General features: G+C 42.3%; 4 protein-coding genes across 10 annotated transcripts in view; 2 read left to right on the top strand and 2 right to left on the bottom strand.

Moving 5' to 3' along the window:
- CARD11 (caspase recruitment domain family member 11) overlaps positions 1-44,753 on the top strand; it is a 47,939-nt gene extending 3,186 nt beyond the window's left edge. For 2 of the 5 annotated variants that reach the window (XM_009467791.2, XM_087732870.1), the window contains exons 2-24: positions 19,178-19,390; positions 20,020-20,157; positions 20,735-21,060; positions 22,357-22,536; positions 24,501-24,653; positions 24,747-24,872; positions 25,365-25,562; positions 26,055-26,234; positions 27,276-27,330; positions 28,543-28,658; positions 29,701-29,804; positions 32,510-32,562; positions 33,175-33,307; positions 33,877-34,078; positions 35,437-35,563; positions 36,689-36,929; positions 37,343-37,439; positions 38,492-38,587; positions 39,535-39,667; positions 40,222-40,401; positions 41,575-41,699; positions 42,542-42,657; positions 43,217-44,753. In XM_009467791.2, coding sequence (XP_009466066.1) covers positions 19,178-19,390; positions 20,020-20,157; positions 20,735-21,060; positions 22,357-22,536; positions 24,501-24,653; positions 24,747-24,872; positions 25,365-25,562; positions 26,055-26,234; positions 27,276-27,330; positions 28,543-28,658; positions 29,701-29,804; positions 32,510-32,562; positions 33,175-33,307; positions 33,877-34,078; positions 35,437-35,563; positions 36,689-36,929; positions 37,343-37,439; positions 38,492-38,587; positions 39,535-39,667; positions 40,222-40,401; positions 41,575-41,699; positions 42,542-42,657; positions 43,217-43,421 — 3,497 coding nt within the window. In that variant the 3' untranslated portion in view covers positions 43,422-44,753. Of the gene's footprint in view, positions 1-10,032; positions 10,319-18,944; positions 19,055-19,177; positions 19,391-20,019; positions 20,158-20,734; positions 21,061-22,356; positions 22,537-24,500; positions 24,654-24,746; positions 24,873-25,364; positions 25,563-26,054; positions 26,235-27,275; positions 27,331-28,542; positions 28,659-29,700; positions 29,805-32,509; positions 32,563-33,174; positions 33,308-33,876; positions 34,079-35,436; positions 35,564-36,688; positions 36,930-37,342; positions 37,440-38,491; positions 38,588-39,534; positions 39,668-40,221; positions 40,402-41,574; positions 41,700-42,541; positions 42,658-43,216 lie in introns of those variants that run through there. The other 3 variants (XM_087732868.1, XM_087732869.1, XM_087732871.1) reach the window with 3 other exon arrangements.
- Positions 44,754-64,470: 19,717 nt separating this feature from the next.
- On the top strand, positions 64,471-109,042 carry GNA12 (G protein subunit alpha 12). Its single transcript, XM_087731854.1, has 4 exons — positions 64,471-65,258; positions 78,106-78,321; positions 100,678-100,728; positions 101,751-109,042. Exons 1-4 carry the CDS (start codon positions 64,938-64,940, stop codon positions 102,318-102,320), a joined length of 1,158 nt encoding a protein of 385 aa, XP_087587980.1. The 5' UTR covers positions 64,471-64,937; the 3' UTR covers positions 102,321-109,042.
- A 5,943-nt stretch (positions 109,043-114,985) lies between these two features.
- On the bottom strand, positions 114,986-131,310 carry AMZ1 (archaelysin family metallopeptidase 1). Of its 3 annotated transcripts, none has more exons than XM_087732750.1 (7): positions 131,228-131,310; positions 123,503-123,884; positions 122,741-122,908; positions 121,732-121,860; positions 121,226-121,389; positions 119,704-119,880; positions 114,986-115,609 (listed from the first exon to the last, which is right to left on the bottom strand). In XM_087732750.1, exons 2-7 carry the CDS (start codon positions 123,852-123,854, stop codon positions 115,040-115,042), a joined length of 1,560 nt encoding a protein of 519 aa, XP_087588876.1. In that variant the 5' UTR covers positions 123,855-123,884; positions 131,228-131,310; the 3' UTR covers positions 114,986-115,039. The 3 variants fall into 3 exon arrangements, with proteins under 3 accessions (XP_087588876.1, XP_087588878.1, XP_087588879.1); XM_087732752.1 differs by having other exon boundaries at positions 123,551-123,884; XM_087732753.1 differs by lacking the exon at positions 122,741-122,908 and having other exon boundaries at positions 123,551-123,884.
- Positions 131,311-139,307: 7,997 nt separating this feature from the next.
- The window catches only part of BRAT1 (BRCA1 associated ATM activator 1), a 16,380-nt gene continuing 12,298 nt past the window's right edge, over positions 139,308-143,389 (bottom strand). The window contains exon 13 of the mRNA XM_087730664.1: positions 139,308-143,389. This exon is cut by the window's right edge and continues 685 nt beyond it. The gene's annotated coding sequence lies outside the window, so the exon portion shown is untranslated.

The following is a 143,389-nucleotide window of genomic DNA, read 5'->3' as shown; positions in this document are numbered from 1 at the left end:
ATGATTGCTCACAGAGGATGAAATTTATGGAGATGCTTATTTCTCCCAATATTATGCCTGTATTATTGAGAGAGAACAAGCTACCCGCTTTTTAGCAGATGTCTCAACTCTCTCTGATATTGAAATGCATGTTTCATGAAATAGGAATGTTTTTCTTAGCTGTGGTCATTAAGGTTGTGTAACTGATCGTGCAATTTGACTTATGGCAACTTTCTTTATGAGTAGCCTCCATAGTGATCTAAACTTAAAAGAACAAGGAATATGGGACCAGGTATTGTGACTTTCAAACTGGAGGGTAAAACCATAAACCTCACCAAGTCTAGTTGAGTTTTGCCACTGATATGAGCAAGAAATTATTTTTGTCTTGGCTGTTTTGTCACTGCTGTCTGTAGGATTTGCATTCTCAGAACACTGTCCGCTTTGCTGAGAATACAGTATCTGCAGTGAATCTGCAATTCCTTTTTCAGAACAAATGATGGGGTTTTCTCAGGTGTACATGTAATAAGATTCTCCATCTCCTCCCTTCCCCCAAACTCTCTCTTAAGTGCTGCTGTCACCCTCTAGTCTGGGTCAGCTATTTAATGGCAATGAACATTTTCAGGAAGGTAACCTTTCTGCTTGTGAATTGTTCAAGGACTCTGGAATTATAATGGCTGTCAAATGTATATAACTGGTCTCTGTGGCACACATCCAACGAGTGATAAAAGCTTCTTTCTCTCTACTTCTTTAGTCCGTATTCTTTCCCTATATTACCCTCTCACTTTTGCTCCTCTCAGGCAAAAGGAGAATACAGTGCCAGTTAAAGTGCAATTTGACAAAACAGCAGATCTGCCATATACCCCGTCATGGTGTGTCCCGGCTGTGGGCAGTGGATTACTCCTTGGCTGGAGGTTTTCACACTGACTTTAGTTAAACATAAAGGTCTTTTCTGAACTTTGATTTTGAAAACCTCTCTTCCTTTATAATCTTCTGCCAAATATTTGGGCTCTAGGAATGGTGATAGTTTGTGAGTACCATGAATTCACATGCTTAATGATCTACAGGGGGTGCATTTAACATTTTACCAGCGGGTAAGGCCTTTGTACTTTTTTATACAAAAGGCAAACACACAGGGGATTTTTTCACAGCTCATGAAAGTATATTACTAATAGCAGCAGAAGTTGGCAATGTGTTGTGCATTGTCTGCTATCACTGCTGAACATGTAGTGAAGAGAATATTCTTGTTATGTTAGTCCCACAAAACCTATTTTATCTTCAGTGCTGGATGGGGCATTACTTTCTAATGCTGTCTACTTCAGTGAATCTGTTTAGCAGCTCAAGAGGAAAGAGAAATTTGTCAAATCTCACTGGAAATCTATCAGAAATGTCAAACGAAATGCTATAACATTCTGGTTTTGTCAAAAGGATAAATGTATGTACAGCTGTGTATGTGATATTATTTGTAGTAATTGTTGCCTCAGTGAATTTGTCTGTGTAAAGTAACATCGTGTAGTATTAATGGATATGTTTGGTTTGGTCCCTGAGGCCAGTTTGGCCTTACACAAAGACACTTGTTATTTGCCCAAGTCTGATAGTCTGCCCTGTTTTTTGTAGTTCAGGGGAGGAATACACCTTTGTTGTAACCAATGAAAGGATTCCCACTGGCCTCCTGGGCACTGGTTGTTTGCTGGCAAATTTTCCTCAGGTTGTAATTGAGGCACTGAAGAGTAAATTTAACACAGGGTTTCTGTTTAAAATGGGGTAAGGATTTTTTTCCATTTGAATGCAGAAAAAGCTGTATGCGAGCAGTACATATATGGTTATCATTAGCAGTTAATGGATTGTTTCCACTTCATTTTTTACAGCTCTGTATGTGTACAAACATTTCTAATCTAGCTGTGCCCATACTTGGAATCAGTATGAGTATGCTTAATAGGTTGTTACACACGTTTAATATATTTGAGCACAAAAGTAAGTTCCTCCAGGGTTTGAAACACCAATAAAGAAACCTTTCAAATGTTTTCCCTCTGTGAATTCTGAATCCTGTGCAAACTGGGAAAACACCCGAAGGTTGCTTCAACTCTTTTTCTAAAGATTACACCAAATACACTTCATTTCCAAACTACAGTGCAACTGGTGATTGAATCTTTTCTTCTTGATCTTCAACTGAAAGATTATCATCACATTTATAGGATCATTTAAAGGCTATTGGCTTTTAACATCTCAATGAAAATACCAGTGACATTTACCATTCACTGACCAAACCTATCTGTTGCATGAAGTCTGTGTTTAAAAGAATGTTTCCTCCTTGGTTGCAATTTTGCATGGATCCTCTCCAAAGTCTCTTGGTGTATCCCAGTCTTCTACAAGAACAAGTCACAGCATCTATCCAGCAGCTGCTGCCTGCATCTCTATTTCTTGGCTTTTCCTGAATCATAGAATCATTTAGGTTGGAAAAGACCTAAAGATAAAATGACCTTAAGATCATGGAGTCCAACCATTAACCTAACACTACCGAGTCCACCACTAAACCATGGCCCCGAGCGCCATGTCAAGGTAGTTGCCATTCCGTATGTTTTTCATAGTTTACAATGATGTAGTTAGGGAGATCATCAAACTCATTTCACTAATGTCTTGCACTGACTGATAATATAAAATTCCATAAACTTTTTCCACCTTCTTTACTATTGCTGAGCTGGTAAAAAAACCCCAAGCTTAAGATAAGACTCCTCTCTGCTACTACACTGCTAGTCTTCCTTCACAGTTCCTGCCAAAACAAGTCAGAATAAGTCTCAATATTTAATAGTTTAAGAAGATTTTGAGTGTGTTTCATCCTTCCAGTAACATATTCCTGCATTTCCAGTTACATATTTTTCAGGAAGACCCAAGGCTAACATGTTTTATTGTAGAAGGTTTAACTTCCTTCTGTCTTTTATTCTCTTGGTTTTGCTTTTATGCCGTGAAAGATATCAATGCAGTCTGAAACAAAAAAATATTTAAACTTTTGTGTTAGGACAGAAGAGAGTGTGTTTTTCTTCTGCTTTAGTTGTTAGAAAAAAGTGAAGGAGTATTACATTTCCTGTAAGGCTGGAAACACTGAATCAGTTTTTTTTTTAATCTGCAAGTCTGTGGTCTGAAGGAAAAATAATACTTGGGCATTTTCATATGGAGTGTTTACACTACAGAATGGTGTTTTTGTGACTTGCCCTTATCCATAACGAGAGCAGTATCCAGGCAGTTTTGCTGGATTAAATGCTATTGACAGCAACACTTCCGCTGAATCACTGAGCAAATAGGGTTGCACACCTGGGAGAGTAGTGCCTCTCTGGATAGTTACTTTAGAAGCCATGTGAGAATATGGTATCAGGAAGGACTGAACTTTTTCACCTGCAAAGAACAATTGGAAAATGCTAGGTCTAAGACAGAAATGGTCAGAATTTGAATGCCACTTTGAAGGCTGTGAATTTAATGACAAGCTCCTGATACATTGTAGAACTTTCTGCAGTGCATAAAAATGCACTCATTGCAATAGCATCATTATAACATAATAGGGCATAAATCCAAAGCTATTTGAGCATGATAGTATTAGAAATATTGGATACAAACCTAAAAAATAGCTAATGCCAGCAGCACAGGACTGGAACAGTAAAGATAATTTGAACATTCAACTACTGTGAGGAAAGAACATGAGAAAAGGCAGAGTGGTTTGTTACTGTTATTTTGGTCCTCGCAGGACATCCCAAGTCCTTTCTACCTTCAGTCTGATCCGTTTGTCTGACTTGCGTCACTTGTCTTGTTTAATATCTCCTTTTCCACCTCCTCTCTGATTCTGATTACCATCCCATATATGGTAGTTTCATCAGGTGGATGAAGATAACTAACAAACTTCTCTCTATACAGCATGCTTTAGAACTGAGGGTATCTGTCACCTCCGGTTTGTGACTGATCCTAAGGGAAATGAAGCAATGCATCAAGCACAGCAAATGAAAAAAATTAGAAATCAGAGGGAAGGCAGAGATAGGCCATTTTGCTTTAGCAAGGTTTCTAGACCTCACTGACAAAGTCATATTTTCATCTGAGAGATTTTTCCGCTTCTTTTCCGTTCTCTTGTGGAGAATGCTTAACACATACAGCTGGCTGTCGTAGGACAGGTTGTGCTGTGTTTCGGACAACGTGGTCCAATATTGATCCTCTGGTCCTGCATGTAGAGCCCCTGTAAAGAGTCAGATCAGAGCATCAGACTCCGTGGGCTGTGCAATGCCACATCCTGGCACTCTGTATTATCGTGTCTAGAAGTGGGTTACTTCTCACCTTCCTCTGCCTCTCATGTGGAGGTAGTGAACTCTGTAGTCTCGGACCAGAAATTCGTTCTGCCGTGAATTTGGCCTTACACAAAGCCCGAGAGGAGATGTGCAGCTGTCTGCTGCCCAAACCAGTAATCCTTATTTCCTCCAGAGAAAAGCATAGTGAATTGAGTAGATGCCTTCTGATGGTTGGATGTGGGTTATGAGCCACCAGCTGGACCATTTTGTCCTGAAAAGGAACAGCAACATTTTTGGCTAAGTGCTAGAAGTTTACATATAAGAATCCAAAAGGAGAGTATGGTTATTGCTTTAAACTTGCTTTCTCCTTTAAAAATATGTTTTACCAGAATTATCCATTTCAGATCCTCAAACTGTGGAGTGAGAAAATTTAATTCTTTTTTTTCCTTGCTAGGGTAAGTGACATCATAAATATTAGAAAGAAACAAAAAGACTTATTCCAGAAATTTGAACTAGGTAAGTCTCATTTACAGAGACTGACATCACCACTCCACTGGAGATAGCAGGGACTGTGCCTATCAGTTGTCTGAAGCAAGTTGGTAGACCTCACTCAGCTCACCTCAATTCTATCAGTCACCTCATCACCACAACTGCTAATAAAATGTCCAGTGTTTCCCAAGTCAGTCTTGACGATAACGTCTCTGGGTTGTGGCTGTTTCCTATTCCAAGTGAATGATAGTGTAACAGCGATGTAAAATTGTCCTGACGTATATGAAGTTGGGCAAAATAAAAATTGGTAGCAACTTTTGGTATTTTTGGCCTTGCATTTTGAGTAAATGTTATCAAGGAAAGCAAGAGGCAGAGTTCTATTTTTAACAGAGATTTTTTGTTTCTTTTTACTATCTTAATGTCAGATTTCAACTCACTACAATTAAAGCTTTGCCAAATTTAATTTTAAAACTTTGCTGATTTTTATTTTTCTGATAAGACTTCGATTTCCTAGTGATTAAAAATTGTTGAATTTGTGGAACAGTACTAGGAAGTATTGTCTGAATGTTGCGATATCTCTGCTCTTCATTCAGATTCATTGCAAGTGCTGACTCATTGAGTTATGTGGAACAGGATTCCAAAAATTCCTGAACAGGTTCAGCCTCTGAGACTGTCCTTATGCTTCTAGCAGCAACCCTGCTGAAGCCTTGGCTTTGGCCACTTGTTGCTGCTTTTGCACTGCCTTTTGTGCCCTATTGACACAAGCATTTGCAGGGTCATATGGTGAAATGGGTGAAGAAACTGATCCAGCTGAAACTTAACCATGCAAAAATTTTTTTCTTCCACTGGACCACCTCCCCCCATTGAGAAGCAGGAATGAGCAGCCAGGTTAGGCTAAGGACTCTTACAATTTCTAAAAGTTGGTAAACTGCAGAAATTTTCAGAATTGAACCCTTAATTTCATATCTGTTAATGAGAACATAGGCTCCTGTGTATTTTTATCACTTTTGAAAACAGGACATAGGTAAATTGAGCTCTTTTTGCAATTTTTACCATTATTTTTAATATATTAAATATATTTTAAAAGGCAAAGAACATGAATAGCAGAAAGGTGAAATGCCAGTCTTCCTTCTCACAGCTTCCTTACTTCCAAGCAGGCAGGGATACTAGGACAGAAAGGGCGAATTCTAGGGGAGAGAAATGGTCAGCCTGTCAAAATAAGGTATATGGTTCTCCTTCCATATTTTTACTTTTTTAGAGCCAACATTTTTCTTGCTGTATGCAAGGAGGAAAGTGAAGACAGAATCTAGAAAAGGAACTGTTCCTAAAGAGGCTTCTTGCTGCTTTTCATCAGAATATAGACTGTCACTACTACTAGGAGGCATTCAGGAGGGGGATGCTCCTAGGTATAGCAGGACAGCTGATCATCAGAACCTGTAGACTGTGTCCTTGGTTTTGGCAATGTGGATACATGCGTATCATTTACCCACTCTGTCTGCTGATCCTTACAACTGGTATGAAAATAGTGCTGTAGTCATTGGCAGCTGCCCTGAAAACTGAAGAGCACTTCTAAAGCATTATGAGATCGGCAAGAGAAAATTAGTCTGACAGCATCCAAGAAACCTTCACTGTCCCCGAATTGCTCCTGCCTCACTAGATAGAACATTGCTTGATGCATAACTTCTGCTTTCCATTACTGATAACGAAGAAGAGCTGGTTTTGTTCACGTTGCAAAGCAGTGAGCATTTATAATGCTGTGACCACATTCTTGGATGTTTCCAGCTTTCAAGTCACATCAGGGAGTGTACAAGAATTAAAAAGTTGCCCACCCATAAGTAACCAGGACCAGCACTAATAAAGCCCTTTTTACCCTAGAGAGTGTTGTCATTGAGAGCAACCAAGGGCATGCCTGCACACAGAGTTACTCCAGAAGCTTTTGTAGCAATCCAGGAATTATTAATAATTACTCGCTCTCAGGACAGGTCCTGTAAACACTTCCTCCCACACTAACTTGCTATGAACAATTTCAGTGTGAGTATAAGGAGAAAGTACAGTTTTGTGGTTACTGTAGTTCATCAGCCCTTTCAGAGCTCTCCCACGGTACTTGCCCACTTCTCACCGAGTCCTTTCTTCTGAGATGTTCTGTATTTTGTGCTCCCTCACCGAGGCACCTCGTGGAGCAACAGTAGAAGAACGCCTGTCCCTGCCTTCACCCAGGTAACAACCTGCGTTGCTGTGCAGGGAAATGTACTCATGTAACCCTCTCATACAGGCATGGATGGGCAAAGACAGATCAAGAGCTAGAGGTAGCTCACAGTAGACAGAATTTCACTCAGTAATGCCAACATCAGTTGCTGATGTCAGCCTAGGACACACATTCTAGGAATGCTAATAATGAAAAGGTTGGACACATTTCCTGTTTTAAAGAGGCTTTTTAAATTCTCCATATGCTTCCTTTAAAAAAAATTCCTTTAATCTTTCTGATGTTTGCAGTACCCTGAAGAATAATATGAGTTATTTTCTCAGTTGATGAGTGTATTGCTTTTATAGGATTTGAAACACTTACTGACCTGGGTAGCTTATGACAAAATAGGATTTTGAATTCAGATCCAACTTGCTCTATCTTACTTCTGCTTCTAATCCAGAGTGAACCTTATCTGTTGTTATTTTGTATTTCATATGATGCTGTATCATCCTAGAGTAATTACTGCCATAGAAGATAGAAGGGTCTTGCCATCAAAGAAGGAAACATGCGAACACAGCACATAATTCTTAAAAAATCTGAAACCTGAGTGGAGGAAAGCAGGAGTTAAACTGGCTCCTGCATAACAGTTGTTTTGTTTTACGCTTGACGTTCCGTCCCTGTGCCTAATTCCTCAGTCTCATCTTCCATGGTGACTTCGTTAGCAATGAGATGCTAATTAAATTTCATATTTATGATTAGAAAATAAAATCATTGGACCTTTTTTAAATAGATTTTTATGAGTTTTGGCTCAGTTAGCTGAGTCAGCGGTATAGATTCTGCAAGGCTGAACTTACCGGCTTTGAAAAAAAAAGATAAATAGAGCAAATAATGATGGAAGGAGAGTCTAATCTAAAACCTCATATAGTTTCTACACTGTATGAATTTTTGAGCATAAGAGAAATAATTTTGATTTTGTTCCTTATAGAAAGAAACATTGTTAGTCATGTAGAAAGAACCCTTCTTTTATTATGTCTCAGAGGGTTCAAAGCTTAGAATTTCATCAAATTCTTAAAATCTCAATCATAGTTGGAGACAATATGCTGAAAAGAGATCGATGCATCAGCAGTGTTTACCATCACCTGTTAGCTAGCAAAATATTCATTTCATGGATTCAGAAGGGTTAGAATTAACACAGGTAAGCACTGACACACAGCATCTGGCCTCTTCCCTGCGGAATGTGTATTACTGGAGAGTTTATACAACACTGGAGAATCTGAACTGCTTAAATACTGCTGCCAGACAGATTTATAGGTGCTATATAGAGCAGTTTCCTATTCATGTAAAAATTAGCACCTCACAAAGCTTTAAAGGCCCATTTTTCAAATACTTAGCCTTTGAAGAATGCTTCTGTTGAGAAAAGATTTTTGAAAGAGCTCAGCTTCAATTTAAGCATGTAAGAAAGACCTGATTTTTAAAAGTGCTTAACACTCAGCAGCTCTGTGATTCATAACGCTATCTTATCCCACACTCTGAGGCAAGTCTAGCAAAAATCTGGCCATTTATTTTGATGCCCAAACACCACCTACGCCCTTTGAAAATCTGACCCTAATTACGAGTTGTGCCCTTGAGTAGGAATGAGAAATAGGGGAAATCAATCCTCATGTGTGGGAGCCATTTACTAGTGCTCATATTGCATGTAACCTTACTTCATACACAAATACAACACTGCGTTCAAAATAAATGGTTTTCTGCACATTCTGCAAATTTTTTTGTTGTTAGCTTGTGATACTTTATGCTATGAGGTGCAGTTAATGCAGATAGCACATAAGGAATTGTTATGCTTCAGGGCATAACTTAAGAGAATAAAACAAAACTTCCACTGACTTTTAGTTTGTTGTGATGCTTTACCACCCTTTGTACTGTTATAAATCTTCTCCTAAAGATCAGGATTTGGGTGCATATAATCCTGCAAATTTTGCTTTTGTAATATTGTTTGTAGATGCTGTTTTAGCAGCAGCTGCCCGTGCTTAAAGACTGGGATGCTCACAGATGGAGTGTAATTCTGGCATCACTTTAGAGTTGCTATTTTCACAAATATTTATTTCCACAGTCAGCAGAGAATTCAATAAAATTCTCATACTTCCCCTTATGTTGACTCATTCTCAAGAACCACACTGAGGTGAAGACAGATAGTCAGATTTCTTGCTATTTTAGTACTTTGCTTCTTTGGCCTTTTCAAAAAATACGTGTTAACCATGAACTGAACTGGCCAGTGTTTCCTGATGAGAACAGAGTTTAGTCTCTTCCAATGGTTAGTTAGTTCTTCTGGGATAAGTTTTGCACACGGATGCTTTACAGCATTTTATTCTGTATCATCAGAGCAATGGACTTAGTTATGGAGAAAGAAACAGAAGATACTTAATTCCTCCTTGCAATGCTTTGAAGGTAGGAAATCTAGAATTGCCAAGTATTTGGTATTATCTCTTCCCCAAGACAGGAAGACAAGGTCATAGAGAGGTTGCAGCTTACAGAAATAAAGTACAGTCCCATTAAGTAAAGAATCAGACAATTTTTGCTTTAAATTGCTATGGAAGTGACTTAAAGGAGCCCTCCTGCAGGATGGAAAGCGAATTGTCTCTCTGTTTTTCAGATGTTGCTTTCCTGCTCTTAATTGCAGGCCTTGCAGTGAGGCTTCTTTGGTGACATAGAATTGTTAATGAACCCCAGCTGTAGCATCTGCAGGAAAGGAGGACCTGTTTGAGGTACTCCTCAGGTCTCTCCTGCTCCATCCAGAGCACACAGCTCTCTGTGGCTATGAGAACACTTCCTCTAAGACTTTCCTCTGCAATGGTGTCATATTTGAAAGTTACCCACAACCTCTGTTCAGAAGAAAAGGGAAGTCAGGCAGCCCCCAGAACCTTTCTATCTACTATATATAGACAGTAAGTTTGAGAGAGAGGATGGTGGGTGTATGTTTCCGGAGCTACGTGACACAGTCCTGCGACACTAGTACAAGAAGAGAGAGGATGCAGAGCAAGAAGAGGAGGTGACCAGAAAGCATAAGTGGGAAAAATCTATTCGTAAAACAAGTACAGCCATTTCCATGTGAAAGTAGAATTCTAATCTCCAGCAGTAAAATAGCAAGCTCCTTCTGATTCCTGGTGAGGTTTTGTCCCTCCTAGGCCAGGCTGCTTGTGATCTATTGTACACTTTTTCTCGTCAAATGGCATCCAGTTGTCTTCTGTGTGTTTTGTGCTCTGCTGGCTGAGACGTTCGTGCAGCTTTAAGCAAGCTTACAAGGACAGAGGATTTTGTCAATGAGCAGGACATCAATGACTTTGGCAGTCTGCGACTAGGAGTGAAGCTTACTTCTTCCAGTGACTTTGAGGTGGAAAGACTACAGGTATTTGTTATGTAAGGCATGTATGTTATTCTTCAAGCCACAGTCAAACTAGCATGTGCAAGACAGCAGGCTGTTCTTTAAAATTAGGGTCTGTTTTAAAGTAATAGTTACAAAGAGGTCGCAGATAGAGTAAGGTATAGATATCTGTTCTATCTACTTGAAGTTGTGCCTTTACATAAAATGAACAAAATGTATATGTGAATCATAGCAGTCATCGCCCTTAGGAGACTGGACAGTATTTGATCCAACAGAATAGCAATTAAGAGCTAAACATGAATGGATAAGACTTCACAGAGCTAGGTGAGGAGCTATTATACCTTTGCAGAGTACATTTAAGATATTTAACTGAATCGTATTCTTGTCACAACCAATGCATGCTGCTGTTATAATGGAATAATCAGTTTGCATGTGGGCTATTTTACATGTGTTTGGAGTAGTATTGTTTGTTAAGGTTGATCTTTATACAAGGGTTATGAGAGTTGGCTTCTTATTTGTTCATTCTTTGTAGTCTGTATTTTGACTAACTGTAGAATTCTTAATATAGGGTTCTGTCTTATTTTCCTGTCATGTTATAAAACCTCCTATAGGAAATGTTATTTTCAAACTTTCCTGGGCCATGGTGAATTACAGTGAGATTATCTGACAGTGTTCAGATTGGAGTGTAACCTTTTCCATTGTAAGAATGGCTTACACATTTACTGTCAGTTGTTGCTGAATTTGGAGATGGTTAAACTAGAGTGCAGTCCTCCCATCTAATGTGTTCCGCATTATCCTTTGACTGTTTGGGGACGAGAGTATCACCTACAAGGAGTCATTATCTGACTGCATGGCAGATGTTCTTCTCTGAGTGTTTTTTGTTCTTTTTTTTAAACTCGTGTAACATAAGAGTTTGTAGAAAGTGTAAATTTTTAAATAAACAGACTAAGTAGCAGTTTTGTATGGCAGAGCTTTACTTCTTTCTCCTTTCCTGTTTTATGTGACTTGTATTAATAGAAGTGAAGCGTTAATAACACCGATGAGAATCAGGCTATCTGTGCAAGGGGTATGCAAGTTTCATATGTATGCATCAGCTAATGAATCCTTGTCCTTACTGGGTTCTTATGTAGCTCAGTCTATGCAAATCCCTTATGAACAGCGGCTTTCTGTACCAAAGAATGTGCCGGTTTTTGTAATGTAAGCGCACAATTACTGGGACCTAACCGACGAACATCAAATCTATTTGCATGTTTGGGCAACTTGAATTTTTAATTCAAGACTCCTCCTAATCACACAGTACTATACGCTTGCCCCCAGTTGTGCCGCCTCCCCCTCCTAAGCTAATGTGAATCTCATTATCAATCGTAAAAACAGAGTGAGTCAGTCTCAAGAAAAAATTAACCTGGGACCTAGTAATGACTTCTGAAGCATTTGTTGGACCAGCATTCTCCTGAGCCCTTGGCAGCCTGAGGATGACAGCCTCTTTTTTAGATCTTGGCTTTTAGCACACATTAGTTGAAGGGAAATGCTCGTGTCAGTAGCTAATGCTGCACTCAAGAAAAAAAGGCCAGCTATATAAACATATTTGTACTATTTAGCACAGTGATTTCTGTTGTCCTCATCATCATCATGCGTAACAGGATGGAGGATGTGTAGATTAAAGCATTTATTAAATGTCAGGGTTTCAGCTCTACACAGCTGCTTTGCAAATCCTTTAAAGTAGATGCACCAAATTCCTGTGGTAAATTATTTATTTAAATTATTGTGCCATTATCTTGATTTGCATACTCAGAACTAACATTAATTTCTAATGTGTCAGGATCTGTGGCAGGGCTTTCCCTATTTATTCCTTCATTTGCTTTACAGTCCATATTCCTTCCCTTTGCCTTTACTGAGGCCTTTCCTGTTATCATCTCTACCTCATTTCTGTTCCTCACTTTCATTCTGTTGAGTTCCCCTTTCTCTAACTTTCTTTTTCTTTTCCTGTTCCCTTTTTATATTTTTTTTCCTTGTCCTCACCATTTTTCATCCCCAGATGTCGTCTTTCTTTCTCCTCTTCAGTTTTTTTCCCTCCATCTCTCATTGTTCACCTCTCTCATTTCTCATTTACTTTCACATATATTATCATTTAATGATGGTAGTACTAACAATTTCTGAAATCTGTTTATCAGATTCTTAAACGATATGGGAAAACCAAATAATATCCATCTCATCACCAGCGTAGTCATTGCCATCTGAAGGGACAAATCTCTCTCCATTGACCCTAGAGGGAACCTAAGCAACTAGTTGTGGCTAGAAACCAATCTTTAGAGAGCATTCTAAGGCAGAAGTATAAAATGGTGGAATGAAGTTTTGAACAGACCATTTTCCATTTGCTAGAGAGGAACTAGATTTCTAAGTTAAACTAGATGCCTAATTCAAATTGGTGAGATGAATCCACCCTCTAAATTTGCTCCTCTATCAGTAGTGCTTAGAGGGTATGTTACTGAGGGAGCTAGAAGCATCTTCACTGTATGTAGAAAAATAGTGACACACAGAAAAATGACGGAGTCGTCAAAACATCATTTAAGCTATTTGTAGAGGAGGATTTTTCCATTTTCTTTGTTTATTATTGGTAATACATGTTCTACAACCAAATCTGATTGGATGTTGCGTGTTCGAGGTAGCACAATCTGCTGTCGGTTTGCTATTGAGGCAAAATTAGTCATTTCCTTCCTGTGTGATAAGATGATAAGAGCTCTGAAGTTCTAAAGCTGGCAGACTTGAGGAAGACGTAGACTTTAGATATTCTCACCAGACGGAGGGCAAAATGGGAAAGCATAGATCTCAGCCTGTTATGAAACAGAGATCATTGCAGGATCCTAATAAGTATTACTGCACTGATTGAGGTCTTTCTTTTGCAACAATATTTCATTGAGCAAAATAACATTCTTCACATGTAAATAGTTTTTTCCTCCAGAAAGTGATAGGTATTTTATAGAATTTCATATGCAATTTCAAAAGCAGACAAAAGCTAAATGTAATAAGTGTGGAATTCAATGCAAGGATTGTTCAGCTCTTAAGCAATATTATCCTGCAATATTGAAAAACTTGTGTACCTGTGTTGCATACGGTGTTTTCTGGTTTAGGTGATACTAAGCAAATCATTGGGCGTACTGACTACAGTACTAATAACTGCTCTGTGCTTTATGTATGCATTGCCCTTTCTTTTTTTCTGAGATGGAGTTTCATATGGATCTGTTCTTAGGCGAGTAAATAAAGGCAAAGGAGAGATAATTAGAGAGAGTTCCTTTGTATTAATTCTTCTGGCCCTCTTCTGTTAGGACAGGAATAGTGATCAGAGACAAATCTCTGATTTATTCTATTGCTCTCTTTTTTTTCATAGAGATACTGAGTAAGAGTAACATGGTAGAATTCTTCATTTCTTTTTCTCTCACTTGGTTGTTGTTGAGCTAATAGTTACGAAAATGAGGGGAATTTTCCTTCCCTCTTCTGCTTGTAGAAGCAAGAAGAATATGCCTCCAGAGCCCTTTGAACCAGTTAGGGAGTTTGTTTCGGTTATCTCTGTCTCTCTTCTGTTCAGAAAATGGGAGTAGTATTTATGACTGTGGCTGTCATCTGGCTTCACTGAAGATCTAGCTTTACCTCACTGAAGCTTGGCAAGTCTACTAGAGTTTTGGAGGTTTTTTGTAGGTTGTGTGTAACAGGAAGATTGACTCAATGGAATTGAACAGAATACATTTGTGCTAAAATAATCCTATTTGGTGTTTAAAGCTTCCTGCTCTTCTATTACTTTGCTATCTCTTATTCTATATTTTTCTTTTCTGTTTCCTTGAAACTGTGGCATTCAGCAAGCTGGTTGAATCTTTTATATAAAGAGGGCGTTCTGATATATACAGAATGGTTCTTTCCATATACAGCCACTGTGACCTAAACCAGAAATACAGCCCAGTCCATTCAACAGTGCTGCTGGCTTCAGAAAGTATTCTGAGGCCTGCAAAATCTGAAGTAATAAAACTGCACTAATAATAAATGTTTTTCTAGGGCCTTCCCATCTTGGTGGTTCCAAGTAACTAATTAACAAGTCCTACCTTGTCATAAAAATACTTCTTACCAGCCTTGTTTTCAGGTGGGGACACTGAGGTAGAAAGAAGGAACATAAAGTGCAAATTCTTAAAGGCAGATGAAGACACTCTCTCCTCTCCTTTGGGAGTTCAGATTTAGGAACCTATATGGAAAAAATTTCTAAGTATAGGTAAGCAAATTTAGTCTTCTTAATCAAGGTTTAAGCCTTTTAAAACTGGTTTTCAGTACCATAGAACATCCAGCAGTGCAACCAACATAATCGGAAACTGCTGGTATTCAGCATTTCAGAAAGCCAGGAGTGCAAATAGAGCTCGCCTGTCCTTAAGCAAAGGAATATAATTTCCTTATCACACTTTAAACTGCGACTTTCCTCTAAAATTAAAAATAGCTCTAAATCCCTTTGTGGTTTTGTGGTTCTCTGATATTGCAAATCTGCACGTATCCATACAAGCAGCTTTTGAGAAAATCACCCTGTTGTTATACTTTATCATGTGAGGTGCTATACAAATTTGAGGGAGAAAGGGTGTTGCCCCATGAAATCTAGAGATATGCATAGAAAGAGGATGTAATACAATACCCTCAGAATGTTGAGGATAATTATATACACAGTTTTAAAGTGCTATTTTCATCTTTATTTTTACTTTAAAGTGTGATAATTTATACGTAATCCTTTCCTGATTTATATACACATACTTAATATTTAACATAAACTTCTGTTCTTACTAACTTATAATTTGCACAGACATTTTGTCTGTTGTGGTTTCTTTTTAAATACTGCCAGTCTGTGAACATCTGTGACAAATGCAGAAGTCCAAAACATTAAAATGGATCGCCTCTTCCAAAATAAACTTCCTCCCGCTTCTCAGTATGAGGACAATACCCTTTTTTCATATTTCACAAAAAAGATATCAAGAAATCAGAAAACCTAGCTGAAGCCCATATTTGCAGCCTGCTACATGGCGATTCCTCAGGATTGACAGGCTGACAAGAATTCAGAGCAAGGGGATGCAAATAATTAAATGGCTGAAGGGTTAATTTCTGCACCATCATGAAATGAATCCCAAACAATGAAGCTTTAGATGTGGCCTGATGATGAGCACTTTATAGAACCCCTGGTTCTGCAGCCTGCAGGCTTTATTCCCTTGATCAGTGGAGAGTGTCACTGACATATGAAAGTGTGGAGTCTGAGTGAGAACAGAGAACAGCTTTAACTGCAAGGTGATTTGTTCCGTTGAAAAATATAACAAAAAATAGCAAACACATAGAAAGATTCATTTGTGTGTAACAGCCAAGAGAAGGATAGTCCCTGAGAGAGAAAAGGAGATGAGGGGAGTAGAGTGTTTCTTTTAATGTAAAAAGGGATTCTCTCTTTATTTGTCTGCATCTACAGAGATCTTTGAAATAGATGGGACTAGCTGAGATTATTACTGGATTAAGATCTCCTGCAGTTAAAAGCTATGCTGTACACCAGCTACTGAAAGGAGCAGCAGGAGAGCAATTTTTTAACTGCTGTGGCAATTCTTATTTCTTTTTGGCTAATGTCTGTTGAAGTCAGTCCAAGTCTGTGACTTCACACCTGTGATTTGTAATGGACGCCATAGTATTTCTGTGACATATCACAACTTCTGAATGTGTTAGATTACAACTCAAGAGGTGTTGGAATCAGAAACTAGATACTGGTAATAAAGATCAGATTAAATAAGAGATTACACATTTGAAAACATTTTAAATCTGTCATTTCTAATTTTATAAGTGAAAACAACTTTTTGGCAATATCATCACAGGAAGAAGGGACAGAAACAGGGAATAAGGTCTGTTAAATACCTAGAAAATGCATGTGCTGCTGAAAATCTTTTAAAATTAAAGCCACTAATACAATACCTTTATTGGTTTCCCACTGCGTTTCAGTTGTCACATCTGGTTTTTGACCAGCACACCAAAATGTCAACCAATCACAGGCATTTTATTTCCTATTCCACATTATATTAAATACTAAATCAAAGAAATATTTGCTTACTAAGAAGAGTGATGTACTAGTAGCAGCTGCCCATTGCTATTGTCTCTGGAATAGCTCCACAAGACAGTGGAGTTACTTGGGGGTTATAGTCTTAGACCAGTCTGGCCAAAGAAACACAACAGAGGCAACACCTCAAGCTCTAAGGAAGAGAAGAGTGCTACCTGTTACACGGCAGTAATCCCCGAGAGGTGATGAAGAGCACGGTGAGTTAGGAGAGAGCTTAGCTGTGCTTCTGGTAGGGCATTTCCAAGGTGGAAATCAAAAGAAGAAAGCAAAGCTCCACTAAATGTTGTTTCTAAGGGCTTGCTCCTGATAATAGACTGTGTTTAACAGGACTTTGCTACCAGAAATCTCCTTTTAAAATTCTTAGCCACTCATGCAATATACTTATTACTTTCCCATTAAACATTATGTCCCCAAAATAACGGTATGGATGTATTATGCCCATACACGAGGGACTGTTTGATAAAGGTATCTTTAATGTCAGGTAAAAAAATGTATTCATGTTGAGAATTACGCTGATGAGTGAAATCTTCTGTGAATCATTTAATGGAGAAATCCCTTACTAATGTCCTGAGGGAACTGCTGACAGTGTGTAATAATTTCTGGTTCAGTGCAGCAGATTACAAGATATCTTGCATTTTATGGAATTCAGGCGAGCGCTTCTTTTGCACTCTGAGGTCCATCTGTGAGCTTCTGGTACACTCCCCAAAATTAAAGGGCCTGCAACACACCTTTTTTTAGATCCAATAGATAGCTGTGTCTGTAAGATGACTAAGGTATGGTGTGACCTTCTGCTTTACTGCCTTCTACTCTCAAAAGTTCAGCTTCTCCAATTATGTAGTGTTTGTTAAATTCACCTTTGAAGTGAAATACAGTTATTTCCAGAAAAAGTGGTGGAGAGTGAGGTTCATGAGAACGTATGTGTACTTCAGATGAAGCTATTTCACCTTTAGCATCCCTCCCACTGCTACCTACTTTATATAGCTTTTTGTATTGTTTTACCTTTATACTGTTCATTACTGCAGTGTCATCTTTACCACACATAAATACTGGAATTCAGTAAGAATTTCACCCAGCTTGTGAGGAGTTCATAAGACCAGAGAGATTCTCCCGTAACTACAGCCGTGCCCCCATGATTCTGGACCCCGCTGAGCAGACCTGGTCTTCCTTGCCCTCTGAGGACTGTCGGCTCTCCCAGCCCATTTAATAGCAGTCACTGGAGCAATGAAATCTACATGCAAGCAGCAGAGCAAATGCTAAATAAGTGGTTCTTAAGATGTGAAACTACAAAGAAAAGAACTCTGGGAGAGCCACTGGAGTACAGGAGCCCCTGGCAATACTCCCCTAACCTATCCATAGTATGAGGAACCCATCCAAATTTTTCTCATAGAGATATTGAACCCCAGCCTAGGATTTTGGACAGTTTGGGAAAGCCTTTGAAAGCATCAAGCAAAGAACACGCATTTTTGTGGGACTATTCTGTATTTCATTGTGATAGAACACCGACAAACACATTATTTAGCAGATTAGCACTTTTGGGTTTAGTTTCCAAAATGAGGAGTTATTAGCCCCTGGCTACAGAGATTAGTAACTGGTTTTGCCCAGTGATGTTCAGCGTAACACAGGCTGCTTTGCAGTTCCTGAAGTTGGAAGCTGAGGAAATTATAACACAATGGAGAGAAGTCTTCTGGTCCAAGAAAAACAACGTGCTGTTTTTGAGGTCTTTAGTTACTGGTTACCAGCAAAGTCTCATAAAGCACAGCTCTCATCTCATATGACCTAAGAATTGCACATTCTTCTCATACCGTGGTCTCTGATGGGATAAAATCATTCTTGAAATAGCTTGTCTTCCTTGTGCCATCTGGGTCACAAGATCCTGAGAAAGCTAGAATGCAAAAATAAGACTTGTTTCAAAGGTTAACATTTATTACAAAGTTAAGTAGGAAAGATTTTTACAAAGTTTCTTTACTCTTAACTTTAGTGCAGGTTTTCTCACCTCATTGTTGCCTGCCTTGTAACCTTCTCTAATGAGGTGGTTACAAATTAGGAGTTGGCAGGAAATTGCTTAGCAAGCACTCAGAAATCATGTGATAATATTTGCATGAGTCAAGAACATTTTCAGACTTCAGTGATACAATGCTCATACTTCTCCACTCATGCGGAGAAAGGCAAGGTCTGAACTCACAGGTACTTGCGTTCATGGCCACACATCAGTCAATCTATACACAGCTGCAGAAGGCAGACATACGTAACTGTTTGCTTATGAGTTAACTATTCCTGTGGTGCAGTCATTTACATGTGTTGCCTCATCACATACATGCAGGAAAAAAATGCAGGTTCAAATCAGTACAGCTGAGAGGAACAAAGGAGGTGAGAATGAAAGCCTTAGTTGCCTGCAGCATGTATTTGCCTTTGCTCTGAGCTCTGCATGTTCAGTCTTTCTTGCATTGCACCGTGTCCTTTACCATTGCTTCTGATATGAAGAGGGATTCTCTGACTTGTAGAGACCTTCATGGAGTTAGCTGAGCTACAGATTCATCACTAGAGAGCAATATGCAATAGTTCATAGACTCAAGATAGCACTTCTCTGAACTGTCACTTTCCAGATAAGCCGTGGACAGGCTGCACTTCAGTTCAAACAGTTTCAATACGGGGTAAATTCAGCATTAGTCAGAAGTGATTCTAAGCTCATCCTATGTGACATGGAAGCACAAAAAAGTAACAGGATAGAAACTGTCCTGTTTGATGTTCATTTGCCAATTGTTTCTCTTGTTAAGGAGGAGAGCCGGAGATGGATGACTGCCTGGAGACGCTGAAAGATGAGGAGGAAGCTTTGTGGGAGAATGTGGAATGCAACCGGCACATGCTGAGCCGGTACATCAATCCGGCCAAACTGACCCCATACCTGCGGCAGTGCAAAGTAATTGATGAGCAAGATGAGGATGAGGTGCTTAACTCACTTATGCTGCCCTCCAAAATTAACCGAGCAGGTAATTATTTTGTGAATGGCTACATCTGTATTCCTATATGAACGGTATTATTTTGCTAAATCTGGAGGGAGCCTGTATCAAATTACAGATTATCAGATAGAAACCCTATATCTAATTTACAGGAGATTTAATGTAAAGGGGGGAATCTGCTGCTGCTATTTTGATAACAATGATTCTTTCCAGTGCTGTGCAGGCTGGAGCTCACGGGGGTTCATATTCCCATCAAAGCCTTGGCAAATATTTCAGTTAACACAAGCAGCAGCCAATGCCGTTCCAAGAGTAGGTTTTCAGCTGTCTTGCCGTGCTTCATGATTTGTCATTGAAGGGTCTGCCATCCTAGCGTTTCAGTGCTGCCTGGTAAAGGCTGCACTGAATAAAGTGTCTTTTGAAATTTCTGTTCCAGAGACCAATTTGCCCGCACTCCTTCAGCATAACAATCAGCACAAACATAAAGAATACGTGGCATTACTTTATGAGTTCAGCTGAACTCAATTAATCAGCCAGATTTTCCACAGCGCATTGCTGTGGCGGAGACGAACCTTAAGCAGATTTGACTTCGGGGAGACAGTACTTGCTTATGCTGCTCATAGTGATGATATATCACCTCTCTCTCTGTTCTCTGTACTTAGGCCGACTGCTGGATATTCTCCACACCAAGGGCCAAAGGGGTTATGTAGTTTTCTTAGAGAGCCTAGAGTTTTACTACCCTGAACTCTACAAACTGGTGACAGGGAAGGAACCTACACGGAGATTTTCCACTATTGTTGGTGAGTAGAATCAATCCCAAAGGAGCCTGTTGAAATAAGGACTATCTGGAAGACTAGGTTTAATTTTTCAGGCAAGAAATGGAAATAAAAGCTTATCTTGTAGTAGCATTCTGCAGTTTTTCAGTCCCCTTCAGTGCAAAATGAGCTAGCAACAGGTAATGTATAAAGAAAAGGAACAACTCCGTTGTCTGAATTAAGCTGAAGAACTTCAGACTGAATGACAGACATTACAAGATATCTCAAGATAAGAAACATTGGAACAGTGGACTAAATTGCACTGATGACCTACACATGTACAGCAAATTTGAAGCATTCAGATTAATTGTACTTGTACATATTCATTTTACAAAGTTTGTGCTATTTCCACAGGCCTGTGCACGTATATTTTGATTCTGGTAATAGTGTGCTGTGTGATATTCATACTGTTGCCAGTTAGATATACAAATGTGTATGTACTTGTGCATAATCTCCACCTCTGTACATATTTTGGGACATTTGTTTCTTACTCAGTTCTGCTGATTCTACTTAGTATAAAGTTACTTTGTTAGAAGTTGATAAGCTGTTCAAACATTTTCAGTGGAGGAGGGACATGAAGGCCTTACCCATTTCCTAATGAATGAGATCATTAAGCTTCAGCAGCAAGTAAAGACAAAAGATATGCAGCGCTGTGAACTCTTGGCTAAGTCGCGCCAGTTGGAGGATGAGCGAAAGCAGCTAAAACTGAACAAGATAGAACTGCTGACCTTCCAGGAGAGATACAACAAGATGAAGGAGGAGAGGAACAACTACAATGATGAGCTGGTCAAGGTGAAAGATGAGAACTACAATCTGGCCATGAGATATGCCCAGCTGAGTGACGAGAAGAGCATGGCTGTGATAAGGAGCCGAGACCTCCAGTTAGAGGTGAGATAAATGCTCTGGGCTGCTTTAATCAGGAGCAGCAATGGAGCATGCCAGTAGCATCTGGCAAAATGAGACCTTCTCTGACAGTAGAAAGGTGTAGAGCTCTCATTTGCTTTGCTCATCCAGATGATTAGAGGCATCGGTATACAGAAATGCCAGCTGCAGTGATGTGTATTAATGACAGATAATTTACGTACTTGTAATGGATTAACAGAACATAACATATTTAAAAACAAAATTTTAAAACCATAATTGTTTGCTGAAAACATAATTTTTGCTTTTCAGGCTCAATAATATCTTGGGGCAGTTATCCAGGTTTGCACTACAGCTGTTGGTGGTTTATTCAAAAAGTCTCACATAGAGCACTGGAACAGCTTGAGGCCATTTAGGAAATATAGAGAAATGCTTCAAGTGCCATAAAATTCATGCTTGTGTGTGTGTCAAGATGAGGTGGAGTAAACAACTACCCATAGTGGATCTGGACACTGGGGTTTATTTTTGAACCAATGATAGCAGACATTTTACCCCACTTTGTTTTTTCACACAGTCGTTTGCTCAGTCCCCCACCCTAGCACTGCCTTCTCTTGGGTTCGACATCGCTTCCCTGCAGGGAGATCGCTGCTGGCGTGGGATGGTTGGGCAGAAAGTCGTGTCAGTTCGTGCTGTGCAGCTGCTCACAGTCACCAGTCGCAGGCGTCACTGGCCAAGGTCCCTGGGCATCCCTTGGCCTTCATCCCTGTGCAACAATCTGATCTCTAGGATATTCCTCCACTTTAAAATCTTTCCTCTAGCCGGGATCATCATCTCCTTCTTCCCAGGCCCCCTTCTATCTGAAACCACTTTTTCTTTTTGTGAACCCCTCTTTCCTATCCAGAACTCAAAGCCTCTGTTTTTCCCAGTCCAAATAGTCTGTGTGCAAAGGCACAATGTGTGGTCAGCCTCCTGTGTGTTAGTGCCATTTTGCATCTCTTTATTTATTGGAAGATTGAGGATGTGCCACTTTTTTTCTAGTCCAGATGTTATCTAAATTTACAACCAGCCCATACCGGTTGTAGCTAGCAAATAGCAGGCTTCTGCTTGAGAGTTCAACAGTTCAATTGTGGACATTCAGCACACATGCACATACACCCAATTATCTGCTGCTTGTTAGCATTCACAGTTTAAGCTATTTTTTCCACCTATGACAGTACGTTTTCACCTGGACGTGAGAGTGTTTTCAGAGCAGTCAGTATCAGAGCTAGGAATTATATCTTTCCTTTCCTGTTTCTCCTTTTCACTGCTCTCTGGCTGCTCTAGATTGACCAGCTGAAGCATCGCTTGAACAAGGTGGAGGAGGAATGCAAGCTGGAGAGGAACCAGTCTTTGAAGCTGAAAAATGATATTGAAAACCGACCCAAAAAGGAACAGGTTCTGGAGCTGGAGCGGGAAAATGAGATGATGAAGACTAAAATCCAGGAGTTACAGTCCATCATTCAGGTATAAGAACAAATTGCTGCATTTAAAAATCCAGACACTTCAGCTTACCCCTCCTGCTTAACCAGATGATGGATTCAGCAGGCTTTGACCACTCCTTGCCTCCAGGCACCCCCACACTTTCCTCCCATACTGTCTTACATACCCCACGTCTCCTCACAGCCTGCCTTGGTGGCTACCCTTCAGGATCTAAGTGTCTGGAGGAGGCTGTGAGAATGGGACAGAGAAGCAGCAGGTGGTGACAGCTCCCATGTGTTTTCAGTAAGGGACAGGGAGTTGAGTACATAAACTGGTAACTATGGACAAGAGGAGGTGGCATCGTCTCTGCTACCACTCCTCACCTCAAGCTCAACACATACTCCTGTTATAATGCTAGGAAGTGTTGGGTGAAACCTCTACCTGCAAAGCTACAATAAGCGTAAGTGCAAAGTTTGGAAAAACAGAAGGTTGGTTATATAGCTCCCAGCTGTCTGTAGTACTCTTTGTACAAACACATGCACGAGGAAGAGGTCTACCAGAAAAAAATTGTCATCTAATAAATCAAGCTGTACATGAGAGATTGGCTCTTTCAAGGTGCAGAGTGCAGCTGTTTAATTGCTGAGCATTCAACTCTATGTTTTAGCCCTGCTGTGGTTCTTTGTACCAGTCTGTCACTACAAAGCTGTGTTAAATAGCCAGCCCAGAAATTTCTGACAGCGGCTCTCTGTACCCTGTTCTAGGCTATTGTCATATCTGTGCCAAAAGGTCTTAATGAAGAAGAGGGTAATAAAGGTTTCTGTACTTGGGTGGTCACTAGTTACCAGAATGCCCCATACAACGCTGCTGTAACTTGCATAGGGATCTTAACTAACCTTTGTTTGGGCAGATGGGGAAAAAGGATGATATGCAGCAAATTTAGCACTGTGTTACTCTGTGACGAGCTTAGCCAAATATTGGGATATATATGAGAGTCCTTAGCACTTTGCTGGAAAAGACTTGTGGCATTTTAAAATGAGACTTAAAAAATTATCAATAGAATACATTTCAGAAACGGCTGTAGCCTCTAGCAGTGCCTAACGATTCTTAGTTCAAATACAAATCCAATGCACAGGTTGAAAAAGGGTGTAGTATAGAAGGTTCTGGGAGTTCTGGTCCGTGTAGAGTCTCTTATATTAATTGAAATGGTCTTATAGCACCTATAGAAACAGAGAATTAATCAAGAAATAGCTAAAAATAGGATTGACATTCTCCTAAATGAAAGTATAAATAAACAAAAGGCAGTTTGTTTTAGAAATACTTAGGTATACTTAGAAATATTAGGTAACCAAAATGTCACTGAAATCACCAACTTAGTCTAGGTATTTTAAAAATAAATATGCCTATTATTTGCTTGCATTTTATGTCTTTTTCATCTTCCATTTATGGTTAATTTTTGACAGCAATTTATTTGTTGGAATCTGCTCTGGTAATCTTGTTAATTTTAAATCTGAAAGAAAAAATATTGCTGGACACTACAGAAAATGAAGCTGTGGTACAGGCTACTCCTGAGATGTTTAATATTCTCTGAGCACAGCCCTGCAAAGCTTATGCATGCTTTAAAAATTCCCCTGAATGTTTTCTTAGGCCCTGCTCTTTGGCAAAGGGTGATTTTTGTGCTCAGTGAGAGCTGATTAATAGAGAAGAGTTTTGAATGCAGGGCTTGGAGTGAAGAATTGTCACTGCATCCAAAATGGATCAAATTATAGCCAGTACAATAAAACAGTAAAACAGTTCCTTCATCAGACTATTCTGACAGCAAGACAGCCTTTATTCATCTTTTCTGACACTATTTTAAAATATGAACAAATGTCCATCTTTTCTCCTGCTTTCCCATTGCAATACCATGTTCATTTTCTATTCTTCTTGTTTGTTACTGTCTTTGTTACTTTTCTCCCTGCAATGCTATTTTCTCTTTCCCTGGCCTGTCTCTTAAAAATGTCTTTCCTCAGGCTGACAAGCGGAGTTTGCCAGATTCGGACAAAGCCATTTTGGATATTCTGGAACACGACCGTAAAGAGGCACTAGAAGATCGTCATGAGTTGGTCAACAAGATCTTTAATCTCCAAGAGGAGATTCGTCATGTGGAGGACTTGAGAGACAAGGTGAGATATGGAAGGATAGAAAGATGGAATATCTCAGGCTAGTGCCCAAAAGACCTCTGAGAGCAGTGGTGGTTAACAGTGTGTCATTTCCAGTATCTTGAAGAGAAAGAAGACTTGGAGTTAAAATGTTCAACACTAGGAAAAGACTGTGAGATGTACAAGCACCGTATGAACACTGTGATGATACAGCTGGAAGAGGTGGAAAAGGAGCGAGACCAGGTATCTAACAGTTAAAGTGGGGAAAATTAGTAGCAAAAGCCTGTATCTCATATGTGTCACTTTGCGGAATTGCGAGTAATTGAACCCAAAATACTATTTAAAAATAAACAGTTACAAGAAATTGCTACCTGTTGGAATTTGTAGTGTAGTAATTACACGTAGGGTAATATTGGGTTGTTTCCACAGTGTAGCATCTGGCAGGCAGGACCAAGATCTTGACAACAGCTATTGCAGGCTTTATGTTAGTGTCAAGTCATCCGGTTTGCACTCTGGAGCATTTTGCCACAAACAAAGATGGAGCTGGAAATAAACCACCCTCATCATCCTAATTTTTAATGGTACTACTGTGGTGCATCCTGGTCCTAACTGCTGTGTTAATTGGTGTATAGTTACCAGTTCTGAAGTCCCCATTCCAAACACCTTACAAACAAAACCAGCAGGAGAAGCTGTTTGGTGCCCAGGTGCAAAAGAGGTTTCTTCTCTCCACTGCAGGCATTCCGCTCACGTGATGAGGCTCAGACACAGTATTCACATTGTCTGATTGAAAAAGATAAATACAGGAAGCAGATTCGAGAGCTGGAGGAGAGAAATGATGAACTCCGAATTGAGGTGGTTCGGAAAGAAGCTTGCATTGTTAACCTAGAGTGCAAACTCCGACGGCTCTCTAAGGACAATAACTTTCACGACCAGGTAGGGCTGTGGGAGACAGACGTGAGTTCTTTTTTTAAGACTTGCTTTTAAAAACATTGTGGAGTGGAAGGGAGAGGGGACTTTTTTAATTCCCTCCATGAATTAACTGAAAAAAATAACCTCCTCCTCCTAAATGTCAATGTTGCGAGTTCTTCAGCACAGTGGGGTTTAAGTTGTCTGTGTCATGCCCATAGCATCTCAAAGGCTGGCATTTCACAACTTGATTTTAATTGGAAGGGAAAGAAATGCAGAAAGACAATGAATTTCTACACTGGGGTAGAAACTACAAATGCTATTGAGGAACGTGCCCCAGTGAACAGGAATCTCCACAAATGTCGATCTAAATTACTGATTTGGGTCTGGAGCCACATTCTGTGTGAGCTTCTGAAGCACTGGAGTCACAGAAAGTTCAATCAGGTTACTCTAAAGGGAGGTCATGAGGAGTTGTACCAAACTGGTCTCAGAAGTAAAGTGTTTCTTTCTGATCTTTAGAGTTTGCCACGGAATCTACCCATTACCATTATCTCCCAGACCTTTGGGACTCCTAGCCCAAAAGCCAATGGTCAGGAAGCAGATGACTCCTCCACTTCTGAAGAGTCTCCAGAAGACAACAAATTCTTCTTGCCTGATCAAGCTCGACTCAAGAGAAGAGTGAATCTAAAGGGAATCCAGGTATGTCTTAATATGAGGCTGGAATGATATAGTGATACAGGGACTGTTAGAACTAAAAGACATAATACATGTTGCGGTCATGCCTCTGAAAGTGCTGTGCTACAAAGGTGAGAATAGATGTGTATATGCTAGTGAGCTGTCAGTTTTTGCCCTGTGGTGATTTGCATCTTGAGGAGCAGATACAATCAGGCTTCGTAGACCATTTTGTGCCCCTTCTTCCCATTTTGTGTATTCTCCTTGCTTCTGCTGTTCATTCACATTCTTGGAGAGTTGTCAATAAATTGATTCTTTGCCTCCTTAACAGTAGGAAAAAAAATAACATAATGCCCAAAGTCCAGCACACAAGTAACTGAAGGTGGAAAATGAAGCACTGGTGGAAAAGCTCACATCAGCTGGAAGGAATAATAGAAAGAAATGGACACAATCTAGAGCAAAATTAACTATCTAATTTAGAATTAAATTATGGCAATTTCCTCTCACTTAAGAGTAAGGGGTAGCATGAGTTAGGTCCATGATTTCCACGACTAGCTGCATTCATACAGCTATTATCTGATGCTATATTCATGAATTGTAAAAAATATACAATCTAACATTCAGGGTTTTGAGCTCCTCTTTCCTTTCATCTGCATTTGAATTCTCCCTGCCCTTCATAACCTTTCTGAGCTCTGACTGTCATTATTACTTATGGCAATAGAGCTGCATTTTTTACATTGCACACTCCAAAAGGATGCCTGTTGTATTAACAGCTGCCTGAAACCAGTCCCAAGGCACCCACTTCACCTTTTCTCTCTTTGTTCCCTCAGCAGAATCTGGGAACTGCAATGCATTTGGGCCAGACTTTTAAAAGTAGTTAGATAGCTAACTCTTGTTCACTGCAGTGGCATTTAGATACCTAAATATCTTCTAAATTTTGGGTCTTGTTGTTTAAGGGAGGGCATATTTATTGCAGCATAACAGTGAAAAAAAGGGGTGAAAATATCTGGTTTACAGTGTGTGGCAAATATTCTGCATTTGTGCTGATTTTTGTCCTCTTTCTTTTAGATAAATCCCAGAGCTAAATCCCCTGTCAGCATGAACAAAACGTCAGAGTTTCAAGGTCAGAAAGAGCACTCATGTCCTTATTCCTTTTCTGTTGCTTTGTCTCATTCACTTAATCTCTTTAAGTTGTTTTAACAAATATGCCAACCGGGGAAATTCTTAACTAAGTCCAAGTCAGTAAAATAGACAGTTTCTCTCATAGTGAACCATGTCATAATTTAAAGCAGTCAAGTGTTCTACCTGAATGTCCTCTCCATGCAAAGATACCTCCACGGATACACAATACTGTATCCCATAGCTTACCTAAATTTTCTGTTTACTCAATTTTCCTCTTAGTTTACAAAAATTTTAAAGTCATCAGTGTAATACCTGTACTAAAAGTCATTATACTATTCTCTTTTTGCTGTTGGAAAAAAGCTGAAAAGACCCTAATCTAGTGATCATCTAGAGTTCCTTTGTCCTTCAGCAAAAAGGAATTCGTTTTAAATCTAAAGCATTGCAAAAGTTGGGGGAGGGGGGTTGACCCACCCATCAGCCGGCTGCCAAGTTACCAAATTAGTTGCTGTATACTCATGCTTGAGCTACTCCTAATTCCTCTTATTTATGTAACACTGTTCTCAAACCAAACACCATCTTAGACAGCACTTCCTTTATTTGTTATGTACAGCAGCATGCTCACTGCTGTACAAAATATGATGGGAAACGTGGTTCCTGCTGCAAGATATTGCATGTTGAACAGTATGTTTGGTATCAGGTAATGTGCCACATTAATACAAATTAGAGGTGCTGAGGAAGGGAAGGAGTCCTCAAAGACATTCACACTGTGCTACCTGGGGCTGCTGAGGGATCTCAAGCTTCTTGGTCCCAGTTGTAAATTTTTTGTTGTAAAAAAAGCGTAATTCAGTGAGCCAACCATATTGCAGACAAATTAATAAAACAATCCTTCTTTAACTTGTCAAATAGTATTCATAGATCTGATAAAAACATACAGGACGGAGTTGAAAGACAAAGCTGGCAAGAGGCTGTCCAGAGCGGCATGCATTTCTGTACTTTGTTGGGAACCTGTCGGGGAAGAAAAGGGAGCCAGAGCTACAGGGCACAGAGCGCTTCCTGCAGCCTCTGTCCACTACAGGGTGGGGGAAACAAGATAAGCTGAAATGGAAAGATAATCCTAAGTGTTGTTGCAAATCTGTGAAAGACTCTGTATTGAAAGTGATCTGACATAATTTTCTCTGGTGTCCCTATTTTTCTCTGTCATCTGTGAGCGCAGCAGTCAGAGCACAGGATGAAGATGGGGCTGATGCCAGCAATGGCCGCACAGACACGAGTTCCTCTAATTCTGTTTCCATCAGTAACTCCATCAGCAGCTGTGAAGTCAGCAAAATTGTAAGGAGCCTTCAGATGCCCCTTGCCTGTCTATGACTGTCTCTCCTAATGTGGTTCAGAGCTTTCACAACCCAGTATTAGCACTTCACTAGCATCCCAGCTGTGATCACATTCAAGGCCTTTGTCAAAGGCTCCCTTAATCCTTTTACCAGCATTTTGTTAGAACCATGTTTTTAGCCTTTTCTAAAATCACAGAACTGGTTTATGCTTATTTAAAGATATTTCAAAAGTATTTATGACCTCTCACTGTCTCCTTATGCCTTTCACATTTACCGTTAGAAGGAAGAGATTTTCTTTAAAAGCTCCTTTGTAATTTATTTAAGAAAATTTTCAGGGGTTTTTTTGAGTTCTCTAATGCTTTTCCTGCCTATAAGTAACAGTGAGTGAGAAAAGGGGTGCAGATCACAGTTGGAAATTTCTGCATACCATAGCCAAACCATTTCTTCCCTGCTTGCTGTATCCCCATAATCTCCCAAGGTAGATATTCCATTATACATATGTGAGCACTGACACAGCAGGACAAGCAGACAGAGAGAGTGCTCTTGCAGAGTGTTAATAACAAAGAACAAAACATCTTTCTAGAACACCGTGAAAAATGCTGCCCCCAGGAAATGAAAATTATATCCAAGAATAGCCAAGAAAGAACTCCCTGCCACTCGAACTAAGCTTAGCTGGGTTAGGAATATTCAAGTGTACATACATTCTGCTTTTCATCCTCTTCCTCCTATATGTTCAGCTGTGCAACACATAGTCCACACATCAAGGGTAAAGTTAAAATTCTTTGGTAAATCAGCCAGTCTGTGGTCACAGAAAAAGGTACTGTGCCAGCACACAAGCTGTGCATGTTGCTAAAATACTGGAATATATGAATATGAATGCTCTTGTACGTAGCATTCTGCGCATATAGAATCAATTTTTCTCACTGTTGTGTGTGCTTCACAGTGCAGAGTACTACTGGCAAGCTAGCAGGCTAATGCTCCTGTAAGTTAGAAATGATAGCATATTTCAGACAGATAACCTTTCTGTCACTTTTTTTTAAAAGCAAACCCTGAGAAATCGCAATGACAGTATCATGTCTACCACTCCGGAGCCTCCAGGAAATGATTCAATAGTCCGACGTTGCAAAGAGGACGCCCCTCATTGCAGGTAGGTAGCCACGCTGGTGAAATATGCCCAGAACCTGTCGTCACAAGGAGGAGGCAAAAAGGGCCTTGGATGTCCTTGTGTCTGTCTCTAGTTGGGGAGCTTCTATTAAGCAGCAGGACTGACTTTCTAAACTTCTCAGGGCTGCAGTCCTTCATCCCCAGTTTTGTCCGAAACACTCAGGAGTCTCTGATAGTTCAGCTGGGATGAATGACAAAGTGATACCACTGCAGCATTGACTTTTTTGATGTACATAACAAGAAGCAGTACTGAAATGATGAGGCACCAATGCTATTGGAGAATGTGCTCTACCTTTGTAGACTGACCATGTAGACTTGTTTCTCAGCTCCATGCTGCCTGTGTCTGTGTCCCTGTCCTTTCCCCTTCTCTCAAACCCCTCCTTTCTCTCTGTAAACTGCCAAAATAGAGCAGAGATGCCTGAATGTCTGTGAGGAATGGAGGGGGAGAAGTGGAGGAGGGAGGTGGTTTTTGTCAGGCTTGGGGCTCTGTATCTCAGCATAGTGATGAGGAGAGAGAGGTGCATTGCCCTCTGCTTCACCTTCTGCTGCAGCTTCCACTTCTGTCTGGTTGTGGCCCTGCGGACTTCCCCTGCGAGTGAAATGGGATCAGCTGGGGAATGGGAAGTTAGTGGCAGGAAGGAGAGAGACCTTGCCTGCCTCACAGTCCCCTCAGTGGCACCGAGCCCTTTTCTAAAACGTTTATAGCAATGCAATACTTGGACATACTGTTTTGGTGTTGGTGTCAATGGCGTCAGTGTTTGTATCAGAAATATCAGAAGATACAAATACATTCCCTAAAGGTCCCAAGCAGAAGGAGAAAAGAACAAAGCCCAAGCAAACCAATTTAGAAGAAAGCAATATATGTGGAGGGTTTAGATCTTTATTAGATCTATTTTTAGATCTAATCTTTATTAGAACTTTATTTAGGTTTTTAATGCTTTTCAAAACAAACTTATCTCTGGCAGACTGCCGCTTTTGCCTCTCTTTCTCTGTGTAAAGCTCTGCAAGACAGCTTTCCATTGAGGGCATCCTCGGCTAGTTCTCCCACACTCCCACACTCCCTAGGCTGCTGAGGGTTTAGGCAGAGTTTATTCTAGTCTTCCTTAGGTTCTCCTATATTGTCCTCCAAGCCCCTTTTTAAAGTGTGTTGCGTTAATTGAAGATGGAGAAAAAGAGTTGTTTTGTTAATGATTGGAATGTTTCATGTTTCAGGTGCTTAACTTGAAAAGCCTTTGGCGTGCCTGAACATTTAAATATTTGCAGTATATTACAGAACACAGTAAAGATTACATGGATTTCACTACAGCTCTGACTATATCCTGTTCCATATGTTAAGGCATTGGAAGACTGAACTGTATTGAAATCTGAAAATTTTCCTCATATTAGATACTCTTTCCCACTGGCATGTGGAAGGAGAAGGTACCCTGGAGCAAGCTCTGAATGTGGCCTTACTTTTTTGAGCTAATAATCACTGAAGTCAAGTAACTCAAGAGCATGCCCAAAAGTTGACTGTAGTTTATAACTTTATAATTAGCCTGCTAAGCTTTTTTAACTTGTTTGTGAGCATAATCCAAAATAATTGCTATTTGCATGCCAAGTTGCAGGTTTCACAGTTCATCTGATCTTGATTTGTGTGAAAAAAAAAGTGAAATCATAATTTAATATGTAGGAAAAGGTGTATTATTTCCCTGCTTATGCATGGTGTAAATATAGCTGATTCTCCCCAGACAGGCTGCAAAAATTCACCCTTCACCTGAAGCCAAATATGAGGAATATCAGCTCCACAGGAGACCTACAAATCATTCTGAATGGGAAAAACAACAAGCTGTTATTTAAACAGCTTTGCAACCAAAGGACATGATTTAATGAAGTCCTTGTAGGGAAGCAGACAGGTCACTCACTTGGCTGGACATCCCCAATATCCCTTTAAGAGCAAAATTTTGGTGAATCTTAACTGTTTGTGCTTAAGGCCAACCAATCTAGTCACTCTTAACAGCAAAGGTAGTGTTGTGGGAGCTGAACTGGGACCAGAGCTGTGGCATAAGATTTTCTGTGCAAAAGCTTGGTACACCTTGCCATTCTGTTACTGTAGGTATCTGAGTAACCATGCGAGGTACCATTAAGCTGTTACAAAATGCTTCAAGGACTTTAAATCAAGCAGGTAAATTACTCCTTTACTGCTGCACCTCAGTCACTTCCCTTGCATTCACTCTGTCCATCAGTGATCTTCTGACATTTTTGATCTATCAGGGAAAAAAAACACGCTGCAGAATATATATACAGCAGGTATTATGCAACCATTTATCTCAGTGCTGAAGCAGGTGTGGTGTAAGTCACACATATGAGACCATCAGTCAGCAGCTTCCCTTTGTTTTCAGCAATATCTTCATTCCCTCACTGCTGTTAGCAATGCTTCCTTCTGAATCTTCTTGCTGTTTCACATGCTTCCCATGTTGGCTGACACACGCTGTCTTCCTGCCACCTTCCTACTTCTTCCCTGGGCCCACAAGTACGTTACTTGCTTATTTTTTTCCAGCTGCACTATTGCCTGATGCAACACCTCCAACATCTTTCTGTTTCACAGAAGTCGTTCCTCCTTCAGAACTTAATGAAATTTGCTGAAAGTTGGAAGGTGAACAGCTTTCTCCCTCTCTCCCATTATCTCATGCTTTTTGTTTTTAATTCTAGCCTGGTTGAAGAGGACAATGACAGCTTTGGATATGATGCTTTGGAGCTAGATGGTAAGCAAGAGAATATCATGTATATAGTTTAACTATGAGATCTGTGTGATTAGCTCACCAGCTACAGATACTGTCAAATAATCAATTCCTGGTCTAAATAAGTTGGGACATACAGTCCGAGAAAAAATCAAGTCAGTTCATCATAACAAGAAGGCAAAGGGGCAACTAAGGGTGAGAATAAGAAAGCAGTTATTCCTGAAGAACTAAGTGGGAGAAGGATTAGACTGAATGAATAGATGGAGGGTGCTTGGCTGAGATCAAACACTGGAAGAGGGTTGTCCAGAGTGATGACTAGTCTCCATCCTTGGAGATATTCAAAACCCAACTGGACAAGTCCTGAGCGGTCTCCTCTAGCTGACGCTGCTTTGAGCAGGGGGGTTGACTAGACAGTCTCCAGAGGTCCCTTCCATCTTGGTGTTCTGTGAGAGTGATCAGATAGGTCCAGTAAGCAAGACTGGCATTCCTTGCAATGGCCCGTGGACATGAATCATGCCTCTGCATCAGGAATTTCCTCCTTCAGCTTTGGCTGGGATCAATCAAACATCCATTTTCCCCTTTTCCATCTTTGTCACTCTATCTAGGACTCATTTTTATTCTTGTTACTGTTTTCAGATGACAGTCACGACAGGCAGTCACATGGAGCTCCTTCGGTGCACTCTTCCTCTTCTTCTCATCAGTCGGAAGGCCTGGATGCCTATGAGCTTGAGCATGTCAACTCCATATTTAGAAAGTTCTCTCTGGAAAGGTATTTGAGGTGACAGTTTACCTACCTTAGACAGAGACTGAGGGGAAAGGCTGCTATAGTAGAGATCCTCCATTTATCTGTTAGTTGCTGAAGATATAATGGCAGGAATATGATGTCACAAGTTGTTACTTGACACAAATATCTCATGATACTGTGCTGTCTACTTCTTTATGTCAGCAGCAGTATAACATGTTATTTTGGAGCCCTTTCATATCCTGTAAACCAATGAAGGTCATCCTAGAATTTCAAAAACTTCAGGGCAGACAAAATGTTCTAGAGGCTTAAATTTATCCTTGTGATCTTGTTATCTTGCTGCCACAGGTTGCTAGGTGAGGTACTATTATACATCTGAGTTATTCAGTCATGTCAGAGCACTTGAAGCTATCCAGATGCTCTTCTCCAGAACTTAAGCAGTAATGAGAAGGATTTCTTTTAGAGTCCTTAGATCCTAGTGCTTGATAACACTAAAAGTTTATTTACATGTTTCTCATTTATCATGCATGCATTTAACTCTGGAGTGGTAGCTAAAAGCTGAGATAACTAACTGTGACTTCCTTTCATGAACACAGACCTTTCCGTCCCTCTGTCACATCTGTTGGTCGCATTAGAAACTCCTGCCATACTATCCAGCGCGTAACACTGAATGGAGATAGTCTCAATTCGGAAATCACTCTGGTTGGGGGTAATGATAAAGGGAGCTTTATTAGCTCTGTCAAGACAGGATCACTTGCAGAGAAAGCAGGCCTTCGGGAGGGACACCAAATCCTACTGGTGAGCATAAAATAATCAACAAATAATATCGGATGTCTGTCCACCTACATGCATGCACACTCACCATAAGTCATAATACTTTCCTTTGTTTCTTCTTTCATCTTGTATTCATAGAATCATAGAATCATAGCATGCTTTGGGATGGAAGGGACCTTTAAAGGCCATCTAGTCCATTCCCTCTGCAATGGGCAGGGACATCTACAACTAGAGCAGGTTGCTCAGAGCCCCATCCAGCCTGGCCTTGAATGTTTCCAAGGATGGGGCATCTACATTCTCTCTGGGCAACCTGTCCCAGTGTTTCACTACCCTCATCGTAAAAAATTTCTTCCTTATATCCAGTCTGAATCTACCCTCCTTTAGTTTAAAACCATTACCCCTTGTCATGTCACTACTGGCCCTGCTAAAAAGTCTGTCCCCATCTTTCTTATAAGCCCCCTTTAAGTACTGAAAGGCTGCATTAAGGTCACCCCGCAGCCTTCCCTTCTCCAGGCTGAACAGCCCCAGCTCTTTCAGCCTTTCCTCATAAGAGAGGTGCTCCATCCCTCTGATCATTTTTATGGCCCTTCTCTGGAGCCTCTCCAACAGGTCTATGTCCTTAAATGTATTAATGACAAAGCATATGACTCATGCAGAAGAAAATCTGCTATTGACTATGAAAATATAGGAGAACAGTATTTATGGTCATCCACCACAATGCAAATGCTTTTGCACTTTACAGTAGCTCTGTATGGAAGAGATTAGAGCAACTGATGCTTTCTTTAATGCTGTATTGTATAGCACAGCCCCTTTGAAAAGACTAGAATGGGATTTGCTCTCAACTTCCCAGTACGTTCCTGCCTGAAAGGAAGTTCATGCTACTTAGCTTAGCATGATGACTCCTAAACCATTCTTTAAAGTGGCCTGTCTTGGGATTGGACATGTTATGAACAGAAATGGATACAGCTGCAATGAATGGGAAGAAGGGCTGCACACCTGCATAGCTGTCCCCAGCATCACATATGCAGGAGTTCAATGGTGCTTCTGCTAAGTTGCTCTTTGCTTAGTTTTCCCTCCATTGCCAAAGTTCCCAAACCATTTTCCTATCAAAATGCCTCCAAGGGGAAAAAAAACCCACAACTGATATTCCTGCACTACTTAGTACTGGGAAGCCTGGGATTGTCAAAGAGCTGCAGTTCTGTTGACTGCTAGCATTCCTAATTTGAGAGGAAAGAAATCAAATAATTAGAACATAATCTGCATCCTGATAGCAAAGTATTTGCATTGTTTGATTAGAAGAAGATTATGCTGCTTAAAAAAAATGGTATAATTGACTCAGAGATTGAACCTCCACTGGAGAGTAATATTTCTTTCATGTCTAGTTGGAGGGCTGCATCAAAGGGGAAAATCAGAGTGTTCCCTTGGATACTTGCACAAAGGAAGAAGTTCACTGGACAATTCAGAGGTGCAGTGGTCTAGTAACACTCCAGTATAAATCAAATCACGAAGGTAAGACCAAAAGTATTTCTCATCTAAAATAGTCCCAGGTCTATTATACTAACTAGTGTGGAAGAGAATAACAGAACCAGAATATCCTTTGTATTGGTATAAATCTGAAGCATGTCCACTGGTGTTAATTATAGGTACTCTGTGTAACTGCTCCAGCTTTTAGCTTTGTGACTGAGAACAAAAAAGCCTATATGTTTGTCACTACAGGACTCTGAAGAATTTACATGGTGGGCCAATAACGACATGACTCACAAAACACATTCAAGCTTATTTTTATGTACAGTTTTCTGTAATACAATGTGGTGAGCTGAATCATCTTTATCCAGCTGAAGTCAATTTAGCATTTACCTGATGGAATTGCTCTATTTATTACCTTTGTGGCTTTATCTTAACAGCTGGAGTTCATATGTGGTGAACAGAATTTGATTTTAGTGCTCATGGCCTGTAATGATAATTTCAGGTTATGTATCAAAAATTACATTCCAAAATCCATTTTTTACTGGTGTATATAAATTTGCGGGTTGTTTTTTTTTAATGCTGGTTAGAGAGTTTCAGCTGCATAGATCACACAGGAAGTGATGTCTTTGATTTTCTTTGATGTTTTCAAAGGTAGGAAAGACTATTGCAATTTTTTTTGAGCACCACTTAACTGCAGATAAAGCATGTTATAGATTGTGGGAGTGCCAATTAGAGCTAATAATAAAGGGAATAGCTTGTCATTAAAATTGGTGGCAGAACTCAAGCTGTACTTACAGGATAGAGCTATAGCTGTGTCTGCATCTTTGCTGAGAAGTTCTCTGTTTCACAGATCATGTGTGGAGTACTGAAAATGGAGTTACCTAAGAGTATCATTATAATGAGAGTATTCTCACAGATTCTGATACCGGCAGCATGAGCTGTTTCTGAATCAATGCCCCAGTAGTGTCATTAAGGTGCAGCCCCGTAACCTTGTTGTAACTAGTGTAGAAGTTAGTTCTTCTAGTTAACTCTAGAAGTACAAACCCTCTCTCGGAGGAGCCTCAGAAGTTTGTGCTGTGTGCTTCTCCAGAGGATGCCCAGGAGTGCAGCAATACCAAGGTTTGATGAGTAGCTGATCACTCTTCACCCCTTCCTTCATTGCTGCAGGTTACCGGAAACTGCTGTCAGAACTGGAAGAAGGGCTTATCAAATCAGGGGACTCATTTCATATCCGCTTGAATCTGAACATCTCCAGCCAGCTGGACTGCTGTTCCCTGTCAGTGAAATGTGATGAGATCGTTCATATTCTGGACACCATGTACCAGGGGAATTATCAGTGGCTGTGTGCCAGAGTTGATCCTTTCACAGACAGGGATCTGGAAACTGGGACCATTCCCAGCTACAACAGGTGAGTGTAATGCTGAGTGGCCACGACTGAGAGCAGTGGTTCTGTAAACAGGGAAATTAATAACTGCTGTAAGGAAAGAGGTATATGCCTTAGTTTTTGCGATAAGGCCTGGTGATGTTAAACTGTAATATGAGCTATAAAGCTTTAGAAAGGAGACTCTAGATGTTACCTGAAAGAATAATGTGGGTTTCTCAAAATGTAGCATAGAAAAATACGCCATGGAGATTCTTTAATCCTTAACTGCACTGCAGTCCTGCTCATTATTTTGTTCCTGCATTTACTGTGTGGCTCAGTCAGTCCTCACTGCTATTCCTATTTAATCTTTTCTGTAGGCACAGACCCATTGCAGTCCAGCCTTCTTCTGAGAGGTTTCAAAGATATCTTGATCTATGTGATTCCGTCCTTTCTTTCAGAGCCCAGCAACTTCTTTTGGTGAAGCTGCAGCGGCTGGTGCACAGAGGAAGCAGAGATGAGACAGAAAGCTCATATAATACCCTTCGGGCACGCCAGGTAAGTATCTACAAACAAGGTCTTTTTAACACCTGTTACTCCACGGCTACTTGTTGTTCATTATGTTAATTTTACAGAAAGTCCTGTTTACACTCTGTATAGGTTTTGATTGTCCCAGGCAATGGGCACCTTATGTTTGCTTTAAATAATACTGTCCCTGGCAACGGACCTAACTCCGGCACACTATTAACCCTTCCAGCTATGAGGGAGTACACTTTAAAAGTCTAATATCTGTTCTGTGTCTTAGTTAATCCTTTTCATTCTTCTCTGCCTGCAAGTCTCTAATGCATCTTCATATCTACATGAGGAAGAAGTTGTGTCCTTGGAGTTAATAATCAGAATTATTTCTCTTCTACTGTGAACGAGGATCTAATCCACAGAGCTATCATTGTCCCATATTAGAAAGACCTGTCTTTTCCAACCTACATGCTATGGAGAGAAGTGGGATTATCAGGTCTTCACACACAACAGCCCTGCCGATTTTTCCTTTTCCCTCTGTGAAAGTAATTTGATTTTTCTTTCTTTAGACCCAAGAATTCCATCTAACTAACTTCCTGGTGTATTATTTACCACAAGTTATTTTTAGAGCTTGGGAGACATATGTGCTTCTAACATTTTCAGAGACTCTGTAGCCACTGCTTGTATTTGATTTCAATCAAGGTTAAGTGTCATACATTCCTTCTGTACTCCAGTCCCCACTGATCAAAGGGACAGAGATCACTGGCAGAGACGCTAGTGAAAGCAAGAGCTTTGCATGCTATTTCTTGGTGCAGAAATTACCGCTTTCATAAGCTGTGGAGAACAGTCTCCTGTGAAGAAAGGAATGTGGAAGAGCAATAACAGAAGTGGTGTTTCTCAGCGTAGACCGTGCTATGTCTACAGTTTGCTTAGAACATGGTATTTGGGATAGATATGAATCAATCACTATCCCTTTTATTGGAAATATAAAATATCTGCTTTTGCTTGTTCTGTTTCCTGAACACTGTGATTTAAAAGGAAAAAAAAAAAAAAAGAGGGAGGGAAAGAAAAATTTCTGTGTTATTTTTTACTAGAATACATTGCAGCCAGAGGAGCCTGCCCCACAGAACGACCCAAAAGCCAGCCCTCGCCTATCCAGAGCAAGCTTTCTTTTGGGCCAAATATTACAGGTAATAAAGTTCAAATCCTCAATGCAATGTCTGAAATAGTGGATCTGAACAGCAGATATTCTCAGACTGTCCTAATCTCCCCAGAAACCCCACCTCAGATATAGAGGTTGTATCAGGATTTCTTCCTATTAAAAAGAGATTTCATATATGTGAATGGCTTGTGTTTTCTAACTGCTCTTGTGACGTGGGGTGTTTATTTTTAAGTGCACGCCTTCCATTACTAATGTAGCTTGGTGAGTCAAACACGTCTGCCATCAGAGGCTGAAATGTGTTTTGCTTGAATCATAAGGACAAATCCATTGGGCTAAACCAAATCCCCAAGTCTCTGTGAGATGAGGTTCCATCAGAAAATTGTCCTTTAATTGTAGGTCAGTGACTCTGAGCGTGACAGAAACTGTGTGGGTGAAGGACAAAAAAGTCTTGTGAAGGAAGATGGTTGTGAAGGTTAGCAAATATACAGGAGGAGGAATTAATATTTGCATAGAGGAATAGTTGGGTGGATGGGGAATGAAAGCATGAAGCCTATTTGTCAGTGTAAAAATGTGCTGTTTGGGAGGTTTTAAGACTCTCTGGTGCAGCAAATAAGAGGCAGAGTTTTGGGTATAACCTGTGATACATTTGTGCAGATACTCAGAGTGGGTATGTTGCTCTGCTGTGGACACATCAGTGCTTGTACTGGTGATAGCAGGGAGCTCTGCAAAGAAAAAGAACGTGCCGCTTAAGAGCAGAGAACAAAATAAGTCGTCCCAAAGGGGATTAACAAAGGCTCTAAATCAGATCTATGATATTTAAAGAGCCTTAGAATTCAGTCAACAGATCCATGGAGTCTTGTCTTTGATAGACATAGGTAATTCAGACCTCGTAGATAACAAGTGTAGGCTGATGAATACATGGGAGAATAAAGAATGTAAGAAATGAGGGTCAAATCTCTTTGTTCACCTTTTCAGTTTGTCAGTAGGTCTGAAAACAAATATAAGCGTATGAATAGCAATGAGCGAGTCCGTATTGTCACTGGCTGGCCCTCTGATCTGGCACGGACTTCGTCTGAAGCAAAGAAGCTGTTACCTGATAAACTGGAAGGTATGGATATAAAATGGTAATAGCTTTTCCACACATGGCACTGATATAAAGGCTGTCTACATAACAGCATGGCTGTGAAAAAATATTATAAGTCTTTTCTATTACTAGCATCTATGGTCCGCTCTGTGCAAAAATTTGTCGGCATTTGTGACCAAAACACTGATTTTGCTAAAAGTGCTTGGAGCACTAAGCCTTCATGAGCAAGTTTAGGATACTGAAACTTCCTGTTTGGTTGGCAGGTCTTCCTCGGTGCTTTCTCGCTCTTTGTGCAAAAACATTTAACTCAAAGTAAGTCAAGCTAATAAGCAGAAAGATTCTCCAAGTAAGTGTCCTGTTAAACTATGAAATAATCTCTTGAAAGCAAAAGGCACTTGAATTATTTAGTATTAGGTTGGACATCATACTACTGGATATATAGTAAGGACAACCCTGGCAAGAGAAAGGAGGACCAGTATGACTAACCATGTCATTTCTCGTTCATGTGTTTCTCCTTCTTTTTCTCCAAATACTGATGGAGAGGAAACCAGAGGATGAATGTCTTGTTCTTTACTCAGATTTGGATTCCGAAAGTGAAATCAATAAGAGGCTCAGTCTGATCCCTTATAGCTTGGTGAGACCAATCCACTGTGAGCGCAGGCGCCCCGTACTTTTCACCCCCACCATGCTTGCCAAGACCTTGGTACAGAAGCTTCTCAACTCTGGAGGTGCCCTGGAATTCAACATATGCAAGCCAGGTAATGGGATAAAAGAGGACCATGACTGTTAATCCTCAGTGTTGGAAATATTAACACACACACACACACATACATATATATGCGTGCACACATAGGGGCATGCACATGTGATAGTTGCTTGAGGTACTTCAAGTCACATTAGAGTGATGTGTAGCTATAAATCATGCTTTTTGAGAATATCTGAGGTATTTGAATGTTTTTGAGACAGCCAGCACACATGGTTATGAGATTCTGTGTCTATGAATATTATCCATGTGTATGCTATGTGGTTGCTAGGATGCCCCTCAGAGACTGAAATGCTGTGAGTGCTCTTTCTGTTTGCATACTGTTTGCATACTGCATATCTAGGCAATGTGAAATTTTGATTAATTTGTTTCTAGTATTTGCTATTATGAGGAATATCTTCCCTAGAGCGACTTTAGGTTTCTATCTCATCCAAGGCTGTGAAGATTGTGCATTTGATCTACTCGAAAAACTGATTTTCTTCCATGCTAAGTATTTACTATTAAAGCAATATGCAGTACTGTGATTGCTGTAGGGCAGGATTGTATACAACACAGCATTAAACACAGCTGACGTTTCATTTTTACACTAATATTGAATACCCACCGCATAGTACGCAGTCTTACAGTTATCCAGACAGAGAAACTGAAAAGTTAAGTATTATAATAAATATCCCCTGTCTTGCAACATAAAACAAAAGCTTTGATGTAGAGCTGCAATTCACAAGGGGGCCAGTATCACACATTGCAACCTAAGCCAAATTTTTTGAAACTTTAAACACAAATGTTGGAACACTAAATCCCTGTTTTAGGAGCCTATACTGAAGAGACCTTCTTTTTTTAGCACTTCTCAGCATCCTCCAGCCCTGAAATGTTACTATATAACATTAGGTGCTGGAATTGTATTTACTGTTTTAATTTAATGCCTTCATAGTGTTGTAGTAATTGCCCAAGGACTCATTGGTGCAGGATATAGCTGAGATGCTCAGCTGTGATCAGATTAAGCTTTAATTGAATTCAATGGAAGAAATGAGGCAGCTGTTAAGACAATTCATTGCTCGTCTCCTTTCGCTGAACCATCCTTACATCCTATGTGAAGTACTATTCGATAGTTTTCTAGGTGTTCTCTTGTTGTAATCTTGATTTTGTGCTCATGCACATCTCTTTCCAGATATTGTAACAAAGGAAGAGTTCTTAAGGAAGCAAAGAACGGAGACTATCATCTTCAGCAGAGAAAAGAATCTGAACACATATGAATGTATTGTACCTGCCAATATTGAGGCTGTCACTGCCAAGGTGTTTAGCATACTCTGTCTCCCTTCGATAGGCTGTCTGTGAATCTGTCTGCAATGTATGTTGCTTCTTGAGTAAGACACTAACCAATTTACAGTTGCATGTTCTCTCTCTTGCCCACCTTCAATCTCAGATTTATATTTATTCTCCCAAATGGCTTTTATTTGTGCTCTTGCTTTTCCTTTTCTTTTTCATCCTCAGCCATATCCTTTTATATTCTTGCTCATTCCCTGTGATGACCCACATTGATGCAGCAAAATATCCTCTCATTTTCTATGCTCCGTCCCTTATTCCGTTCCTTTTCATATCATAAGTATATATGAATGTGCGAGAGAGTAAGAGATACAAGGACCTAGACAAATGAAAGGATAGCCTGAAACACAGACACAGGGGTGTACAGTACAAAGATAACAATGTCAAAGACAGAGATCTTATATCAAGTAAAGCAGATTTGATGCACAGCATGGAAAAAAGGAGAATTAAAGTGATGGTTTTTTCTCTCACAAGTAGTTGCAGTAGATGTTCTCTCTGAACAAAGAGCAAGTATGTGTGTTTGTGTATATATGTAAAACTGGTATTTTATCACGGTCTTCATATTTAGATCAATCCATTTCTATTTTAAACCTTTTCAGAAAGCTATTAAGCTCAGCTGGTATTTGACTGACTAGTTGTAAACCAGTAGGAGGAGTTTGGACTTTAAGTGTACATTTGATTAAAAGGTTTTAAATCAGTACAATGGTAAATGGAGAGCTTTTCAGCTGACCCCGTAAGGTATGGATACCTTTATCTTGAGATTCCACAGCAGTGAATGTTCCTTTGTGACACTGTTATGACTTTGTTTTTAGAACAAGCATTGTCTCCTGGAAGCTGGAATAAGCTGCACAAAGGATTTAATCAAAGCCAAGATATATCCTATTGTTCTCTTTATCAGAGTCTCAGAGAAAAACATCAAGAGGTTCAGGTAACGTATCAAACCTTTTGCATATTTGATTTCTGTCTTATTCAGTGAATAATTCTCAAGTCCAATAATGTTCTCACTGAGAGAAATAAAGAACCTCTTCTCTCTTCATCTGGTGCTTCTGTGCGCACTATTTCCTCCCATGACTCCTCCCTGAAATCTTACAGCCGGAAGAAGTAGGAATTCCCCAAATCTAGCACTCTTTCACTGTCACTGATAGCAATGAGCATTGTGGGAGGATGAGACTGAAGAATATGTGGTTTTCTCCATGCTCAGCTCTCCCACAGCATTTTTAAAGGTAATGCTAGCTGGAAGAGGAAAGGTCGTAAACACTTGCACTCTCCCTGCATTCAGTCCTCTTAAATTGTTTCCCCATAGCAAATATTTTTCCTTGGGGGCAGCATGGAGGTAAGGGGAGGATAGACCTGGAGTAGCTGTATTCTCCACTGCTTTTATTGCTTGTATATAGTCAGTAGAAAATAAATTCTTGATGGGACAGCTGGGGCTACAGGATTAACTTAAAATGTAAGACATTTATTTTTGGTCTGCTCATTTGATACAGGAAACTATTGCCAAAGCCGGAGACTGAAGATGAGTTTTTACGTATGTGCCGTCTGAAGGAGAAAGAACTGGAAGCGCTGCCATGTCTTTATGCCTCTGTAGAGACAGATGCATGGAGCAGTATTGAAGATCTTATCCGAACAATAAAAGACAGGATCGGAGAAGAGCAGCGTAAAACCATCTGGATAGATGAAGATCAGCTATAAAAAACAGTAAGCAAAATGGAGCTCTTTGGTGACAAAAGGACACACCCAGGTGGAGCAGGGGCTTGCAGAATTCTCTGATTAGGTGCCCAGCGCTCACTCCTGTTTCACCCTTGCTGGCTGGGGACTACCTGCTGGCAGAATGCATCTATGGAATGGAACTGGAGCTGTGTTGAACAGCCAAAGTCTCAGATGCTGGGGATCTAGTATGTGGGTCAAACCACAGCCACCACCACAACTTCTGACCAACCAGCATCTCTTAAGGGACAGTAGCTGTTTAACATGTGAGAAGGACAAAGATCTTGAGAGGGAGCTTGGGGTAATTTATTATGTTGAAAATATGGATCTCATTTGGCTCATTGAAAACTTCTGATGAGACCAGATAAGTGGAATCTAAGAGGAATAAAGCATGGGGATTGGGCTAAAGGATATGGAATTGAGATGTGTCCCCCACACACCCTGAGGTGAGATTCTGAACATACCCAATTAAGGAAGCTGAAGGCTGGCTGGTAGCAACAGAAACACTACCTCTGATGGCCATAGCAGCTCTGTAGCCCTGTTTTTCCATAACCATTTTAATCAGAAGAGAAGAAAATAGCTATTATTCCTGGCATTAATTAAAATGACAATTTTCCCTTCCTTTTTAAACCCCAGTTTTATTTAACAGTTTTGCAGGTTTCCTTTGTAGTCCTGGCACTTACAGGAAAATAGACTCCAATGTCCCAGTGGCACATCAGATCTTTCCAGATCTGCCAATGTTTCATTTAGTTTATCCCTGCCTCTGCATTGTATTCATTTGTACATCTCTCAATTTTTAACGTTTTTTTACTCATGGAAAATACCATGGTGCCTTCTCCAGACAACAGGTTTCTCTGTTTCTCCACTGAAATCTATATTTCTCTACAACATCATTGCCTGCCAACATGCCTGCTCTCAACAGGAAGGACTGTTCTGAGAAGAAGAAAAAGAGAATTTCATAAGCCAGTAATAGCTGCGAGCCACTCAGTCCTTGACCTCTCTGCCATGATTGACAGCAAGGAGACCAGCAAGCATCACACTGTGCTGTGGCCAAGTAGGGTAATATTGTCAAAAGTGCGTACATGACTTAGAAGACCACATCCCATTTTCAAAAGCACTTAACTCCTCAGAGAGTTTGAATTCCACTGATAATGAGTGGGACTTAGACTCCTAAATCTCTTCAGTCTTTTAAAATTTTTCCTCTATACCTTAGACACTGTATTGAAAGTGCCAAATTGATTCAATAAAACTGACCAGATAATAATGACTTGCACAACTGCTGATCTGAAATGCAATAAAAATTGACCTACAGATGAAGAGTTGTACATCCCATTATCCTTAGATCCTTCATTCCTTGCAGTATCCCTGCCTCTTGAGAGGCATTTAATAACAAATTTACCTTTGCTTCCGTGTTCATCCCAAGTCCCCCATCTTGGTGCTTCAGGCTGGCGTGCAGCAGCTGGCAATAAAAAGACAAACAGAATCCAAGCAAAACATCTGGCCTGGTTGCCCTCACTAGATTAACTGCTAGGTTGGCTTTGCAATGAGCTTCTGATGTTGTGGGTGTCTCTCAGGTAGGCTGGGTCAGTTCATGTTCTCTTGTGTGACTGTGCTTTTCTGCTCTTCTCTTTTATGCACATCATTTTTTAACTAATGGTATCTTCTAGAAGTCATTTATGTCACTTTACATCTAACTTTCTGCTGCTGTGTTACTCAAATTATTAATGTTTGAGAGACTGTTCATAGCTAGCGTTTCTCAGAGAATAGCTCTTTACCTGCCCAATGCCATCTGTTTGGACTGTGCAAGCAGGGAGATACCACTACTTTGCCATCTCTTTACAAAGTACAGGCTGCATACACAATTTGCAACTCCCTCCAGGGCAAAGAATAACAACCAATTGGGGTATACATAGAACAAATTGGATGATTCTTCAGAGATTCTCTGCAGCTCAACCAGAAATAAGAAAGTATCGGTTGGAAAAGCTAAGCCTTTTGCATTCATTCCTAATGTCCTGATAATGCAACCTTGTGTAACAGCTGCCTGTGGTTTGTTACTGCCCCTCGTGTGATAGTTTTGAGTCCACAGCTGAGCAACGAGAGGGACTGTAAGAACATTTCTCAGCTGCTTCAGCAAAAAGTTCAGCCAGGTCAGCGTCAGATCCCTTCAGGAGCAACCAGCTGACTGCTGGACAGAACTCATAGGATGTCCATGTCCCACCTGCTGTGCCGCAGGGATCAGTAACATCTGGTGGAATGGCTGGAACAGACGGCTAGTGGGGCGGAGAGGATGAAGTATCTCAGGCTGCCATGGTTGTTTCTGCAGTGATCTCTCACCACAGTTTTATTTCTGAGCCCTCTTTACACAGGCAACAGCTGCGGATGTGATTTAACTTTAGACATAGGAAAGGTATATGCCAAAGTCTAAAGGAGATTCCTTTTACAATGAATGGAGATAGACCTCCAAAGAGCTATTTCTCTAACTTACTGTAGATGGCTATCTGAAGATGAGATGAATTGCCCTCTGAGCTGTCTGTTTTTTTTTTTTTTCATGGACTATGGAAAGAAACTAGAGAATTAGCCCAGCCTTTAGCATTTAGCTTTCTGATGTGTAATGTAGGACAGCTAAACCACCTTATGGGAAAAGTGGAACAAGAGATTGAGGCAAAGAACAAGAGATCTAATTATTTCTGTGAAACAAGAGAGGAGTGAATACATGGAACAGACTTTTCTTCTTGGTATCTGAGTACATCTCCTGTAAATTCCCAGCTCTGCAGCTACTATAAGGCATTGTGGTTATCTACTCATGTGATGCAAAGCAACCAGAGCCTGTTAAGTGAAGTTCATTGACACAGCTGTGTGCTGTAGCCGGCATAACCCTCATCACTCTTTGACTCAGTGGAGAAGGACTGAAAACTATATTCCCCCTTGACTTCTGGTTATGAACTCAAAGAGCAAATCTATAGCTGGAGCACATTCCCAGAACTGCGACAGAGCAAAAGGGGCCATTATCATTTACACTAGCTGAAAGGGTGCTTCTGATCTAGATCCAAATGCCGTCCATCTAAACTGGAAGAAATTAACCTCTGCATCTTTTGAAATATATTCAAATCTACAGGCTTGAAAAGAGGCCATGAATTTCCCTAAATGTCACAGTGTTGGAATCAGTGTGGATTCCAAGTACTGAACAGGCAGATTTGAAGTGCAAACTTGGAACTTGGGTTGTAGATTGTTGCAGTATTTTTCATTCTGCTAAGTCTCACTTGTGAAGTATTGTTTTAAGTTACCAACCACTTCCCTCCTCACATATACATGTGATATATACAGACCTGGGCTCTTCATCACATATACAAATGCCCACCTAGGCATAGTCAGCTTCAGTAGTGATTGTATGGTTGAAAAACTTGAAGAAAAGATTAAGAAAACAAAATGGAAATTGGAAATGCTGTAAATGTTCGTCGTAAATAGTATCACAACTGAATCCAAAGCAGACTCTCAGCCTGACCTCATCAACATGTAAAGATGTGGCAAGTTTTATGCTGGAGTATTCTTTGGGTGTTTTTGTATTGTTAGACAGCACTTGGTGTAAGATTTGTGGTCAATAACTGGACTCGCAGAAACCACTGAAATTCAGATAAATTCTCTAACTCGGACTAATAAAGAGAAAAATTCAAGCTGCAGACCCACGTTTGAACTGGATGCCAAGCCTGGACAGGACACCAGGCTGCCTGGCAGAGACATGTCTGGATACCAGTTGTACATGTCTGTCTAAGGTAAGCAACATTTACATCAGTCCATTTTAAAATCAAATCACTCAAGGTTTTTAATTGAAATCTGGGAACATTTCTCAGCAATTTGTATTTTAAGTTAAAAAAGGAGTTAACAGAAAGTCCGGGCAATCGCCCTGTATTTGGTGTGCTACTTTTTCTGTAAAAAGGTGTAAAGCATAGAATAATAACCACCTTTCAAAATCGGTTATTGGAAAACTACTTCTTCTTTCCTTTAAGAGCTCACAAGAGCTTGTTGAAAAATTTTCAGATGTAGATTGTTCTTTGGAAAATGTCATTGAAAAATTGGCTGCTAGAAAATGCAATTGGAAAATTCTTCAATGGAAAATTGTTCTGTTAGAAAATGTGCTTTCATCCAAATCAATTGTCTATGGAAATGTTTCCATTCTAACATTTCATTTTTAAAAAATTTAAAGTATTTCAATAATACTGAAGCAGTCCTTTTCAATATTTCACATACTTTCAATCATTTACCTAAAAACATTTTTGTTTGGTTTTTTTTATTTTTATAGTTGAAATATTTTTAAAAGTCTACATTTAAACATTTGATTTGATTGAAACACTTGTTGAAGGAAATTTTGTATTTGATGTTTATATACTACAAAATAATAGAAGTAATGGCTTATAGCTATCGGATGTGGTATAATGTCTGTGATTATGAGAAAAATATCAAACTCAATCTGGCTTTGCATTTTGTTTAACTCGGCTGCTAAAATGATGTATTATACAAGTCAGTATCATGCAGTTCAGCACATTGGGGAATTGTTGCAGGTAAAAATTTCATGCAAACTTTATTACACAGAATTTGATATTCCTTTGAATCGGGATTCTGGCTGGAGGCTAAGCTGTCAATCGGTCTGTCTGCAGCACAGACAGCTCTGGCAGCACAATTTGCAAGGGAGTAGGAACACACACAAAGCAGACTTTTGCCTATGAACTTTAAGTGGAGATAGTTGCCAAAGCTGGAAAAATGCCTGTAAACCTGTTAAAGGTTTCTGTATTCTTTTATGCCAAGCTATTTTCATGGCCTAGGGTTCGAAAACTCTGTAGCAAGGATGAAGTCAGAGAGACACTATTCAGGTAGACTGACTTCAGCTCTGAGGGGTTCAGATTGTGTGAACCCTGGAGCTGTCACGCGGGTTGCAACACTGCATGGGCACATAAGGCTGAGACGCTTAAGCAGCAGTTATTATGCTGTCCCCTGGAGAGTGGAAAAGCAAGACACAGTTAGGGGTTTGGGACTTCTGGGAGAGCAACATTCTAGGATTTTGCAATTATTTGAATTGAGTATGCCGCGTCATTCAGCATTAATCAGCTTATACTGTGAAGCCTATCAAATGCGTTCCCCTTTGGTGCAGTTACTATCTCCCTTGCGCTCGTTCAGTTCTGAGAACTGAATAGTATAGCACTATTTCATGCTGTATACCATCAAAAGGTACACAAGAATTCAACCAAGAGATCGTAATTCCTTTCTTATAAGTTACTTTGTTTTCCCCATTTCTCCCGCTTGCTCAGTTTCCAGAGTTCTTGTTTGCTCTCGACTCCATGTAATGTGCAGGCTGATTTGGGGTTTGTAGCCCTGAGATCCTTCATCAGAGCACTACTCTGTGCAGTGGTCTAGTGCACCAAATGATGAAGAAAAGTGTGTAAATTGAAACTGTAATTCCAGAACTTTTACCAGACTTGTCTGTAGAATAAAAAGGAGGCTCTCCCACAGATCAATGCAATGTGCCTTTTGACTTTGGATACCGAGTCCCAGTGTGATTTTTGGTTCAAGCACAGTGAATATGGTTCTTTTGCTCTGGCAGCTTGCATGGCAGTAGAGCCTTTGGCTGGGACGCCCCTCCTGGCATAGCAGGAGTTACACCGACACCACTGTGCGCGAGTCCTGCCCACACAATACCTGGAGGAACTGGGGTAACCATTCTGTCCGACACTTTCCTGAACAGAAAACCTAATTCAGCCAACACAGTGCTGAAAGACTATGACGTGAAATTTCCTCCCGTATCTTCCAGGTACTGCAGAATTCTGCCGTGCTCCCAGAAATCACACTTGATATTTCTGCAGAACTGTCTCTAGCTCTCAGGGATGATCCTGGACCCAAACACTGAAGAACCTGTGCCATTCTCATGGACTTTCCCCTGACTCTTTCTAGGGTAAATTTTGATCTCTGTCTCTGAGCCTGCAAAAGCAAACAGGTGGCCTCCCATCCCTGTGGGTTTAATCTGTAGAACTAATGCTTTTTTATCAAAAAGATGCTGTTAACATCTTTGTACAGGTAGAGCAAGTGGACAGAGAGCTGATGTGGCTTGTCCACACAGGTCAGTGACACGGTCTGGCTCCCCAACCCCTGCGCAGTGCTGGCTCCCCTCGCTCTATGCTGCTCTATCCTCAAGACTCTGAACGAGAGTATAATGCAAGTCTGGCAGCTGTATCAAGGATTTGAGTGGTGGCTGCCTTAAGCGGTGAGATTTCTAGTTTGATTTGAGAACCCTACCAGTAAGCCAAGTTAGAACAACAGGAAGCTCATCCACCCTCCTCCCCCGCCTCCTTTTTCTGTTCCTCTGCTGCAGAAACTTTCTGATGTTCAGATCAGAGGCTCTCTGGGGTTAAATGCACCATTAGTCACTGGAAAAAAGGGAAAAAAAGACCCTTTAAAAGCAGATGGTGGATGATAGAGAACCTGTCTGCGAGTAAATATCTACAACAGCATGTCTGCTTCATCAGATATTAGCATCAAAAGCTGTCTGACAATTTAGCAACAAACAGCAATATTGATTTTCTTCCAAACTGCAGATACAGAAAGACAAAGATGGAGAGATGGCTCTTTCATAGGATCCCCATCGTGCCTGGGCAAACAACAAGACAGGATCTCCAGACAGTAAAGTACCTGCAACACCCAATCTCATCAGCGGGGTAACAACACTCTGCAGGTTAGGGGTTACTGAAGGATACACAAGATAGATAGTTCAGCTCCAGGCCCATCAGGAGTGTGTGGAGAACGGAGTGTTACTATCCCAGGGATGAAGAACTGGGACTGGGGCCAGGACCAGGCTGTTCCCACCAGGGAAAATGGGAATTAAAGTAGTGGAGCTGGGATGGAGTGTGGAAGAGCCCTGGGATGCAGCTTGCTTCCCTTGCTGTTTTCAGAAGATATGTGAATTAATTGCTACAAAGCAGCCTGAACAGTAATAGCTACCACCCCACCTGTCCCCTGCTCAGATACAGCAGCCATGCTGACTTTTCAGGGCATTGGCAATATAGCCATTTTGTCACCTTGGCAATCTGGAAAAATTCCACCTGAGAACTAAGATGTGACTGTTTTCTCCTTTATTCTCTGTCCCATTAACTTCTTTTTCAGAAGTTTGTAGAAAAGCCTTCTTGTGGTCAGCAGTCAGATCTTCGAACCATTTCTTGATGACAAGGGTTGGGTATATCCAGTGCTTTGGAGAACAGCTTCCTTTTTCTCATTTAAATTCACTGCAACTAGTGGTCTCACATCAATTATGTACACTTCTCCTTGTCTCTCTGTCTGAAATGTCAGTGAATCTGATAATTTTTGCTCACAGAAGAAGCGGGGAACTATCAAGGATCTCTGGCACAGCCTGCAGAGATGGCATCTACCAAGGCATTACCAAAACAGCAAGGAAACAGAAACAGGCACTGAAATGTGCTGAAGTTCAATCCCCTGCTCACAAACTAGTATTCAGAGAGTAACTCCTAACACAGTGCTTAAGAAGGCACCAGGGCACATCAGGACAGTGCTCAGGAAGGGCTACACAGGGCAGTCTCTAGCCGTGGCCATGGGGACATCCAGAATGTTCAAGAAAGAAAGAAACATGGTAAGAAATAAAGAATAACTCATAATTAAACAGAGATTTATTCCTGGCATAAATGGACACAATTCCATTACCTTTCAGTTCTGTCTAAATATGCACCAGAAAGAACTAAGCTGGATATCAACACTGACCTAGTTGGAGTTCTTTATAGTAACATTACTGTGCTGTTAAAATACTGTTTTAAGAGCCAATTTTTGGTTGTTGCCTTCATTTTTCCACCCTAGAGAAAGCCAGTGGGGTAAACTTCTATTAAATGAATGTGAAAAATTGATATCTGGTTCTAAGTGCACATTTATAAATATAACATCAAATCCAGTGGCTTACAACAGCTTCTCTCCCAAACAGCTCTGCCTTCCAAGCACTGCCTGCCCTGTTGTAGTAATGGTCTTTCTCTGACCAGCCTCCTGAAACAGCCGAGCAGTCTTGCAAAGACAACCTTGTGCTGGTGAGATTTAGCTTTGTCATTGTAGCATGTCTGCAGCATTTACTTCTCCATGTCCTGGTGCTGAGCTGATTTGCTCATTATCAGATTGCTGTTTATTAATCAAAGCAGTAACAATGGGACAGAGAAGCTGGAATACAGCACAGACAGTGCTTCATTTGTTCCAATTGATTTTCCTATCACATTTTATTACTACTATTTACTTTGTATGCCTCAGGAAGATTGAACTGCACTGTGTAGTAGGGGTACATATTTGAATTTCTCTTCTTTTTAGCTCTTGCTATTTCTATTATGACAGTCAGAACAGTAGGTTCTTCCAGCAACTAAGCCATTACCTTCTCCGCTATAAAACAGCGTATGGAGATTTTGTGATAATTAGACTCCACCAGTGTGTGAAGTCCTGCAGATGGAGTCCTAGGGAAATCCATGAGAATCATGGATACCAAGCACATCTGAAAATTAGATCTCCAAGATGACATCTTACAACTTCTCAGCACTGATGAGAACCATTGCCATAGCTAAAGCAGCTAGAAGGTGTAATGGAAGAGCATGCAGAATAGGCATACACATATGCTTAGGCTAGGACGACCGGGTGGTTTCAGGATGAGGTTTTGTCTTGCAGTAAAATTAATGGAGATGATGGTGATGATGTTTTTTCCTGCTTCTTCCTAGCTCTTTTCAAATGTCTTAAATCACTGTTCACAAGCTGGATCTTGCAAACTTCAGCCAGCATATCTAAAACATCAGGGAAGACCAGATGATTACTGTCAGGAGGTATGTGGTGGTTTATGGAAGTTGGCGCATGGGTCAACAAAAAGACAAAGGATGGCACATGCTGTAAGATTGCATTAATCGACTCTTTTCCATAAACAAGGCTCACTGAGAACCAAAAGCAACTTAAAAACTGCCTGAAAAAACTATCAAAATCTGCGGTGAAGCTCCTATTTTCAGCACAGTTAGGATTTCACTCTAGAGATTTATAAGCGTTTGAACTATATTAATTCTGAAATTGCCCCATTCAATGAGTACAACAGGAAACCCATGGTTGGCTGCAACTGTAGGTGTGAGATGCAGTTGCGTGGGGAGGTGATGAGAATATATTTTTAAGAAAAGCTTTGTTTTCTACATTATTTTTATAATTAGCCTAATTCAGGAGTGAGGAGGCAGCTAGCAGGTGGTAGCATGTGTCATTAATATATTAAGTTCAAAACAGAAACCACAAATAGTCAGCTGAGCTGAAAGTTTCCGTGGGCTCTTCGCTGTTACTGGAAATGCGAGAGTCCCTCACACAGGAATTTCTTTCTTATCATGTGTTTTATCTCACTGAAACGCTGTTTTGTAACTTAGGCAGAATGTGTGAATATTTGTGTGTGCATGTGCGAACACGCATCTGTGCGCACATGTGCACCACACAACAGAATGAGTCTGTACAGACGTGCAACATTATCCTCTTTGGGAATGTGCCACATGACATCAGGTAGAACTGCTCTTCTTTTTTTTTTTTTTAAATAACAGAACTGCTTCTTTTGTTCTACTAGCAGAAGCTTTTGGTTTTTAGAGCAGAAGATGCTGAGCTGGATGCCCTGGCCCCCTCTCTGAAGTACATACATACACGTGTCAGTTGTCCAACACTGTCTGAGCAGTATGACTTCAGGCTTGTCTGATGGTTCCCTGTCCTCCTGCAGCTGATGACCTTCAGCTGCACCAAATAATTATTTTCTCACTGGGTTTTTTCAGCAGCAGTAGGGGTAATTGAATGATTGTAAAATAGGACACTAGGCCACTAGGGGTTAAGTGAAAACTAAAATAATGCCATCTACAGGAACGTTTTTTGGTCACACTTAAGGTCACAGTCAGATAAAGGGTTAGGAAATATCAGCCTGAGACTTTAACATCACAAATGGGTTTCTGCAAGCACAGCTTGTGAGTGATGGGAGGGGGTGAGGAAGAAGGGAGGAGAATATACAGATGCTGGTGGTGGTTTTAACCCGGACCAAGTTCAGGCGCCTGGGTAAGATTCACTCGAGCAGTATTGATCAGAGTGGAAACGTTAAGTATCTTTGTTAATCTGGCACTGTTTCATTCATGCTGTATTATTATTGTTATTAGAACCTGTGATTTACTGTGTCCAGCCTGGATCAAATTCAGCAGCTGTATTTCTCAAGATTATTTTTTCACCCTTTCTTACTGAAGTGCATTTATGGCAGCAGAGGTTTTACAGCTTTTTAAAAGAATGATGTCTCCCTCCAGTGGTAACGTGATACAGCTTCGGTTTCCAAAATCACTTAGGCCATGTGGGGCCGAGTAAATGCATGTGCATGACAATACGCTTATATGTGAAATAATTTTGTGACACATAGAAGAAGAGAATGACCCTTCATTAGCCACCTATTTTTATAACTTTTCTCCCAGTAGAAATACCCTGTCTCTTTGAAAATCCTCTCTTGTATAGCAAATCTCATTTTAATACTATTTGTTTTAACAAAATAGTTTAATATATGCAAATAGCACTGAATTCCCACTCAATTTGCATGTTTTACTATTTGAATAGTTTCTATCTGCTGATTCACGAGTTGTACAATAAAATACTGGGTTAGGTCCCATCACCCTGTGGCATGAGGTAATACAGTGCTTTAGACATTTTGTAGAAAAACATCTCTTTGGATTAAGCTGTTTTCAGTTCAGAAGAGACATGTTCAAGCCCTGGTCACTTGTAACAGAAAGCCATATGATACAAGTGCACTGGGGTGAAGAGATATTGATTTACCTTCTGTAAAATAAATGTAAAGTCCAAAGCCTGAGCATTTTTCAGCACCTCTCGAGTATTCTGCCTGATTTGTGTGACCCTTGCTGCAAGCCCCAAGTCTCAGACCTTCCACTATGCATCCCGCACCTTTCTAATCATCCCTGAACTGCAGATTCATGTTATGAGCTGCAAAACTTGTGCGGCCTGTGTTGTGAGCCACAAGTACTCCCTTACTCATCCATTTTGTGTTCCTTACTCAAGTTCTCTATTTTTCCCATCTTTCTCGCTGCATTTCCATATCTGAGATGAACTTCATAAACCACTTTTCTTAACCTCTCTATGCCTTACTGTAGTCCCAGTAGAAACAGTGCAATATTAAAAAGGATATTAAAATAGCAGAGTGCTACCTCAACATGGGAAACAGCAAGAAACATTACTCTATTTAAACCAGTATTTAGTGTTAATTGCGCTTTTCCTTCCAATAGTGAATAACTACTGAGTGCTGAAATGGGGAGACTTGCTCAGAAAGGGTTCCATGTGATTATTTGATTATAATATGTCAGTGGTGCTTGTAGTTACCATTCTGCTGATTTCAGGCCAAAACAATGGGCTGTGATGGCCTGAAAATCAGCTGAACAGTTCCCCTTCTTCTGAGTACCATAAATGGATTGGAGAAAACATATTTGGGCATTTTCTTTCTGAGCTCTCTCATCATCAGACCTGTGATATAGAGTAGCTTTCTTCAGTGCTCACTGTATCACAACCGTTTGCTAAAATAGGAATATATTTTTAAAGATAAAATGTTATCTTTTCTCTTCCAGGAGAATGCATTCTCCTTCCGCTTATTTTGGGTTTCTGGTTGTACTTTTGCCCTGTCGCCCACAAATATTCATTGTATGTTTCTTCCTCCTTCTCTTCTAGCCAAGGTTATAAATTAAAATTCAATTTCATTAAAATTGTAAGTAATCATTCTCTGCCTCTCATTAGTAACGATTCGGTGCAGGGGGATCCCGGCTGCTCCCACAACTGTAATTCAATTGGACTCACCAGCTCTTGTTCACAAATCGCTTGAGCTGCACTTTCTTCACAAATTTATGGCATCAGCACTGTCCAGAGGTTGAATTACAGCTGCAGGTTTGATCAGGGACTGCATTATTCTGCATCTAATCCCTGCATTCTGACAGCAGCGGGGGGAGCACTGTTGTTTTACAGGAACTGTGCATTGTTCTTCTGCTTTATGTCAGGGGCTGAATTGCCTTTGGAATCAGGGAACTGTCAGCCCAAAGCTACAAGCAAACAACAAGCTCAAAATGACATGGTGTGTAAATAACAAACATGGAGACAGTCAAAAGCCAGCACTCCTTCTGCACTCTCCTAAATTACTGGAATGGTGATTGACCACAGACTGTGCTCTTGCATCATCAGATGCCATCTGAATGTACTGATGCTCTCTGAATATATTGTTGAAATGTGACTCCCAGCTTTTACCCAAAATGAGGAATGTTGATATTCACTGGTTGCAGAAAGTCACTTAAACATTGATTAAATATTTCAGCCAGAAGCCACATTCATGCATTCATTCCCATACAAGCTTTTCCTCTCGAGCAATGATCTGCAGCCTATGGCATTCTTGGCAAAAAGGGTACGTCAGCAGATCTGGAATGGCATGCAGCAGGACCTGTGCCATTTTCCGCAGAGCTAATATGTCACCCATCGGCTGACAGCCCGGACTTTGCCTCCTGCAAGGCAATATGCCCCCAAACCCACTTGTACCCATGGTTTCAACCCAGTGGAAAACAGAAGCCTTTACCCCTCCTAGAAACACAGTATTGGCATTCAGCTGACAGAAGCAGGGACTTGTGGCTCTTAGTTTGGAATTGTTCTTCATTAGGACTAGAGGGGTACACGTCCCGGACACATTTAACCTCAGCTTGGAACAGGGGAAAAAAATGGTGCGTCGCCTTTGAAAGTTTCTCCTGCTTTAACGTATCCATATGCATGTGCTCCAACAACACAGAGCAGATCCGTAGCTGGCATGTATCAGGATCTACTACGCATTTAATTGAGCTTTACTGTTAAATCATTAATGGAAATCACTGAACATGGGGCAATAAGGTAGCTTCACCACCGTTCTGCTTCTTGTGGCTTCTGCTAATTTTCTTGTGTAGTTTTGCTTGTTTTAATAGAAAAATCTGTCACATTCTAGTTTTGCACAAATCCTGGGAGGCAAATTACAAAAGATGTGGAGCAATTCCTGTTGACTTTAATGAGGGTTGTGTTTTTTAAAAATTACTTCGAGAGGAAATCTAAGGCCCTTTTATTTCTTTATGCAGCCTTGCCTTTTTTATATGCTTTGTTGTTGGGAAGACTCTGACATGAGACAGGGTATGGGAAATGTCTGCTTTCATATGACAACTCAGAGCAACAGCATTTGGCTACTGGCTTGCAGCTTTTAGCTGAGCTGTCTGAATCACCTGTTGTGTGCAGTCCCTTGTGGCTGCAGGCTCCCCGTGCAGGATTCTCAGTCACTGTTTCCCAGGTGTGTTCCAACATGTTTTCAGTGTATTTTACTTCCTTCATTTGCTCATTTTTTATTCCTTTGCAAACTGAAATATATTTTTTCCATTCCTAATTAACTCCCTGCCACCCCTCTTGTGGTGAAACCTGATTTATTTCTCCTTCTCTACACTGAGAGGACAGGATACTTAATCTCCTCTGGGTGGACGCTGAAACGCTGTCTGAATAAAATGCTGATCACTCATCTCGTTAGTTCCTGCCAGCTCTTCTCTGCATGCCTGCCGCCTGGGTTTTGCATCATTTGCTATTGTTTCTTTAAATGACAGTCCCTTCCTTCTCCATTTTTGGAGACTAATAAGTCCTAAATTAGTTAGTAGTCACATTTAGGTGTGCATGTGAGTGTTTATACTTTCATAGTATCCATAAGACCATGGATATTCGCAGGCTAAAAAGGATTGTTTGGATAAATACTTTGAAAGGGTATTAAGCCAATGGCTACAATTTATTGCACTTGCTGTTCTTTTGGAGCATTTTTTTGTTGACAGGGACCCGCTTTTTGTATTAATGTCCACTTGGTAGCTGCAGAGGAATAAAGAAGGCTTGGGATCCCCCCCTTCAGGGAGCAATGAATAAACATGTTGTAGAAACAAACAAATATAGCAGTCCGATGAATTAGCATTTTGAAAGCCTCTGTGTTTGATAGCCATCTGCAAAGTAAAGAATGAATAATCAGATATATGTGGATGCATGCATACACGTTTACAGTGGCAAGCTCTTTCAGATGGCAAACACTCACTGTAAGTGCCAACGTTTTTGCACATCTTGAAAATATTTGTGTAAAAATGGAAAGAGGAAAGATTGCCCATCTGCAATGTGTAGTGGAAAATTAGGTGGGCAGAATGCACAACATGTGCAGAGTGAAGGGAGCCAGGTGAAGGAGGTGAAGAATCAAGATTTTTCTTCTTCATGCTGAAGCCTTGTGAGACCCATTTAGTGACATCTCTAATAGCACCTTTTCAGATGCGCATCCATTCTGCCTCTCCTTTGAAACTAACCTGGGCTGGGAAACTTAACAATGAATTCAGCCAGAGGGCTTGGAAGCCTGGCCTGCCAGCCCATTAATGGTCTCAGGCAAAGACTGTGGACTCGCTGCTATTTATTCATCCTAAAGTGTAGGTATTAAGAAATATGAGGCTGGTAAGTGGGTGACAGGCCTCTGCAAGCGTCACCTCAGCAATTCAGGTTAGCAGAGAGCCTTGGAGTAGGACTGTAAAAATTGCATCATTTGTGACCTTTTCAGCACCAGCTTTTAAAAAAAAAAAAACTGTAACCAACAGCTTTCCTTTGGACACGAAGAGAATAACTGAAGAGAACATCTGTTTTCCCTTTAGATGTGGAAATGCAATAGCAAGCCATGCATAAATTTTATTAAGGCTTGCTAATTTCCTACGAGTTTGGGGAGCTACATGTTACCCGTGGAGATGTTTGGCTCTGCATCACCAGATGAAAAGTAATTTTAAAAACAATGCAGAAAAAATGGACATAGCTTGGCAGCATACATGTTAGGTTCTGGTCTCAGGGAGCTCCATTTTCTTTGGCTTTGTTTTTGCACTCTATAGATTTGTGCATTTTTTTCCCCTTTTAATGACACTTATCTTGTTTTCTGATGACTTTTTATGACATAGACGACTAAATATGCACCTGAATTGGTAAAACTACTTATTGCTTGAGTCTTTTGTACTCAAAATCGGAGGTCCAAACACTTTCAGGACTCACATCTTCTTTTAAGTTGTTTCTGAGATGCCAGACTTTTTGTGTACGCCAAGGACACATGCTCGAGCCAGCGTGTGCCTGTTCTGTCCCTTAGAGCTCTACGAATACGTCCCCAGATTTAGAACTCGGAAGCAAGGGCTGTTGAGACACAGCCCTGCTCAGATCCCACAGGCCCAATTTCTGTGCCCTCTGAGGAAACACCGTGAGCAGAACCTCACCTTCTGATCTTTCTGTACTCTCGGAACCAAGGTACACCGTCCCTGTGCGTAATCACAACAGCTTCACACTAAGAACTTAGAGCCTGCAGGACACTTGGCAGGACGTGCCTGGAATTACACGGGTGATGCCTTGTTGCATGAAATAAGTAGAAAAGTCACAAGCTGGGTTAAAAATATGCTTGTCTTCTCTCAATAATTAATTGTTTGGGGATTAATATGAGGTTTTGTGTTTTGAAAGTAAACTAATCCAGTCGTTGGCTGGTGTGTAATGAAGGAGAACAGGCTGCTGTCAAGCAGTCTGAAAATAGTGAAAATTAACTACATGAAGTGTCACGACTCACATATTTTATGTATATGAGTAATGTATCCTCTGTGGGACAGAAGATGAAAATATCACATGGAAAAGAAAAAATGGTGGCCACAAATTTAATAAAGAAGCAGGCATACTTTGCTTTGGCATAATTTGGCATTTTTACTGCTTAGTGGCAGCTGGGCTGGGCCACTGCAAGAGAATCCATGTTTGTGACCTCAGAAACAGTATGAACCAAACGTTCTGCAGCCTCTGTACTCACAGAGCTAGGAAAGGGGAAAGAAAATGTAATTAACAATCAGAATACACTGAAATAAAACAATTATAATTTGAAAGCACTGTTTGGTTATACGTTTCTCTTCCAGTCTTACCATTACAAGGCTGCTCGTGGTTCTCTAGTTCTTTGTCTGGACCTAGTTTTTAACGTCTTGATGACAATAGTTAGCAGCTCAATGAGGTTAGGCAAATCTGGATCAAAAAAATGGATGCGTATCCCAAACAACTGTATATTAAAGCAATGATAAAAGGGACAAGGCACATACTGAGATACAAATTCACTAGTAAGTGGATTTTTTCTTGAGAGATGCCTTACTAGTTCAGTTTTCTTTGGCTTCACGGAAGTTAAGACTGAAATCACTTCAAAGAACTGGGATCTCTGAGAAAGAGCATTTTACAATAAGGGCCATAAAGTCTTGCAGAAAACATCCAGCCAAGGTCTCAATACCTATAGCAAAAAAATAATATATTAGTACTGGAAGCTTCCCATATACTTAATGATGTCACTAGAAAATAGTTGATCTGTTTGAATTATTCTTGTTTCTTTCCTCCACAGGAGAACATTATTCACTTTGTGTTTCTCCATTTTTTCATTCTGCTATGGGGAGTGTGCAGAGAGAAGGACACTGAAAAAGCCATATAAAACCTCTGAGAATGCAATAAGCGGAATATGGCACTTTTAACACGACGCAACTGCCAGCCTGGGTAAGGGCTTGAAGTGCGTATAAACTCCAGCACCTCCACAGGCAAAGAGAGCCACAGTCGCAAGAACGGAGAAGAAGCAAAAGGAGTTTAGATCATAAATCTTCTTCAGATTTTTGCTATCTGAATGCACAACAAGCAATTCAAGGGCCACAACATCTTTAAATAAGTCAGACTAAGCTAGGAGTGCTTCTGCCCTGTGGTAACAACAGTTCGATATTTTGACTCCATTTGCTCATCTAGCACAGTGGTCAGAAAGGACAAGGTGGATGATTTATCAACTCAGGTGATTCCATTAGTGCATACTTTTTCTTGCTGTTGTCTTAAGATTGCCAGGTTCTTGCTTAAACTCTGAAGTTTAAATTACATTAGTGCTAGCTCTGATATTGCTGCATGGTGCTGTACGACAAGGTGGTAGGCATATCCTCCTTGTTGTTTATTTGCTTCCCAGTTTCACTGACCAAAATATTCTTCCTGGCAGCGTCTGGTAGTGCCCAGGAAAACAACAGCCATGTCCCAGGTATGGGCAAACATTCAGTTTTGTAATACTTATAGGGTCCATTAGCTGCATTCTCAGCTGAAGTGGTAGCACCTCCTTCACACTGCGCCTCCTCTGCTGATGTTGACAATAGCCTTTCGGAGGAGAGCACGCAGTCTTTAGGCTGGGGGTCACAGTGGACTGGGTAAAGAATGGGCCATCATCCAAGTGGGCACTTGACCCAGGTAGAAGCAAGTGGGGCCTGAAACAGATAGAAAGAACCAAAGTCAGGCACCTCAGCCCTCCTCATTTCACATACTTTGTGCCAGCATTCATCAGTGAGGCCATGTCCTCGTCTGCCCTTTCTGTAAGCAGAAAATGGGACTTACTGACTGGAGCTCACTGTCAGTGCTTTTTCCATAATTTCTTCATTTACCGGAGCTGCCCAGGTGTCACTCCCATCTGCAATAAGGTCTTCATGTACAAGCAGTCCACTAGCTTCTCCAAGTGCCATACAGCTTTTCACCTTTAATCTTCTGCTGTCTTCTTTCAGGGCCAGGGCCTCAGAAGTTCATGCTCCAGCCTTGCCCCCAAGAGCTCCCCATCTGTCTGCTTGTAATTCAGTTGCTTTGTAGCCAACAAGGAAAATGGAAATAATGTTGCCCTCATTGCCTCTTTGTTTCTGTCCTCCAGTCCTCCATTTTCTTCCATCTTTCAGTCTCCTTCTCCCTCTCTCTAGATCTACAGGAGATGAAGGAAGGAGAAATAGAAGCAGCTGTACAAGTATTTCTTCATCTCAGCAGAAAGAGAACAGGAGTTATAGGAAGAAACAGAGATGGGGAAAAGGAAAACAGAGTAGAAATAGAAAAAACGTAAAGCTGGAAAACTGAGAAAGTAAAAGAAGGAATAGAAAAATGAAGTCATTAATATTTTATTTTATTTTGTATCAATATAAATTGTTTTAATTTCAGTCTAAGCCCAAAGAAGGGGGATGAACTGGAAATCGTGAGGCATGGAACTGGGCAGATAATATGGAAATGGGAAGGCATTGAGACTGAGTACAAGCCTCTCTCTTATAAGCTTTTACTGTGGTGCTTATACCTATTGCTTACGCTCGTAACAAAACATCTGCAGGAACGTCAATAGGGATCATCACGTGCATTTGTGAGGTTCTGCCCAGTCCCTCGGCAGAGCAACAGAAGGCGTACTGCTGCAGATCTGCGGTAGTAAACAAAATACTGTTTTGTCCTGGTTTTAGAACAGCTTCTGAATGATTAGATGAGGAACAACAGTGCTGCGGGGGGAAGAGGGAGGGGTGGACCTTTTTCTTTTGACAATTAGATGTGAGCTGTTGAAAGCTGCTTTCATGGATGAATGCATAGAGAACTAAGGACGTCTGGCAACTGATTTGTTTGATTAGTTTATTGTATACCATAATTTCACTCTCACTTACAGATGAAGCAGGCCTATCACAGGAGTTGGACTTCATAGTTGTTTGAATTCTCTGCCAAAACCCCTTAGAACCTCAGAAGTCTGAAGAGGACCTCAAGTCGGGTGCAGACAAAGCTAGTGAGGCAGGAGTAACTGAGCTAATCAGAAAATACCAATCTGGGCACTTCACAGTTATATAGGGTCTGATTTGCAGGCAGTTCAGCATCTATGGATTGCAGCGGGAGTCCTGAGTGCCCAGCTGTTCCGAAAATCAGGCCTGCAGAGTATGGAGGGTTCGGGGGTTGCGCTGTTTGTCTCCATCCTCTGGTCTGACTGTCTTCTTGTGGGGCAATGACGACATCCCGTGGAGAGACTCGTGAATTACAGCAGTATTTTATACGTGGAATGAGCTGCTGCCGAGTCTCAAACTACAATCGAAGAGTAAGATCCTGGAAGAGAAAATAACTTCCTCAAGAAAGGCTCTGTGCTGTAGTGAATGGCTTATGACTGAGAGTCTTCTGCTGTTTCTCCTCCTGACTTCTGCAATACCTAAAGGTGTTTTTAAGTGTCTCCTCTTGGTAAGGAGAAAAAGACTTGCTCTTCGGGGAAGCGTTGAGAACAGCATCTCAGTGTGCTTAACAGACACACGGGATTCTCACTTCCGTGAAAGGTTTCCTTTTAATTTTTTTTTTTGTTTTGTTCTAAATCTGTGACTCCTTGATCTTTTGGGCCATCTTAAGGCTTCTTAACAATCTTAACTTGGGTCCAGAGCACAAGTCTTATGAGGAGCGGCTGAGGGAGCTGGGGTTGTTTAGTTTGGAGAAGAGGAGGCTGAGGGGAGACCTTATCTCTCTCTACAACTACCTGAAAGGAGGCTGTAGCGAGGTGGGGGTCGGTCTCTTCTCCCAAGTAACAAGCGATAGGACGAGAGGAAACGGCCTCAAGCTGCGCCAGGGGAGGTTTAGGTTGGATATTAGGAAAAACTTCTTCACCGAAAGGGTAGTCAGGCTCTGGAACAGGCTGCCCAGGGAAGTGGCTGAGTCTCCATCCCTGGAGGTATTTAAAAGACGGTGCTTGAGGACATGGTTTAGTGGTGGACTTGGCAGTGCTAGGTTAACGGTTGGACTCGATGATCTTAAGGGTCTTTTCCAACCTTAACGATTCTATGATTCTAACTTTCTATGAAATCGGTCATTTTAGTAGTTTCCCTCAACTCTCTGTGTCACTTGCCCCAGTACGTGCTAGCCTAGGCTTGCCCCAGGGTTTGGTACAGGCCTGGGGCAGGATAAATTATCTGAAGCTTATGCTGGATTAAGATGTTTACAGCATAAATAATTGGAGGCAAGGACAAAAGAAGTAATACAGAAAGGACCATATAATCTTATAGAACTGAGGATACACGTCTGTCTTTCATGATTTCATTTTGCAGCCAGAAGGTCTGGGATCCCAGCCGCTGCTAGGTGATCGCATACCAGCTGCTTCTGAAAATGTTTTTTTTTCCCTCCAGTACCTAATCAGGAGACCAAGGGGATTTTCCTTCAGATGTGTACTTTGATACTTTAATCCTCGCCTCATCACCAGCCCAGCACTAGATTGCTTCAATATGCTTTACAAGGAATTACACCTGACATCCATCAAGAAACTAAACTTCACGCAGAAAACCACCAGGCGCTGCAGCGTGCTTCGGCGGAGGGCACGGCCGGGCGGAGGGCACGGCCCGGCGGAGGGCACGGCCCGGCGCCGCCCGCGGCAGAGGCCGCAGGTCGCCTGCAGCCGTCGCAGGCTGCAGCCGCTCCGGAGCAACTCCCTGGGGCAGCGGAGCCTCGGGCTGCGGCCTGCGGAGACGAGTCTTCATACGGTTTTAAAAACTGCCTTAGTAAGACACTATGGATGCCGAAGTGCCCTGACCGCGCGTAGTCATTTGATGGTGTCAGCAATGACACACTTCTGTATGTCACCGCGTGACTTTTACAAGCTGACGGCTGAATCGCTCCGCTGTTTGGCTTTCCCCAGCACGTTGCTAGCACCGTGTCCCGGTTACCGCCGCCGGCTCGGGACGCCGAGGGGCCCGTTACGGACAGGCCCCGAGCGCGCCCCGCCGCCTCAGCGCCGACCCCACGCCCACGGCCCGGGCCGCGACGCCACGCCACGCCACGCCACGCCACGCCACGCCCCGCCCCGCCCCGCCCCGCGCGGCGCACCCGCCTTCTCCCACAGCGAGGCTCAGGCCCCGCCCCCTGCGAGGCCGCCTCGCTCGGGGGCCCGCCCTCTCGCCTCTGATCAGTGCCTGCACCGCCTCCCGCGGGGCAGTTCCGCCCCCGCCCCCGCCCCCGCGCTGTCCCTCCCGGCGCTGTCGGCCCTGCCTTGCCTTGAGCCCTGCCGCCCGCTTACCCCCGCCCCACGTCTCGGCTGCTCCAATTGGAAGAGGGAGACGTTGACCGACACCCCTGCCGCCCAGTGAGGCGCAGCCTTAGCGAGGCGGGAGGGCCCCTCCCTCCGCAGGCGGCGGCGGCGGCGCTCCCTGACTGAAGGGGCCGGGGGCTCCGCGTCCCCCCCCCCCGCCCCGCCTCAGCGGCACCGGAGGCGGCCGCTGGCTGAACCCGAGCTGACGGGCTCGGGGGCGTCTTCCCGCCGCTCCCCGACCCCTCGGCGCCCCCTCGCCGCTCGGAGAGGAGCGGGGTGGCGGTGCCCCCTCCCCGGGCAGGGCCTGCGGGCCGCGCCCCGCCGCCGCCGCCGCCACCACCACCCCTCCCCCCGGCCGGCTGGCCTCCCCGGGCCGCACCCCGCCTCCCCTCCCTCCGCAGCGTCGCCCAGCCGAGCCGGGAGAAGGGGAATGGGCGGTCCCGGCCCTTAGCCCCCGGCTGCGGCTGCTGCTCCTCCTCCTCCTCCCGGGTCCCAGCGTCTCGGTGGCCTCCGCCCGATGCTGGCGGAGCTGGCTGGGGTCTCCGCGGCGTTGTGAGCGCTCCTGCCGTCCCGCAGCCGCCATGTCCGGCGTGGTGCGCACCCTGAGCCGCTGCCTGCTGCCGGCCGAGGCCACGGGCCGCGGCGGGGAGCAGCCGCGGCGGGAGGGCAAGGAGCGGAGCCGCGATGCGGAGCGGGAGGCGCGGCGGCGGAGCCGGGAGATCGACGCGATGCTGGCCCGGGAGAGGCGGGCCGTGCGCCGCCTGGTCAAGATCCTGTTGCTGGGCGCCGGCGAGAGCGGCAAGTCCACCTTCCTCAAGCAGATGCGGATCATCCACGGCCGCGAGTTCGACCAGAAGGCGCTGCTGGAGTTCCGGGCCACCATCTACGAGAACATCCTCAAGGTGAGGGGCGGGAGGGGGCCCGGGCCGGGGGCGCGGGGGAGCGGCGCGGCGGCTCCAGCCGCCTTCGCCCGGCGCAGTCGGGGACGGAGGCCGGCGCCGACACATCCCGCAGTGTTGGGAGTTTGGACCGTGCCCAGAATCGCCGTCGGAAAAGGATGTGAGCTCGGCCGGGGCGGCGGCTGCGGCTGCTCCCCCCGGTTGCTCCGCCGGACCTCTGGGATGCGCCCTCCCTTCGGGGAAGGGGCTTTCTGTGGTGCAGGTGTTTCGGAAGGCGTGTACCTTTTGTGCGACTGCCTGGCCGACTGCGGGGGGCGAGGCTCTGTGGGTTTCCAGCGTTATCCGTCAGAAAGCCTCGATGAAAAAAAGGCTTAAAGGAAACTTCCCTGCAAAGGGGATTGAGAAAAGCTTTGTGGAAACGCAGAGGAAAGAGGATATAGGTGTGGCCTGTGCTCTGGAAAAAACATTATGAGAGCATCCTCTAAGTCAGAATTAGAGAAACCTCAGAATTTAAAGAAATGAGGAGGAATTTCCGTGTCTCTGCTAAGTGCCTGGAGTTTGTGTACCTCGAAATGGGACGAGAAATGGGTCCCCATATAGATTTTGTGGCTGCAAGTGGTTGTTACTTGGTACATCTTTAAAAACAGGGAAGCGCAGGCCCTTAGAGTCGGGTAGTGTGGGATGTTATCAAGCATAGCTCTGAAATGGAAATAGCTTTGGTTTGGTACCTTTGCAAAAAAGTTTTTGTTCAACACATGTGCAGGCTTTATAGTGCTGGTAGTATATTTCTCTAGTGACTAGAGAATGTAAAGGCTACTGATAGAACCTACAGGTAGAGCCTTGTCTACAGACAATTAAGGAAAATCAGCCTTGACAAATACTGTTTCTTTCTGGGGAAAAAAAGCTTTGATGCCCTGTGCAGGTAGGAGAAGTGATTCTATTTCAGAAAATCCCTGAAGATGCATAAAAAGCTCACTTAAGAATGTATCTCTTCATTTTCATAATAGCTCTCTAAAAGAACTGCTACTTTCCTGCCTGTATTTTTCTGTAGGACTGTCTCTGTTCTTATGTGGGCATGGATTTTTGAGGCTCTGTGAGATTTCACAGAAAACTAAAGGAAAGGGAACTGTGCAAGTTAAGGATAACAAGAGTTACTTCTGAATTTTCAGATTTGTTTGGAATAGAACCTTTATATGCACTTAATATGTGCACACACACAATTACTCTTGTTTTTAAGAATGCTGCTATTCCATAAAGGGCTTTTGCTTCTGTTAGCGAACTGGAAAATTGTTGACTATTTTCTTTTCCTTTTTTCAGTCCACTTTCAGGAGCATATACATGTAGTGCATGAGCCCATTAACTGCAGGAAAGTTGAAGCTCAGAAGTTTCTCTTTCACCATAGTTATGTAAGCAAAGAGTATTATGAGTTTTTATCTATACACCTAGAAATAAGGAGCCTTATTTTAGAGGTCTTAATGCTTATTTTGCTATTGCCAGTGATTTATTTGTTACTGTACTGATTTTAAAGTAGTAGCAGAGGCTTTTAAAGAAGCAATTTGTGAAAACGGAAAAAAAAATCTGAGATTCCTTCCTCTTTGAGTTGTCTAAGCAATACTAGTTATGGTAAAATACTGTAATATTTTATATATGCAGAAGGTATAGAGCTTTCAGCAGCAGAATTTAGTGTGCTTTGGAAAGGAAGGTAAGTGTCTCTATCAGGTAGTAGGGGAGACTGAATTTTGCACTTGAAACACTTGTCTGCTGCATGGCTTTGGGCAAATTTGCAGAATGTAGAGTAGAATCAAGGTCCTCAAGGTAGCAGCCAGGTGTTCTGATTTCAAGACCGGTAGTTAACAACACTTCTTGGACTGTTGTCAGCACCTTGTTAAGCCTTCTAATCATCAAACTAAAATTTGGAAGTGTTTTTAAAGTGAGTTAATATAGTTCAACAGATTGCCCTTTTGGCTCTGCAGATCGTGACTGGGGAGTGTTAGGTTAGGCTACCCTTCTAGGGACATGGACCGCACCTGTCTGGCTCTTCCTTCTCTTATTTCTGCAGATGGCAGACATGGCTCCTGCATATAAGAATACAGTTTACTCTTCACCCATAGGTTTTGGGGAGTGGTCGCTATGGAAAGAGTAGGCAGAAGGAGAGAGCGAGCAAACAAAGGGAACTAAATGAGTTTTCTGGTGGGAAGGAGGTCTGAGACTGGAGTGTGGGGAGAAGGCAGTAGATGTTCTGTTTGTGTTTTGCTCGTCTGAAAGAAACCTGATAACACCTTGATATTCTGCCATAATCATCAGGCAGAAATCAAATACTAAGACAGAACTGCAAGGCTTTCAAAACAGAGTGATGTTGTCAGTGCATTTATTTTAGGGTAATTGTGTAATACTTTCTCGTGTTAAACTTTGTTCTGTGGAAAACCATAAAATGTTTCAAGTAAACTTATTTTGCTTCTTTGACGATGTAAATTGTCGAGTGAACCTGATATGCCATTCTATAACAAAGTGTTTAGACTACAGGTTCTTTTCACTTTTTCAGGAAGTTCAGACTAGAATGATCATCCATTAAGACTAAGTGGAGTGGAGATCACCATGTATCTAACTTACTAGAACGGATATAAGATGAATTTTTATAATACAATAGGGGGACAATGTGAAATGAAAATGGTCCTATCGAATAGCTTATAAATCTGTTTGACGTCGTGAAGTACAGCTGCAGCAACCTTAGCCCCTTTTTCCACACAGTTCTCGGCATGGTCGAACAATGGTTCTGTTAAGCTTCTGCAACACTGAGATCTGAGTTAGAAATGCAGTGTAAATCTCTGGGATTAAATGGTCAATTTTCATTTTCCAACCATGACTAAACTTCTCTCTGAAGGAGGAGGATTACTACTCTCTCAATAGTGCTCGATATTTCTAAAGTGTTTATTGCGGTAGTATTTAGGCAGTCTGTACAGCTTACAGAGAATGAAGTAACTGATTCAGAGAACGGAACCTGAAACCTCTTCGAAAATAACGGTGCTAAGTATGAATTGACAGTGTCAGCTTCCACTTTATTTTGAGTTTTCAGCTTCACGCTTTTCTGATATCTTCCTGTTGCTGAGTTTTTTCCTTACCCTGTTCTCTCTGTTTCTCATCCCCCACTTCGGGAAGCCCTAGTTAGAAACAAAATGCTGCAACGAAATAAATCTGTGTTACAGAATTTACTTTTCCATTTAGTACAGGTGATGGTTCAGACCCTTGCTAGCTTTTTCTGGCATTTGTGGGACGGTCTTCAAATACATTAGTTTTGCTTTGGTTTAAGGTAAATAGTCATCGGTTAACTAGGGTTTTGCTTGTTAATCGAGGCTAAGTTTCAAAGTAACTTTTTGGAACTTTTTGATGATTGAAGTGAAAAGCAGTAGTGTTAATGTTCTGGTATGAGTACACAGGCTTCATGACTTCAGCACACCCACCTGGAAAAGGAAAGTGGATAGGACAGGGCTAGCTGCTGCAGCATGAATTTTAAGACTACTCTTGGATATACAGAGGAACTTGGAAAACTTTTGTGTACCTCAAGTTTCAAATCTAAGAAATGGCTGGTGGTGTTACATGAGTGTTTTGATGCCTTCCAACTGTAGCTGAAGGAGTAATCTTTTGATACCTTCCAAAGCAGATGGGTTGGCCTTGCTACTTGCTTCCTTTGATAACAGTTAATGAATCATGGCTGTGATGTTCCTTGTCTAAATGGTGGGGTTTTGGTTTTTTTTTGTTTTGAGTATGAGAATACCATGCTGCTTGAAAAAACCTGGTTTAGCTGCATAAGAAAATAATTAAAGTAATCTACAAGCACCAGAGTGGTACTTGCACCAGCTTGTTTGGGAGATATCAATCTGAAGAGAGGAAAAATTCAGCTTTTAAAAGCCTGAAGTAAATCTGTTGAGTTTTTTGGTAATGTTAGCTTCCATGGTGAAAACGGGAAGGCCAGCTCAAAGTTTCAATACATCTTGAACATTTCTTGTCTGTGGCCTGAATTGTGATGATTGACTAAGGAATTGAAAAGCCTGGAATTGTGGAGAAAAGGACTACTCAGGAAATGATGTGTAACTTCATTTGTGGGCTCTGGGTGGGGGAAAAAAGAACCTAAGATTTCGAACGTGAAAACTCCCTGAGGATGTATCTTTGGGACTCTTGAGTGCAGTTGCAATACACATGGGCATACGCAAGAGTGATTCTCCTTGACGGCTTGAATATGAGTAACAGTGAAGTGGGTAAAATGAGTAGCCTGTGCTGAAGTCCATTTTAAGAACAACTTTGGACTTCTGCAGCCAATACTAAACCTAGACTGCTGCTGCTTCATTGCTGCAAGTACTCTATACCTCAAATGGGCTTATGTTGTGTTTATGGTCTCTGACTGTAAGGTAGATGTACCTTGTGTCATTGAAAAACAGAACAAGAAAACTCCCTTGCAACCTGTGAGTTTCAGTTGAGTACAGGTACAAACTCTGGGAAGTGGGAAAAGAATATCCCCAAATTTATTTGGGAGCTACACTTTAAGTGACCAAATTATCTAGTCATCTATAATGTCAACATATTTCTTCTCATAGCCTACAAATGAAGGGGGAATACATCTTTCCATTATGTGAACTCTAGTTACTCTTTAAATTGACTTGACTACACATTTTCTTGGGTTTACATGCAAATGAGTTTGGTAACCCATTAGGAGGTGATGATAATGACACACAATCTGTTACTTCAGAGTTGAGATCTAGCTGTACTTGAGTAGTTGGTTGCAGGACAGTGTCAATCTCATTCCTGCTGGGACAGCTTCTTTTGAAAGGAATGACAAGGGGAATACTCTAGCAACTGTGCCTAATTAGGAGCTTTTCCATTAAATTTAACATACAAGTGCTAAAGCTCCATGATAGAATTGGTATTTAAATCTGATTATCTTTGCTTTGTGCTTTTACTGTTTAGTCGTTATTTTAATATGAAAAATAATATTCACAAAATTATGTAGAAAAGAAAAAACTCTTATGAGTCTTTCTGTTCCAGGTTCATTTAATCAATGAAACTCTTACTAACTTCCAGTTGATGTATTTTCTGTGCCTTAAATATCAATTCCATCAGCTCTGGTGGTCTCTTTCCTTTTGGGGTGTCTCTTGGTTGGGCTAGGAGAGAGCAGTCTGTCTTCATCATGGTGGATAGTAGAAGAGGAGTAATGGTCAATAGTAAGTGATAAATATTCATTATTGTTCCAAAATAGAGCTTATAATGCTCTTGTGATGTAGTCATTAGTATTGTAGAACATGACTTAGTCCCTGGAGACTGCAGACACATACTTTGATGTTTTCCAGACAAAAGTTTAGTCACTTGAGTGACTAAATTTGGGAGCTTACATTATATTCAGTTGGTTGAGTATACATATATTTTTGTAATTAACTTGGAAACAGTATTGGCAAAGAAATTACCAAATTGTGCTACTAAGAATGTTTACAAGAAAACTTCAGAGCAAAGGCAAACTGGTACACACTGTTTGAAAAAGTAAGTTCGATACAAATTACAACAAGAGAAAAAGCTAGAAGGAATTGGAGGCTGCAGAGTTTCCAAATGAGTTTCCTTCACTTGCATGGATTTTTTCCACCCTCGTGGGAGTGAGGAACTGTTTTTATTCTAGCGTTGAAGGCCTCTCCCTCTCTACCCTTCCCTTCTGTCTAAGCACATCTGCAGGGTACTGTGGCAGTATATTTATGAGGGCAGCATGACAGGGTCTTGCCAAACCTGATGGGGATACTTTGGGAACTGCAGATGCTGCTTCCGCTCCATTGAAAGCATGAACTAATTATGAACTAGATATTAGTGTGATGGTCTCGGGAAAAGGAGAAACCTGGTAATGTAATTCTGAAAGCATTAACTCAAACTTTTTTTAAGGTCCCACATCAGACGTCACCTCTGAGGTCATCATCTCTCTACTTTGTGCCTAGTTGCGAGTAAAGCTTGCAGTGAGAATATTTTTCTTCTGCTGCATTTATCGTCATTTCGCTGGATTCGGTCAAAGACAAGGACTCTTTTCAGAGTTTCCAGACAAGCAGACATCACTGCTGCTCCCAATTCAGAGATTCAGTGGCTAATCCAAATGTTTCTTAATGTTTGTGTTCCTGTGGACTAAGTAAATGACACTTCCCCTTTGTTCCCATTTTTTATTTGTGCGTTGGGCTGGAAGGTAGGTCATCTTTACTGTTTACTCTGCTCACACCTGGGTGGTACTGGAATATGTGAATGGTGAAAATCCGTGCATAATTGGTGAACCTTTTAATTGTCTAACTGGGCTAACTGGTGCTGCTCCCACCTCTACCCTTTTGTCTGTCTCACCTTGCAGCAAACTAATATAGGCAGTGGAAACCACTTTTTATATAAATTACTAGGGTTTTGGTGATGTTTGCTCACTGGATTGGCTTGTGGACTCAGACAAATGACAGACCTATCAAACAGGAGAGGGTGGAACTATGCTACCAGGAGAGATGCCCCTTTTGATGGTACTCAGTTGTTAGACTGACTGCTCTGTAATACGAAACCTTATCCTTAATGACACTGGGTTCTTGCCTGCTGCTTGGCTATAATGTTCCAAGGACATAGATCAAATAAAAACACTGTTAATGCTTTTATGATAGCTTGCTGTAAAAATCCGATTGTCTTGCTATTACTTTGTTAGTAGCAGATCACCTTCTTCCCAGTGTTCTAGATGGCAATTTAAAAAAAGTTCATGCCACTATATTTGCAAACACTGACAACTTTATTTTTAAAGATTGTATTTGAAAATGTCTTTTTTAGAAGGTTAAGTGATGTTTTCTAAAAATACGAGTAGGTTACATTTTATCATCTTTCTTTACTTGCCAGAAAGCATTGCTGCTGGGAAGTCCAGTCCCATCTATGGCTGTGTGATTCAGCTTCTCTCTCTTGTATTGGCACCAGTGATTGTGGAGCTGTTGCAGTTTTTCGGTACAGTTAGACTTGCTGGTCCCGCTGGACCTGTGTTCGTATAGCTGCATCACTCTGTACTGTTCCGCTGGCTCAAAGGGTGCATTAAAAATATCTTGCCAAGGTGGGAGTGCTCATTTTGGCATTAACTCAGATTGATATTGGTCTCTGTGAATTGTGATCCCCAGACTTTGCCAGTTCCTTGTCAACAACAATGAGGAAAAACACACAGTAGGAAACATGTTTTAATCTCCCTGTTGCCTGCAATGTTCATGCTGGTTTGCAGCCATAGGAGAAGACAGTATTGCCTATTAGCTGTGACTTGGAGTCCCCTGATCAAGTATTCAGCAGCAATCACCTTTCTCTCACAACAACAGTTTCCGTAAGTGATATGGATGCTGGAAATCTAGGGCTTTGCTATGAGGTTGAGCAGTGTATTAATGGGAAAAGCTTAAAAAGTAGCTGCTGCAGTATTTCATGTGTAATGGTTACTCTGTTGTCTGTGATCTCATACCTTGTAGTAGTTCCTTAAAATCATTTTGAGAAAATGCACTGTAGGAGACTTTTCTATTTGTATACAAACTCTAAGTAGTTTTGCAAGTTCTTTCTAGACTCTTGACTAGAATATTCAAATGTTTTGATCACTTGACTGTTGGTTTGTGCCTGGAAGAACCTGCCCTGGCTTACGAGCGAGTGCCCCCCTCAACCTATTGTTTCCTTTATGCATTTGGTGCTTAACTGTGGTGTGTTCTCTCAGCCTTTGAGTTGGTCCATCTGGCGAAAGGTGTGGGATTTTTAGGATAACGAATCCTTCAGGTACTGGAGCGTGTGAATAATTTAAAATGTGAATGTTGTGTTTTATGTAGTAGTGTAACTATTGATGTAAAATATTCTTAAATCAAGCTGCTCTTTAAATACTGCAACGCTTCTTTTCATGTATTGGCAAGCATCACTGGCTTCAAGTGACGTTAGCTGGTGATAACCTTTCTAATAATTCCCACAAAATAATTTAATTATTATTGAAAAATACAAGACAACCTGGATTTTTTTCAAAGCTAGAACGCTTTCAAAAGTAAAGGAGAAAAAAAAATATATTTGAGCCAGTCCTAGCATTTGTGCAAATGCTCATAAAACCTTCATACTGCTGGTGAGTAGCAAACATTCTGCATACTGTGTAACAGCTGTGCTCTGTCAGGCCAAGGATCTCGCGCTTTGTCTCTGACATGAAGAAAAAAAAAACACAACCCCAAAATGGGTACAAGAACAGAGCAATGTGATACTTCACTATACTCTTCCAGTTATTGGCAGCCTTTGACTTCGGAAACTTCTTGAGCCAGGAGTTGCATCTGGAATGTAATCGAATAGTCCTTTTTGGACCTTTCTTCCATCAGTTTGCCTTGATTGCCTTCTGAGTCCATTTATACTTCTGGCCAACATCCTATGTAAATGAGTTTGTCTCACTGGGGGGTGTATAGGAAAAACCCGTCTCTTAGTTTAACCTTCTGTTTGATAACTGTGTGGCTGTACCACTCGTAGTTGTGTAGCAAGGGGTGGGGAAAGAATAGTCTTTTTCTACTCCCTTTCTCCAAGTGGTTTGTAATTTCTGTAGACTTCTGATATATCATGCCTTAGTCATCTTTTTTCGAAGCTGTGGATTTCTAGATCTATTTAGTGTGTTCTTCTGTGTGAGATACAATACTTCATGAATTGGATCGCGTGCCACACTCTTGTTACGCCTTTTCTTCTTCTACCTTATGTCCATTCAGGTTTTGTGCGTGCCAGGGATTTATACAGTGACTTGAATATGTTAAAAATTATTAGGAAAGTAATGGAACAGAGAACTTCCTATTTTTCCTCCCTAACTGGTGCTTCCAGGACACTGCTATTTTGCCATTTTCTAATGCCTGACACTATCCTTATCTGTGAATTCTAGTTGTTTCCACTTGTGCTTATTCTGTGTCCTGCTTTGATTGCAGCACAAAGGCTTTAGATCAGTTGAACTGTTCAGAAGTTTATTTTGTATCAAAAGCTGTTGCCACATTTTTTTATTGTATTGCAAATTTGGAAACAGAATGGTAATTGACAATATTCAGTCTTCTGAATGAAAGAATGAATTGACATTTTCTATAGTAGTAGAAAATCAGTAAAACTGCCATAGCAGTGTTGGGAAGGTTTACTGTGAAATGAGCGCTGCCCTGAAAATAGTCTGGTGTTACTTCGTTGTTAGAGCTTGGGAGGGAGTGTTGTACATGCAATAAGACTCACTTTTTTTTTTTTCTTATTTGTACCAGTGGTGTCTGAGTCCAAATTCAGTTTTGATAAGTAGACTTTATTGTTAAATATATTAAACTATTCTGTTAATTCTATAATAAGTGTAAATTCTAGGAATTTTAACTAAATTTAATCTTCTAAATGAAATCTTTACCTCTGGGCATCAACAGTATGTATAAACTTTTAAGCAGTTTTACCTACAGATAAAAGTGACTCTCTGGCTATCTCCCATGATGGTCTTTTTGGAGGAAAGAGGTACAGAAAGTGTTCCGAATGCGTTTCCAGGAAGAGGGCACATTTCCTATGGGAACTTGCACTGCAGAATAATGGGGCAAGGATTATCCAATGCTCCTTGTAGCAGCAAAACATAGCATTACCAGTAACTCTGAAATGCGAGAATAGCAATACATGGGATCTAAATTTGGCGATTTCTCTGTTTCCCCTCATCTTTCTGACATCCGCGGGTAGCATTTATAGAACTGTTTCGCAGAGATGGAGGAATGTTTAGATTCACTTTACTGGGGATCTTGCTGAGTCACAAATACTTTTAACTGCTAAGAGCTGGGGAAGAAGCATCGGCTATTTTGCTCTTTACATAAAGCTTTTACTCCTGATGCATTTTAGGTGTATATGTCAAAGTTGGTGTGTTCCACAAATTCTTATTTTGAGAGGTGCTCTTCCTGTGGATATGCATAGGAGAGCATTCCTGCTAACCCGTTTCGTATTTTTTATGTTCTTCATTCAGTGTTTAAAACTGACCTTCTGTGTGTGTCTATATATCTCTGTTTTGCCAGTGCTGGTGCTGATGTATCTGCATCTGAATCTGCCACTTTGTCCTGGCCCGGGCTCTGTATGTGATCTGGTAGTAATCACTTCTCTCAAGCAGTCAGAGGAAGGTGCTGATGCTACGCGCTCCCCATGGGTAACCTCATGGTAGTTAATGCACTTGCACAGGGTCTGTGAGGTCTAAGTTTAGTTCCCTTTCTTGCCCCAGGGAGATTCAAACCTGCATTTTCAAGGAGCAGCAGCCAGCGGATAAGTGACTATTCTGGGAGCAGTCTCTACGCCCTTGATTGAAACTCTGTTCTGTGGTTTTCTCCAAACAAATGATGAAACTTTCCTTAACAACAGTCTCTCGAGATCTTCCCGATCTCCAGTGGGAGCAGGAAAAGGCAGAGCGGCAGTGTAGAGAAATGCACCGAGACTGAGGTCCTACTACCGCTTTATCTGAACGGGAATTGTGCTATCTTGCCCTGTCGCTCCTTTGAGACATTCTGAAGGGACTGCAGTAGCTGTGAGATGGGTAAGGGTTAAGTCAGCCCGAAATCTGTAAGACAGAAAAGCGGGAGCTGCGGCTGGGGGAGATGGTTGCAGGGAGCTGGAGCCGAAGCAGGTGAAAGGTCAGAGCTGGCCTGTGTGGGCTGGGAGCTCTGCGCAAGGCCCGCGGCGTGGGGAGGTGGTGATCGCTGGCCGACACACAGCGCCGATTAACTGTTTCTGTTCATAAACACTTCTCGCTGAACAGAAACAAACCTGGCATTAAATACCTAGAAATAGCCATGTCCCACCAGTCTCGGTTACCACAATGCTTTGGAAGAAATTAATCTCTGACACTGATTGAGGAGACTGACACTGACTTTGAATTGCACCCAGGATGGTGTTCTGAGCAAGCGATGGGTTTGCAAAAGTGTCCAAGGTCGTGAGACGTTGTGCAGGCATCTGCAGTTCAGAGACAGAACCTTATAAGTGATTTTTTTTTTTTACGCTTACATTTGTTAACACCATTCAATTAAAGCAGATCTAAAGGCTTCTGTTAATAAAGGGATAAACTCTGTAACTAGGAATGAGGGTTGGCTTTTGGTCTGTATGATAGAGTTACTGACTAGTTATGTCTGGAATTTAAAGCAGCAGTTGGTAAATACATTACATTTCAGTCTTTTCATGGTATTGTGGAGTTATATTCTCTACTTTATAAAAAGAAAGTAACAATCACTGGAGAATCATAAATATTTACATTTTTGGGAAACTGCACTTCAGGAACACTGTTGCATAGTGACAACCCTGATGCTTTGCTTTGAGTTCCTATTTGGTGACACTCACGCTAAGTTGCTTCTCACTTCCCTCTCCAATCTTAATTTCCATTGGGAAAGTTACTGTTCTTGTTGTGTGGTGCTGTTAAAGGACAGGAGAGGTAAAAGGTTCAAGTGTTAAGAAAACGTAAATGCAGTCTTGATAGCTTAAAGTACGCAGAAAAAAAAAATCAGTCCATTAATGTGGAGGTTCATGCGAATAGCTGTGGAAATAGAACTTCAGTTTTGTTTTTTTATTTTATTTATTTTCCTAAACTGTAAAACCAAAAGATCAATACAATGACAAAAGTAGTTTAATATAACCCACAGATTTTACTTATGAATTAGATGGTACTTGAGATACTAAGCCACCATTAAGAGATCTATCCAGTATTAAAATGGCGCTTACTATTGAGAAATAACTATTGGCCATCTGAAGCTATTTAATATAGGTGTAGTTAGATTCAAGACTGAAGTTTCAAAGTTACTTAACCTCATGTGTTTGGCTTGTTGCCATGAATATGAAATTAAGTTTCCATAAAAACTGCAAGATATGAAATTAAGCAGTCTCAGTAGTCCTGAGTTAAATTTGAGAACGAGAGCACTTTCCTTTCAGATTTTTTTCCCCAGAATTAGAGTACCAAAACCTACCTGTCATGACTTCTTAGCAAATGTGTGGCGAGTTCAAAAAGTAAGCTGGTGGAAAACCGTACCTGCTGTACTGAGCCTACTAGGTTGAAATCTGTGCAATGTCTGCAGTCCTCTTGCCGCTGGGCTTTCCTACTGGAGGTAACCATTTGGATGAAAGTGTCTCAATGGAAGATGCTCATTTACAGCAAACTTTTGAGGAATTTGTAAAGTTGAATAGCTGTGTTGTATGGCGTCTAAGTAGATCATGTCAAAATCGTGCTTTACAGCAACATGCTTTTTGGATCTTGTTAGTTTGGTATTGCTAACTTTTTCACCTACATGTTTAACTAGTTGGTGGATGCATACAGCACTGGCAGTTACTCAGTTTCCTCAATTTTGGATGCTCAATATACTTTGTTTCACCAGAATATACAGTGTGTTCTTTCAACAATATTATTTAATGCTCTTGTAATCTCCTAATGCTTGAGAAAGCTAGTATGTCCTTTTTGGTATCTAAAACGCAAATGCAAAGAAAAAGATGGAAGAATGCGGTTTCGGGCATGGTGTTACTTTTAGAATTACAGCGATGAGGAACATACATTAGTTCCCAGACACTTTTCTTATGGATTTGATGTTTACTTTTATTATCCATTGGTAGTATTGCTGTTCCAACTAGCTGTTGCTGCTAGTATTTTTTTCCACCTGGAGAAATATATTGTGGCTAAGTTGCTTACACAAGCAAGCTCTTTCTGTCTTATTTCTGTTGGAGATGTTGCAATAAACAATGTTTATGATTCTGTCCTGAGTTCAGTCTCACCAGAATAGTGTCAAAAAAAAAAAGCTTCAAGTACCTCTGAGTCCTTGTTCCTTTACACTTTAATTTTTTTATCACTGACTTTCTTATCTGAATCATTCTTTAGGGCTGCAGGGTTCTGGTTGATGCACGGGACAAACTGGGGATCCCTTGGCAGTACACCGAGAATGAGAAGCATGGAATGTTTTTGATGGCTTTTGAAAACAAAGCTGGAATGCCCATAGAGCCTGCCACTTTCCAGCTGTACGTACCTGCACTGGGCGCGCTGTGGAGGGATTCAGGAATCAAGGAAGCCTTCAGCCGTCGGAGCGAGTATCAGCTGGTGAGTACGTCCATCTTCATGGTGGGAGGAAAAAAGTTCCCTGCTGTATAAATCTCTCTTCAGTTGAAAGATTGCTTGCTACATGCAAGATTTAGCCATCATGTGGGCCGTTAGTAGTAATGCTGTAAATCTGAGCACTTCAGAAACAAGTAGTAATTGGAGCCAAACTTGAAAAACTACATGGCAGTAAGAGGGAGTGGAAAAGTGCATGACTGGATAAACTGGAAGAGCAAGAGGAACCAAAAAAGGCAGGAATTGGTTGAACTAAAAATATTTTAGCAGCTCAGTAGGTCTGTTCATAGTAGGTCACTGATGAAGGCACACTTAATTTGTAACTTTCCAGTCCTGCCAGCTTGCACTATATTGATACTGGCAAACTATTCCTGCATGCAGATCTTTTGAAGTGAATGCAACACCCATTCCGGCTGCTGCTATTTGACTGTTTCTTTTCATCCTGACGTCTGCAAGTGAAACTTGGATAAGCAACTGAAAGATGACAGTGAGCTTAAAAATGTGCTATCTTCCTTGCTTTCTTGTTTCATGCTCTTGTGCCAAAATAGCTGCACTTCTGGTATGGAATATGTTTCTAACGGCTGGTCATAATCCACTCCTTTTTCTTCCTCTGTACAAGATGGAGGTGCTTTTTTTCTCTTTTTCTTCTCTCTTCAGCGAAACAAGGTACTGATCCATGCACCATAGTACCACTGTTACTAGTTCTTGGAAGACGATATGGGATGCTATCCTAATTATTCTAATAAATGTATCTTTATGATTTTGACATTAATTATGCTTTAATCTGCAGGTAGAATTCTTTCTTTCAGGTGTTCTGTTCCCAAACTTGATTCAGCTTTTCTTTTTTTTTCTTCTTTTTTTTCTTTTTTTCTTTTTTTTTTCTTTTTTTTTTTTTTTAAAAAGGCAGTTAAAGGTGAAATTCTTCATGCCTGGATATGCTATCTATGTTTAATTAGAGGAGTTAGGTAGAGGATAGAAACATGGCTTTGCATAGTCTCCCTTAAACACTTACAAATCAACTCAATATAGCTATAGAAAAACTAGATAAGTTCAGGTGTGAAATTCTTGTAGTTTGTTTCCTCATGCTGCTCCTTTGCATGGGTTCTCTGGTGTCTAATACTGTAGTTAAACTCATGTTGCAGCCCATAGGTACTCACCTGTCTCCACTAATAAGATGCCTTTTTGAGTCTTGTTGCATATTTTTGAAAACTGTTTCTGAAGTATCTTGAGACTGGTAAGTGGCTGAAGAATAAATAAAATGACTAGTAAAATTGTCACAGGATGATTGTATAAGCCTCATTTCCTTAGGCTAAAAATGTAACAAATTCCATGTTACAGCGCTGGGGATGGGGAGGGAGGATGTGCAGGGGGGACAGAAGATAAATTAATTGTTCCATAATTCCTAGCATCCATAGACACAGGCCAAGACTTTGCTGTTCTAAGTACTGTTCAAAAGTGGAATAAAAAGATGGTTCATGCCACAGGGAACTTCAATTTAACATGAGACACCTACTAAGAGAATCCAGTATAATAAGCAATAATTGCATCAGCAGCCTGTTAAGAATTTTTTTTTTCTGAGAAATGATATGATCAAGCATGGGTTTTGTTTTTAAGGGGAGATTCAGATTGGGATCATGTGGGAGGTTCATTCCTGTACTGGTCAGCAATAAAATTGCATCAAACTGGAAAAAAGAAGTCCAGTTTGTTGAATAAATAGCATTCCAAGACTAGTAGGCCTACCTCTGCATTCTCTGGCTTTGAGGATTAAACAGGAAATACCAAAAAATAAAAAAGCCCTACAAAAACCCAGCATACAGGCATGCAAGTGATCATTTAATATGCTGTCATCTTCAGCATCATGGTATAGTTCTATCGTGCATCTTTTTGGATGGTGTTCATATAACCTGTTTAATGTTACTGGGGTGACTGGAACTGCTGCAGGCACCAGAACTGTTAACTTGTCAATAGTACAACAATACAGTAGACTCCAAAAATACTGTGTAACTCAGTCCCACTGCATGCATCTGTGACATTAACAGCTTGAAAATCCTGGGTGCTATTATTTTACTGTGCAGGCTGCCTCACCAGGAGATTATAAAGTACCTCAATTGTAATTAAAAAGCGCCTACTGCATAAAAGTTTTTTAAATGTAATAGATTGTTCTCAAGGATATAAATGCTACTTCTGCATTGATCACTAAACAAATTAAGACCCTAATAACTTGAACAAGTTTCCATTCCTCGCTTCTAGGTTCAGCAGAAGTCTGATTCCCTGAGTACATGGGGATTAGCAGCAGTACAATTCCTTAAAAAAAAAAAGTTTAAAACTGCACAACTTTTTAAAGAAAGCAGGTGGTTTAAGAAGATGCCTTATTTATAATTCATATGATGTGTATAAACCCATACCTTCATTTAGTTTAAACCCTTGCTGGTTATAGACTCGTGTAAATAAATAGAAGCCAGATATAGTGGACTCTGAGAAAATAAGTCTTTTCTGAACTGACTTTAAGGCTAAAGAAAACCTCTGCATCAGCACTCCCTTGCTTAGTGTTAGTGAGCTATTAAATGGGATATGCTTGGTTTGAACTTAATTTCTTATCTTTATAATAGTTTTAAAATCATCACCAAAATTTTGAAGCTTTACATTACTATGATCTTTCTTAATGCCTCTCAATGTTTGAAATAATAACCTTGCGCAGCACTTGCATTGTCTTCACCTTGGTCTTAAAGTCAACTGAATACCAGCTTTTTTTATTATTGTTATTATTTTGGCTTCTAAGCCATCAGATTATATTGGTCTGCTTTTGAATGCTCTATATTTCTCTAGGAAGTTGTATGACTGTTTAAAAATGAAGAGTAAAACGTGTTGGTTGGCTAACTAGAGCTGAAAATTGCAGTGTACAGGTGTCTTCCTAGGGTCTGTGATGCTAAGCTTAATGACTGACTCAGCAGTAGCAAACTTGTTGAAAGAAAATGGCTCTGACCATAACCTCATACAATCTGAAAGCTTCTTCTCTGGGACCACAGAAGCTGCCTCTAGGCATTTGAGTGTTTTCTGCTTCATATTCAGTGCCTAGAAGTGCTGGCTGTAAACCCGTGTCTGGGTCTTTGAGCCTTTCAGAAGTGAGTGTGGGTGGGTTCTACAATAGCAGGGTGCTTTTTTGCTTTTTTCCTTCGCTGTCTTTCTTAAAGCAGACTAACCAATTTCACTGTCTTTTCACAAACATCAGCCTCTCACTCTTCCCCCGCCTCAGCCTGTCCCCACCGACCCAAGTTCCTCTGTTCCTTGTATGTAAGCCAAGTAGTTTGGGGACAAAAGCTTCATTGTATGTTTGGTTACATTGTCACGTCTCTGTCCTCGTTTTTTAACTACTAGGATAGGAATTCCTTTGTAATCAGTATGTGCTTCTTCTCTCTTCTCCCCCTTGCCCTCATTATCCTACCCCATTTTCTGTCTGTGTGTTAAAGGAATACATTTATCACGTGTCTCAATGTCCTGTAACATTTGTTCTTTTGAGGTTGCCTGTGGTAGTTTGGGCAACTGGGTGTTAATTCTCCATTGCCAGCAGGTGGAGACAAATTCTATTTTGAATGGCTTCCTTGGAGAAAGGACCTTGGGACTTCAATTATGATTTAGCTGAAAGGGTGGAAGCTTCTTCAGTCTGAGCCTAATAACAAGTATTTGGGTATACTTGGGAGTTTAGGTACATGTATAATAACCTGCAAGCTTTTTTGCACCCGTAAATGATGTTTCCTTTTATGTCATAAATCATGGAGATTAAGGCCAACAGGAATTGCTTTCGTCGGGTGGTTTTTGGTTTGTTGGGATTTTTCCTCCTCCCAGGTATCTAGTGGGAGAATGTGAGAAGCCATTCACTTTTGTTTTAATGTGTCCGGAACAAACAAAATCTGAAGTGAGGTTAGCTACTTTTTTTGACTTCTTGCAGCTTGGCATGCTTCATGTCATTATGGATAAAGATGGGACAAATAGGGCTTGTCAGGCAAGAAAATGATAGTTCTGTCATGGTCAGAACAGATACATATTGTGCGCTAGCACTGTTGCAGAGCTTAAGCTAACAATGAGCGGATCTGCAAAGGCCATCATCTGGCTTCATCAATTCTTAAAGCAAAATTGACATTGTTTTATCAGGTTTTTTAAACATGCACAGTGTTTTTTGTTTTTTGTTGGTTGTTTTTTGTTTTTTTTTCCGTTCTAACTACTCTTAGTCAAAGTAGTATCTTTACTTGAATGATTCTTGCTGCTTCCCTTCAAGATAGCAAACCTTTCTAGCCTGTAACTATGTATTTCAAGAGCTCTTGAACTTATCCTGTGGTACAAGTCATATTCTCATCTCTTCAGGATTGATAGGGCTATTTACTCTGAACTCCAAAGCCTATTTGCAGTTAAGGCAACTGTGCCGAGTTATTCACATGCACCCAGACTAGCTTCTGACTTGTGCTTACAGATACCTGCCCTTCTTAGAATCATAGAATCATTAAGGTTGGAAAAGATCCTTAAGATCATTCTTGATACAGAAAAGAGCATGGCCATCCAAAGAGGCTGCAAAAGGCATCTGTTGTAATGCAATTATTCTTAGTATATAGAATATATTAATGATCCATCGCTAGAGTATCAATTTAAATTTAATTGTTGTTATTGATGTATTATTATTGACGTTCACTGCACTGTTGAAAGAATTTCTAATGTCTTAACTTTTTTTTAAAAAAAAGAAAGTCAGCATTAATGGGAAATAGTGGTTCCTGAGAGGGAAGTAAGGGGCTTGCAAATATAGACAAAAACTTACTGCTGTGTCCATAGCTATTTTTAGATCTCTGCACAGGGAATTGTATGGAACACTTCCAGTAATACTTCAAATACTAAGAGCTTCTGAAGCCTTGGATGTGGGAAGACTCTGGAAACTGTTTTAAAGACTGTTTCTTTTATATTGATTCACCATTCTCTGGGTGTTTTGAGGTGTGGGAGTTTTGGGGGTATTTGTAATAGGACACAAGTTACTCCCCTATGAATTAACTATATGGTTTTTTCCTTCTAAGCAGACACCTGAAATAAATTGAAGTGGTTAAATTATGCCTGCCAGAACAGATAGTGTGCTGGAAATGTTGCATAGTGAACAGCCTGCTCCTTGCATTAGTATAGCTTTGTTGCTGCATTCCACTTATGCAAGGAGCTGATGGCTTCAGAGCCTCGTAGGCAGCCAGCTGTGTGTTTTGGGCAGTATGGAGGTGAGGCACTAATCACTCCCACTGATTCTTGATACAGAGTGGACAAACTGTTGCTTAAATGGCTTTATTTTGGTACAGAAATAATAAGTACGGCAGTAATGTAAGATGATTGGGAGTTAGGCTACATACCAGCTGCTGTAGCATATGGAGGTTATGTGGCAGCATTTGACTGCCTCTGTAAACCAAGTGAATTGAGAGGTTGGGCAGCAAAGCAAAGTACTGACTTGACGTGAGGAGTGAGTGACTTTTGAAGTGGCACGTTAAATGAAATCTACAGGAGTGGGCTCTGTTTTGTCAGAATTCTTCAGTGCACTTTACTTAAGGATTCAAGAAATCTTTATAAAAAAGTTTTGAACTGATCACTTGTCTTTAAGATGCAAGGGCGGAGTAGAGTTAGCCTTAAAAGCATGTTTCTAAGCATTGTACTCTTTCAACACATGTGCCATGGCACTGAAATGCAGGAGTACTTGTGCGTGGTATTGACATAATGCACTTCCTCTTGAGGAAATACCGAGTGTCAGATTAACTCTAGCTTATACAATTGGCCATAACACAAAAATGAGCTCTTTTTGCAACCTACTGTTTGAGTATGAGCTTACACAAGAGGCTATGAATGTTGCTTATTCTGTAAGGATGATTTTTTTTTTTTTCCAGAGCTGTGAAACTCACATATTTCATCAGTGAAATCCCTTGAGGCTTGACCAATGCTGGCGAGATGGACGAAGGAAATAGCCACACTGTTCAAAGTGCCAGCATGGGAAATCTTATTACCATTTAATACACGTAATTGGGACTAGGCAGCATCTCTTTGCCAAATTACTTAGGAGCTTTGCTTGGATATTTCTAGTTTGCAGAACTCCTGTGAAACTAAATTATTGCTGGGAAAGTTACATGGATTTTTTTTCTTTTCTAGATCTGGATGGGACATACTGCTCTGACCCAGAATTTTTTTTTTTTTTAAAACAATGGATTGACAGTAGTGCTACGAACCAGAAACTCATGTTTGCTGTTGCTGAGCCTTGGTATTTTGTAATTACACAGTGTTAGTGCTGAAAGTCAAGTACATCTGTATCTAACAATGGTACATGAAATTTTTTTCTTAAAAGCTAATTGTGAAGCTGTGGATGGTAAATAGTCCTGTTTGAATTTAGCTATTACACTTAAGGAATGATAGTGCTATATAACCTAAGCCTTCCCTTAAATTTGCCACTTTGGTGTTGTAACAGTAATAGCCTGTTATAATCTGGTTTTGTTATGTTAGAATTCTGAAACAGTGGCTTAATCTGACATAAGATGTCCTTTTAACTTAAAAGATGGTGAACTTGCAGATTTTATCTGTACAGCTTGAATAATATCCTGCTTTGGACTCGTATAGCAGGGTGAATTATGGAGATGTTTCTCTTCAGTTAAATATCTAAGCAAGGTTTTATGCCAGTGTTGTGGCAATTAAGTGCCAGAGGTCCAGATTTAAATTCTTAGTTCTAGTTCTGTCCTCTAATCCCAAGACCTCAAAAGTTTATGGTCAAGTTATGGAGTTTGACTCATCTTTGTACAGCAAAAGAAGTTAATTGATTGATTAAGTATAATACTGCAAAGCATTGTGGCTGGTCTGTAGTAGGAAGGATTAACAGTTGGAGCCTCTGGCTTCTAATCCTGTCTCTAAGACCAAATAGGAAATTTTTTTTTCAGATCAAAGTCTCAAGTAAGAACTCTGAAACAAAAGTGGCATTTTGTTAAAGGTGGTGAGAGTTAGTGAGTTATAGTTTGGGTTTTATTTAAAATTGAGAGGTAACATAAAGCAAAACACAGCTGGAAAACTTCGCACAAAATTCTGTGGATATTGGCTAATACTGTATAGTTTGTCAATTTGCATCTACAGACATTAAATGCTCAGTCTCTTATTATATTTGCAGTATTCTAAAAATAAATGCTTAAATGAGATATGTTAATGGGCCTGCTGCCGCCAGAAGAACTCCTTGAGCAGCATGGTGTTTGGCTGTACCGGTGGTAGTGTGTCTTGGCAGTCAGAGATTCAAATTCAGGACTAAGCTGGAGCAGGAGGCAGATTTGAGGGTGCCGTCATAACACATTGTCTGTCACCTACACCAAGGAATGCTTCACTTGATAATCTCCGTTTTGTTTTAAGTGCCACTGAGCAAGAGGTGAGAAGAACTTGCATTTAAAGTAGGCTGGATTCAAAACCATTTAGAGAATCAAAGGTCATAAATCATTTTACATTGCAAAACATTTTGAATTCTAGCAAAATCCACTTGTACAATGTCTTTTCTCAACGAGAGAAGCCATTCTCTCAAGCAAAACCATCTACAGAAAGCTGTGTGATGGGTAAAACAGTTATTAGCTGTTCTTAAACTTTCTGCTATTGGAGAGAAATAACAAGAACCAGAAAGGTCATGAATTATGACCTGTTCAAAACAGTGCAAATGGAAAAGTGTTAGAGAATAGCAGTCTGCTAGAGTACCTACCTGAAGCCTCAACCAAGGATTAAAGCCCTCTGTACTAAATGCTCTGTGGAAAAATAAAAGGATTCCTGCCATTAATTGCTGCTGGCCTTATGTTATGACAAAATGCCAACAGCTGGATGAAATGTAGCCTGCATGGAACTGGGAGGATAAGTTGGAAAGTAACAAGCAGATCATACATAATAAATAAGTGGATAACAAGAAATTGATATGCCTACCATATGGGAACTGTGATGGATGCCGAATAAAGAGCTGTGCTACTGGCTGTTCTGGTACTCTGTACAGTGAATTCCCGTCACTCTACAATTTTTCCATTCTTTTTTTCCATTTAAAGATCAAAAACTTAGGGCAAAATCACCTCTAAAGTCTGTAAAATGTACAGTGCATTAACGTCCTTCTGTCTATGGATACCAAAAGGTTGAAATTCAGACTTTGTGTGGTCCTACTTTTTAACTTTTAGGTTCTTGGAGGTCGATTTAAAAGCTTTGTATTTTTATGGTACTGGGTAAGGCTGCCTGTAGGAGTTTTTGCTTTTGGCCCATGGATGCCAATAAATCTTGACTGTATTTTTGGTGTGGTTAAGGTGAGTGAGAGAAACAACTTCATAGATACAGCTCCCATGTTGAAAATTTGTTATGAGAATTTGCATCGTGCCTAATGATTGCCATTTTTCTAGTTAAAAGATTTCTTTTTACTCATGTATTTTATTAAGAACAAATTTTTTTGTCTTTACCTCTTAGTGCTTGAGCCCAGTAGAGAACTCTTGGTGTCCCAAAAGATTGACAGAATAAATACTGTACTCATCCTTGCCTCTCTCTGTGGGTGTGTGGTAGCAGTTATAATTTGAAGTCTTACCTTCAGCAATAGCATTGAAACACAAAATCTAATGTTCTTAGACTGGAAAAGTCCTTTTGGCTCCCAGTTCTTGAAAGTAAATGCCACCCTGCTTCTGGAAAGAAGCTTTAATTTTAGTATGCATAAAATAATTAGAAAAAATACTCAGTATGTCTGTCTTTGCAGAATTGTTGTTCTAAGCCCTAATTAGTGCTAGTCTAAATCTTGCAGGACTGTATTGAATATAAGGATTTGTTCAGAGCAAGTACAGCTGTAATTAATCTTTGCATTCCCATCAAGAAATGCTGGCACATGCTGTGAGAAACAAGGAAGGAAACTTTCAGTTCAGGCTGTCTGAGCCAGTACCCAACTGCAGCTAAAAACCACTGGAGTAATCTCTTTATCCCTTTCTAGTGTGCAGGAAAGTTCTGGGCAGAGACAAATCTAACCGAGTGAGCAGCCTTTAGCTTTTGATTATGCTTTCTAAGTTCCATGTTCAGAAAGTTTCTAATGGATCTCAGTAATTCAAGAGACTTCAAAATTGGCAACTAGAATCTCAGCAGAGATTCACAGTAATGAGAATGTGTTTCAGAAATCTGAATAAGTACATTTAAAGGTGCGCTCTTTGTATGGCTAAGGGAGTTTAATAAACAGTTCCTACTGAAATTTGGTGGAAGCAGGAGAGAGCTCATATATTAAGTAATGAACATATGCATAGGTTTAAACCATGGTAGCACGTGAGGACAACTTTTATTCTAGTTGCAAGAAAATACCTGCATTAACATATATGTCTCTGCGTAACATTTATCTGTTTACGCTGAAGTCGAAAAACGGTCAAAGAATATTGTTTCTAGTGGAAGGGCTCCACTTGTCAGACTGGTTTCAACGCTTCAATCTCAAAGATATAGCTGAAATGGAGACTGTTGTATTTATATTACCATGATGCAGGTTTTTGACATTTGTGGTGTATTAAAGCTACGTGCACTTCTTCAAGATCCAACAAGGACTGGCGCAGCTGTGTAAAAGGAGAGAGCTCCTGCTGCTTCCTCTGCACTGTATTAGCAGTTTCTGACCCTGTGGCTGGTTTGGGGAAATTAGGTGGGGTGAGGAAAAAAAAGGCACTGCAAAAGAAGAGATGTATGGCTTTGTTAGGCCCATCTCCCTGACATGGCTCACTGTGCTCAGAAGAGCAGTGCTGACGATGCACTTCAGAAAGTTCCAGTTTTACACGTCAGTCTTTTGCACCTCATTTGTATTTTCTCTGTAGTAATTCAGCTTTCTTTCACATCGGTACCAGACTTTGTCCTCTCCACCTAGAATCCAGACAGTGAGCAAGGGTGACCCTCAGTGTCTTTCCAAATTCTCTAAAATGCTCTCTTGAGGAAAAACAGTTAGAGGTTAAGGCTTGGATTTTTCAGAGGCCACTGAATTTAATAGGATAATGTGTAATGAATGCTTTCAGGCTTTCCTGAATATCCTAGTTTATAGTAAGCTATGTAGGATCGAGAACAAGTAACAAGCACAGATGAACAAATAAGCAAAACGTGAAAAAACAAGTATGTTTTTATGAGGATGTCTTACTGGCATATCTCCTGGATTTTTATACTTAAGAGAACAGATATCTGAAGTTGTTTTTAACTTGTCACGCTGACAGTGAATTATGTTTAATGAGCCTATGTTCTTTAAAAGACAGGACCTGGGAGAAAGATGAAAAGGAAAATGCAGGTAGGATAGTTAGGTAGTGGTAACTTGCCCAGTTGGCTATGTTGTATTCTTGCTAGCTATCCAAATCTTGATTCTTTTGCAATGACTTCTTGAAAAGATTGTAATTTTCTTCAACCTACTTTTCTTCTAGTATCTTCCCCTGCTCCTGCTGTCTCCCTAACAAGCCTGCTCTGCCTTAAAACATTTGAGCGTTGTACTTAGTATGTCGTGCAAGGATAGAGCTTAACTTGGGCTGTAGTTCTGCGATAGAGTAATCACAGTGAGCAATAGGAAATGGTGGTTTGTGCTATGCTCTTGCTTATGTTGGCACAACTTTTTTGGAAGCTCTGCTGTAAGTTGGGAAGCTCATCTGAGGCAGAGTGCAACCTTGTGACTGATTGTAAGTGCAGCTGAGGTAGTGACGTGCTGTGGCGTTGGTGAAGGAGCAAGCAGCTGGCATTGCAAGTGAGCACGAGTCACCTTAACTTGGTGCTTGCCAAGGAAAGATGGCAATGTCTTTATCTCGCTGATTCTTCATCCAAGCAATGGTTCCTTTCCTGATGCTAGAATAAGATGCCCGTACCTCAAGGATGCTGTTTAGTTTTTAAAATGTTTGTGTTCCAAGCTATTGGAGTATCTGAAGTGTTTAGAGGAGGAGGTAGTGAGCAGAGGGAGGGAAGACACACAGTATTTGACTTTTGAGTTTATGTGAAATGATAGCTGTGCAACAGTGGAGGCTTTCATAGATTAGATGACTTAAGGATGCATTTGAACGTGATACTCTTCCAGAAAATCTCTCGAGGTTCCTTACTGCCACAAACCAACCAGCTGATAATTGAACATTAATGGAAGGAGCAGAGCTGTTAAGTTGTCTTCTCGAAGGGGAAGCTCAATACTCTGCTGCTCCTTTTTCTGAACCTGCACTAGCTGGGAAGGCTTTCTGTTACAAAGAAAGAAGGCAGTATGGTCTCCACCTTCTCATTAGTTTGCAGCTATACTTAAAGCGGCTCTGTGGAGTAAACCTATTTTGCTCTATTATTGACTTAGTATTTGGGGGAGGGGAGGAAAACTTCTTGGAAACATCATGCAAGATTTTCTGTTTGAGAAAGTGGAAAACATGTTGCTCTGAGAAGTAATTTATTGACACCTTTCAAATGTCTCCTCTGTATACAACACAGATTCCTGCAGTTCAGACTGTGGCAGACTTGTGCTTCACTTGGCTTTACTCCTGAACAAACTGTTGGTGTTTGTCCTTAGAAGGTCTGCTCTCCACCCCGCCCCCAAAGCCTCTTAGTTTGACTTGCTTTCCTTGATATTCACTTAATTCTACTTTGGAAAACTCAGTAAAATCTCAAACTGAAAAAATGGTGGTTTATTGATGGAACTCTTTCCCATTTAATTCCATCTCTGAATTCTACATATTTAAGACTTTGATCCATCTAGTTTCAGCCTGGTCAGAGTACAGTACTGAATCAGTAATGATGTTACATGTGGGCAGGAGGCAAGAGAACCACCTACTATATCCTCTTTTTCTGTCGTCTTTCTCCCAGTCCAGCACATGCATTCTAGGTTGCAAGGAGTTCAGATAGCCATCCGCATGGCTGGACTATTTCCCCCTCTGCAGTTCAGTAGGATGTGACTGGGGCCTTAATTAGTTTTTTATAGGCTAGTCTGCTCAACAGCTTGTAGAAGTTTGTTAAACCCAATTCAGTTTCCACTGTGGCTTGATTAATTTACATGTGTAGATGAGGCCTTAAGCATGGAAGCTAAGTCACTTTGTTCCAATTGCTTATTTCATCTTTAGATTTATTTTCAGATGCTTATAGTGCTTATTTTATATAGAGCAGATGCATGTGAGGGTGAATAAAAATAAAGCTTTCCATTTGATACAAGACCCCAACATTACTTGGGGTTTTTTTTCCTTCCATGGTAAGTCATTTCTAATAAGTCTGAGCTTCAAGATAGTAGCTTTATAATGATTGAGGACTGTGTCAAAGGACTTGGCTGTAGATGCACATGAAAATAGGATGGAGTTGTGCATTAATACAGCTGTTGTTCATACAGCTACCAACCTCATCTCACCTTGTGAGTCTTTGCTTGGGCATGTTTGATCCTTTAGTGAATCAGTACCTGAACAGCTTTAATTTTCAGCTCAGGTAAATCCATTCCAGTTTTGGTTTCATAAGTGAAAGTAGCAATGTGAGCTGTGTGATAGGATGGATTGAAGTGAAAAATGCAGGAAAAGCAATCCTGAATGTTTTGAAAGGGAACAAATTCTGAAATTAAATACAAAGAAGTTTAGGTTACTTGAAATCTTCATACTAAAGTATCAATAGTGCTAAGGTTTAAGTGCAAATTTGGAAGAACTTCCCCTTCTCATGCTGAAACAGCCTTCAGTAGGGGAGAGAATATTTGGAATAATTGATATGTCATGACTGGATGTGAATAAATAAAGTGTTTTGAGATAATGACTGTAAATCAGATCACAGAGAAAACTTGACTTGATTGTGAATGGAAGCTGAAGTTTATTTCAGATCACCGAAGGCTGTTTGAGGTTCACCGTCACTCATCTGCTGGACTCAACATGCGGTGTTGTCACTGGCACTGGAGCAGAAGAGATGAGGTTATAGGGAGGGCAGTCACTTCTTGGGTGAAACCCTCTCTCACAGACCCGAAGTACAGTTGTGAACTAATGAAATAAATGTTCTTGGCATATGACATGAGACAGCTTGATCACTAGTGATCTAGGGGATTTACAGGTGCATGTAAAGGTCAGACTTTGTAGAAGGCAATATCAATCTCGGTGTAAGTGGCTGAACATGAGATATTGAGTAGCTTCTCAGTGCTGAGAGCAACCTAGTATACCTTGTGAAATTCCACTGATTTGAGAAGTCACTGGGAAAGCAAGGATAGTAACAGCTGGCAGAAACAGCACACTTCACAGCTCAAAGTTAGTCTCTTAGAATTAACACATACCAAGCTATTATTGAAAAAGGAGAAGTTTTTTGTTTCTAGGGCAAGTGATTTTTGAAAATCAGACATGGAAACTGGCTTGAGGAATCCCTCAGACTTGCAAGCCTTGTGTTCTCTGTAGTTGAGCCTGTTGAGTGCTGAGGTAATGGGCATGGTGAAAAACTTCAGAGTAATGTGGAATTTTTTTTTCCTGCACTCTACTGCCTACACACTTGGTTTTATAGGAATCAAACTGTTAAATAGCACACCTGAGTGCAACTAAGGCTTAACGTGCATTTTTACCTCAGTCTGATTTCCACCTAGGAAAGCTAGGGCTTTCACATACCGAGAAGCTTTCTGAATCTTGCAAGACCATCACTTTAGTCTACATCGCATCTAAAAATGTCTTGGCTGTATATATACAGACAAAATGAGAAAATCTTTTTTCAAAACAAATTTTTCAATAAATGTGAGGCATAAATGACTCTTTCCAATCCTTATAGTCACCTTTTAACAGACATAGACAAATTTCAGTAAAACGTGTTTGAGCTGATGTTTCCACCGAAAGTGGAGCATTAGGGAACTCTGCAACAAATGCTTTGGTGTAGAAGTGAAGTAGGAAGCATTGTTCTGCGAGATACTCAAGGTTATGCCTGTTGTAAATGCATTCGAGTTGCTTAGCTTTCCAGCTGGCCACCTGCCATGGAAAAGTCCAAGCTCAACTTTCTCTCATGGCTGGTGTTAGCTGTTTTTTCAGCCCACAAGATCTAAGATATTTATTTCCCATCCCTTGATCTGATAAGATTTGAAAGGGAAACTCACTGGTAAACTTGTGATTTAGTCTTGATCAGATAGTCAGCACTGCTGACTAGATTAATTCATACGGTAATTTTTTTTTTGGTCAATGTTTATTCTAGTTCTGCAGATGTCTTCTGTAAACAAAGCAAGTTGCAGGTTTGCATACTGAGCTGCTGAAAACAAAGCATGGGACTAGGGCCACATAATAATGTGTTTGTGCATCGTTCCTGGTGGTTTGTAAAAACATCCAGTTGCTTCTAAATTCTGATGTGTTAGTTGGAAATGCCCATTTTTGCATGGTAGCTGCGCACTGAGAATAAATGGGATAATTTGCTGGTGATTGGCCAGAATCTTGGATCCATCCTTCCATTTACAGCTCGGGACTTTCTTGTAACTGTGGCAAGATTGCCGCTTTCAGTTGCGTTCTCTTGTGCGTTTTAGCCGACTGTGCTTGGAATGAGAAGTTGAGCTGGCATGCATTAGTTCAACTTCATGGAGAACCTCCGGTGTTTGAGATGAAAGGGTTCTGGCAGCAGTTTTAGACAATGCATTCGCTTAGACAGTTGGCAGGGAAACAGGAAGGAATCCTTTCATGGGATGCTTATGACTAGGTCTGTCGTCCACTCGTGCCAGGATGAGTGTGTGTGAGCTGGGCACACTACTGATGCTGGATACAGTAATCAGACTTTTTTTTTGTTGTTTAAACATAACTGGTTCTTTCACATGAATTGGGTATATATCCCCTTGCATCTACTCCTTGAATCTTGCTAGCTGCTAGTCGGTGAAGGCAAGGAAATGCTAAATCACCATAGCTAATGTGCAAGTCTGGTTAAGGATTTTTCTAGATTTTTTTTTAAAGCAATAATTTAACCCTTTTGTATTGCACCGTGCATCTTTGTGTTTTGTTTGTGGCCAGTACTGTTTTCTGTGCTGTTCGCACCTGCTTTCCTTCTAGTCGTTGCAAATCTGTGAAGCAGGAATAGCAGTGATGAAGAGACAGTAAGTAGGAGTAAAATCAAAACAACAGGGATTTGTGTTAATGTTTCTTGAAGCTTATGGTGTAGGATGAGCCTGCCTTAGTCTATTAACAGAAGATTCCTTTCCTCCTTGAGGTGCCGTTGCTAGTGTGCATATTTGAGAAAAATGGACAGAATTGTTAACATAGTATCAAGAGTAATTTATCTCATCTACATCCTGTTGATGTACAACACCTAGAGTTTCAGGAAAATATGTAACTTTTTTTTTCCTTGCAGCACTTTCAGAAAGAGTTGCTGTATTTAATTGCTGGGAAAAGAGAACACATGGAGGAGTTGCCCTTCACCACAGGAACTCCAATCCTGTTAAGAGTGTTTCTTAGCTGTGAGGCTAGAATTTCACTCGGTCACAGGGATCCACAAATCTTATTACTGATGCGGGAGCTCAGCTTAGCCTAGACTTTTTGGGAAAAATTAAATAAATATTTATCACTTTTTTTTTATCCCTGTGCTGTAAAGCATACAGTTTGGCCAGTGTGTCATGTAGGATAAGTTTATAGAAAGCCATCCTGATTTGGACAAACAGATTTTTGCATTGCCTCTTTGTACTGAGCTGACAAATAATGAATTTTTAAAATATTTTTGAACTTTAACATCAGATACCTACACTGTATGACTAGGCAGTAGAAAGAAGAGGTAGTTTTTAGAAGAAACTTGGAACCAAATGGTACTTTTTTGTAGCTGGTATGTTTGTAGGGTACAGATAGCGGCAACTTGGATAAGCACTGGAGTTGCTGGATGGGAGCCAGTAGCTCAGTCTGTTGTTAAGGAGGAAGTTAAATAACACTAGGGAGATTTGATAGCTAGAATTCTGTATGGCTTAAGTACAGAGAAGCGGTTAGTCCCTGCCTTGGAACTGGTGATTGAATGAAAAATTAATGTTTGCTTTGTGTCAATAAATTTCAGTGCCGAGACAGGGTGTAGAATATCTGTAGAACAGAATTACGGCGTAGAATGGGCATCAGCATTTCAGGGCAATTTAGGTTACTTCAGCATCCTTCTGAGTGAATTCTTAACAAGCACAGACTTGCTTATCTCCTTGGAAAATAATACTTAATTCATCAGCTGTCACAGAGAAGAGAACACACTTTTGGCTGTAGTAATTCCATGCCCTGTTACCAGTGAGGCTGAATAGAAGTGCAGGTTTAGAACTAATCTGTTGGAAGAGCCTGCAGGTTTGTGGGGGGAGAGTTGTTTGTTTATAGTTGCCTCTCATGAGAATTTTAACCCTGGGTCTTCAGGGTTTGTAAAAGGCTACTACTTCCCTTGGACAAAACCAGGGTGCGGAACCTGGAGCTATGTCTGCATGCTCACTTCCGAAGGATATATGTATTGTGGTGGCAGGACGTTAACCTGCTTGTTGTGACCAGTAGGCCTCACGAAGAAAAGTGTTTCCTGTGTCTCTTTGCTGGTGAGCTTTTGGGTTCTAATCTCAGTACCCAAAAACTTGGCTGATCAAATGTCTCCAACACTTTCAAATGCTAGTCTCCTGGTTATTTTATCCTACTTCTATGCTCGTAACCTTGCTCTCCCCTTGGGCCTCTGCTTTGGCTATTTTGCTTTTATAAAACATCTGAAATTGCAACATTCAAACCCCTTACAATCAACAGGTGATCGACATCCCCGGAAACTTGGAAAACATGAGGGCTCGGTATTTGCCTGAAAAACAAAGATTTCACTTGCAAGTTAGCACTGAAAGTTAGCATTAGCATTGCATTCTGTCAGTATGTGTCTCTGGCAGTCCTAATGGAATAGTACCTTATGTCAAGGCCAGTTTTGGATGAAATTATGTGTCAGTGCTTGAAGTCCATCGCATTCATGTATCTGAGATCTCAGAGGTTAAAGGCTGGGAGATTTCCAAACTTGTTTCTGGGGTCTCCTGGATTTCCTCTGTGTTTCTTAGCCCTGCTGCTGAAGGTTTTACAACTCCTGAATGGAGGGTGGGATACAAACACCACTGTTCTTTTATTCAGATCACTGTTGCTTTCACCTTGCAGACTCAGCTGCAGTTTGTGGTAGTTACTTACAGTATCCGTTTCTCTGTGTTTTTCTGTATTTGTGGGAATCTTGTTAGATCTGTATTATATGCTTCCTTGAAGTATAACATTTCCTTCCTGTGTGGTTTAATTCATCATCTGAAACAAGCGAAGACTGACAGGTCTACCTTAAATTGTGCACTCTAAATTTAGCAGCTAGAGACAGAATGATCAGGAAGGGCTAAATTAATATTATGTCAAAAAGGCCTTGGGACAAGGAAAGGAAAAAAGCCAATTTGGAACAGAGGGTCCCCTTTCAAGTCTTTTAGTTCAGAGCAGAATTTAGAGGAACTGCTTTTCAAAAGGAAAAGTTTGAAATGAGCCTGTGTTTTAGGGAACTGGACAATGGGATGTTTCACTGTCATTTATGATCTGACCAACCATCACTTTGAATTACCAGCTGAGGGTTAAAGTGACAAGTAGACAAATTCTAGGCTTGCAGAATATTTCTTATTACTGAGTTTGTATGGGTATTTTAAAGCAATCTACGTATGATCTGTTGTGCATTTATTTTCATGAAATGAATACTGCTTGGGAACTCTGTCCAAGTGTTTTCTGCTTGCTTTTTGCCATGAGGCTATCAGTGGTAAAGGAAGTGATGCCAGACTAGTTATAATATTTCTTTAGGGAGATTTCTTATGTGTTATGAACCTAGCCTGAAGGGACAGAGATGTTAAATTCAATTAGTAATTTTCATGGTAACTTATTTGTGCTAATGTTAAGATGACATTCATATAGTACAAAATATATAAAATAAAATGGAATAAATATTTCTTCTTAATTTTGTCTTTTGCCCCTTGAGAATGCTGTGTTCAAAACAATCTAGGATATAAGAGAAGAGCTTTAGAGCACTATTTCAGGAAGCAAGAGTATATGTTTACGTTTTACCTTTTCTCCCTTTCTCCTTCACCAGTTAGTTTTTAAGCAAAATGTACTATTTTCTCTGGCTTCACTAAACTTTATACTGCAGATAGGGCAGTTTAAAAAAAAAAAAAAATAATAATTTTAAAAAAATAATCCAATAGCTATGCTGCATTGTGGAACTTGTGGGCTCATTTTAGGCCTTCTGTTTGTGTTTCTTGATTCCCCCAGTTCCCAGATGTGCAGTGACTCATCCTACTGAACAATGGGAACAGCATCTCTTATTCCTTCACTTGGTCCCAGTTGGCAAAACTGTTACTCAGAGGATATGTATTGCAGAGGGAGAAGTGATTAGCAGTGAGAGAATGAATCATCCAAGCGTTTGTGGTAACTCTTGTGTGGTGAGCAAGAAGTTAAGGAAGGCTTATGGTCTATACTGTGCTCTTGTGTACTAAAAAGGAGTCTCTGAATTATATAAAATTCATAACTCAGAGGTCATTCTCCCTCTGCCCACCACTGTCCTGGAAAACACAGGGCATGGATGGGAGACAGCATTTTGACATCTTGATTTATTATCAAGGAGAAAAAAAAAATAGCTAGCTGGTCTGTATCAAAAGCAAAATAGATGAGGATCATCTCGGACTTTCTTGACAGAACTTTTGAAATGCGAAATAGACTGTCTGTTAAAAAAGTCTGTACGGATATGTTTCACTGGCACACTCTGCTGTGACTGACAGAATGGTGCTTTGTATCCAAGTACTGTGTTGGCTGAAATGAAATAATGTCTTTTAGATTTTAAGAAAATTATTTATGAATATTGTTAGAATTTTTTAAAGGAAATAGTGTACTAACAGGGAAATACAAGAAGATTTGAGTCTTTTTAAATCTGAAAAGACAGAAGCCCGCAATCTTCTATGAACATAGTTGATCTGGGGAAGTTTCTCGAGCTGCCACAGTTTTTCTTGACACACCAGCCTGTAAAAGATTGACACATCTGACCTGGACCTTTTTTGTTTGTTTTTTAAGTGAACACACAATGATGTGATTATCTTTAGGTATTTATATATAGTATAATTAGTATAAATAGCTTTGATGGCTTCTGTTTCTATTTTGCTGCTTGCAAGCATAGTTCAAAATAGATTGCAATGTTCAAAAGACTACTTAATTTTTTTCAGTAGAACATTAAAATATTAAGATTGGAGTTGTCAGTCTGTGTAAAGATATTTTTAGTATCTGATGAATCAATTGCAAATATTAGTTGCCACTTCTGTAGGGTGCCATGCTAGTGAACTGGAAATAACTGGCTAAGATCTGGAAAAGGAGAGCATCTGAAGTGCTAAGCCAGCTTTTGAATGTAGTTGAATGGCTAGCTGGCTTTGGAGAAACCCTGAGAATTTGCACTGAAGAAGCCAAACCAGCTTGTTTATGGCCAGTGTCTTCAAGAGGAAAAAAATAGTTCAACATGAGAGGGGCAGCTGATGCTTTTTGATTCTGAAACTGTTTTGCCTTGAATGGAAAACCTACCTCCAACAATTCATAAACTCCTTGTGAGTGTGTATTTTTATATACATACATACGCACACAAGTACATTTGTTTGTATGTGTGTATAATACCCAAAGCATGAGATGACTTTGCATAAATAATAATATATCAATGGAATTCAAAATTGCATTCAAGTGCAGCTTGATAGAAAGTGAAATAAACTTAACTTCTAGATCTAATTAATATTGCTATCTATTTCCCCCAAATGACAAGGAAAAAATTAAAAGCTACATGAATGTTCAGTTAATACAATTGTTCTGCTTAAAAATACTAATACAAAACAGTCCGAACACCTGGAGTTTCCATATTTTACTCATTTAAATAAATTACAATTATTCATCAAGTCGGTTGGTGCTGTCTGCAGTTGTTCTGTGCTGCCTGCTCAATGAACTGAAATACCCCGCACGCTTCCCAGAAGCAACCAACTTTTCTATGAATCAGACTAAGATGTAGAGCAAGGTTACTTAAGTCTTTGGAGCAAGAATTGACTCCACACTTCCATAGGCCATAACACAGGACTTAATCAGGGAATCAACTTTAAGGTAGGGGGTTTTGAGTGTGTGGTGTGGGTTTGGGGTGGGTATTTTGTGGGTTTAGGGTGGTTTTTTTTTTTCCCCCTCCCTTCAGGTTTGTGTGCTTTAATGTTTTGAGCTTTTCTTAACTTCAAACCCTCTAGAGCTTGTCGGGGATTTGTTGTTTTGACTGGAAACAGATATTTTGACTTAAGTACTGGATGTCTTTGAATTCTGTGCTAGGAGAGAATATTCAGACGTCCTCAGATTTGTCAGACCATGCATATGGTGTTCATACCTGTTCCAGCAATCTGACTTGGTTACTCAGCTATCCAAGTGTTCTGCAATTATTGCTTAAAATTTCCCAGAATGAATTATTTGGCTTAATTGCAATATTACAAAGAGCTGTATAAGGAACTGGAGAAGTTTAGTTTCCCTACATCACTGCAAAAATGAACATGTATTTTTTTTCATTAATCAGATTATTTTCTTACCTTCTTATAAATGTGCAAAATGTTAAACTGATTGTGTGGGGCAGGAAACAGGGGAGGCACAAGCTGTAAATCAGGTGAACTTGCTTGTGTGTCCCAGCAGTTTACGTGCGTACAGCTGTTTCCTGCTCTCGGTGTGGGAGGGCATATGGACAAGGCAAGGACTCTTAAAGCAACTGGGCAGAAAGTAGGAACAAGTTGTATCAGAGATAGCCCATTTGCAGTCTTGTTGCACATCTAAAGGCATTGTGTAGGACAAAGCACAATAGAAGGGGTTTGGGTTTCTTTGTAGCTTCAGTGACCTTTTCTTTTTGGGCTCTCCCATCTCCTAAATATGACTAATGCTGTACAGGAAGACCTTTTCTCTTATTCATGCGGTCTATGATATCTCCTCTGATCAAACAGAGTGCCAAAAAATACAGGAAATTACTTTCACCTTATGAAAATTCATGATTGTAAGGAAGCTCTTAGAGCAATTGTTCTTTGGAAACTTCCGCCCAAAAAAGTAATCTTTTCTGCTAGTTATCCACTGTAAATCTTTTGTGATACACGGTAGCTTTTTGCAAATATGCATGTTCTCTCTCCTTTATGAAAAGACACTTCCAGTTTTAAATGTTAGGAAATAATAAATTACAGCTCATTTTTGTCTATGCCTTGTGCTGAAAGTATGTACTTGTGCAGTACACTGAATCCTCTGGTCTCTGGTCTGATTCTTCAAAATGAACTGTTGTGGTGGCATCTGTTTACAGTTGTACTGGAGGGGAATAATTTTATTCTGCCATCTCAAGCCTATGGCGTAGAGGAGAATGTATGGCTTAAGAATTTATATTGCTGTTGGAACCTGAGATGATATTTTGAGAATGTTCTCATTCTGAATTAGTGACCTGGTGAGTGCACCTACTGTCAGTTACCCAGAACTAAAAGTCTACATCTATATGGAAACAGTTTTATTACTTCTAAAAAGTATGTGTAGGGCTTCTTTTATCCACTAATGTGAAGTGGCACTTGATTTGAGTGTGATACATGAGTAAGCTCGTTAAAAAAAGAAAAAAAAATTAAAAAAAAAAAACCAAAACACAAAACGTTTTACACATTGTCACACAAGAATAAATTTTCTTTGTAACATTGCCTGTATTCTTCTCAATGTAAATGCTGAAGGATTTTGTATAAGATCAGCAAATCCATTATTAAAACCCTTGAGCCTAAAAGGGAAACTATCTGTAGAGGAGAAAGTCCAACACAATGTTGGTTTTTTTGGGGTTTTTTTTGACAAGCAAGTCTAGCTTAAATTATCACAAATTGTGGGTGACTTAAAATCTTTGTTTTCTAAAGATACAGTCTAGGATATGCTTTTGTTCACTGTTGTGAATTTTAAACAAAATACATTGGCTTCTAATAAATGTGTTTCACTTTAACTCCCACCCAGTGTCAATTAACTGCATTCATCATACAAGGGGGGAAAAAACCTAATTTTTTAGGCCAAAGCAAAGGACTGACTTTAATAATACTTCCTTTTCATTATAAAGATTTACTGGATAGCTTTGAGAATTTATTCAGATCTCTAATCAACTTTGATTTTTATAGAACTAATAGAGAATTGCTTTCGAAGAAATGCTGCCTTACCTACATGTCGGTAGCGTATTATGGCAGCTCCACTTCGTTATCAGCAGTTTATGTGAATCAAGCTATGCAGTACTTCTATTGTCCCAGCTCCTGAAGCGTATCAGGATGTTGACCCAGCTTCCACATGTGATATTGCTATGTTAGACCTTGGCGCGTGTTGGAAAGTGAAAACACGGTTGGATTTGCTATTCTAGAAACAAGCTTAGTTCCCATCTCTTTTTCCTTTTCCACAGGGTGAATCAGTGAAATACTTCCTGGATAACCTGGATCGGATTGGTCAGCTGGTAAGACATACCTTCTCTTTCTGAACCAAAAGAGCTCAAAGAGATAATGGAAGCCTGGGTGTGCTATGATTAATGCTTTTTGGGTTGTTTTTGTTGTTTTTTATATTTTTTTAATAATAATGCATTAAATAACTTCAAAGTTCTTTACTCTAGAAGTAGTAAACTCCAGCCTTATGAAACTGAACCTCAGTACTTCCTTAATCTTTTTTGACAGACAACAAATATTGTTTATGGAAGTTTTATTTATGCACATATTTTCTTTTATCAGTCCTTCTATGCGGTCTCTGATTCTCACTGACTTTTTGTGATGATCTCATGGCTGGTGCTACTTAAGCTAGCAGAATGAAAAATTACCAAATAAAAAAGATTACTAGCACTTGCAGGATTCAAAATCAGTAACAAAAACATCTGTCAGGAGACTTGGAGGAGAAAGAAGGGAGATGTTTTCCTAAATAGTGATAAGCTTCTGAAGAACAGATCTCTCTACAGTGGTGGGCTGGGCCACAACCCATGGTAGAATATGTTGCTGTACTCGCTGGTCATGGACTGTGAACCTGGAAGAAGATTTCCACTAAAGCTTGCAAGATGTCCTTTGTAAGAATAATGAACTGTGAAAAACTAGATTTCAAAAAAAAAAAAAAAATCCTTTCAGTGATGATTTGGAGATCTGCTTTACTGAACACTACCTAAATGGCAATAACACTGTGGCTACGAACTTCATAATGATAAAATAGACTTCAGCCTGAAAATGGGAGGCTTGAAGGATAAAAATGTAAATGAATGAATCGGTTGTATATTTTTATTCTCATATGTCTCAGGATCTTCTGTAGCTGTTTACCAATAGGTTGAGATAAAAGGTCAACAGTCCATTATTTTAAAGTTGAGTATTCATTCTTGACTTGATAACTGAAAAAACGTGTCTCTCGTTGACACCCCCCCCCCCCCCCGCCTTGCTTCAATATTCTGGCATTAGCTAGCATTTTTGAAGGACTTTTTTGACACTTTTCTCCTTTCTTTTACAGAATTATTTCCCCAGCAAACAAGATATTTTGCTGGCTAGAAAAGCCACCAAGGGGATAGTAGAGCATGATTTCATCATTAAAAAAATACCTTTCAAGATGGTGGATGTAGGTGGACAGAGATCTCAGCGTCAAAAGTGGTTCCAGTGCTTTGATGGAATAACCTCAATTTTGTTTATGGTCTCCTCCAGTGAATACGATCAGGTTCTCATGGAAGACAGGCGCACAAATAGACTTGTGGAGTCCATGAATATCTTTGAGACGATAGTCAATAACAAGCTTTTCTTTAATGTTTCTATTATCCTGTTCCTTAACAAGATGGATCTTCTTGTAGAGAAGGTAAAGACTGTCAGCATTAAGAAATATTTCTCGGACTTCAAAGGTGACCCTCACAGGCTAGAAGATGTTCAACGTTATCTGGTGCAGTGCTTTGACAGAAAGAGGAGAAACCGTAGTAAGCCGCTCTTCCATCACTTCACCACTGCCATAGACACTGAAAACATCCGCTTTGTGTTTCATGCCGTGAAGGACACGATCCTTCAAGAGAACCTGAAGGATATTATGTTGCAGTGAAGGAGCGCAGACCATGTTCTGTTAAAATTTGCCGGAGGGTTAGATCAAAGTTTTTATCCTTTCTTTATGGCCCTTGCATGTGGTATAGGACCCATGCTAATTACTTGGCTCAGGAATGCTGTAAACTAGCCAGTCCAAACAGAGGAGCTATAGGCCGAAGGAGTCAAATGTTGATGTTAGCTACTGAATCATTTGGACTAGAAACACTACTGAAACATGGCCGTTGTAGGTTCTGTACCTAGTTTGGAATGCTGAATAACACAACCACCTTCTGCCTTCTTAGAAACAAGACATCTCTGACAAACCATGTATGGAAGACACGTTGTTTTAAATGAATATGCTCATTTTTCAGAGACACTAATCATACAAACTGCCTTTTTTGTAGTTTGGAGGTGCTGAATCGATCAAACTAATCTAAATGTAATGAGATTGGTAGCTGTATTGGAGAATGTTAATGGAAGTTCCATTCTTAACCATTAGGAATATAACCAGATCTTGTGTGCATGTTCAGCTTTGCCAAGGGTCTGGAATCCACTTACCAAGGTGGATGCACAGCTCTTGTCTGAAGGTTTTGCATGAGTCTCCTCAGGCAAAAATCTAAAACTGTATAAGGAAACGCGTGTTGGAGTAAATTGGATGGGAAGTTAAGGCCTCGCTGATACAGAGAAGGGTTTATTTTGCACTATGTGTGAAGGGTATTACATCATGGGAAAACTGATTTCCTTGGTGAAGCAGCCTGTGCTAGAGCACCTGACCATGTATCTGCACAGTGGGTGCTTGACTGAGATGTACTTCATGGAAATCCAGCGCTGTTCTCACACCCGCACTTGGCAGTATTTGTGAAGGTTCAGTATCTTGTGTGACAGGGCTTTATCTATATTCAAAAGTTTGAAAGCTGATTAAACTCTTAAGCAAAGGTTTTGGTAGTACAGCAGCTGCTTGATTAGTTCCCAACAGCTGACCTTATAGTTCAGTGAACACCCTAGAGATCCCAGTTTTACAGCTGCACTGATGTATTTGGACAGCAAGACCTTGCTGTAAAATTAGCCTTTAATCTGTGTTTTAATGGGATCTTTAGCCTATAGTAATACACATGTAATTCTGAGTACAGTCAAGTTTGGAGTTGCCCATTTTAGGCAATGGTTTCTGTGTAAAATTGCAAGAGGCTACGAATAATGTTAATATGAACTGTTAAATTTCCTAGCTCTCTTAATCCGTGTAACTAACTGTTAGGTGCCTTTTTTGTGTACAGACATATCTGATCTTTTCTACTACAGTGGGGTACATGGACAAACTGAAGATCTGCCTTTTATAGCAACATTGTAGTGCTATCCTTTAGGTAATTTTCAAACATAGTTTACTGTGCAATTTTTGTCATAGTTTTTATCCAAGAATAAAACCTGAAGGGCTGTTTGTACCCATAAAAAGTCAGCAGATTCCCTGGAGTTCTTATCCCCTTTGAGCCTGTAATGGCATCTAAAAACAAGCAACTTCAGCTGGTAATCCCATGGGAAATGTGGTCAAAAAAAGTCCTGTTCCATTGTCCTTTCATGTTAATTTGGATAAAATCTGGAATCTTTCTTCCCCTCTGAAGCTTGCAGATGTTCATATCAGTATTTTTGTGTAGTTTCCTAATGTAGCAGTCTTTTGGCTTTCTTTGTGCAGGCTTCAGAGTGGAAAAGATGTGGTTGTTTTCAGTGCTATGTAACGTGCCCAGTATCGAGGTAAGAAGCAAGTGAAAAGTTGCAGATGGGAAAATCCAACTTAAATTTGAGCAAACTTAAACAAGAATTAGATTCCTTGTAACAAGTCTTATTTTTGCCAGGACCAACTCTGTCTTTTTAAATATTTATTCATTTTTAACCTTGAAGGGGAAAAATGTTATGTGACTAATATTCAGATGGGGGAGACTCTTAAGATTATTACACTTGAAAAGGTAAATGTTTCAACACAGTGTGATGCTAACAGGTTTACTCATCATGTAAGGTTCGTTTCTCTAAGGTAGCCCATTTGTTTCGCTGAAGACTAAGACTGTTTTCAAAGTTTTCAAAAATTCTTGGAGTTCTTGGTAGTGGTTTCCACTTCACACAAGACACTGAGAAAGAAGGCAGTTACGGGCTGACCTGACTTCTCAGTTGACTTGACTTTATTTCCTAGTTTGCTGTGAGCTTTATTCTTTCACTAAATGTTCTAGATGGGTTAATATTATGCTTGTTTTCTCAAATGAGTTAAACATTCCCTTTCAACTGTATTTTTTTCTCAAGAATTACCTCAGTTTTATGTCTGAAGCTACTGTAGTTTTACCTGGGAGGCATTGCATGGAATTTCCTGTTCTGTTTTTCTCTTCATGCTCATCCATGGTTTTGTATCCTTAGTCACCTTGTGGATTTAAAACTCTGAACAGAGCTAATAATGCAAGTTATATTTTAAGTAACTTAATCTGCACTTGGAAAAGAAACAGCATAAAATGTCTCATAGTGAGTTCTCAAGCATTTTTTTGTATGATACGGCAGTTTTGCACACTAAATCAGAGTTTTAGGGAACCAGTTTGATCACCTCAGGCCCATTATCGTCCTTCTTGTTTTTATTGATAAAATGGGTCTAAGCGTGGTGCTGTAGACTGCAGATGAAAATCAGTAGTTTGGCTCTGTAGGCTCCGTATTCTGTTGAACTTTGATAGTGATGGTTCACACCAGGAACCGAAGATCAGAAAACTCTTGCACAAGTCAAGCATTTCTCAAGTTTGCAAAGGATCTGGCCTATGACTAAAAAGGACTTTTTTTTTTAAGTGGCAGCTTTCTCTGCATAATACTCTCCACTTTTTGCTGCAACTTAGGGGTTTTGGGTTTGGGTTTTTTTTCAAGGTAACCTGTAGTATAATAAAGCCAGAAAATCATGTTATGGTAAATCAGCAGAACTTAGGTAGGTTAGGTCGTACAAACATCTTGGGACAGGCTTGGTCGGTTGCTTAGTCCTTTCACAAGAAACAAGTAGAAAACTTTATTTTAAGTGACATCCTGGAGAACTTTGCAGGTAAACACAGCTGGAGAGAACATACTTTTTTGTTAACTTTATAGGCTTATTGTTCATTTGGCTAGTCAGGAAATGGGTCACAGGCAGGATGACAGTCAGATGGAGACCTTGAACTACTACTTTTTTTTTTTTTTTTAAAAAGCAGCTTTTTGCTGTCCCTCTTCTGACACCCACAGGCCGATGACCAGTGATGGGGTGCTGCAAATGGGTTGTCTCTCTCAAGGACAAAGAGAGGAAGTGCTTGCAGTGTGTGCTTGCAGGAGAGACTTACGTAGTCTTGCAGTTTAGAATAACTAACTAAATGGGAGTCATTTATCAAACACTACTTTGTGGTCCTCAGAATAGGCTTTAAGCTAATTCAGATTGCAGTGCTGTCATTCTCTGAACAATTCTGAAATGGCATTATGAGGTGACATTGTGAATTGGAATTAAAAAGGAAGAATAGTTTTCTGTAAGTGACATATTTAATAGGCAGTTGTCACTCTGGAATTAAATAATCTTAATGTTGAAAATGAATTAATATTGATTATGGAATGGAAATTACTGGCCACTCAACATTGCACTACAACTCAAAGATGCTTCCAGTTTGATACAAAGAATTGATCTTGTTTTATTTAGTATGGCAGCACAGATTATTTGACTCATGAACTTGATAATATATTCAGTTTTTAAAAAATGCTACTGTGGAAAACCTAGAACTAGGCATGTTACAAACATGAAGAAGCTCCTGAAGATGACCGTTTATGGGCTTTCTGAGCCAACTAAAGCCTGAACCTCAGCCAAGCAGATAGAGTGGAGGAATTAACAGCAAAAAAAAAAAAAAATAGTGAAATGGAGTAGGAAGAGCTCATCTGTATGTGTCACTGCAAACAAAAATGTAATTCCACTAGGATAGCTAAAGTGGTTTTTGGTATGAAAAATGGTGCATTTGAAAAGTGTGTCCCATCCTGTCCATGTGTCATCCCTGCCATCCCCCCCCCCCCCCCGCCCCGGGTATTCACCAGTCCTGGTTACTGTAATCTGCAAAGAACCGTAGAATTAAAGAAGCTAAAAGAATAGACATGGAACCACCGAAGAAGCTAGCAGCTTTCTTTAGTGACAAACGCCTACATTTCACAGAACATCGTTTTAGAAAACAAGTCTTTTGCTGCCTTTAGATGGCTGTCTTTGTGGATATTCATTTCATGTTTTGGAGTCTTTTCTATGTATGTACCTCTTTAAAAAAAGGAGAAAAAAAAAAAAACCAAACCACAAACATTCTGCTGCCTGGAACTCCAGGATTTCTGTAAAAGGCCCCTCTGATTTTCAAGGAGTGAGTTTTGACACCTGACTTAGCTTTGCTTGTGTCATCCAGTTTTCAGAGTATTTATCAGGTAGGTAGACAATTTGATGCATGCCAGCTTGAGACACAAACACGATATGCAATAACACCTCCATACGCTGCAGCTTGTCATGTACGCCAAACACTGATCTCTCATGATGAGAACTATGTTGATTCCTTTAAGTGCAGTAGTAGCCTCTTTTCTATATCATTTTTCTAGTATAAAATCACACGGTGTAGTCAGGGGTTTTAATATAGCACTGCCAACTCTTTACCTCAGTACACTCTTTACTAATTCTGTAACACAGGTAGTGGTGGGTAGGGTGTTTCAGCAGCAACCATAAAACACCTGTGCCTACTTTTGTAAATGGGTTTTTAACAGATTTCTAGGGAGCATCCATTATGGGACAGGAAGACTGGCATGGTCTGGGCCAGACGTGGGCTGAGTTGATATTGACTCCACACACTTGTAGATGAGGACTGTTTAGCCTAGTGAGGAACTAACTGGCAAGGCAATACAAGACCTAGTGCTTTTTAATATTACCTGTTTTGTGATTAGCTGGGGTGATCTCTGCTTTGTGCTGTGAAGTGGGCACTTCTTTGTTTTAACACTAATCTTTTTTTACATAGATGGAAATGAGTAAAGCCAGGATATTTGGAGCTGAAACTGCTGCTCTGCTAACCAGGTGATGCTATCTCTTTGCTCATCTTGGTGGTTGGACAGTTTAGCTTGATTCTTGACGTTTTTATCTTTCTAATGGCATTTGGAAAGCGGTGTTGAAGCTTGTCTATGTGTCGATTATGCTTGTTTTCTTATTGGGTGGGGAGTATGGAGGTACTAGATTGTCAGTGCTAGTGGTTCTGTGCCTGGCTTGACGAACTGTATCACAACCTAGCTCTTGGCATATGTCCAAAGATCATATCTTCTGTCTGATGTGAAAATATTCATGGTCGGAGAAAAAAAAGAGCAGCACTGACTTCCAAGGTGGGCATTCTGGTAAAAAAGCCAAAGTATGTTGGAAGGGAGCAAGAGAGGGGAGCTATTTTCTAAACAGATCCCAAAAGCTGATGGTGCTTGAAGACTGACTGTATTGAAGTGAAATGCCATCTGCATTGACCCCAAAAGCTTTGAGTGACTCCGGAGAGCTGGTGGCTGTGAATTAACAGCGGCAGGCTGGCAAGGCCGGCCCTGCTGCAGCTGCACACCCTTCCATTGTAAATCTCTCTTCGTCTGTTCATAACTGCGTGCTAAAACTCAATTCCTACAAGAACGTGGTACGCAGATCTCTGGCCAGACAGCGCATCTTACTCCTTTCTAACAGCTACTTAAACTTTCTTCAAGATATCAGAGCATGAGTATTTCAGGGGAATGGCTAGATAACAGACTGTTTCCATTATTTGAATAAAAACTAATACTGATGGAGAGCAAAATTTTTGGATAAGTAGGACAGGAGAAAAAGCATCTTATGAGGGAAGTATCACATTTGGAATAGCACTGCTTCTCTGCTAATACTTCCCGTCAATCTCTTGTGCTGAACTTGTGTGCAGGTGGTTGGGCACAAAAGCTGGGAGAAGATAGCAGGGAGAAGGGGGATGTGGAAGAGAAATGATCTTTTGGTAGTTCACAAGACTTGGAAAGCATGTATGGTGGGCTTAGGTTTGAAAACATGTGTTCAAACTCCTGTTCGCATTGAAGCCATTAACTGTCTTCAGGATGATGAGCGTTTTTCCAGTGAACAGGTTTCGTTATCTGGCATGTGAAATGAGCTTGAATTGATGATACACGTTAAACAGTATTTCTGGAGACTCCACTTAACAGAATGGTTAGTATTTATTGCTCTTGTGATGAGTTGTCTTGTTTATGGAATCAATATGTATGAAAGCAAACTGACAAAACACAAAGTTATCTCGTGACACAATCATGTAGCTAGGAAGCCAATTAATGTTATCTTTTATTCTGCAATTTACTTGCTCTCTGGTGCCTATGCATTGTAACACACATACTATGCAATATCATTCTTTAAACCAGTTCACTGCATTGGGCAAGAAAGGCCTGAGTTTAGCCTTAATTTTCTAACAATTCACAGGAAAGTACTTTAAAAACAGTGACAAACTAAAAGAAGGTGAAAAATGCATGAAGTAAAAGCACAGTTCCAGACTGTTCACATAAGTGTCTTTCTAGCACCAAAACAGCATCCATGATAGAAGCAGCTACTTGCTGTAATAGTTTCAATTTATGAAAACTGTGTACTAGATAAAATTATATTGTGATGTGTAAAAAGTGTATTTTATAGCTTTGGTGACTTAGTTTACTGTTTTGTATATATGAATTTTATAAATCTATTAAAACCTGACTTGTTATACTGTTCTTTATGGGTTTTATCTTTCAACAGTCGAGTGACACTTTTGCTTTATTCAAAAATTTTCTGCAAGAGAGCTGCTTTTTGAAGAAAGTACAGCATGAACTGCATGATACTGCAGCTGTCATGCAATAAAATCTTGTTCTGTAATCTTTGCGTATCTCCTACCTCTCCAGATCTCGTCTGAATCATTCTTCCTGCGCGTGTCCAGGAATTGAAGGCTGGTGAAACATTAGCCTATATAAAACTTCTAACTCATTCACCTGTAGCATTCCAGTAGCTGACTTAGGCCTTAGAAGTGATGGGAAGTGGAGGGGGAGACACAGCTCGAGTTTGTGCTTATGTATTTTAAGCTCAGCAAGAGAAGATAATTAAGCGTGTTGAGTTGGCAACACCTGTCAGATTCCTCTTCTGCTGGGTAGCATCTGATAATAGCCATGGGAACTATACTTGCTGCTTTTCCAGTGCCAGTCCCCTCTGTTGGAGTCACTTACTTGTGTGCCGTGGTATCTTGTATGGCTCTGCGGAACCATTGACCTTTGAACAGTCATCAGAGCGTTGCCATCCTGGCATCAATTCTGCCAGAACTTGAGCTCTGGTTCTTAGGAATGTCGTTAACCTTTCCTTGCTTGTACTTTGAAAGGTCACATCTGGCAGATTTTTGTGGCAAGTCTTAATTGTTTCTTGTGTGAACTGTTAATGCCTAATCAATTACATTGGCAGGTACACAATTTGAAAAACTTCATGGAGCATTGTTTGTCCTTTTTACTAATCATTGAAAATGTTAGGTCCTCAGCTGCATCAAGTTTTTGGGAATAGTTGACTTTTTTTCCCTGGAGGTGCTGAGCACTTTCAGGTGGTAATGTGCATTGTCAGTGTTCAGCATCTCTGAAAATGAGGGCAGATGAATTGCAAATTCAGCCTGTGCTAACAGGAGGTTTCCAGGTGTGATCACGTACTTTCTAATCTGAAAAGCCCTCAGCGACAGCAGCAGCTCCAACTGATCTCTTTTGGTCAGCTTTTACTTTACTGTGAAAGAAAATTACCCCTTTTCTGGGCCAAAATATTCCTGTGAATTACAGCCCTACAAGATAGTATATAGGAAAAGTTTAACAGGTTTCCCACTGGAGCAAGAAAAGGCTCTTTCTGGCCATATCTGCTGGAACACATTGGTGTGGTCACAGGAGCCATGCCAGGCTTTTGAGGCACTTGACCAGCAGCCAGGGAAGGGGGTTGTTTTAAGTTATCACTTTTGTCTGCTCCAAAGCTGGTTGGGGTTTGGTTGGTTTGTTCTGATGGAGTTTCTCTGGTGTTTAAATTGCTGAATTGCCAAAGCTTTAATCAAAATAAGAAATGAGTTGTCACTGGAGTGCCTGCCTGAGCTCAGTCCTTCCCTAGTTGGCAGTTGTGAGCAGGTGCTTAAACTGCACCAGTTTCAGTGGGATTTAAATTTGTATTTGGAACACATGGTGGGAGGCTTGAATTGGGGTATCTTAGTCACACCATTCGTATTTCTGCATCTCAGTCTATCCTACTTCATATGGCAAAGATGTCCCTTTCGTAATTCAACTGCACAGATGTCGCCCCGTAAGAACAGAGGTCGAAGCAGATGGTTCTGCAGGTAAGTTTGTCTGTTCAGCGCCGATGAATGCTAATACCCTTCACAGAGAGACGAAACTCGATTTATTAACATTGAATTCTCTTCCCTGGATCAGCATGGCTACACTAGAGTATCTCTTCTGCAATTTCAATAATCCAACACTCCAAAGATAAAAGGGAAAACATGGCTATTTCCCCAGGGAGAGGCTTCTCTAAAATGCAAAGTAGGCAGGGCTATATAGCTTTGTATTTTTGCTAAAGTGTACAAGGCATAAGGCTTGGGGTGGTTATAGTAATATTTAAGTGTTCATTAAGAGGAATTAAATCCCTGTGATTTCCAGCTCCAGTCTGGTATCTCATTATCCTGTACAGACCTGGGAGGAAGCTCATTCAGTTACTAACAAAAACTACCAAATTTCTTGCTGCTCTCCCCAAGACTGACCAGCATCTTGGGGTGCTGTATGGTGTTAAGGAAGGAGGAGTTATTGGGAACAGTGTTCAGGGATTTTTAGAAAATGTAACTTTCCTTCAAAGCCCCCTCTTTAAACTTTTTTCAACTTTTAAAACTTTTTTTAAATTTTTAAAACTTTTTTTTCTAAACTGGTTTTTTTCAACTTTTAAAACTTTTTTCAACTTTCCTTTAAAGTCTCCTCTTTAAAGCACAGCGGAAAGGGACTTAAGTTAAAAGTACCATTTTTAGGGGAGGGAGGTGGTCATATCCCCTATTAAATCAGAACGTGCTGGATACTGCTAATGAAATGTCTATGGAAGACACTGGTTTCTCCTCTCCCAACTTTGCAAGCTGTTATAGGCAATTTCACCCATAACTAGTGAAGAGTCAGGGGTTTTTTGTTGTTTTCCCTGGACAGTTGCATTGTAGCCCCACTCCCTTCAATTACAGCAACTTCTTGTTTTAACAGTAGGAGTGGCATGTTCTGCCTGTTTATTCTGGGGAGAAGATATTTGTCTTTATGAGCTCGTAAAGCTATTAAAAGACTGTTTTCTGCTCTGTTCAGGAATATAGACTTTAGAAGTTGCTTCAAAACAAGTATCCTTGAACTTGGGGCAGAAAGGGAGTTACTTTGATTGTGGAGGATGCTTTAGGTAGCCACAGGATGGTGTGGTTTGGGAGATGTCCTGAGCCAGATGAATCTAACGTGAATCCATGTTGCACCGTTGCCTGTGGGGATCGTTGCATGAAGGGTAACAGCAACTTCAGGAAGGAGTTACCTCGTTCTGCTGGGGGATCTCCTGAAGGCGGCAGCCAGGTCATGCGCAGAGTTAATTTCTAGACCATCTACCTGTCACAACAAGACACCCACAGGTCACGAGGCAGAGAAATGACAGCGCTGCCTTCCTGGGGGTGCGGAGGGAGGCGGCCAGCCGGAGCCCCAAAGCCGTGCCCAGGGGAGCTCTGAGGCAGGCTGCTGCTACTCTTGCCCTTTGGGACTTCTTTCCCATCTGGGTGCCCAGCACCTTTCGCTGCCTATCTTCCTGCAGAAGGCTCACCAAACTGTGGCTGAAGTGCTGCATAGCGAATACCTAGGTTCTCCTGCCCACTGCCTACTATGCAGTGAAACTCCTGTTCCTGGACCCTTTGTAGCCAACTCTGATCTTGGTTGCTGAGTTGCAAGTAACTTCTGGGTGTGCATTTATATATAGAGTACCCTACTACTTCTTGCTAATGGTCGATCTGCAGCTTGACCTTCTAAAATGACTCCTAAGTATCTCATCTGTATTTCTGTTCCACAGCTTACTCAGCAGGTCGTTAGCTGCAAGTTATGCTGCTGCTCCCACACCCTTCCAAGTAGAAGTATCTCCCCAGAAACCTGCTGCTTAAAACGCAGGAAATCCTATTTAGGGGCTTACCTTCAATTTGTTTTACTTCTAATTCCTCCGTCAGTTGTCTTCTGCCCCTCTACAACTCTGGTAACATGCAGAGAAGAGTAGGAATTGCACCTTTGTGCTTTAGTCCCGGTTATAACCTTGATGTTCTGTGCAACGTTGGCCAGTCATTTTATCCCTCTGTGACCCAGGTTGCCTCCAGTCCTTACACTGGTGTAGACTGTGTAGTGTTAAGTGCAAAGTACTACTTACAGACCCTGGGAACAAAATGTTATGCTGTGCTGTCATATGCAGCAGCAGCACTGGAAACCTCTGCTGATGTGAAGAGTAGCTACCTCCACGGGCATGTCTTTGCATGAACAAAAACTTGCAGTGTAATATTGCATGGACTTTCTCTCCTTCAGCTGCCTAAGGACTTAAAAACGTAACGGCCTCTTTCTGCCTGTCACCGCAAAGTTGCATCTTGCCCATGGACCCTGCTGAGCTGCCCATGCAAGTAGGTGAAGCTCCGAGTTGCCGTGCTCCTTTATTTCTGGAGCACTTCTGGACACGCTGAACTGGTAAGTGGTGGTTCTGTCAGTGGTGGTGTCAAAAATATCTGTTATTGGTAAGCAACAACTCTTCAGCAGAAGTTCGTGCTTTCACAACAGAGCTCACGTGTGTCTATAAGCCAAGTGTCACGTAGGGTGTTGCCCATCTGTGACTTCTGCCAGCAGTTCAAATTGTTTCTGTGCCACCCTTTTTCTCTCTTGTCTTTGGACTTTGATAGCAAGCTGCCTCTTTCCCTTAAGCAATATTGTCATCCTGAGTTCATGGTCTCTTTCTGGAAAGTTTCTGAAGTTCAGCCTAATGATTCAGTACAGCATCAAGTAAGAGCAAACAAGGCTGAACAAAAAGTAATCTCTTGCTTAAAATAGTAAATCTGTTGAGGCAACAACTGAGCACGTGTGGGGCAGTACATGGATTTGTAATTTAAGCAGGATTTGTTTGGAAAATTTCTTCTGCTGGGAAGAATGTCTTGGATGAGAACCCCATCGCCTTTGAGGCTGCCAGGAGAGGGCGGCAGCAGCGGCTCTGCTGCACCGCGCCTGCCCCGAGTCCAGGCGCGCGGCCTGGAAAAAATGTTTCCAGGAATTGCCGTCATCAGTCCTGAAGCCAGAACTCCCTTTTTCTCCCCGCGTGAATCATGCGGATGTGAAGTTGCTTGTGTTTCCGGAATCCAGCTGAATTTATTACGAGATCATCTTTTCTACTCACCTGCCCGAGTAAATCTCAAGCTTTTCTCAAATGTGTTCCATGTCTCCCTTCCCACTCCAAAAATGCATTGCAGGGTTACTGCACGGTTTGAGGCCCTCCAAGTGCACAGGGCAAGCACTCAGGAAAGCCGAAGCTATTGGCTCCTCTGAGGGAAACAGCCTTTCTCTCCTCCCAGCTGCACTGGACCCAGTCCTACCTGCTGATATTTTTTGATGGGAGAAATCTGAAGCGTGGCCGTGTAGCTGTGAGCTGTAGAGAGCGTTATCAGTGCTGAGGTCTGAGTGAATTGGGGATGGAGAGGGTCAGCCTTCCCCCGGCGTCCTGTTGTTACAGAGCTCGGAAACCCGTCAGCCTCTTCAGCTCTGTCTATAAATAGCCGGAGAGGAACGGCATGCCCCGGCAATGGGAAGGCAGGCTCTGCAGCTCCTGGTGCCAGCACAGGACCTGTTCCTGTTCGGTGGGTGACTTACAGAGCGGAGAAGAAGGAAAGGGCCAGGGTGTTAACTTCTCAAGGCAGAAAGAGATGAATGCATGTGTAGTTCGCCCTTTTAAGTTAATAATCAATGAGTGTGTTAATCTTTTCAAAGATTTTTCCCTCCCGTGCCAATCTACAGAGGATGTGAGTAGCTACAGCTCGCGGCTCCAAGCCTGGCTTTGTTTGAACTGAAGCAGCTCTGGAGATCCCCTTGAGTGTCCGCCAAAAGACAGTCATCACACTAACACTGGTCTTTATGGCAGATGAGCTGCCAGGGATCTTTATGCTTTACTCACTGACTCTGTGCCCGTCCTCCTCCATCTCTGCCCTCCTACTTGTAGTATGAGTCCATCGGCCTGGGCTGTGTTTGTGTGCTCAGCACAACCTCCAGCTGATGAGGCAGCAACTACAACGGAGATGAACGTTTGGTATGGGGGGAAATGGAGAGGGAGAAATAATATCTGTGCCCTGGTTTAATTTGCATCTGTTTGTTCAGATGGACCAAGCTTCTGTGTGAACATGTTTAGTGTTTAGCATAGACCTCTTCCTGGCTGACTTCAGACCAAATAAAATATGGCAAGAAAATACAAGCACCTACATAGGACTTGATGTGGGTTTGGAGTCATGCTTTCACTTAGACCAGCACAGGAAAAACACTTAGAGAAGAACTGATCACATCAAAAATATGTTAGCAATCTCAGAAAAAGAAACACTTTTTATTCCTGTGGGGAGCTGCTGTTTCTCTCTGACAGCAACAACTTGTGGTGAGAAAGGTCAGAAGCGGGGCAGTACTGTGAGCAAAGCTGGCCCAACTCAAGACAGACCCAGCCTAGTTTTCCTCCCACCGCCAACGATGAGGGGACGATTCCCCTTTGGACAGTTTTCTGGAACTCAATTTCCTCCGCAAGGAGGAAAATTTGTCTCCGAGAACTTTCCGTAGCCCGGTGTTGTCCCTAGCAAAGGGTAGGTCCTTCTTCATAGCAGGCAGTTGTCCTGTAAACATTTCCCACTTAGCCAGGGCATCCACGGTCTTGTCTACTTGAGCCAGTTCCTCCTCGGAGACATTCCTCTCCAGGGCAGCAATGCACATCTCCAGCCACAGTTCATAATCTTTAATGATATCTGTGGACTTGGTGGGCCCAGCGAGCTGGGGCTGGCTGTGCGCCTCTGCCAGCGAACACGAATGCTCGTCCTGTTCCAGCTCCTGGCCGATGGAGAGGGCCTGGCTGCAAGTGTCCGGTGTCAGCGGCTCGGACAAGGAGGTCACAGCCTCGGAGTCATTCTCGCAGCACATCCCAGAGTCCGAGCTGAATGGAAGGATGTCCTCCGAGGCAGACAGGTCTGCTGACTCTTGCCTTGGCCACGTGGACAACACAGTCTGTGTCCAAGCGTAGAGTTTCTGTGGTGAGAGGGGAAAAGGTTTCATTTTAGAGAATGAGAGGAAATAGGTATGCCTTTCCCAGTGCTTGTCAGGTAAACCTAGTCATCCTAGGTGGCTCAGCTTCAGATGCTATGGTGGTCTCTGCCAGGAGATGGGTTCAGACAACTCATGGTTACCCTACAAAGCAGGGGCTTTCTCTTGCTTCATTTTCTTGGAGTCAGCATCTGTGCCAGTCAGATGTGGACTGTATCTGCCTTATTTTGAAGATGGTAGCAGAAAAATGGCACAAATTCACTCCTCGCTGTGTGGATATGATCTCTGCGAGAGACAAACCAGTGCCCCTCTAGAGGAAGCTGTGTCATTATAAAAGCTCCTGAGATAGCAGTGAAGAATCTTGTTTCATCATGTTGTTAACTCCTGTGGTAATGTGCATTTTATTCCTAAGAATAGCTCTTCCCCTCTCGAGCTGAAATGCACAAGTGGGAAGGCTGGGCTCCAGGAAAGAATTAACGAAAGGAAAATGTCTGAGACAATTTCCTTTTTAAACATGAAATGCTACAATGGGGCATATAACGGGTTGCTTCTGGCACATTTATTCCTTATGCTTTGGGGAATGAATCGCAGTACTCCAGTCATCACTGGATAAAAGGTGATCTCCTTGTCTGCCTTGTTGGCATGTGCTGCGTTTTGTGTATTTTTCAGCTTTTTCACACCCTTGCGGCCTCTTTCCTCATCTTTACTTTCTGCAGCTCCCAGCTGATCCCTTTGCAAAGCCCTGCTATCACTTTGGGAAACACAAGGGTGACTCACAAGGTGAGTATTAACCTGAGATGCCAGTCACTGTGCTGGGTCTGTATGTGCTCAGCTCAGGGTGTGTGAGCTGTGGTGTTTGAGGGCAGGAGATTTCCAGCCCTACAGAGCTCCCTTCTCCCACAGCACCCCGCTGTTCCCTCCCCCTTCCCTCCTCTATTGCTCTCTCTTCAGGCAAGTGACAGAAAGGATAAAGAGCTCAAATTGAGTGGGTGGGAGAAATCGGCCCTGTTTCTCGTTTCAGTCTGTGCATGAAGCCTCAGGGAAGAATTTCATACAAGAATAAAATGGACTCTTTCAGTTAAGTTAATCCACCCTGCCCCCCCCACTCTGGGGCAAGAAAAAATGTAAAGGGACAAATTTTCTCCTGCCTCATCCCACCTCCAATAGCCCTTCCCTCCCTCTGGGTTTTAAAAAAACAAAGGCGGCACCAGAAGCTGCAATAGGAGCCAGACTAGGGAAGGAGACAGCAAAGCTATTTGAAAGCTGCAACAGGCCCATGATTTTATAATGTCTCTTAAAATTCCCAAGAGTAGTGAATCTGGGAAGGAATCACAACTGCTACTTAGCCCAGTTCCCAAGAGGAGAAAAAGCTGCGGAGATGAGGATGTTCAAACAGTACATTTTCATAGAATCATAGCATGCTTTGGGATGGAAGGGACCTTTAAAGGTCATCTAGTCCATCCCCCCTGCAATGGGCAAGGACATCTTCAACTAGATCAGGTTGCTCAGAGCCCCATCCAGCCTGGCCTTGAATGTTTCCAAGGATGGGGCATCTACAGCCTCTCTGGGCAACCCATTCCAGTGTTTCACCACCCTCGTCATGAAAAATTTTTCTTGTTGTGTTCAGTCTAAATCAATCCTCCTTTAGTTTAAAACCATTACCCCTTGTCCTGTCGCAGCAGGCCTTGCTAAAAAGACTATTCCCATCTTTCTTGCAGGCCCCCTTTAAGTATTAAAAGGCTGCAATAAGGTCTCCCTGCAGCCTTCTCTTCTCCAGGCTGAACAACCCCAGCTCTTTCAGCCTTTCCTCATAGCAGAGGTGTTCCACCCTCTGATCATTTTTGTGGATCACTACCAAAACCCCAAAATCTTTCCTGTCTCTCATCCTTTGATTCAAACTTGGGAAGGGTTTGTAGGGCTGCAGCCTCTTTTTATGTTCCCCTATTTAACTAGAAAGGGATAACCTCTTCATGGGTTTAGCTTACCTGCAGGCAAGAGCATGTGAAGTGAATGCCCACCCCAAGTAAGTCACTAAGAATGAAACCTGTTGTGACACCTCAAGGGGCTCCAGGTTTGGCACTGGAAGTCTTTCAAACCCCTCTGCCACGGCAGCGCTGTCATCCCCAGCAGCAGTGCAGGCACAATGCGCCCAAGAGCAGATACTGCGATTAACACCACGGTGAGAATGTAGCTAACCCAACCTCTAAGAGCAGCTCAAGCACTGTTTTATTCTGCAGTGTAGCTACTGCAAACTGATCTAGGCGCTATGTGCAGAACAGCCTGGGATGCTGCAGAAGCAGCAGGTGGAAACGTTGGTCGTGGTGGGGAAACACCATAAGAACTGATTTGCTTTCCGTTTTCAAGATGACTCACGCTGGAATAAGCAGCTGTGATGAAAAAATGGAGTATGTTTGAGTGTAGCTCATAAATAAATTGAGGGGCTCTTCCTCCTGCGTAAGGACTGGTTTCCTGTCCCACATGCTCTTCTGCCCATAACCCCGTCTCAGTCGCAGACTTCAGCAGCATTACCTGCTCCTGGCGAGGAACAGCTTTCTGTCTGGCCTTTCCTGTATTTCTTATGAGCGTCTGGGGCTGTTATGTGGCAGGTGGGGATCCATGCTAGTTTTCCAAAGGGAAACATGACTTCAGACTTGCACTTGGCCAGCCACAACCTCTCAAAACATGCTTAGCAAGTAACTTCGCTATCTGATATTGTCTCCAAATGCTTTGTGCTCTCTTCTGTCGGATTCCTTAACTATTTAATTCACCTCTGGTGTTTATATTGCCTCTCAATGTTATAGGAAAGCCTCTTACAGAGATAATCATAACTCTCTTATACCAGCTTGTACTGTAGCTAGCTGAGCTTTTCCTTGTCAAGGAAGCAGATGTGACATTTGGCAAGTGTATCCTCTCTTCAGGTTTGTGTTTGCTGTTGCCAGCGGTTGCTGAGCCAATTACAGTATTTACTAGAGGTGTAAAGGCAAAAATGTTTCTAGAAAAGCTTAATGCAGATGGCAGTTCTCTTCTAGAAAGCAATAGCTGGATGCTGACAGGCTGGGTGTTTAAATAAACCAGAATTTATTCCTCTGGTAGTCTGGGCAACGTAGGCACCTCTCAGACAGAAGCAGGGACCAAAGAGGCATGGAGTCAGGGACGGGTCTAACACCACCGCAGATGCACAGACAAGCAGCAAAACCACACAAACGTGTTTTTTTTTTCCCCCATGTCCTTTGCTCTGCTTCTGTGCGTCTGATTCCAAGCTGAATGAAACTAGAGGCATCCCTGTTCTCATTCTGCATGTATCTTTACAAATATAACCCACAGACTTTAAAACAGGCAGCCGTGGAAAATCCTGTCTCTGAATATGATATGTGTCAGACAGGAATTATAACCAGGGAGAAGACAGGGTACTGAATGAAAATGATGACATTATTTCTATTCCACCAGCCATTTAGCTACTGGATTCAGCTTTTTAGACAACAGAGGTAGAAAACCCTTTCTAGAGCTAAGGGCATCTTAGCGCTATTCCTGATGTTGTCTAAATGTGGTGTTAGCATTTCTGTGGGTGGGAGAGAAGAGGCAAAAGATGAATCTGGGACCCTCTGCTTATTAGGGAGTAACAATTTGGGATCCTTTCTCATATCTTTAATAGTGGAACTGCAGCAAAGCATGCGCTTAATATTTTCTCCCTGTTACAGGCAGCCCCAGAGAGGCAGAAAACCATGGTTTTCTGCACATAGGAAAGGGCCTAGATGTAGGAATCGCTGTGCTCTCACTGCTGCTCTGGCTTGAAGTCTGCCTGCCCTCCCCAGCTCATTTCTGGAAGTAGCCAAATGTGGCTGGACTGTTGCACCGTCCCTTCTTGTGAACAGCGAAAAGTCCTAGAGATTGTGTAATGTGCTATGTTAGTCATAGACCGTGTGTACAACACCCCCCTTATTTAAGTGTAAGCTTTCTCTCTTAGCACCTTGCACCAAGAGCCGTGTTTAACATGCTGCTACAGCACATTTGGCGCGAGCTGCTCTGCTCCCTGCCATGCCCCCTTTGCTCGAGGAAGGGCTGGTGGGTCTGTCTCTTACCCTGTAGCGCTCAACAAGTTTGAAGCCCACGACGTGCTGCAGCTTCCGAAGGCAGATGGGACACGGCTCCAGGGGCCGCAGCAGGGCTTCATCCAGGCTCAGTGCACCCTGCATGATGCACTGCAGCCAGCGGCAGGTCCCCAGCCCCATCAGGTGGCAGATCTCGTGACAGGTCACCTTTCAGGAAAGCAAAAATCACAGGAACACACAGTGACTCCTGCTTTCACTGCCCCCTCCTCTTCCTCCTCTGCTGTTCCATTTTCCTTGCTCCCCAACAGTCTGACTGACTCGTCGCTCAGCCCTGGTGGTCCTTCAGCCTAAGCTTTTCCAAGGTGAAAGGGGAACGTGGCTCCCTTCTTCCCAGGTACCCCAACATCCATGTTTGTATGGTGGAGGAGGAAGGGTGGATGTGTTTTTAGGAGCAGCTGTGGGAAGACCCTGTAGATAGCATGTTCAGAGCTCTAGGGCAGTGCTGCTGTCACTTTCTTCCCCAAGGACAGTGTTGTGTTTTTTTTTAACAGGAAAACCGGTCTCACAGGGGTCTGAAAAGAGCAGCACAGTCCATGTGAGAAATCTGTAAGAAGCTGTTGGCAATAACAGACCTGGGTCCTTCCAAAGCAGACGCTCCAAATGTTTGTGCTAAAGCAAAAACTAAGCTGGAGTCAGCCTGCCAAGCATGACTGCCTTGGGAATTGGCAACCGTGGAAAGGCTGAGGATGGAGTATTCCCCTCCTCCTACCATTGCCACCTAACATCATTTGAAATTACTACAGGATGAGACCTCGAACTGGAAAATCCTGAGCAAATACCAGGGGAGGCAGACAGAAATGGCTCCGCGTGGGCCAGCTTTGGGAGAAATGCTAGAAGTAGTGCTGGCAAGAAAGCAGAGGGGAGATGCTGGGATGAGGGAGGACAGCACTCATGAATCTAATGTGTTGGAGATGGATGGGGTTTAAGGGCATCTGTGTATAAATATATGTGCAAACTTGTCTAAAGTATTTTTCTTATCCATCCATGTAAGCAGGTCTGGCAAGCGGTCCTCTCCCTTCATGGATACCAATGTCTGAGGAAGACACAGTCACCCCTTCCCAGCTATCCATTAGTTAACACACAACTCCACTAGATATTCTGATTGATGTCTGAATACTTCATCAGCTAACAGGTTGTACTGCCCGTGCATTGCCTGACAAGCAAAATACTGAGATGTCCCAAGCATAAACCTGGGAGGTGGGCAGGGTTTTTGTCTCAGTGTTGCTGCATGACAAAAGGCAAATCCTGTAGCCTCTCTATACAGCTGATACTATAGTTTGCTCCAGTAGCAAGGGGAGCAAGAGATGTCTACATGGTGCACTAAAATATAAGCTCGTTAGGACTGTGTAAGTGCATGGACTTAGCCGTGATTGCCTATGTCTTCTGGGAGCAGAGTCTCATGCCTGCTTCACTGAGATGGATTATGCCCAGCCCTGAAATGTTTCACCTTACATGGCAAGAAATATGGGGTGCAGGAGATTGCTGGTCCTACCTTACAGCACTGGACCATCTCTTGGGCACTGAATGGCAATGTCCGGTCTCTGCTTTCTTTGCTGACTTCGCATAACCTTTCCTTCTGTGTGAGCGGATTCAAGCTGCTACAGCCAGCCTGGGGGAAATCCCCAGAAAATCTGGCAAAGCTGCAGACTCCCACTTCTGTAAAGAGAAGTGCATACAAGTTAGGCATCAGCTCTCTTAGGACTGCCTCTCAGCTTAGGCAGCATGAAAAGAAAGCTGTTGTAGCACAGTCCAGTTGAGCACACAGGGTGCGATAAGACACACTTCCCAAAAGGTTTGTAGCACCTCAGTTACCTTTGTCTGGATCAGGAGCCCTGACTCGCCTAATTTTAAATTGCGAGAACCTAGTTCATCTTATCAGGGAGCGAATAAAATGTTAAGGATAAGATTTGGCTATTCTAGTCTCCCAGGGAAGGCTTTTTGGTACAGTGCTGCCTTATTCGCACACTGTGCTAGGAGATCATGGGACACCAATCCCACCTTGTCCTGGCAGGAATTTGCTGAAGGTGAAGCTCCAGGTCTCACATGGGTAAAGGTCCAGCAGAGTGAGTCCAAGGACACACAGAGCATCCATGGGCTTGTTGTTCTTCAGGAAATTCAGGATCCCATCTGGGTAAATACAAGAGAGATGTTCATTAAAATGAAGCATCCCTGGAAGGCATGCAAGAGCCAGAATTTCTGCCGCTTGTGCAGGGAGGATGTAATCTAAGCCACAGATAGACAGAGCTGCTGGATTCAACATCTTGGATGGAGAACGGTAGCTGTGTAGCCCATCCCCTCAAACTAGAACATGAGCACACCTGGCTTTTGAAGTGGTGCTGAGCACAGTTAAAACAAAGCAGAGCTAAGGGCAGAGATGTAGGTGAATTCAGTACTAACGCATGGAAATAAGCACCTGGAAGTAGAAGAAGTTCCCTACGGGCACTTCAGACCTGAGCTGGAGCAGCCGCATCGCTGCAGCGCTGGGTCTGCGCTGAGCACGTGCTGCCTGCAGTACCTGCAAACAGCTCGTTCCAGATGGATGTTTGTGCAGCGGGAGTTTGGCAGCTGCCAAACCCATTTCTCTGGGGAGCTGTGTGACACTTGAACCCAAATTTCCTAACATGAAAGGCCAGTGAGCTCCCCACCTGCGGCATCCAGGCTACTAATTTACTTTGGCTCTGGACAAGAGATGGGAGAGCTCAGGCTACACCAAATCTACAGTGCCTTCCTGCAGAGCTGATCCAATCACTTTGCAAAGCTGGACCTAAACATAACAGCACTGAAAAATATAGACAGTAGAGGAAAATATGATGAAAGTCACTTTGTTTTTTATTCCTGTTTCCAGCCTCAAAGTTCTGGGTTTTCCATGGGAACAGGATTTTCCCTTTTCACTCCCTTCCTTATCCCCTCCCTGCTCAGGCAAGGAAGGGCTACTTCAGGCATTTCCCAAGGGAGGGCTCATGCCCGCGTGCCAAGCTGATGCCTCTATGGGCTCCCTGGTCCTTACCTGCATGAAGCTGCACCCTGTCCGTGTCCCGGCTGTGGCGGTAGCAGCAGTGAATGGAAGAGATGGGGATGGAGGGAAGGCACTTCACACGGAGACCCAGGAAGAAAGACTCAACACAGCTCTGGAGGGAATCCAGCAGCGAGAGCCCGGCAGGCCCTTCGATTAAGTCTAAGAAGACAAGCTCTATTATCAGTTCCGTAAAGCCAGGGTGAACCATAAGGTCCAAAGGAGTTTTGTGGGGCTGGTCACAGCAACTGAGGAAGAGGAAGGCTGGTTCATTCTGAAGTTAATTGCTTACTCTGGGATGTGGCAGACATCTCTAGATGGTTATACAGATATGGAGGAGAAGGGGCTCTTTCTGAGAGGTGGCTCGAGGCATTAGTACACTCTCTCATTAGCAGAGCAGATGTGCTAGAAAAGTTGTCTCCTACTTCAGTTGTGCAGAAAGATTAATGTGGGAACGGGTGGTTGTTTTTAATGAACCATCAGGGATGGAGCTCCAGAAATGCTGTTTTCTCCAGCATTGTTTTACATATAGAGATATATGTATGTATGTATGCATACATGTATTCATAGCAAGTCTCACCCAGGGACACACACGCCATTTACAGGGCAGGTGTACTGATGGTTGTCATCATGGCTCGTGACTCTGGACTGGGGACATGTCAGAGCCTTTGGTATTACATTTATCTTTCCTATGGCAATTGCATTTTGCAGGTTAGTCCTTAGAAGAGGATGTTAGTAGTATTCAGCACCACCCACCTCCCTCCCGTGTCTTTCCAGGTGGCTCAGTGAAGATGCCCGCATTACCTATAGGTTGCAGGTAAATGTGCTTTCGACAGAAGTTCTGCTTCCTCCTCAGCATGGCGTGGTAGAACGTCTCAAAGTCCTCAGGGGCATCGGGGTGGCTGAGGAGCCAGTCGAAAGCCGTCCGGATAAGAAGCGTGCAGAAGAGCGTTCTCTGGGGGTTGTAGGCTTCGGAGAGGAACAGCTTCTCCGCCCTGGAGAAAGCTTTGGCATAGAGCTCCTGCAGGGCTGGGTTGGTGGAGATCAGCGCGTCCTTCAGAGCCCGGGGCCCGAAGCTGAATTCCTGAGCGTGTTTGCACTGCAGCATCGCGGAGAGACCCACTGGCTGTGGCACTGCCTGAAGGAGGGGATACAGCCGTCAGCACATGGCCTCACAAGGGACCTGGGAACCTTGTCATGCTTTGCTCTCAGAGCAGTTTGCCCCAAGATGCCAGCCGTAAGGTTTGACTGGGAGCTTATAAATGCTGTGCTTAGTGCTGGCCAGGAGCCCTATGCATTTACGTGAGAGTAGCTGTTATAGGGTGCTCTACATCTGCATGTATGTCACTGGTTTATGGACAATGTACTGGGAGATGGTGCTTAAGAATGCATGCCCCCGTTATTGCTACCAGATGTCTGGATTAAATCAGATAGTTTGGGTTTTTTGGGGGTTTTTTTAGTGCTCTATCCTGAAGTCCCAATAACATGGGAAATAGCTCTGTGTTGTGCAACTGGCTGCACTGGCCCTCATGTGACATTGAAAGGTGGTGCTCCTTTTTGCTCGGGCTAAAACACACTCCTTGGAGCTCTCAAAGGCATAGGCCCATGCCAGGAAAGAAGAGGTAGATCTTGGTCTTTATTTACCTATCAGAAGCCTAAACTTCTGACTTGCCTGATACCAATGAAAGCAGCTGATCACTGTTGACAATTGCCTCTAACAGCTTTTAATCCTCACTCTTAGGTATTGACCTGGAGCATCTGCCATCTCACAGTGCTGTTTTCAGGCTGCAAGATGTAGAAAGGTTTGCCCTTGGTGTGCGAGACTTGTGTTTGCCTCTCTAGCAGGATATGTACGGGCCCATTGCCATTGTGTCACTTCATGAATAACTTCATGTCACACCATGTTAGCATCAAGAATGCTAGTGATGATGTAAAGTGGTAGAGAGCAAATGAAAGCCTGCAGCAGAAAGAAATTAATTCAGAGTATCGTGGAAATATCCTCTCCAGGGTCCTTTTTAAGGCCAGTGTTTTCCAAAGCTGCAGGAGTCAAACACCTACTTCCCGTTGCTATTCATGTACTTAGGGAGATTCCAGTAGACATCTTGGGGAAAGGGAAGAAAGAGGAAACAAAGTACAACCCCTATGGCTAACCTACATCTGGATTTTTCCAAAAAGACGTTCATTTCTTGTAAGGAGATCATACCAAGTAGAACTAGAGTATTTTGGAGAGGTACTTGGCACAAAGCTGCCTACCACAGGTTAACTGCTCCACCTGCATACAGCAGAATGAAAATACACAGGTATATACGCACAAGAGTACAGAGTTTCTAGCAAGCATTATCTTCTATTGGGCAAGTTAATACTATCCTAAAAGAAACCAGACAAGCTTTCTGGGTGGATAAGCAAATGTATCAGCCGCTGACCATCACCATTATAACAGCATCATTCAATAAGAGAAAAAAAGAGATGAAACATATTTTTAGGAGGAACTGGTTAAGTCTGTAATTTAAGTAGGTCTGCAGCCTAGCTCTGTCACCTAAGTGACATACAGTGGCCCTTGAGGACAGCAACATAACAAGAAAAATTCAATATTTAAAAAATAATACCAATATGAGCCAAAGTCTTTCCTCAGATACACAGAAAAGGCTCTGGTAGTTTGCACCATTAGAGAAACGTGGCAGCCCATTAAAATGAACACTGAATTTCTTTACATCTAACCCTTGGGAAGATATGTGTATGTATAAGCCATCCTTAAAAAGGACCATTTTGTATGATCTTTTTTGGTGCTAAAGGTATATAGTGTAGGAGAGGGAGCGTGTAATCAGTTTTCTTTTATTTTTGCAAGCTTTGTATTTTGCTAGCATTAAAGGCTGACAGCAGATGGCACGATGGGATCTGAAGTGGTACAAGGGCCCTAATCCAATGGAAGTTTAGAAATAAAATCTGCAATGCTTTCCCAGCCACCTCTTGTTATTGCTCAAAAACGTCCAAAGCGCTTCTGCTGATTTTCACAGGTAGCAACAAGAATTTGTGTGGGGTTGCTCTGTACTTTGTCACCCAAGTCTCTACACTTCTGACTTGCTTCCAGATTTGGGAGGATGAAGTGAGAGTCATCAGGAAGAAGAGACAGGTCATCAGGAGTTTTGCCTTGGGCTAGGGTGAAGATTTGCCTTTTCCTAAAGCCAAGATTTCACTTGTTCTGCACAAACTTTAAATACAAGCATCGTTTTTCCAGTCGTGCAGAACTTACACTTGGAAACTATTAGCAATATTAAAATGACTGAGGACGTGATCCTGTGAGCTACTGCCTGCCCATTGCTTCCAAGGAAATCAAGGAGAGACTTTGCACTTGGTCCAGGTTGAGAGTGATCTTGTCAAAGAAGGTTTCTGAGAAGCACGAGCCGCTTTCATCAGCGCTTCCTGGCAATAAATGGAGCGTGGGTCTGGGGGAGGAGGAGCTGCTTAGAAAATGAATGGATTTTTCTCTTCTAAATGGAAGTAGCAAAGAGTGGATGTATGCAACAGCAGATACAATGAGCGCACAGTCTTTTAGCATGTGTTCCCCGGGGCTCTCTCATGGAATATAGTGTATACCCAAAGCTATGGGATATACATTGTTTCCCAAGGCTTGCTAAAAGGGGACATTCACCCAGCTCCAGACGTTCCCGTCTACGACTATGGGTATTTTGTGAATATCCACCATGCCCAAGGATGTCCATGATTACGCTTTAGAGGTTTGAAAGCTCAAGCACAGGAATTCACTTGCAACGCACAGTCTGGAGTGACGCGTGCCTCCTTCTCCTGGAGACTCTGGTTTTGCTTCCGACAGAATAGCAGCAACGCATTATGTTCTCCAAATTCAACACAATTACTTCTCTTTAACAAGCTTTTCTAAAACACTTCACCAGAGAAAATTAATGCCTCAGAAAATTTTTATGGACAACTTTAGCAGTTTAAAAAAGAAACCATTTTATAACATTAACTATAGTAGTTGTTATTTATGCTTGATCTAATATATGGATATAGTGTTTCATTAACTGAAGTAGTGCAAAAGGGCTTTGTAATTTTTAGCTCTTGTGCCGAGGGTGCCTTGTATAACTCCCTGAGGCAGTGCTTCAGGAGGCAATGGCACTTTAGCTTGCATTTCTTTTCCTCCCTCAGTTTTTAAGATGCCAAGGTGGTGATGAAGAAGTGGAAGCACCAATGCATCCTTCTGCCCTTCAGGTATATAGGAAGGAGACATCACATCTTTAAAGAGAAGCAGCAACTAATTTAGCCCTTTGTTTAATGACAAGCCGTAGGACTTGACTAGCAAGTCCTGAGGAGGAGAAAGTAACTCTTTTTACTTAAAAGTCCAGTAACTTGTAGTTGCACCAGAGGAAATGCTTTAAACAAAATAATAATTTAAAGATCTGCTGCAAGTGGAGACACTCAGCACGTCCACTGATGTGCCATTTTCTACTTTTACCATGAGAAAAAAGCATCCTATTCCCAATCTGCGTTTTGTCATTCCGTCTTGCAGCCATTGGCTAATGTAATTTTTCCAAAACAAGGAGCACCCATATTGGATCGTACAAATGAGCGATGCCTTTCTGTGCAGTATGAAACATGAGCTTGTGCCCTCCTGGCACCCACAGGGTCCCTGATGGGGCAGGGAAGGAGCCAGCCTGTGCTGGGAACCCTAATCCAGTTTATGGAGACCTCCCTGTCTTTTCTATTATTCAGATCTTTCATATTATTCATCATCACATCCATGCAGTGCAGTGGGGACACACATAACCCAAAGGTTTTGGCACCTGGCTCCTTGCCCGCTGTTGGGGACAGCCTTTTCCAATGATCATGTTGTAGTAACCCAGTTGTGGCCTTTCTGCTTGTGGTACCTGCTGTGAGGCAGGAGCTCCAAGGACAACACGGGCCGTACGTCTGGCTTTTGGTAACGTATAGGGGTTTCAGATCAGATTGGGCAGTTTACACAAATCTTTTTACTATGGAATTTGATGGATTTTTTTTCATGGTGGGTGTTTTCACAAGAAAGGCCCCCAAAATCCAGTCTCGGCACGTGACAGCTGAGCAGTCGGTATACTTCCTTTCTTACAGCAACCTGTAATGCGCTTTATATGCAATTCAGGTTACTCATAAATTATTCTCTTTGCAAATCAGGCACCTATAAATTATTCCCTGTAATTGAAAATTACCTATGAATTATTCTTTTTGTAATTCACAGTTATGTCATTTATTCTCTATTATATTGACATTGCTTTCTTGGATAGATATGCCTGGGGCTGACAGTACCAGTGTAATTCTCAAAAGCCAAGGCAATATCGTACAGTGCGAGTTCACTCAGGATATTCTGACAAGATAGAAATGGTCTTGTGTGTGAAAATCTATGTCGTACAGGTCCAGAGAAGGGCACTCAGTACATAATGGATTTATGTGGTATTTCATGGAATTTGGCGCTAACATTGTACAGATTGTATTTTTATACATTTTTTTTAAACTTTTTTAAAGCTGGTCATTCTGAAGTTGTTTATTTTATAAGTCAACTTGCAAGTCATTTCTAACTCTGACTCTCTTACACACGCTGCAGGCTGCAGAAGCAGAGAAGGAGACTCATTCGGTTTCCTTCCCCTCTCAGCTCTTGTGAGGTATTTAGAGGCAGACTCGCTTAACTGGCCTCTTCGGATGTCAGAGGGACATTAGCAGAGTCTCTTAAAACTGATTAATTGCTTAAGTTAGGTGCTGTACTGTAAACAAGCAGTGACAGTGCAGAAAATTCATAGCCAGTCAATAGAAATGAAAAGCCCAGAGCAAACATAACAAGCATTAACTAATTATCAACACATGCCCTAGTTGCTTAATAGCTCTTTTCCTGAGATTTGCAGTTGGTGTCTGCTACTGCCACTCTAGGATCAGTCTCTCCTTCCCAGTCCCACACAGATGACAGCCTGAAAGCAATTTTCTCAATTTATTTGTTGACATGTATAGAAAGAGATTTTTCTTGACTGAGAAGCTGAACTCTCAATGGGCAAGAAAGTCCGGTGCAATGGGACAGAGAGAGGACACCGAGGTGTGAGAGCATTTAACCCCGGTCCAAATAAAATTCTCACTAGTCCAGCTCCTTCCTGGGGGACCTAAACACAGCCCCTTGCACAGAGCCAGGCTTTGCCTGCTGAACATGCCCAGCGACCGGCGTCTAACCAAATCTGTTCGGCCAGGTTCAGACCTGAAATGGGGCAACTCCCAGGGGCTGTGGGGGAATTTCAAGATGCTCAGCACTTCTCAGAATCGATCTCCTCTGCTCATGGATAAAATACACTCTGGCCCTGATCATCCCCACACGTGTACCCACAAGGAACTGTAGCATCTTCCGTTCACTTCGCACTAAATGGCCACAAAACATTGAGTCAGATCTGCGTGTGTTCCAGACCATCAAGTAAGATAAAACCTTCTGGCCTCACGTACTGCCAGATCCCAATAATATTTATGTGTAATGTCTCTAGAATATGTTTGTGACTCGGAAACAGATGCTTTGTGTGGTCTCTCTCAAAATGAGTCATTCCTGGAGCTGTGGAAACCATCAGGGATTCACACATGCATTTACTGGGAGGAGAATCTACCTGTCATATTGGAACTGTGATTGACATGTTATTGCCGCAAGGCTCAGTTCTGGAAGTTTGTCCTCACATGAATCTTTCTCATTAATTTACTTGGACTGCTGGGCGAGTCAGATGGACAACTCGTATGCAGAAACGTTTGCAGGATTAAAGACTAGATTTTTAAAGGTCATTAAATACCTAAGATGGAGACAGATGCTTCCATCTGTCCTTATTTAAGTGTTCTTAAGTATTTAAGAACACCTACACGTCCACTTTCCCCTTGATTTTGTTTTACGTTAAAGCCTGCTCTCTTCAATACACTTCTCTTCATTTGAATATGTATTAAGGACATACATTATCCCTACTTTCAGTCTTCTGTCCTAAGGATTTTATTTATTCTCTGCTCATAAATAATGATACTTTTTTTTTGTGCCTTTTATTTGAGAGTCTAAGTGCCATACAAACATTCATTAACTTCTCTGTGCTACCCTCCAGAAAGTAAGCTGACAGTATATGCCTTTCCCCCTCCTCTCCCTCATCACCCATTTACTTATCATTTTCAGTGATTTCTCTGTTCATTTTAGCCTGGTTAAACTCCCTGGGATGCTTCTCCCATGCACATGTGTGATGAAGGGCTGGCTGCATTCTTCTTCTCTTGCTCTTACGTGAAACAAACCTCTACAATCTACGGGCTGGTTGCTGTGCGTTTGCTAACCAAAGACCCAAAAGCACCGAGCAACACCTACCAGCGCTGTACAACAAACCTAACACTGCAGAGATACCCGAGCTCTAATCATTCACAGCTCTCGGCACTTTGCTCTTCATCATACTTGTCTAGACAGACTAAATGGTTTCTGCAAGACAGCCCCAGTGTTAGCCAGGAAAGAGGCTGCATTTTCCATACAGATGAATGCCCAAACAGGTATGGCTATGGTTAGATACTCTCTCAAGCACAGGCATTATAAAAGTGGTTCATCATGCTGTATAAATGCACTGTAATGCTGTGCCTCCTCCCAAGAAATCAAGTGCTTTGTAAGTGGTGCCACCCACCAGGTAGGGGATGTTTATGTGCATTTTACAGCCAAGGAGAAGGAGGGGGCTCCAGGGCAGCACTGCGGCCAAGGAGCCACAAAGCCAGCATGGCTTGGGGGACACACACAAAGCCAGACCCCAAACCCAAGATTTCTTAGTGGCCAGCTGTACCCACCCGCCAGACAGCTCTGCCAGCCCGGAGGTTTGCTGGGGAAGAGGCACGTTCTGGAAACGCTGCATAAGCAGGTCCTGCTCCTGGGACACCTGAGCCCCCCGGGCCTGCTGATTTGGAAAAGGGGCAGTTGATGCTGCTCCCCGGGGCGGGGATCGCACGGGTGGGTGTGTGGGGAAGGACCGAGTCCCCCCGCACCCTGGGACGATGCACCAAGCACGGCGCCCGGCACCGCTGGGCAGGATGCGCCGAGCTCAGCCCCCGGCACCCCAAGCCCCCGGGAGGGTGCTCCAAGGACGGCCCCCGCACTCCAGGCGAGTGCCCCGGGCAGGACCCCCGGCGCCCCGTGGGGACGATGCCCCGAGCACGGCCCCCAGCCCACGGCGTGGGGCGGGGGATGTCCCAAGCGCGGCCCCCTGCACCCCGGGATGCCCTAAGCGGGACCCGCCATCACCAGGGCAGGATGCCCCGAGCACGGCCACCATCACCCGCGGAGCGATGCCCACCACCCGCGGAGATGCCCCGAGCCTGCGCTTCCCCGCCCGGGGGGGCTCCCCCCGCGCCCCGGGGCCGGCCGGACCCCCCTTCCCGGCGCGCCGGGCTGCGCCCTCCCCCCGATGAGGCCGACCCCGCGCCCCCCGTGCCCACCCCGACCTGCCCGGGGAGGGCGCAGGGACTCACCGCCCGCCGGGCCGGGGCTGCGGAGGCCGGGGAGGTGCGGCAGGGCCGAGGCACCCGGCTCGGGGCTGGCGAGGCGGAGCAGAGCCCGGCAGCGGCGGCGGCAGGAGGAGCAGGAGGAGGAGGAAGAAGAAAAAGGGGGAGCAAAGGGGGGCTCGGCCCCTCCGCCCGGAGCCCGCGGGATTCGCGGAGCCGCCGCCGAGAGCCGCCTCCCGCCGCTGCGCGGGGCAACCGCCGGGGGCGCCCTCGGGGCGGGGCTGCGGGGCGGCTCCGCGGCGGGGCCGGGTGGGGAGCAGCGGGGCTGGGGGAGAGCGGCGCCGTGCAAACCGGGGAGGGGGAGCGGGCCCTGGGGTGCCGGGGCAGGCAGGGCTGCGGCCGCCCGGGGCGGCGGCAGAGGGACCAGCCCCGGGCGGGCCCGGGTGGAAGGCGTCCGCGGGCGGTCGCAGGCTGGTGGCGGCGGCGGGTCCCTCCCGGCTCGGTGGAGCCTGGGAGAGAGGAGCGAGAGCAAAGCCAGAGCTCGTTTTTGGAAGCGCGTTCCCGAAAGAGCCTGGGGCTGAGCAACATGACAGCGCTACAAGGACTGAAAGCCCTTTAATCTCTGCTCTTAATAAGAACTGAATGAAGGGGTAGGCGTCTGGAGACCGGAGCACTACTGATGTGGTTATGCTGGCGACTGATGCGATCTCCTCCATGGGAGCAGTGTTTGCATTTGCCTTGGTGCTTCATTCCGTGCATCTCTCCCACATGATCTGGATGCATTTCTGTGTCCCACGATGTCCTTTAATTTGGGAACATTATTTGTTGTTGGAAAGGTTAATTACATTAGAGGAGTGGATCTCCATTCCCATTTCTTCATGGCTTCATTTACTCTGGCTTTCATGTTTTGATCCCTTCAGTGCTTTGATCCTCATTTCTGCCATCCCTAGATGGAAGGAAAAAAGGAATACCCTGGCTGGGACCCAACTGTGTCCCTAAGTGACATAAGCTGAAATTAGGAAAAAAGATACGTTTTACAGCCTCAGGAGCTGTAGTGGTCTTGGCAGCCCAAATGCCATCTGCATGCCCAGCACAACCAAGCACTTTGCAAGGGCCAGCAGAAATGTCCTGCTGGAGCCGAGGTGGCCATAGAAGTGGACAAATGACCATGTGCCATGCCGCAGGGTTAGCAAGCACCAGAATAAGACCATCGCTGTGTGCTGCAGCCTGCCGTCCCTGGGACCTGCATTGCTCTTAAGGCACCGACAGCATCACCAGTGAAAAATTGCCCTAATTTGCTGCTATCATAATCAGGCCGAGAGGCAGCAGCTTCTCCTGGCAGCGGTGGCTGCTCGCGAAGCCTCTTTGTGGGAAACCTTCCTGAGATTCAGCATGTGGGGAGGGCGGGAGGGAGTCCTAAGGCCTTGCAACAGCATCATCTTCCACTTCGGCTGCTACCCCAAGCACAGGAGACACCCTCTGTGCTGTTTTAATTGGTTGCTGCTTGTAATTAGAGTTTATTTGTATTAATTAACTTAAATTATCTATTTGCAAGTTGCTAGTAGTACATCATCAACATGTTCAGAACAATACAAGCCTCAAAGAGTTGGCTCCTGCCCTGAGGAAGCAGTGAGCTAAAACCAGACAAAAATAACGTCCCGATACAGCATGCTCCAAAAATGCTTTTTTTTTTTTTTTTTTTTGCTAAGAAACCTATTGCATTTAAACCTAATAATTAATACTTGGCTTAGCTGCCAGACCACTGACTGACCAGCGCAGGTAAATAGGACTGGTATTGTTATTAGATGTTCTCATAATGATGCATTTATCCTGGGCAGACACAGGAGGAGGTGGGTAGTCCTTGCCCAGGAGAGCTTACAGTGAGGGAGACGGAGAGCAGGGACAGAGCGAGTGATGAGGAAACAGCCACACATTCACTCTCCAACTTTTTAGGAGGTGAGTGGTTTTATTAAGACAAAAGATCAGTACAAAGGGGAGGGGAAAAGGGAGGAGGAGGTAGTTAAAAATCGGATGAGAAGACAGTCAGGAGTTAGAGAGGGCAGATGTGCGGTGCATCGGAAGGATGGGGACGTAAGGCCACAGAGGGAGTGGAAGAGCGCCGGGATGGCTGCGCTCAGCATTAGCTCAGCTGTGATTAAAGCTGGTCGCAGCGAAGACGTGATGCTCACCACAAGTGGCCTTTATCTGCAGTGAGCAGCAGCAATCATTATTCTGCTTCTAAACTCAATTTTTTATGCCGAGTTGCGTTGCCTAGAGAGGCCACGATCTGTTGCCTCCACGTAGAAGGATGTAAAATACAGAGGCACGTGCCTTGGGTAGGTAAATGCAGGGAACTTCAAGAAGCAACACATCCTCAGGGGGAAGCAGAATGAAAAAATCCCCAAACTGATGCCTAAGACTGGAACTTAAGCAACTGGAGTTGTTTAGCTGAAGAAAATTGTATAGCGATACATAAACAGCTCCACAAGGAAAAAAGGCAGGTACCCAAGAGCTGTTTAAGCCAGAGAGAAGAGACATGGCCCAAACCCACAGCTGCAGGCTGAAGCCAGACAAATTGAAATGAGAAAATAGGCGTTAATTTTTTAAGAAGGAAGTTGATTAGCTGCTGGAACAAATTACTGGGGAAAGTAAAAGTCTTTCCATATGGTCGTGTTTTCTAATCAAGATAAGATGCCTTTTCGCAAGACAGGCTTCAGCTAAACACGTGTCCCTGGGTTCAGCAAAGCAAGGATCGGGTGAAATGTAGTGATCTCTGCTCGATGTGAAGAGGGTGGCCTTGTGGTCCCAACTGGCCTTTAGGAAATGAATAGAAGACTGTGCTCTTGGTGTGTATTTCTAAATCCCTCCTGGATAGCTGTGATGGTGCTGCACTGGGTTGTCCTCTTCTGAAAAGCAGCTGGGCAAGGGCGGCCAGAGGATCGCTCAGCCTCAGTCTGTCTGATGAGTTTTTGTGCCCTGTCCTGCCACCCAAGGTGGGGTGTTGGTGTGTGTGAGACTGGTGGTGCAAACCTCTGTCAGGTCTCTCTGCCTTTATCACCCCAGGCTGACACGAGGCTGCTGGATGCCCGGCTGGAGGTAGGTGACCCCCGGGCAGCACCAGTTGGCTGCCCCGAGATGATGGAGAGCGAGCTCTGCGCTGGCTGTCAGGACCTTTTCAGTTCCGCCGCTGACCTGCAGTGTGACTGGGGCAAATCATCTCCCTTCTGACTCCCAGATTCTTTTTCAGCCTTGTGTGCCCTTTCAGTTTGACCCAGGGCTTCTGCAGGGGCTCTCTCCCGATGGGATTACACTCTGAATATCTGTGCAGCTATTTTTCAGAAAGCAAATTGCTTGCTGCAGGTGTGAAATATTCTGTTATTGGAGTTCTGGCTATTCAAAAGTCAGTGTTATTTCTGCATCCTTGTAATCTTGAGGCAGTTTCGAAGGGGCCAAGATACCTCTTAATTTCAGTCTGTGCTGCCATCACAAAGCGTAAATGCACACGAACAAACTTTCTTAAAGTTTAGATATTAGTGTCAGTCTAGAGGAAACAATGTGGGTTCAGCTCTTCTTCTCTCTCTGCTGGTCAACCACAAAGCACTGACCTACATTTGGGCAGCACTGCAGAATTACTAGCAGCTACTTTGCTCTTGGTCCTAACGCAATTGCAGCCCCAGCTGGGCAAGGAGCTGGCTCCCCTTTGCACTGTGCTATGCACAAGGAGGAGAATTAGGGAATGCACAAAAAATATAAGAATCTGGTCTCATGTTGCTGCCTCTAGAAAAATGAGACAGCTGCAAAATTTGCTAGCGGGGAGAGGCACAAAAGCCAAAGGGTGAGATCTGCTACATATTAAGGGTGATGGAAAGGAAGAGGAGAAACAGGACTGACTGGTTTGTGGTGGAGACTGAGAGTTACCATCCTGGGAGTTACTGGGAGGATGTAGCATGGACTGCCCTTCTGCAGACAGGTTCGCTTCCTTTGCGAGCTGAAGATCTGGTGGTGTGTCTGACGGTAGACAGAGGGCCTGAAGCAGGAGATGAGGCATTATTAAAGCAGGTGTTCACCTTGAACAGGAAATTTGAGGGACCACATCCGACAAGACCACAGGAGCTTTGTGTTTCTTCACCAAAATCGGTTGGTTTGGCTCTATGCGTACATCAGAGGGCACGACAGGGAGATCAAATGTTCCTTGTCTCTTCCATTCACTCACGATATTCTTAAAAATGCAGTGTATTGTGCTGGTGCTGTGGAAAGGCTCCTCCTTTGCCCAGCTGCTGCCCTGGGCACGACCCAAGCCACCCCCATTTGTGTGCCAGGACGTGCCCCGGGATGCTGCCTTGCGCCCTATCCAACACCTTTCCCTAAAGAGCCCGAGGGATGAACCTCACGGAAGCATGGATGAATAGTGATGTGAGTGTGGTACTCGGGTTTTCCCGTGATTCCCTTGAGAAATCCAAGTGAAGCAGCTCGGATCGGCAGCAGTGAAGGACAGCTTCCTTCCCTTAGTAGGAGGTGGTAGAAGAGGAGAGCAGCAAGCACCTTCTGGTAGGTGACGGAGTGGAGGCATTAGCGTCCCTAGGGCAATGCTCGTGCTCAGTCTGGAAACGCACGGGACCAGCAAAATTGTCCCCCTCTGCTGTGTCCTGGCACGGTCCAGGCTCTGTTGGCAGGCTTGGGGAGGAACAGTAATGAAAACAAGTGTTTGGCTGGTGTTACTGTAGTGCCACAGACTTTAAGAAACAAACAAAAAGAACCCGGCCCTTCTTTGATTACTGAGTGCAATCTGCTGTCACAAGCTGATGCTGCAGGAAAAGATAAGAGAGAGAAAAAGAGAACAGCTCTGGAGGGAAGATGAAAACATTGGGCAGAAGATCTGCAGGGGAATGAAGGGGAGCCATTTATTTGCAAATAAGTTGCTAGATCATGCTTCCATGTGCATCCTGGGCAGCTTCTAATACTATGGGTTTATTGAGATTTAAGACTTTTCACTGGTGTTAGAGACCCTTGTGGGGCTGTTGACCCACGGATCTAGGCAATAGCTGGTTCACATCTGTCTTTCTGCCAATCTAAGGACAATTTATTTTATCCCAAGCTGTGCCCTTATGCAGGGTCTTCTTTCCCTTTTACCACTGATTTCATGTTTGATGTCTCTCTGTGGGAAGTCAGTGTGGATGCTCCATGATTCATGCCCATGAGGAAGCGTGATTTCAGGTCCCCATATGGTCGCAGAGGCAGAGGAGGGGGCAGATATGTATTTTTACAGCAAGGAGAACACAACTTCAGTGTACAAATTTGGCCTGGCATAAATGATCTGGGGATTGTATGGAGTGATTCTCAATTTTTTTTTTTATTTATTTTTTTTCATTTTCATGATTGCTTCCTCTTGGCTCCAGATTAGGATTTTGGAACAATGAGGAAGGAGGCTGCTGTCTGAGCAATCCGTCCCAGGCTTTAAACTCGGCCTGGTACCTGGTGTATGTGTTCCCTGGGGTTCAGCAGGGTCCGCTTATTGAGGCCAGCAGAAATAGCATCTCGCTTCCTGGTTTCAGAGGAGGTGTTAAGTAGGACATAGTTAAATTTGGGATCATTAGTAAGAGAAGGGTAGAGAGAACTGTGAAGAGCTGCCCTTTGTAGAGGGCTAGAGGATGAGACATTTGCAGTAAGGAAATTGTCTCTGATGCAATAAATTATTGGGCAGAAGTGGATGTTTGGGAGTGTTTCAAGTTTGTATACGTGCAGCCCTGACTGGCACTTAGTCCTGCAGCATTTCAGCCCAAGAAATACCTTGCTGATGTCAGCAGCTGGTAAAGGGCTGGGGCACGTCCTGCACTGGCACCTTGGCCTAGAGGAATTTGGGGATCACTGTGTGACAGCGCAGGTGGAGTGGTTCTTCTTGCTGGCATCACCGTTTTATGGTTTATCAGAGTTTTCCCTAAGACAGAGACATACAGACATCAAGTTTCACATGGGGAATAATCTAGTTAGAGACAGTATCCTCTACAGAAACATGTACTCCATATAGAAGAATGGAAGTCTGTGAGCGAGAGGCAAAGCCCCGCAACGAGCTGTCTGCGTAATTAAAAAGCTGCAGTGAGATGAAATATGAGATGGAGGGGAGAGATGGAGGCGCTGAGAAACAGAAGTGCTTTCAAGTATTTTACTGCAGAGATGATTGCAGAATTTGCCAGGGGCCTGATTTCCTCCTTGGGCTGTCCTTCGCCAGGTGACTCGTGCTGTGCAGCCTGGTGGGCACCGTCGCTGACCCAGAAACCTCCAAATGCTGATACGGGTGTGAGCAGTAAACCGAGCTTAGGCGTAAGGCACTGGAGAGTCACAGGGCTGCAGAGCTTTAAGCCAGAGCTGATGTCTGTGTCCTGTTGGACATGCATGGCTGTGATTTTTTTTTTTTTTTCTTTTTTTCATGTGGGTAGACTACAGCCCGCTTTGCTCTGGGCTAGGTGATGATCTGCTTGCACCCAGTGATGCTATGAAGGTGGCTAAAGGCCAAGTGCTGTCATTGGAAACCAGCTGCGAATTAATACACGGTGTGTGATTAATGTGCTTTTAAAATGCATTCATGTCCTGTCACACTGGCTGCGGCTCTTGTGTCACATTCGGTGTTCTCAGAACATTTATTAGCCTTACAGATCCCTTGATTATTGCTTTCCCTTTTATAATTAAGCCATGAAACTCAGCATGGTGCAGCTTATGCGGTATTAATTCATGCCTGGCATATTCTGTCTGTGCCCTAGGCTAAGGCTAAATGCTGGCAGCTGGATTGCTCTCTGCACAGTTACTATTCTGAAATTTTTTAATATGATTATAAAAATCACATTCTGTGTGCATATGGGCAACTTGGGGCTCACCACTACCACAAGCAGTAGTGAGATGTGGTCCGAGTTCCCTGGGAGCATGACCTGCCCCTGGCAGCCCTGCGAGATGGGGCTTCCTCCTGCCCCAGGCGCTGGCTGGTGCTCTCCAGGTGGGTGCTATTAGCTCTGCTTCGGTGCTAACACAGCCCCGGGTGCTCTTCACTCCCTGCTCACCCTTCTTGGGACACACCTGTGAAAATGTGAGTCTCCCAAGTGAGTTCTGTTTTGCTCCTTTTTGTGCTGACTTTTCCTCACATGAGTTTTAAGCTGAATCCAGGATTCCTGCGAGGCCGCAGCTCCACGTCCACTTTCTGTCGGCAGCAGCTGCAATGGCTGTTTGCATAGTTTTCCTCACGGCTGATCGATCCTGCCCCCAGTACGACAGCTTAACAGTTTGTGTGGCCATGTGGTGAGTTGAACAGGGAACAAAAATATCATAAACCATGTCTGTTTTACTTATTTTTTAATTTATTTTCCCTCTCCTGGCAATCGGTTGTAGGAGTGACTGTGCTGAAGGAATTGGAGCTCAGCACTACGGGAGGGAAGTCACTGGAATGACCCAGCACCAGTGCCCCAGCCACTGGTGGTTCAGAGGTAACAGTTTGAACGCAGGATTCATGAAGTCTTTGCTGGGCTGGGTGCTGTGCCACTTGCCATCTCTGTTTGGGTCCAAGCAGCTCTGCAGCTGCCTCCTCCGAGGCTTGAGATGCAGCACAGAGCAGGCAGCAGCGGGCTTGAGCAGATCTGCCCATGTGGCTCTGGTCTCTAGATCTGCGGAAAGTCCTACCGAACTTCAGCTGTGGGGACAAAGCGCTGGGGTGCCAGCTATCGAAGAACACACATGACAGTGTCCCTCATCTGCTCTGGACATGAGGGAAACAGCCTGGAAGCCGTAGGAGCCAGGGCATGAGATGCCTCGGTGTACAGCTGAATGGCTGCACCCCTCATGGACTGCAGATGCCGTAATGCAACGGCAGCTCTGCTCTGTGGTATGTGTGTTATTTACACGCATATGCATGCGGCTCAGGTTATCAATTGTTACTAATCAAACCATTTCTGAAGAAACCTGAATGCTGATCATCTCAAAGCTGCTGTTTCAAAACACGGTGCCAAAACCTCCGTGCAGGATGTAAAGCCATAGTGCAGAAACTCTTTGAGCTCAGACGTTTCCATGGAGATGGATCTTTGATCTCGTTGTGATAAATAAAGGGCGGAGAAGATGCTCCCAAACTAGGGAGGGCAAGGCTGATCCCTACAGGGCAGAACCTCTCAACAGGAATTAGGGAGACAGGAGGTCTCTCTTTTTTTTTTTCCCTCCATGATGCCATGTCTGTAGTAACGGCGAGGTTGAGCTGTCTGCCTGCCAGCGCTGCGCCATGGCGTACGCGGAGGACGTGCCTTTCATCCAGCCAGACAGACGGCATGCTACACCTTTGAGCTGCCTAATTTAATGCTGCTGAAAAGTCAGCCCTTTGCCTGCACAGCAATATTCACCCTGTGCTGTGTGATTTAGAGAGCAGGAACTCAGGGTTTTAATACCGGTATATGAGGCATGCTCGTTTTCTTGACTGTGGCAAAGCAATCTGAGGAATAAAGAGAACAGCTAGGAAAAGTGCTGCATTTATGGATAAAATATAGAAGAAAAAATTTCCATTTTACTCTGGCACTATGTGCAAAACAGAAGTGTTTAATATACTGACATGGAGGTAGTGACCAAAGGCAACAGTCAAGTTGGCTTTATCCACGTGGATGAGCTTTGACTGCGCTGGCGACTCGTGTGTTGTTAGAGCTGTCGGCAGGATCAAGGCTGTTACTCTGGCACTGGAAATCAAGGCTTCTGTGGATGGAGCCGAAAGAAAATTCATTAGAAAAGGGCATAATCAGCTTTAGCAGTTGCTGGGAACTGTTGCTTGGAGTAAATGTGGTCAGACGCACTCTGGTAGGGTGTTTCACGCCAAGATGCACTGCATCAGCAGCTGAAGATGATCCCTCGTGTTTGAGTGCCTGGATATGCCCGTACAGCTCTCTCGGTTGTGCTACAGCCGGCCTGTGTGCGTGCCAAGCTGTGCACGCCTGTTTGTGCTTTTCTCGCTCCGTTTGGCAGCCGGGTGGTGGCTTTTCCTGGTCACTTCCGATCTGTTCATGGGACGTTGACAGATCCGTCCTTTTGTCTCTGCTACCCGCATGGACTCAAACAGGTTTTTCTGCAGCATGTAAGAGTACGTAGGGTAAGCAAGCTATTGTATACAGCCTGTTGCAATATTTTTTTTTCCCCCTTTTTTTAAAATGTATCTATTTTCCTTGGATGCATTGAGCTGCCAGTTGGGCTAATTAGGATCTCTCTACTTTAGGGGTTTGCAATACTCCACCCAGGCAAAATGGTGCTTAAGTGCCTATTACAGCTTCCTCCCACGCCATCCCACCACTGCTTTCACTGGAGCAAGTGACCCCTTCGTGCCCTGCTGGATCCCAGACTCCTCAACAAGTCAACCATCACTTTATGTAATTTTAAAGTTCCAGCTTAAATACTTTATTTATAAGGATATATGTTGTTTGCAGCTCTGAAAAATTTATCATCTTTTCCAGATATTGCAGAAACTTTCAGTGTTGAACATAGCCCACAGGTTCACATTAGAAGCTGACAGGTATTTTTTTTTTGTTGATTGTTGTTGTTGTCCTTTTCAAATGACCCTCACTGAAAATACTGTCACGCAGCTCCCTGTTTTTCAGAAATGGACCATTTAGCTGAGAAAGCCGTGTTGTTGCCTTGTGCACTAGTTCACTGGAAAGAAAATATGTTGAAACAGCATGCAATATTAAAGATGTGTTGAATCAAACTCACTTCCACTGGTGTCGGTGGAGGCTTTAGCCTTGTTTTCACAGGGCTCTTCATCAAAACCTAAAACATAAAATATTCTGACAGGTCAAAGTTAAGGTTACTACATGGTAATGAAAACAGCACTTTTATCCTCAATTGCACGGAAAAGATGGGATTGCTGTGCAGCCACAGCTGTTTGTCTCATGGCTGTGACAAGCCTGTATGGATGCTGTCACTTAGCAACCATTGCCAGTTGCGTTTTAACTGCAGCTTTTTGTTGTTGGCACGTAATGAGAGTTGTAATCATGAGATCCGTCCCATCGAGGGCATTTGGTTTTGAGAGCGATGGACTCCAGGGCTCACCTGTGTCCCTGCCCAGCCTATATAAGGGCTAAATCAGAAGAATTTCATGTGTGATGGCTAACACAGCTTAATGAGGGTTTATTTTGGAGGTGGCTTGGCTGGGCCAAGTCATGTTTCAAGATGTACATCCTGGATTCACCATCTGCCAGACTGGGCTGTGCAGCTCCTTCGTACTGGTCACAGCCCAGCCCAGAAGCTGGTTCAAGGCCAAAGCTCTGAGTGTGGCTGAAACGTCACCTCCCTGAGCAGGGGGGTGGTGGTGAGGGACCAGCTGAGCCCAGGCAAGCCTTGATGTCCCTATGCACAGCAGCACAAGCTCTGTGCTCCTTTCCACTGACCCAGCCTGAAAGCTCAGGGAATATGGGGTCAACAGAGACTGGAAGTATGAGGACCAAGAGATAATGACATGGGAGAACTGAAGATCTGAAAGTGTATGTGTCTCTTAAGGGTAATTCCCACCTATCTTGCACTGAAAAGGGGCAGCCCTACCATGGTTCAAGCCTTAATGCTCTACAGGAGCTGTTTAAGGTCATGTTTTTACTTTACACCGGATCTTGTCTAATAGAGCGATGTCCCTCAGAGGAGTGGGTGCACCCTCTGTCCCAGGCAGCATGTTCCTGCCCTTGCACCAAGTTTAACAACTGGGCAACTGCAGAACGGGCTGGGCAGTAACGTGGTTTGGATGGGTTTGGTTTGGAGGCAGCCATGTCCTATGTTTACGGTAAATACAGTCCTTTACCACATTAAGCTGCTGTGCTCTAAGCAGAGACTTGGTATTGATATTACAGATCGAAATACTGTTTTCTTTAGTTTCATTTTGCTTTAACTGAAACAATTGTGTAATTGCACTTGTAGTATTGCAGGGACCCTCGATGCGGACTGCTCATTTCCACTTCCGTCTGCGGATGAGTTATAAGTATATCCATGATGTGTGTTCGCAGAGCCCCGAATGCTTTCATTACAGCTGTACATCACCGGCTTTGTACCACCTGGTTCAGACAGACACACCGCTGCTTTGAAAGAAAGTCCTTCCATTTCTCTGCGTGCTGGCTTGCAAGGTCTGTCCTGTCTGCGGAGGCGTGCATCTGATGCAGGCTGAGGTCCAGCCGTGTTAGGTGGTGCTTTATTTCTCAGCAGAGGACAAAACCCGCTGCTCTAAAGGGAAATGACAGAGACTGCAGAGGTGTTACTACTGATATATTTTTTCATTGTGGAACTTCTGCAGTGAAGCTGGTTGATGAGTTTCCTCTTTATCAGACGGTGGTTTTTAAAGCCTTGATGAATATGTATTGAAAGATAGAGCAAATTTTATTAGAGGCAGACAAAAGAAATTGCAAAGATATGCATGAGTTGATCTGTAATCACAGATCACGTGTATCTAAGCTAAAGCAACAGCCTTAGACATTTATGGCCCATTTTTACGAAGTTGTGCAATTAGTATAATTAGGCAACGAATTTTCTTTGAATTTTAAACGTCCAGTGTATTAAAACAGAAAATTAACAGCCGTTCTTTTAGCAGCTTTTATAAAGCCGTTACTAGTGTAGGGCTGAGCCAAAGATGCTTATTCTCTCCTGCATCTGTTTGAGTCTGAGCAGTTAAAGGATAAAGCCTTTCTTCAGAGCTTTGTTGAAATGTGTTGAAAGCAACTCTAGGAATTTAATACCTGCATACGGGTCAGGCAACAGAACTTACATTGCCCCTGTGCAGATAAAGAGCTGAAATGAGCTTTGTAATCTTGTTCTTTCACAGTACCAGCCATCGGAGACATACATTTTCCTAATCTGTGATGTTCTGTGTTGATATCACTTGTATTGCTACCGCCTGCTATCCACAGCCCACATTAAGGCAAATAGTCCTGAGCCTTCGTGCTTCTTGCATTAAACGAGGCCCAGGTCTGGCCACAGCCATTGCTGAAATCAGCTTGTAGTTTGTGCGTGTGTGTGTGCGCGCGTGTTGGAAAAACTCTCTTAGTGGTGCCTGCCTCCTGCAGGAACTGTACACAGATACAGCGCCGACTGTGTGAAAGCAGCAGTTTCCGCAGAAATCCATCCCAGAAAGGCAGCTTTGAACTTTCTCCTGTGTCCATAATGGAAGGCCAGGCAGCCCACCTCCTTCTCTACGTGGTTGGAGTC

This window comes from Nipponia nippon, unplaced genomic scaffold (genome assembly GCF_047370975.1).
Source record: "Nipponia nippon isolate SJK-2023a ecotype South Korea unplaced genomic scaffold, ASM4737097v1 scaffold_5, whole genome shotgun sequence".
NCBI lineage: Eukaryota > Metazoa > Chordata > Aves > Pelecaniformes > Threskiornithidae > Nipponia > Nipponia nippon.
Note: the sequence above shows the minus strand (reverse complement) of the source record. Positions and strands in the feature narration are given on the sequence as shown.

Bases quoted from the DNA above. Each gene is read 5' to 3' on its own strand.
- GNA12 (XM_087731854.1), top strand. From the start codon at position 64,938: ATGTCCGGCGTGGTGCGCACCCTGAGCCGCTGCCTGCTGCCGGCCGAG. The intron at 65,259-78,105 runs GTGAGGGGCGGG...ATCATTCTTTAG, and splicing joins TCTACGAGAACATCCTCAAG to GGCTGCAGGGTTCTGGTTGA. The intron at 100,729-101,750 runs GTAAGACATACC...TTTCTTTTACAG, and splicing joins TGGATCGGATTGGTCAGCTG to AATTATTTCCCCAGCAAACA.
- AMZ1 (XM_087732750.1), bottom strand. From the start codon at position 123,854: ATGCTGCAGTGCAAACACGCTCAGGAATTCAGCTTCGGGCCCCGGGCT. The intron at 121,861-122,740 runs GTAAGGACCAGG...GTATTTACCCAG, and splicing joins CAGGGTGCAGCTTCATGCAG to ATGGGATCCTGAATTTCCTG. The intron at 115,610-119,703 runs GTAAGAGACAGA...CTCTCACCACAG, and splicing joins AACTTGTTGAGCGCTACAGG to AAACTCTACGCTTGGACACA.